The sequence below is a fragment of the Hydra vulgaris genome, chromosome 02 (genome assembly GCF_038396675.1).
Source record: "Hydra vulgaris chromosome 02, alternate assembly HydraT2T_AEP".
Taxonomy (NCBI): domain Eukaryota; kingdom Metazoa; phylum Cnidaria; class Hydrozoa; order Anthoathecata; family Hydridae; genus Hydra; species Hydra vulgaris.
In genome coordinates this window covers 56,809,228-56,953,406 of record NC_088921.1, presented here as the reverse complement: position 1 = coordinate 56,953,406, position 144,179 = coordinate 56,809,228, and the positions used below count along the sequence as shown (strand labels likewise).

General features: G+C 28.3%; 3 protein-coding genes across 7 annotated transcripts; 1 reads left to right on the top strand and 2 right to left on the bottom strand.

Annotated features, from left to right (window-relative positions):
- Positions 1-29,798: 29,798 nt before the first annotated feature.
- LOC136076171 (E3 SUMO-protein ligase ZBED1-like) lies at positions 29,799-30,822 on the bottom strand. The gene is made up of 3 exons (XM_065789645.1): positions 30,577-30,822; positions 30,308-30,490; positions 29,799-30,197 (listed from the first exon to the last, which is right to left on the bottom strand). The coding sequence occupies exons 1-3, from the start codon at positions 30,820-30,822 to the stop codon at positions 29,799-29,801; spliced, it is 828 nt and encodes a 275-aa protein (XP_065645717.1).
- A 15,979-nt stretch (positions 30,823-46,801) lies between these two features.
- LOC136076170 (uncharacterized) lies at positions 46,802-51,950 on the bottom strand. Its single transcript, XM_065789644.1, has 3 exons — positions 47,647-51,950; positions 47,221-47,488; positions 46,802-47,026 (listed from the first exon to the last, which is right to left on the bottom strand). The coding sequence occupies exons 1-3, from the start codon at positions 49,020-49,022 to the stop codon at positions 46,802-46,804; spliced, it is 1,869 nt and encodes a 622-aa protein (XP_065645716.1). The 5' UTR covers positions 49,023-51,950.
- Positions 51,951-67,371: 15,421 nt separating this feature from the next.
- Positions 67,372-115,701, top strand: LOC101240747 (uncharacterized). Of its 5 annotated transcripts, none has more exons than XM_065791461.1 (11): positions 67,372-67,503; positions 68,727-68,831; positions 79,372-79,498; positions 79,585-79,677; positions 80,741-80,803; positions 82,258-82,347; positions 82,446-82,526; positions 83,597-83,697; positions 95,224-95,347; positions 95,488-95,604; positions 115,435-115,701. In XM_065791461.1, the coding sequence occupies exons 1-11, from the start codon at positions 67,417-67,419 to the stop codon at positions 115,560-115,562; spliced, it is 1,116 nt and encodes a 371-aa protein (XP_065647533.1). In that variant the 5' UTR covers positions 67,372-67,416; the 3' UTR covers positions 115,563-115,701. The 5 variants fall into 5 exon arrangements, with proteins under 5 accessions (XP_065647533.1, XP_065647532.1, XP_065647536.1 ...); XM_065791460.1 differs by lacking the exon at positions 115,435-115,701 and adding an exon at positions 111,063-111,394; XM_065791464.1 differs by lacking the exon at positions 115,435-115,701 and adding an exon at positions 110,975-111,114.
- The last annotated feature ends 28,478 nt before the right edge of the window (positions 115,702-144,179 follow it).

The window sequence follows — 144,179 nt, the reverse complement described above, 5'->3', positions numbered from 1 at the left end:
TAATTGTAACTTAGTTATTATTATTACTTTATACGAGCTTTTTACCACTACTGTATTTTATTTAAACTTGTATAAAGGAGTTCTACGAAAACATTGTGATAACGTAATGTTATCCCTATCTGTATCTAACTTTATTTTGTTATATTTTCAGTATATACTTTTATATTTTATTTTATATTATCTATATGCATACGAAATAATAGTATTTATACTATGTTAAACAGAAAGAAAAAAAAAAATGTTGATTTTGGTAAAATGAGTAGTTAGTTAAATAAGTTGATTGATAATTTAAAAAAGATTTAAAAAATTTTATACTAATTTTTTTTGGATATATTATCATTTTTATGTTAAATTGTTTTTTTTTTGTGGTCGCCAAGTTAGTAAAAAAAACAGTCTATTGTGAACGTAATTTAATGTGTCATTTGAAGTGCAGCTCCCAGTGGGCACAGGACCTAAATAAGACGTCTTTTGAACGTTCAAAAGACGTCCAAAACGTTCAAAAGACGTTTAAAAGACGTCTTTTTTACGTCCTGTGCCCACTGGGCTGTTTAAGAAATCTATAATGCCCTCTTTTCATCATAGTCAATGGTGCCTCCGACACATCTCAGTTTGAGCAGAAAAGTTTTGTTATTCGTTTTGTTCTATGAAAGAGAAACAAATCGTTCGCAAACCAAAGAACGACTTTTACGAGTCCGAGCTTTTGATAAAAAGTAAGGAGTCGGTATAGCCAAACTTATCACTGATGTGATTACAAGGCTATGTTTGGATTTTTGAAACTGTCGCAGTCAAGGAAATGTTAATAAATCCAATATGTCTAGGGCTTACAAGAGAGATCAATTATTGATAAGGTGAAATCACTCGGAGGCTCAATACGTTTCTTGTAATGGTCACAGTCTGAATTTGGCTGGTGTGCACGCAGTTGATTAGGCCGTTGAGATCTTAGTATTCTTTTGTAAATGTTAAACCTTTGTATGTATTTTCTAGTGCAAGTTCTGCCGAATACAAAATCTTCAATGAAGCAAGAGGAATTTCACTATATCAACGTTCTATTACATTATGGAGCTCTCGTATTGACACCATCAAACCACTGGCTAAGAGGCTTTAAGAAGCGTATACAGCTTTTAAACATTCGATGAAAAACCAGGATCTGATTAGTAAGCAGCTGAACCGAGTGAGAGCTTCGGAAAAATATTTGTAATCTTGTGAGTTTGTATTACTTATCAGGATTTGGAAAAAACCCTTACTGCTGTTTAGGACTGTTAAAAGTTGTGAAAATGCCTGCCCGGGTAAGTTTCAAACGAGCCGGTAGTGGCACCCAACCGTTAGTTTGAAGGTTACCCGGTCAAGCATTTTCAGATACCCTTATAAAAAAGCTAAATTTTTTATAAAGGTTGCTTTTATAAGCAGTTAATAAAATTATTTAGCGTTATTCTTTTTCAACTGTAAATAAATGACTCTTTTATAAACAGTCATTTATTTAGAGTTGTTCTTTTTTCACTTTTACCTAAATTTTATTCTTTTAGTGTTAGGTTAGAGAAGTTCCTATTACTGTTTAGAAATACCAGCATGTTTACCATCATTCAACTACATGCCCAGCAGTACAGAAAGCGCATTTTGATGGCACTAAAGTTGCAGTTATGCGCATGTACCATCATCAAGAATTGATGATGGTACATGTGCATATCTGCAACTTTACCATCATCAATTTACAAACTTACAAAAGTTATTTCTAAGAGAAAAATTAATAAACAAGTTGGAGAAGATCTGATATACGTAAAAAAATTTGTACAAATGAATAATAATTATTATTGAAGAGTAATGAGTGGGTATCTAAATGAGAAACTCAAGTAGCTTTCTAAACGTTAAGTTAAATGTTTTCAGAAATTCTGGTGGTTATAAAGAAATTGTAACTGTTAAAATTGTTAGCAACAAGATCTTTAAGATCTTTTTTCACATACCAAATTAATATTCTAAATTAATATATTACAATTATTGATTTTAAATTTTAATGAATGAAGTAAATTTTATAATGAATGAGATAAATTTTAAACTTATTAAATTACGTTGATCCATCAGTTGATAATGCTACTCGGACAGTAACAAACGGGCGGGTACCCGAGCGCTCGGGTACCCGTTGATAACCACACTGCTATTAACGGAGTTAGCTATCTTCTACAATCTGAGGCCATTGATGATAAGCTACGTTTGGTTAGACAGCTTCTTGATGATGTTGAACAGATTAGAGGCTCTTAGTTGCAGATTTTTTTAGCGGCTTTAGCTAAAGCTGAACATCTACGATTTGAAGCTGAAATCGGTACTAAAAGAAAAGGTAAAAATAAGCGCTTTCACAAGGAGATAACAAACACAGCTTATTTCCGCAACAGCAAAAGAAAGAATTTGAAGTGAACAATTTTAATTTTGGTTTGGATAGTCTGATCTAGAAGATTGATTCTCGATTTGAGGCGAGCCGGACATTGGCGATATGTTTTTATTCATCTAATTAGATAAACATGATCTTTCTATTTAAGAAAATAAAGCTTGCAAGCTTGCACGGTTTTACCCAAGAAGTGTGAACAAAAAGGATCTCATTAATGAAGATTGCAGCTTTAACAATGCCCAAGAAATAACTTTCAAGAAACAAAATCCACAGCAGCTACTCAACTAAATCTTTTAGAAAAAACATGAACGCTTTTTTCCAGTACTTTTCTATTATTCTCCAGATTTTCGACATTATTCATTTGATATTTGATGAGGATAAACGATTGTTTAGTAAATACAAACTATTTTTTTTAAACAAATATGGAACAGCCTTACAAATGCGATAAATGTTGCATTTATTCCATTTAAAAAATTAAAACATAAAAATGCTAAGAAATTTTTAAACTCTTGCTTCTATAGCATCCAGCTTATAATCAACTCTAATTTCAAAGACATTTGTTTAGGCCAACGGTGCTCCTCTTAGATAAGGAATAGTTAAGCGAAGTATCTTGTAAGATAACTCGTCCTTATTCACGTCATTACAATCTAGTCTTTTTATTTTGTTTTTGAGTTAGTTTCTTTGCCTTTCTTTTAACAAACTTATGACATTCCGTACGCATTCCTCTGTTTGTATCCAATGCTAAAGGTGTCATACTGCCATGTTTCATACTGCCTTCACGCACTTGTTCAACGTATTTCGTGTTTTTTGAATATAGCTGTGGTATCCAGATTTTTTTTAGTCATTTAATTGACATGCATAACTCTTATGTCAAAAAATACAGTCTGTCCATTTTTCCAAAAGCTATTTGCTTTAAATCCAAAAGAGCTTGAATACTTTTATTTGCTGAACGGAATTGAAAATTCTCATTATCAAAAAGTATGAGGTGCGGTTTTTACTGAACGTTTTTTTCGGAATTCCACGGAATATTTCTGTAAGGGTTGAACTCTTTATATTTAGTTAACTTACGAGGCAGTGGATGTATGAGTTTCTTATTACATCTTAAAGAATACTTATGGTTTTGATTTATTTTAAGTTTTATTTCAAAGTTGTTTGGTGTAAGGTTAAGATTTTTAAAATCATTAAACATAAAGGTCATGTGTTGAAATTTATTTATCTCATACACATTTATCATTTTCATTTCCCTAATTAATGACTTTGTATGCTCAAGTTTATTTTTTTGGTATATAATTCTGCTAGCATGATTTTGCACACATATCTTTATATTTATATTTATTTTTGTATTTAGCAGGTTGTGTACTAGTCCACTTAATGTTACCATAATAATTGTAGCTATAAATTAGCCAAAAGTATGTTAGTTTAAGACTTTGAAAATTTATGAATCGACAAATTCTGTACGTCATAACAATGGTTATGCTTACTTTTGATTCGATGTATTTTAATTTGGGAAGCAAAGTTAAGTTTTTATCAGCAAAAACACCTTGGTATTTTAAAAACTCATGTTTTTTAATTTGTTTATCGTTTATAAAGAGAGCTGGTAATTTACAGGTTATTCATTCTTATATGCGCGTCTATTCATTTTTATATGCGTGTTTGTTCATTCTTATATAAGCACTTATTCATTCTTAAATGCGTATTTATTTATTCTTATATGCGTTTAAAAAAAGTATATTTAAGCAATTTATTTTTTCAAAACCAATTTTTGTTGTTTCCAGGTAAACGAGGTTAATAATACTTAAGACGAAGACTTTTTACTTTTGATGGTTTATTTAATTTGGTTAAGATGGTTTATTTAATTTAGTATTAGGTTTTTGTTTAACTTTATTATTAAATTTCTTGATTGATTCAATTATCATTTATCTAATTTTTCATTTATCTCGATTTAAATTTTATTATTGAAAGTTATTATTAATATCAAATATTTACCCTATGGATGGAAGAGAAAATAGCAGTGCCAATCATAAAACATTTAGTTGAAAGGAATGAATCTACAACAAGCATTTCCATTTCTTTTAATTTATCTAAGCGCACAGTTCAAAATCTTGTCGTTAAGTTAAACAGAGGAGAATTCGACGACATGACTGCATTCTAGTCGTTTTCTAATAAAAAACGAGGTAAAAGACCTATAAGCGCTCAAATTAAAAATATTATCGAATGATGCGTAAAAGAAAACAATCTTTGTACACAAGAAGCAATGAAACAAAATCTTTCTGCAGCAGGCTTCAACATGTGTCAGCCTACTATTTCAAGAAAACTCAAACGCTCGGATTTATCAAGAAAGCGTGTTGTGCATGTGCCAGAAGAACGAACCTCAACACGAGTTATTGATGCACGCTATCCATTTGCAAGCGAAATTAACGGAATTTCAAACAAAAAACTTATTTATTTGAATGAAACTGGATTTAATGTGCACACTAACAGCACATATGGTTATTCACTTAGAGGTGTGTCAGCAATTTTACTGTCGTCTGCAAATCGCGGCAAGAATATTAGTTTAATTTGTGTTGTTTTAACAATGGTAGTACTGGCTTATTAAACAAAACTGGAATGTAGATTCATTTTGTACTTTCATTACTACAATGATGGCACCAGCGATTAGGAATGCAGATGTGAAAGCGCCGGTGCTTGTTATGGACGAATGTAATTACAACTGGAGTCTTTCTGTAAGGCAAACACTAGCCTTTCATGGTATAGCTACAAAGTATCTGCCAGCATACACGCCACTGCTTAATCCAATAGAAGATTTTTTCTTCTTTAAAGCATACTTACAAACAGGGAAAAAGACTTCTAAATACGGATGGGGTAATCAGGAAACTTAAAAATATTATGGATACTACAGAGTTTAACTTAATTCCATTTTAAAACCATATGCGTAGTTACATAAATTCAGCGCTGGCTCAGCAACAATTTTTTAAATAAATAACAGTGGGAACAACCTAATTTATATTTTAAATATATCTTTACAAAAATATAAAAGTCTATTTATTGTTTATATTGTGGGGAATTATTAAACGTGTCCCCGTAACACTAATGAATTCACTCGTTTGTTTATAGTTGTTTTCTTATCATTTGACTGTGAATATATTATTTACAAACATCATCTTTTTATCTAAAATTCAGAACCACAAAGTATTATATTAATAACTTTAAATACATTTAATTACGTTGGCGTAATTTTCCAATACCTTCTCGAAGACCGCATCATTACAAATACATTAATGTTAATATTAAGATTTCACAACAATATAAAGTTGTTTTAGAGATTTTATGAGTAGTTGACTTGCATATAAACGCATATAAATTTTTTAATTCAAAATTCATGTTATATTATGTATATATATACATATATAAACAACATAATCAACATGATTATCATAATCATCATTATTATTATGATGATAACATAATGCATATTGAGTTTATCTGCGTTTAATGAGAGCTTGTTAGCTTCTAACCATTTATTTACTTTATCCTAGAGCCCAGTTCCTTTCAAGGGCCTGAAGATCAATATAGCAATAGGTAAAAATATCAAAGTTTTAAATAATCTTTACTTCTTGTTTGAACCTTATTATCTCTTTAATCTTAATAATAATTATAATTATATTATATATTGAACAACATGTCAATGCTCATTCTTGAGTGATTGAAATGGTACTTACGACAGTCATTGCAACCGAGGGAATTGCAGACCTTTTTTTTATAAAAAAAATGTGAACAAAAGTGTATGCAAATATCTAACTTATGTAATGTTAAAGCATATATCAAGTTTTACAGGGTAACTTTTACTTACAAAGTGCATTGCGGCAATATCTTCTTAATTTTTGATTTATCGCAATTATTTGCTGTTTTATTAAGTTTTTTAAATGCTATTTAAACGTTTGTTGTACAATACACCTAAATGGCCAAAGTGGTTATGTCGCGGCTTTTCTGATGCAAAACGGCGTGGTTCAAATCCCACCATTTGTACTTTTTTTGTGTGTCTTTTAATTTTTAAAATACAAAATAAAACACTTTTGAAGTTTTATAGATATTATGTACATAACATATATAAAGATATCATATATAGTAGGTGATCGGGGCCTCAAAAAGTGTTCTCTAGAGAGTTCTGGAGAACAACTTTTGAAGACTATGATGGAAATCTATTCTGGTGCACAAACTGTAGAAGTTTTTAATTAGGAATTAACTTTAGCATTTTTAGCCAAAGTGATTTGGATGTTTAACAATGGGTTAATCTGTTCAACTGCCAGGAAGAGTATGGTCATTATATTCAAGAGTCAAATTAGAGTAAGATTTCTTTTCAAATAACTCTGCTTTATTCTGGGGAGAAGGAAAGAGATCAGACCCATGAATTGGAGATTAAATGTTAGTTTAATTAATGACACTGTTGAAGACTGTCCAAAAGTCTTTAGAACCTAACATCTGAGATAAGAAAAAAGATTTATCAACCCCGGTCACTTATTAATCATATACTACTAGCAGTAAGCAACCCGTAATACGGGTTATTAGTAATTATATCATTTATAACAATAAAAACACATTAATAACTTGATATATTATCTAAAAAATTAAATACAATTTTATCTATAAAATAACATTTTAAGTTTTACTCCCTATCAGCAATGTCATTGCTTATAGTTAACGACATAAAAATGTCATTAACATCAGTTAAGTTCTTTTTAAAATCTGTCATAACACAGCAGGTACGAGTAAAGGAAAGTCAAGTAAAGCCTGTAAATACCTAAAAAAAGAAATAAAAAATAATAATATTACAGAAAATATAAATAACTAAAAAAATAGCTATAACAGCCTAGTTCTATCAACACAAAACACAGTAACAATAGTGCATAGTATAAGATATTTGTTAGCACACATAACTATGTGTCTCCAGAATTATTAAAAAAGATAATATTATAAAGAGGATTGACAATACAACGTAATAACACCACAACTTAAAAAGATATTTTATTAACTAAAATACTTGAACTGAAAGATTTTATTTGTTGTAATATTTGAACAATCGAGGGAAAATTATAGTTTTAATTTGAACAATTATATCAGAAAATAGCTAACAACTTGTAAGATATTTTTTATAAATGGTCATTACCAATTGTGGTATTAAGAAATATTTAATAAGTTTTATTAATTCTCCCTCTCATCTAAAAGAAAGAGGGAGAGAAAGAAAGTGTTTTCAAAGCATAATGTTAAAAAAAGTAAAAAAACACACAATAGATAATAGTAACTGGTTTTATTATGTTACCAGTAAACAAAATTATTTTTGCCTTGAATAAAAGATAAATTTCTTAATTAAGTTCAGGCTTCTCTCTGACTGTTGACTAATGTTTAATAGAGTAAACTTAACATCATATTACATTTACAAAATTAAAACCATGTTTCAACAGTAAGCCAACTAATCAAGCAATGACAAAGGCAACAAAAAAGATTTGACAACAACTATTTTTATGTCGTCTATTACCATTTACACTAATAACTTCGACGTTAGTATTATCCATTTCAGTTTCACTATTATCATTAAACTTCTAAATTTCCATTTGGGTAAATAACTTTTCTGGAAGCAGGTGCAGCACTATCTCCAACGAATACAACAGCAACTTCACTAACTATGGTTTGCAAATGAAACATTAAATTATGTAAACAAAGTTGATTATAATGTTATTGCTTTCTAAAATTTATTACTGCAAGTGGGTCAGAGTTATACAGTTGATAATGTTGGGGGAATATCTGGATCTGGCCTAAGATTACCTGCACAATGAAAAACTTGACCACATATTTTAAAACATGGCGGCCTATGATTTATAGGTTAAATCACATTATCAGTAAATAAAGCAAAATAAAGGCAATTAAGACAGGCATATTAAATTCTTATATACTTAAAAAAATTGATATTGGAATTATGATATAACTTCCTGTAAATCTTGTAGAAAGAGTGGAAATGGAAGCAAAACTTCCTTTTTATTATGACAACATAAAAAATGTGTTTCATCAAGAAATTTTTAAGCACAGCAATGCTAACAGATCTGGCTCATTTCTCCTAAACAATTATAATCTACAATAGTATCATTTCTTGCTATACAATATATTCTGATTGTCAAGCAGCGTTTCGTACATTTTGAGGATGATTAATCTTATCTAGGCTATCTCTTTTATTTATGTGATAATTACTTTTAACTCGTCTAACCATGATGTACTAGTTTAGGTATAAGTTAATTTCTTTTTACCAAGCAGCATTTCTTATATTTTGATGACAATTAGTTTCAGTTTGCCTAGTTCTAATCATTTCAATAAATTATCATTTATTTTTAAGTTGATAGTATTTCTTCTAATAACTTATTTAGGCCTAATTGCGACCATTCAAAAAAAAAAGAGAAAAGCAGTTAAATAAAAATATCAAAATATTAATAGTCTAAAGTGGTAAACATATCTACAAAGTGTTAAACATATCTAAAAAAAGATAAATAATAATGTTCAAGTAAAAATCAACAAAAACCTGCAATCCTAATAACAAAGATATTATTTGGTAATAAAAATAAAAATACAATGTTAAATCTTACTTGGTTTCTCATCTACAAAACAATTTTATTTAACTATTTAAAAGCGAAAAAAAAACAAAAAAAATCAAAATGCCTTATGTTAAGCAATGTATTTAAAAAAAAGAATCAAATGCAATTATTTTAGAATATATATGATATCTAAACTTACAATTTAACTCATTAACTTAACCACTGGTTTACCATTGAGGTCAAAAATTAATAAACAAAAATTAAAACAATTTCTTTCAATTATTATTCATAATAAAAACCTCTAACAATTTAATTTAGGATTTATATCCATATTTTTTAATTATATATATCCATATTTTTTTGGCAATGTCAGTTAGTATATTTTTATCTAAAGTAAAAAAAAGATGAAACCATTTAAAAACAAATTTTAAAATCTAAATATATATTCAGATACCTTAAAAAGAAGCATTCTTTTGACAACTTCCAACATAATTTTTTTTACTTTCTGCTACTTTTTTGTATTTTACTATTTTCTATACCTTTTTTTTTTTTTTTATCTAAAAGAAAAAATACATATAGATACAGAGAAATATAAAATATACTGAAATAAGCAAATTTACGTAAATACTTACATGTTCACAATAACAGTCTTATTTTATTTAAAGAAAAAAAAATAGACTATAAAAATTAGAAAAATACAAACAAACAACAACAAATAAACATTTAGTTATAATTTTATAGTAAAATAAAGCAATGAACAACATCAATTCTTCTTACAGACCTTGCTTGAAAGACCGCGTGAAATACTGATCCGCGTGTAAAAAAGCCTCGAAACTACTTTAAAAACGACACTACTACTACTATTAAATTAGCGTATTAATATTTAGATAGTAATAATTTAGGTAAGGGAAAGAACTTTTTAAAAAGCTCAGTTGCCGTTTTATTAAGTCTTTTGTTGATTAAATAGTGTTAAAACTTATATAAAAAAATACGCCATAGTGACCAAAGTGGTTAGCTCGCAGAGTTTCTGAAGTACAACTTTCTTTTTTTTTAAAATACAAAATAAAACGTTTTTAAAGTTCTATAAATATTTTATACTATAAATAGCAAGCGAGAGGGAGAGAATGTTTAAAAAAGCTTAAAGTTTTTAAAAACATCAAAACAACTGGGGATATTGTTTGCGTCTATGTCATGATAGAGATACTTATGTTACTAAATGTGCTCTAAAACCTATTAAAGAAAGTAATTAATAAGTCTTTCCTGTTATCCTAGAAGGTGATGCTGTTGAGACAAAAAAAAGAAAGCTCGTAGCAAGCAAAAACTTTAAAACTTTATTTTAACAATTAAAAGTCTTTTTTTCTATATTTATATTTTTCTAAAAGTATATACTGCCAGATCGAAAATTTTTTAAATGTATTATGTTATTGGGCGTATTTGAACCATCCGGTCAGCTAATATAACAATATTGAACTTGATGCTGCGACTGTCGTTACTTATCCGTGCATATTTTTGTACAGAAGCAGCAATTAAAGCCAAGTTAGTGGCAAGAAATAATCGCGGTACTTTTTTAACAAATGTGAGCGAAAGCGTGTGCAAATATCTAACTTATGTAAACTTCAAATTATGTAATGTTAACTTTTATATCAAGTTAGCATCTATATATTATATAAAATTATCGTCTTTTATTTATTAAGTAATGTTAAAAGTTGTTGTATGTCTTAGGAAAGTATGTTTTAGTGGCCAATGTGGTTAGTTCACTAGCCTTCTGAAGTTCATCGCGGCGGTTCAAATCCTTTCGCTTGCACATTTAATTTTTTTTTTTATCTTTTCCAATTTTCTGAAAAACAAAAATTGTTGCGCATAAATCATAGAGATTATATTACTTATAATATTAAAGTGCTTAGGAAATTGCGACAAAAAATATACTGTAGTATTGAATGTATTGAATTCCCAGTATGTAATTGAACTCACTTTCATAATTAACCGAAGTTTTGGGTAAATTTTGATTGACAGCCATTTTCAATTGAATTTCGTAATATTGTCATAAAAAGATATATTTGTGGTAACTGAAACACTTACTATTAATATAATCAAAATACTTCCTTTAAATTAATATAATCTCAAAATACTTCCTTTAAATTAATATAACCTTAAAATACTTCCTTTAAATTAATATAACCTCAAAAATACTTCCTTTAAATTAATATAACCTCAAAAATACTTCCTTTAAATTAATATAATCTCAAAATACTTCCTTTTAATTTATGTAACCTCAAAATCTTCTTCAAGTGAAAAGAGTTTACAAAAAATCCTTTCGTTGATTTAAAACTGTGTAAATAAATAATAAAGCAGAAACTTAAATGAAATTAAAGATAAAGATTTTGTTTCTTATGTGACTGGTGATGCTATTAAAATGTCGGAATGTTTAAAGATTTTGGAGAAGAAGAATGTTTCGAAAATTACAAACCAAGAACAAACAAAAAATGAAGGATGTTTACTACTCCAAGTATAAGTTTCAAGTCAATTTCCTGGTTAGAAAATGAATTTTATTTTGAATTTAAAGAATCTCTCAAACGCATCAGAAATGCCAGATTTACAGAGAGGGTGGTGTTATATTGCCTTTCAAGGACAAAGGAAAACAAGCCAAAAAACAGCAACTTCAAATCTGACACAGCCAAACAAATAGGTAATAAGAATTTAGAAAAAATTATCAAGTGCATTATACAAGATCAAAAACTCGTAAATATCAATAAAAACATTGACAAAGAAATAAAGAAGATGCCTCCAGAAAAAGGATTTGCTTTTCTGTTAAATTATAGTTTTGCATAACCTCATTACATGGCTATAAGATTGGAAAATAAAGATAGTGGTGCAGATATTTATCCGCTTTACAGCAACATTTTGTAATCTAATAAAAAGTGTTGACCAAATAATATGCACATTTTTGACAAGGTGGCAAATCTGCCATTAAAAAATCGTCTAATACATACTGTTCAAAAAATTAGAAAATCACAAGTGGCGCTAGCCATATCTAAAATTACTAATAAAGAAAAGAACTCAATTGAGTTGATTTTTGTCGTAAATTAGGGATTTGATGGAGTCAGTAATTTTTCCCATTTCAACCAAAAGTTCGATGAGTTTTTTGAAAGTTCATCAAACAATTCGTTTTTTATGTTGTTGCAATAATACCCTTAAAACTTCAAACATACGATTGGGATGTATTTTAGGCAAACCTAACTCTTAAGTCTGCTAAACTTTGCAGACCAATAATGTTAAATTATGCTAAAGAAAGTAAAAAACTTACTATCGAAACGAAAGTTTTTTTTGAACGACAAATAAATGAACTTTCTCATATTATAATGCAGCTATTGAAAGGAAAAGTTTCTAATAGAAATAAATGCCATAAATTTAGCGGAAATCACTGAAACACCATCTTATCAATCGTGTCAGCGTTGTAAAGCAACAAATATTTAACACTGAGAAAGCATTTTTACTCTTTGTGATAAGTCCACTTTTCGGAAGTAAATTACCGTATAAACGTTTTTTACCGTTTTTTACGTTTAAATTTAATTTTTTGCAAAATCTTTTTTGTATAAGACTTTTTCGATCCTTTACAAGATCTTTGTTTATTTTTCTTTTTGCCTGCCATTGCCTAATATCTAATACGACAAATGAAGGAAATATTCCATGAAACGGATCCAGCGATTATCGCTGGATCCGTTTCATGGAATATTTCCTTCATCGTATTAGATATTAGGCAATGGCAGGCAAAAAGAAAAATAAACAAAGATCTTGTAAAGGATCGAAAAAGTCTTATACAAAAAAGATTTTGCAAAAAATTAAATTTAAACGTAAAAAACGGTAAAAAACGTTTATATGGTAATTTACTTCCGAAAAGTCTTAAAGTTAATAACAATTGTATTGTAAATAAATCCTTAGTGGCCGAAACACTTAATCAGTTTTTTGTAAATATAGGTCCTATTTTATTATCAAATATAGCAACTTCTAAAATACACTTTAAGTCTTACGTAACCTCAAACAACATTAGTGTTATGTCTAATCCTAAACTTACGGAAAATGAATTATTAGACGCAGTCTCTTTGTTAAAGCCCCAAAAAAGGGTAGGTTTCAATTCTATAAGTAGTAATGTCGTTATTAAATCGATAAAATACATCACAATTCCATTATTACATATTTTTAATTTATCTTTAAAACATGGTGTTTTTCCCGCAAACCTAAAAATTGCAAAAATCATTCCAATTTTAAAATCAGGCGATCCTTCTGGAATTGCAAATTATCGACCAATCTCAATTCTTAATTGTTTTTCTAAAATATTAGAGCGAGTTATGTATAATAGGCTTTATTCTTTTTTAAATGTAAATAATATTCTTTACCATAAACAATTTGGATTCAAATCTGGCCATTCCACCGATCATGCAATCATTCACCTTGTTCAGGACATATTCAAATCGTTTGATGAAGGCAAGTATACCCTTGGTCTTTTTATCGATTTAAGTAAAGCTTCCGATACAGTCAATCATCAAATCCTTCTATCGAAACTCAAAAGTTATGGTATAAAAAATACTAATAAAAAATAATAAAATTGTCCTGGTTCGAGAGTTATTTGACTAATAGGAAGCAGTATATAGTTTATGATGAAGGAAAAACTAATTATGAGACAGTTACATGTGGTGTTCCTCAAGGATCAATTTTAGGGCCATTTCTATTTCTTGTTTATATAAACGATTTAAATAAATTTTCTAACATTTTAAATACAATTTTATTTGCAGATGATACCAGCTTGTTTTATTCCAATAAAGATATCAATATATTATTCCAAACATTAAACAAAGAACTAGACAAACTAACCCAATGGTTTAAATCAAACAAGTTATCTTTAAATATTACTAAAACAAAATACGCTTTATTCCATCGCCTACATAAAAAATCAGATATTCCCTTAGAACTTCCGGACCTTTTTATTGACAATCAATTAATAAAGAGAGAGCAATCAATAAAGTTTTTAGGCGTGTTTCTAGACGAAAATGTAACCTGGAGGAAACATATAGGTGTAGTTGAAGATAAAATATCAAAAAATTTAGGTATAATGTACAAAGCAAAGCAGTTATTATATCGATCTTGTTTAAAAAACATTTACTTTTCTTTTATTCATTGCTACTTAAGTTATGCGAACATTGCTTGGTGTAGCATTAACGCGACGAAATTAAAAAAATTGCTTAGCAAACAAAAACAGGCTATAAGGATAATTTCAAACGGAGATCGCTTCTCACACACACAAACACTATTTAATGAACTCAATATCCTAAATGTATATAAACTAAACCTCTATCAAGTTCTTATTTTTATGTTCAAACTTGATAAAAATATATTACCAATCTTATTTTATTCAACTTTTAAAAAAATAAATCACATATACCCTACTAGATTTTCAAAATACAACTACATTCAATTCAAAACTTATTATTCCGCTACTAAATTCTCTATTGTAAACCGAGGACCAAAGTTGTGGAACATAATATTAAATAATGAAATGAAAACTAATTATTCTCTAAACCAATTCAAAACAAAACTTAAGCAATTAATTTTGTTAACTGAAAATGAATTAAATTTTTTCTAATAAAACTTCTTTACATTAGAAATCAATAATTAATAGTTAATTAATTAATTACTTTAGATTATTAATGCATAATTAATCAATAATTGTACATATATTTTTATCGTTTTAAATAATAATCTTCTTTTTGAGAAATTTATTTTTTATTTTTGCGTTATTTATTAATCTTTTACTTTTATTTTATACTGTTTATTTACTTTTATTTTATACTGTTTATTTATTTATTATGAAAAAATAAATCACATATACCCTACTAGATTTTCAAAATACAACTACATTCGATCCAAAACTTATTATTCCGCTACTAAATTCTCTATTGTAAACCGAGGACCAAAGTTGTGGAACATAATATTAAATAATGAAATGAAAACTAATTATTCTCTAAACCAATTCAAAACAAAACTTAAGCAATTAATTTTGTTAACTGAAAATGAATTAAATTTTTTCTAATAAAACTTCTTTATATTAGAAATCAATAATTAATAGTTAATTAATTAATTACTTTAGATTATTAATGCATAATTAATCAATAATTGTACATATATTTTTATCGTTTTAAATAATAATCTTCTTTTTGAGAAATTTATTTTTTATTTTTGCGTTATTTATTAATCTTTTACTTTTATTTTATACTGTTTATTTACTTTTATTTTATACTGTTTATTTAATTTGCTTTTACTTAATTGGCAATGAAAAGTATTATAAATATAATTAAATAAGTTAAACTATAAAATGCTCTACCAATAAAATGTTTTTATATAAAATCATATCTTCTTATTTTTCAAACCAATTCTTAAATGTTATTTTTGTCATTTAATATTTTAATAAATTGTGTTTCTTTTATTTTACAAAGCAATTGTTATATCTTATTTTTTGAAAAACTATAAATTTTAAACGATATGCGATATATTTAAATTTTCTTTTATAATATATATCAGAGATATATACATTGAAACTCTATCTTATTGTCAAACTATATTTTGTCTAGTATTGACGCATTTTTTGGGGCTTAATGATAAGACTAAATTTGTCTTCTTCTAGCCCCGGTCATGTAATTATTTTTTTTATAAGTTACGACTGTAAATTTTTTATTTTATCGGCAAAAGTGTAAATTAAAAAAAAAAAAAAACGAAAAATAAATTTAAAAACAGACAAACTCCATCTAGGTGGCACTGGTTCATCTAATAATCGCAATACTGTATATACAATATATACATATTTTTTTTATTTTTATTTTTACAAATTTTAAAACAAATTTTATAAGTTAACATTTGTTATCAATTTAATTGTTAAATATGTAAATATGACAGTTACCATTAGCAATATAAGAAATATGTTTAGGGAAATGTTCGCTGAGTACAAGAAAGACATAGAGTTAAAAACAAGAAGAAAACGTTCTTAAACTCATTAGTGCAAATGCAAAGATAACAAGTGACAGAGAACAAAAAGCAGAATTGAATATTATTGACAGTGTGTAAAAAATTAAAAGACTTTTAAAGGATGTAGTTGATATAAAAGAAAGCTTAAACTTTCACGAAGAACTCATTGAAAAAACGATTAAAAATAATATTGAATCATTCGAGAAAGAAAGAGTTTCTAAAAATGTAGCACATAAAAATATTGAGCTTACCGACCTTAAAAAAAAACTAAGAAAAATTGAAGATCGGTCACGAAGAAATGATTCAGGATCGATGGACTGAAAGAAAACGAAAATTAAACATGGACGGAAAGTGAAACAAAGGTGATAAAACTGTTTGAACAGACTTTAGGGGATAAAAATGTTAAAATTGAACAAGCGCATCGCTGCGGACGCAAAGATGCAAAAAAGCCACGTACAATCATGATAAAAATTCTAGGATAAAGTAGAAGTTTTAAAAAATTATTTTAAATTAAAGAGTGAAAGTATTTTCATTTATGAAGACTTTTGCTATGAAACTAACGTAATAAGTAAAAACTCGAGAGAAAGAATGAAAACTAAAAGGCAGCTGGAAAAATTTACATATATATCGTATGATAAGCTAATTATACGTGATTGAGTATCAAAAAAAAACCGTGCCAAGAAAGCAAGATTTGAGTTTTATTATTTTATTTGCATTTTTGTGTTTATACAAATGTCTTTTTTATTTTCTATTATTATTACTTTTTTTTTTTTTTAAACAAAAGCAAATAAACAAAAAAATGTAGGAAAACCTAATAATTAAATTTTTTGATGAAAATATAATTCTCATGGACGAGAATATAATTCTCATGGACGAGAATGACTTTGATAACTTTAATCAACAAATATTTGAAAGTCAATACTATACATTTTTTGAATCTCTCCAATATCTACTAAAAAAAGAAAATCTTTTTTTTCAATTTTAAACATTAATATTCGCAGTTTAAAAAAAATTTTGAAAACTTGAAGTTTTTGTTGGATGAATTAAAACATTTTTTTTTTTTTTTTTTTTTTTTTTTTATACATGTTTTATTTTACAACTACAAAGTAAATACAAGTTACCAATCACTGATTGGCAGTAAAGATATACAAATTTAAATCATAAATATAAAGTTCAAAATATACGTGGTAAATAAAAATATAGTTGCTTACAACTCCGAGACATGAATAAAATAAATACCAATTACAACAAGATAATAACGTGTAAGTAAAAATAATCCGAGAAATATATCTCTATTTTACTCCAAATAAAATAAAAAATACAATAAATAAAAATAATCTGCTGATTTTTTGGAGGAGAGTTTAGAAGTTTCACTATAAGTTAATTTACCACATTTCAAGATAATGTTAGTGTATAAAATATGATAAAAACAAAATTTGTGTAAGATTGATAAGAAGAAATACTTATTTGTAGTCATAGGAAGCTCGCAGAAGACTTAAGTCAGTCTTGTCATCGAGTACCTATTTCTTAGACGTGTAATACACATAAAAAATCAGTTGCATACGCGGTATATATGTACGTGTTACATATATACCTTGTTATTAATATTATATTTATTATCGAATTGTATTAAAAGTTAAGTTACATTTATTTATTTATTTAAATTTAAAAAAATTCCTTACAGTTGTTTAATTTAATTATTTTAGATTTTAGCTTTTTTTTCAGAGAGTGTTCGTTGTTTAAGTTTAGTAGTGATTCGTTTCTGGAAACTAATTTGTTAAATAAATAGGGACCACGATATGTAACTGAGAATTTTGAGAGTCTTGTTGTTTCAAAAGGTATCTTAAAGTTGCCTGTTGCTCTTGTATTGTATTTATTTATATTGTTTTTAAAAAAGTGTGTTGTAAAATGTTCTGGAACCAGACTTAGTTTATATTTAAACATAAAAAGTATATTTTGAAAAATATTTATTTGGAATATATTTAGTGCGTTCATTTGTTCCAGTAAGGGTTGAGCATGAGTAAATTTGCTTTTGTTGTATACTAGTCTTGAAGCGTGTTTTTGACGTAAGTAAAGTGGTTGTAATTTAGATTTGTGGGTACTGCCCCATGCTATATTGGCATACATGAGATAGCTATGTATGAATGAGAAGTAGATAAGTTTGAGACTTTTTTGTGACAAAAATGGTCTTGCCTTGTAAAGTAAACCTATGTTCTTTGATATTTTTGTGTTTATGTAGTTTATGTGGGGTTTCCAGGAGATGTGTTCGTCAATTAGAACTCCTAAAAACTTTGTATTCAGAGCTCTTTTGATGGATATATTTTCTATATTAATTGTTGGTAGGTTCAGGGGTATTTTTTTAATTTGTTGATTAGAGTGAAATAGTATATACTTAGTTTTTTCTATATTGAGTGACAGTTTGTTTGATTTAAACCAAATGTTAACTTTTTTTAGTTCAGCATTTGTTTTTTCATAGAGGTCTTTGATTGTCTTTGACGAGTAAAATAAGTTTGTATCGTCGGCAAACATTATAGTTTTAAAGATATTAGAGGCGTTTGGAAGATCGTTTATATAAATAAGAAACAAAAGAGGAGCAAGAATGGAGCCTTGGGGTACACCACATTTTGTTTTTAGTAAATTTGAGTTGCTTTTTCTATCTATAATAACACACTGTTGTCTGTTATCAAGGTAGTTTTTAAACCAATTTAAAGCTTGATTTTTTATACCATAGTTTTTCATTTTCGTTAGTAAAATCTTATGGTTGACGGTGTCAAATGCCTTTGACAAATCAATAAAGATCCCTAATGTGAATTTTTTTTTTTAAATGATCTACTTATTCTATTTGAGAGGTCAAGGATTGCATGCTCAGTTGAGTGTAGCTTTTGAAAACCATATTGACCTTTATTGATAATTTTGTTAGTTTTTAAATATTCATTTAATTTATTATAGATTATTCGTTCTAGGAGTTTTGAGAATACCGAAAGGATAGAGATTGGTCTATAATTGTTTAAAGAATTGGTTTCTCCTGATTTATAGATTGGTATAATTTTAGAGATTTTTAGTTTATCAGGTACAATACCTGTTGAAATTGATGAATTAAATATTTGGTAAATTGGATTACGTATCTCCTCAAAAACATCTGAGACTACTTTGCAAGAGATATCATCGATTCCTGGGGACTTAATTTTAAGTGATTTAATAGCTATTTCAAGTTCATCTTGATTTATTTCATTGAAATTTAAAGAGCAGTGTGAGCCTGTTAAGTAACTTTTAAATGTATTATTTGAGCATTGAATTTTCGATGCAAGATCAGTACCAATGTTGGCAAAGTATTTATTAAATTCATTGGAAATATCTCGCTTGTTGTTTGATTCATTTTCATTAATTATTACTCTAGAAGGCATTTTGTTAACATTAAATTTACTTTTACCAATAATTTCCTTCATAATGTCCCATGTCTTTTTTAGATCACCATTAAATTTTTGTATTTGATTAGAATAGTATAAAATTTTGTGTTTTTTTTTTATTTTTTCAAATAGGTTTTTGTATTGCTTGTAAAGGGAAAGGTTTGCTTCGCTTCTATTTTTTAAGTATTTTACGTATAGTTTTTGTTTTTGTTTTGAGGATTTTCTTATTTCTTTTGTTATCCATGGACAATTTAAATATTTTGTTTTTATTTCTTTTTCTTGAATTGGAAAACTTTTATTATATTGTAGGATAAATAAATTTATAAAGTTAATGTACGCAGAGTTTGTGTTTCCTTGGTCACATTCTTCGTAGACAGTTTGCCAATTTGTTGCCGATAGCAAGTTCTTAAACTTTTGAGTAGACGTTTCATCGATAATTCTTTTATAACATAAGATTTTTGAATTATCAATTTTTTTGGAATTTTGTGACAGAGAGAAGTATATTGGAAAGTGATCTGAAATATCTGTTTTTATTATTCCTGATTTTAGAGAAGGATCTTGTATTGAGTTTGTTAATATATTGTCAATAGCAGTAATTGATTTGGACGTTACCCTGGTAGGTTTGTTGATAATTGGGAAGATATTAAGTTGAAACATGTCGTCAAAGAAATTTTTAGTAATAGCATGCTTGTTGTACATTAAAATATTTATGTTTATATCTCCAATTATGAATAACTTTTTCTGTCCTCTATTTTTTGTAATTATATGTTTAATATAATTTGAAAATTCACAAGTATCACCATCAGGTGGTCTGTAGCACGTGGAGACTAGAAAGTTCTTTGAGGCAGTGTTAATAACTTCCATTGTGAAGACCTCACCATTGCCATCAGAGATTGAAACATAACTTTAAAAATATTTAATAACTTAAACATAAACATAACTTTAAAAATATTTAACTTTAAAAATATAAAAAACATAACTTTAAAAATATTTGTCTTACGGAAACTTGGTGTAGGTGTGTTGAAACAAATGCGCAATTTGAACTAATTAATTAGAAATCAATTCACCAACCACGTAGTTTTGGTATTGGTGGGGGCGTAAGTATTTTTATCCACAACTCATTTAATTAAAGTTTACGTACGATCTCTGTGTGAATGAAATAGATTGTGAGTCATTATGCATTGAATTAAAAAATAAAACACAAAAAACATAATTGTAAACACGACATATTGACCACCATCAGGTAATTTAAAAAAATTTAAAACTCTTAAATTATTCATAACAGCTATCAATAAAACGCGAGATCATGTCTTTTTGGCTGGGGATCTAAACATTGACCTAAAAAAAACATGCTTCAAATATTAATGATAACAGTTTTAAACACTCTTCTTCAAAATAACTTAATTCCAACAATAAACAAGCCAGCTAGAGTGACTAAAAACTCTTCTACACTTCTTGATAATATAATAACTAATAACTTTCATAATAACCGTGTTAACACAGGTATAATCAAAACTGACTTATCAGATCATTTCCCAACATTCTTAGTTACTAATAACATAATAAATAACAACATTTCTTCTAAAACTACCGTATTTAGGCGACAGATCAATGAAAACTCTGTAAAATAGTTTCAAAAACTTTTAAGAAACAACTTTCATTGGAATCTGGTATTGCAATCAAACGATGCTACACCTCATATGATTTATTTTTAAGTCAATTCTGCAAGCAATGTGAAACAGCGTTTCCTGAAGAAAAAAAAAGATTGTAAACACAAAAACAGTTATAACTCTATGGATGTCTAATGGGTTACTAAAATCCTGAAATAGAAAACAAAAATTCTATGATAAATACTTAACAAAATTTATAATAACAAAATGACATATAAAAACTACAAAAATATATTCGAAAAAACAAAAAGAAACTCTAAAAAGCTTTATTATGCAAAGCTATTATTATGCAAAGAAGTAATTGGCAAAAATAATTATGCGAGAAACACTCTGCCAAAAAAAAATAACAGTTGATGATAGAGTTGTTAATCGGAAGATTTTGTACAATTCCGGAAAAATAAATTTCTTTCGGAACAATATTGAGAAACATGAATTTTTTTTCGTACCGAATTTTACGAAACAAAAAAACCCGTCGATGTTCATTTCGCAAATGCTACTTACGAAATGTAGCCTTTCGCAAGTTGAATTTCGAAATAAAACTATTTTGTTACATACGAAAGTAGCGCTTATGGAAGTCGCACTTGCAAAACGAGCTCTTTCACTAAACGACGTTTTGAAGTCTATAAAAAAATTTTGTTGCCCAAACGGATATAATTGTAAAAAATAAAATTTTTATATACCAAAATGTTTATGATGAAGTTTTTTTTTCAGTATTGCAACATATGAACATTTTAAGGTTTTATTTTTTAAAATAATGATAAAAAACATAATTTCTTTCGAAGCGAAACTCTTTCGCACCGCAATTTGCAAAACATTTCTTACAGTAAGGGAAAAAACTTACGAAATGCGGCATTATAAATATTTTAAATTACGTTTTATGAATCAAATACATGGCTTACTCTATAACAGACCTTGCCAACGCGCGGCTTGCGTAAAAAACTGGAGGCAAGATTAAAAATATTACTTCGCAGTAATTTACATTTTCAGTTAACATTTTAATATAACTAACAAATAACATTTATAACAATTTTAAATTAACTTAAATCTAATTATGTTTAAACAATTTAGTAAGTATTTATAGATTTATATTTTGCTATAATTTAGCATTAGCATTTACCACAAAATTTATTAATGGTTTTTTTAAGTATAAAAATAAATTGTTGAGAAAGAAGAGATAAAACTTTAGAGAATAAAAAGTAAATACAAGCTTTTTAGATATTTTACTAAACACTATTTTACAGTTTTTGTTAAAAACATTGCAAACATTTTACTTTGTGCTGAGTTTTATCAACTTCTGCTTTGGCTCCTTGTGTGAACGAGATGAATAGAGTCGACAATAATTGTTAAATAAAATATTTGTCATTGTTAATATTTGTCTTTGCATACCTAATGAATAAAATTCTGATAGCATCATAAGAAGGTTACACAGTGATGACCGACAAGTGCCATTATATACTTCATAAAAAAGAATGTAACAGTAAGTTGCCCATTGACAAACTTTGTCACCAGGAATTGTTAAACCTCCTCGAAATATGTCCTTTACAAAATTTCCAAACCCTTCATAGTGATAAAAGGTGTCATTTTGATTTTCATTTTCACAAATAATTTACCCAGCAATATAAACTAATGACATTTAAATATCAACAATCAATGATTCACACAGAGCAGCTAAATTGTCAATAACGTTGCAAATACCCTCGCTTGGTAAAAACATTTTACCAAGCGAGGACAAGAGTGATCTGAACCTAGATTGGCTAACTACATTTTGGACAAGAGTGATCTGAACCTAGATTGGCTAACACATCTGTACTTTTCTCAAACTTTATTAGCAACTTTGTATAGTATATAATTACTTTTTCAAGAACTTGTTGAACGGAAATAAAATAAGTTCCTCCTGAGCTTTGTCTTAATTTTCCAAAGAGGTTTTGTAATGGATTTTGTGCGGCCGTGGCGCAGTGGTTAGAGCGCTTGCTTTATAAGCAAGAGATCCAGGTTCGAAACGAGCCTTGGATATATTTCGTGTCACGGTAAGGAAGGAGGCGTGAACTTCCTGGTTAAATGCACTTCCGCGATGCTCTGTGACAAGACCATTAGGTCTTCTTGGGGCACCTAAATAACAGTATAAAAAAAAAAGGATCTGTTATAAAGTTGCCTAATAATACATACTGATGAGTTGTATCTAAAAGATATTTTGAACCAAACCATAACAGGTCTGAGCTAAACAATAAGCAGTGTCTCTTGTTAGTAATTTGACTCTTTTTCCTATTCCTGTTTTTTTTATTTGTATTGCAAAATCACCCATTGCAGAAAGTTTGCTTAAATTGTCATCATTAGCAGAAGCAATAACAGCTCAATTAGAATCTTTCAAACAAATGTCTGCATATGGACTGTGAACATTAAAAATTTTCCAAAATTCAACGACTTTAGAGATGAAAATAATTGTCCCTTCATTTTCATGAAGGTTTGGATGACTTTTTAATGCTGACAATGTTTCATCGCAAAACACTTGCAGACAAGTGATAACTTTTTGTCGTTCAATTGGCTTTGGATAAACAGAAACTTTCGTTAATTTAGATATTTCAACTATGTTTTTTGTTTTAAGCTTGTACAAATTAATAATATCAACCCACGGTGCTATTTTTTTTTCTCCATTAATATAAAATTCAAGTTCTTGATTTTTTTCAGTGATCCAGGTATTACGTATAATTTTTAATAAATGAACATAATCAAATAAAAGAAAAATATTGTCTTTAGTACACCATGCTTCTTTTTTTTCACAAAAAAGTTATAAAACTTCTGATTGACTCTGTTACCATCATAGACAATAGCAACAACATTGCCCCCATTATTTTTAATTGCATCAAGAATCAGGGTTGTCTGTTCAAAAAGAAACTCAGCATCAAGTTGTCTGACTGGTAACATTTTGTACAGAAATTTTGGTCCATTTAACAGTGTTACAACCAAAAACCTCAGTACTGTGTTTGCTAATAGATGAGGTTTGTTAACTGATTTACCAAATACTATCCCACCATAATACTGCAACATTGGTTTAACATAAACCTCATCAAGAAGTAAAATGCATGTTTTTTGTCTATCATCTCTAAGATTAGAGAAAATATGTCTGATATAAGTGGTATCATCTAAAGATTAACATTTAGATGTAATTCTACCTAAAGTACGTAAACTTGGAAGTTCAAAATCTTCTCTGATGCAATTGTAGGCTGATCGTGAAAGAGAAAAATACTCAAATGCTCGCACAATTGTTTCAATTGGATACTTTTTCCCCCAATACATGTTGTATTCATTGACAAAATTTGTTGATATAAAACTTGTTTTTTGGGTGTTATTTCACAACAATTTAAAAATCTTAATGCTTCTTGGATATGAGAAAATTTGTTCATATTATAAACTCGGTTAGATAATAAAGTCATAACACTAATTTTAACTCCACAATGAAATGCTTCAAAAGTGAGATCTTTATTTATGCAAAGAAGAAATCTAGGAATAGCATTTTCCTTTAGAAAGTCTTAAGACTGAATATATAATATATCATTGCATAAATAACTAATAATAGCAAAATTAAATTCATTAGTTTTTAACTTTTCATATAAAACATTAATACTTTCTATTTTTTCTTGTAAATTAAATATTGCTAACTCATCCTTTTCTTGCCAGCAATTACTGTTAAGACTTTTTGATGTTTTTCTAAGTGACATGGGTACTGGAGGATTTAAGCTTGACATTATGCAATCAAATACTGACGGAGCATCACTTTGCGTAATCCTTCACCTTCAACTTTTTTTTTTAATTTGTGACCTAGAAAGGTTGAGAAAGTTAGGGGGGGCTGAAACAGAAATTAAGGGGGCCTAACGCGGCTAAAATTTAAATAGAAAAAACTAAAACTTTGAGTTAGTTTTAAGGGAAAGAGCAAGGCTCCCTCCGCAACATGTCTCTATGCCAGTATTTATGTATATTTATATTTATATAAAGTACAGACTTTGGTTTATTTAACCGACTTTCGGTTGTTTATTGCCTTTAGTTAGCAGAAATGGGGGTTTACTATTTATATTCTCATATATAAAAACTTAGTACTATATTTGGTTCCATTACAAAGTTTAATTGAACTTTGCGATTAATTTATCACTACCTTTCAGACTAGCTTTGAAACTTTCAGCGCTTGTATAGTCCTGGTGAGCTTCTATGTTAAAATTGTTTCCAGGGGCGAAGAACCGGGGAAGGGTTGTATTGTACGTGCCCGCTTTTTTGCTACAAAATCTTGTAACTAATTTTTTACTGCTCTCCAAAATAGCTAGATCTTTAAAACTTTCTGCAGGTGTATAGTCCCAATAACGTAGGGATGTTAAAAATTTAAACATTTTCCAGGGCCAACGACACATGGGGCAACAAATGCCCTTCCCATCTCCCCACCCTGACTTTTTTTTTTGTAAATAAAAGAAAACGTTTTAGAAAAATCATTGAAAAGGATGTCTTTAAACATTTTTTAAATCTATTTGTTGTTATTGAGGTAATAAAATCATAAACGCATATAACAAAGCACCTCAAAAATAAAAAAATTGAAACAGGCTAAACATAAAACTATTCTATTTGAAAACAAGTGAGAGCTATTTTTAGACATTTTATTATATAATTAAGTTTTAGCATTCATCACTTTAATTAGATCTTTTTTTGATTTCAACAAATGCATTGTTTCCCGATTTCAACAAATGCATTGTTTCCCGATTACGCAATCGCATTCGTACGTTAAGGTTGTTCAAGTTATCTTCATTATTTAATTCTTATTCATTAAATGACATTCTAAAAAGTATATTTTATGAAAGTCTAGATTTTTTTTATAAAAGTTTTATAAAAAACTGGAGGCAAGATAGTTTTGAAAAACAAGATAAATTTTAAAACCTAGAAAGCAGTTTTACAAAATAAATACGGGGGGTGGTTTCGTAACTGTTGCGAAACAGTTCGTAAGGAACTATTTCGCAAGTATTCTTTCGAAATGATTTTTTTCGCAAGTTTCTTTTCGTAAAGTTATTACGGAATTATTATTATTTATTTTTTTCGTATAATGCGTTACGGAAGGTGAATTTGCGCATGTACGAATTCCGCAATAGTAACTTGAAATATGGAAGATAAAAATGCGAAATTTTTGTTTGCGGCAAACAACCCTAGTTGATGAAAAAAATATTTATGATAAATCAATTGTTCCTGAAAAAATAAACATTTTTTTTTATTAATGCTGGTCCAAATTTGGCATCAAAAGTTCTTCTGAATTCGACTTCATTTGAGTCTTATTTAAAAAATTACGATAAAGTTATGGATGAACCTAATCTTAAATCAATTGAATTGCGAACCGCCTTTTATAATCTTAAAACTAACAAAAGTGCTGGATTTGATAAAATTTACGTTAATGTTGTAAAATCTTTTTTTTGACCAATAGAAAGCAGTCCATCCAATATGAGCACAAACAAACAATTCCTTATGCTGTAACTTGTGGTGTCCTCCAAGGCTCTATTTTAGGACCCTCATTATTCTTAGTTTAAATAAATGATTTAAATTTAGCAACAAGCTTCTTATACTGTATTCTTTTTGCAAATAACTCCAATCTTTTTTATTCCCAAAGAGATATTAAAACACTTTTTTAAACAGCTTACGAAGAGTTGGGTTTATAAGTAATTAGCTGTCTCTAAATGTGGATAAAACCAAATAAATTTTATTTCATAAAGTAAATAAATTAAAAAACATTCCCATTAACCTGCCAAATCTAATAATCAATAACGCTAACATTAAAAGAGAAACTTCAGTTAACTTTTTTGGCGTAATATTAGATGAACATTTACGTTAGAGTGATCATATAAAAAGCATTGAGAAAAAATATCAAAAAATATTGCCATGATATATAGGGCTAAACCATTTCTAAATAATAAATCTTTAAAAAGTTTATATTTTTCGTTCATTTATTGTTGTTTGATTTATTGTAATGTTGCATGGACAAGTATAACTCATACAAAATTAAAAAAATTGTACAGTAAACAAAAATATGCATGCAGAATATTATTTGGAGCTGATAAGGTTGTACCATGCGAGCCTCTTCTGCGTATACTAGGCGCATTAAACGTTTATAAAATCAACTTACACCAAGTTTTAATGTTCATGTATAAAATAAAGATGGGACTATCTCCTAAAATATTTCAGTCCTATTTTGAAAAAGTAGAGCATAAATACCCGACAAAATTTTCAGATAAAACTACATTGTCCCTATATATAATTCAAAACAAGTTACATATTCAATTCAATATCGTTGACCTTATTTGTGGAAAAAGTTTCCTATTATTGCAAATACAAAAAAAGTTAGTATACAACAGTTTAAAAATGTATCGAAACAGGTGTTATTACTTATGGATTTTAACATATCTGATTTTAAATGCTTCTTCTAAACTAAAATTCAATTATATAAAATATGTCTTGGAATTTATCAACTTTTTTTTTTTTGGTTAATTCAGTTATGGTGTTTCCTCTCATCCTAAAAATTATCGTTGAAATCTTAATGATTTTAATTTTATCGTTGAAATCTTAATGATCTTAATGAGTTCTTGAATTTTATTTTTTTAATTTATTTATTTTTAACTATTAACAACTTTTATTCAAATTGGTTTTAAAATATACACAAATATTACGGTTTTTGTAAATTAAGTACTCTTTTATTTTGAATTTTTTGTTCTTTATTTAAAAATTACTTCATTACAAATTGTTATATATTTTAATTTCATATTTTTCAATAAATACTTTGTATAATATACGCATATAGTGTCACTCTTGTAAATACGTGCTCTTTAATTAATTTATTTATTTTTTGTTTTTCTTTTTTACTTTTCTTTCAGTTTTTCTTGCTTACTTGATTATTACTCTTAACATGAATATTGTTCTTGAAGTATTTCTTAAAATAATTGTTATTTATTTTTACATTTATAATTTTCAATAAATAATTTGTAAAGTATAAATATATTATACGGTTATAGTAAATGCGTACAATTGGGGCTTGGTGATAAGACAAAATAATGTTTTCTACTTGCCCCGCCAGTGTATTTATTTATAAACTTTTAAATTGTAAAAGTTATTAAACGGCGAAATAAACAAACAAAACAAAAACAAAAAAAACAAAAAAAACAAAAAAAATACTGCACCCTAAGCATTTTCTGATCCAAAATAGTTATCAGAAATTTTGGATGTAGATATAAATCTTATTGTCTATTTGAGAACAACATTAGTATCTCAAAGTCCAACTTATCCAATCAAATTTGAAAATTATTGTTTTAATCATTATTAAGAGATATTTATGGTATAAAATTCCTGCTTGTGTTCATAAAGTTTTTGCTAATGAAGCTCAAGTCATGGTTGAAATAATTTTGTCATTTAGAACTTATGGCAAAAATGCAGGAGTAAGTCCTTGCAAATGTTACAGAAAAGATTGTTTGTATCATACAAGAAAAATCTTAAGAGTTAACAACTTAACTGAAGCTTTTGTCAAGGTTTAGAAACATCAAATCCTTATATTTCCGGTATTATTTTGAAAAGGCGTTTGAAGTCTGTATGTAAATCAGTACTACCAGAAGTGGTGTTGCAACTTTTACTAATTGAAAATTCCATAAAAAGTAAGGATGTTTATCGACAATTAGATTGCGTTCAAATTGAAGCCGACAACAATTTATCCAAAGCGAATAAGTGCTCAGAAATAATTATGTAATTATAAATTTCCTATCAATTATAATAGTTTGAAACTATTATAATTAAATGATATCAGTGCTTCTATTTATATTATTCCGATTGATACATAATGTATGGAAGTTCACAGGTGTTAAGAAATAAATAAAAGTTCAAAATTATTGCTTTTTCACTAAAAAATTGTTCCTTAAAAAATTCATTTCAGAATATGAAAATATGATCATTTGCAACAGTTTTGCATATCCAGAACTTTTTTAAATCAGAATTTTGCAAACATGGAATTAATGCCGCTTCTTGATTATTTTAAACCACTGTGATGTGTAGAAGATATTTAAAACTTGTTAGCCATTTTTAATATTTTATGAAATAAAAAACATGGATTTTTTAACATTTGTGTTAAAGTTGTGTTAAACGTTTTTTATTTTTTATTTTTTTTTTTTAATTCTAAAGTTAAACATTAGTGATTAAATAAGTTTGTAAATAAGTGATATTATTATCTCAATTATTAGTTGGTATGTTACTAAAAAAAAAAAAACGACCGCAACTATTATAACAAGTTTAGTTTTTTTATACAAGGTAAATTTAATTTTTTTAAATCAGAAAGTATTTAGCAAAAGCATTTTAGTTGGAATGAATTAATATGTAAAAAATAATTTATAAAATCTTTGTTTGGAAAAAGGTAAAATGCAATTTCTTTTTTGTCACGACCGTGATGTAACGGATCTTTCCATGTTTAAACGCGTCGTACTTAACCATGAGCGAGACTAGGTTTTTTCAAACCGAGATGAGACCGAGACGAGAAGTTTGTACTTCTCGTGAGACCAAGAACGAGACGAGACGAGAAATTTAACAATTTTTGAAAACAAATTTATTAAATTATTAAACATGGTTTTGACAAATAGACACAAATGACATTTGTCAAATGTAAACAACTTTTTCAAATATTAATTCAGAATTTTTTTGCCAAACTTTTCCAACAAGACAATGTTTTCTCTGATTAAGATGATTTGTTCTACTTTTTCTAGGTGTAAGTTGTGTCTGGATGGACGACATTTCCACCTGAGCTAAAAACTCTCTCTGTATTAGTTGAACTTGCTGGAATAGCTAAAATTTGTCTAGCTAATGAAGAGAGTTCTGGCAATGCATTTGAATGCAATTTCCACCAATCAAGAATCGGAAAGTCTTTTTTGGCATCAGGGAGATATTCATACTGGCACATTTCGCTCAAAATAGGATTCAGTTCAGATGTTGGCTCTTGTGTTTCAAGTCTGACGTTTAACTTGCGCTTCAGTTTTGAATTAGGGGACAAATCTGCTGAAAGGACTCTGGCAACAGGTTGGCACTCAACATTATCCTTAACCTGTGAAGCTAACCATTCTTTTGTTGTTTGAAATTTTTTGAAGAGCTTCAAGTGAAGTCCCTTTAAAGCAGAATTTAAGTAGTTTGCTGCAGCACTCAATAAGTTTCCAGTGTGACAAAGAGGAAATATTTTCTCAATGCAGCTTTTCAAGTTTTTTGCATACAAGACACCGTAGCCATTCGTCCATCCGTCTCAATAAAATGATCAATTTTGTCATGGATTAAATAAAGAGAATTGGCGACAGTGTTAATTATTGGAATAGACTCAGCCGACCACGTTTCTGTAGCTTCTTTAAGTGGTTCCAAAATTTCTACTGCTCCCTCAATTGATTTCCACTGTGATGCACTGATGGTCTTTGAAGAAAAAATATCTTCATTTGCACATAGGCTGATAATTGCACTCTTTAGATGTAGGACAGAAGCCATGCAATCCAGTTCACCATTCCATCTTGTGTCAACAGATTGGCGTAACTGTCTAAAATTGATTCCTTGAGCGTCTGATTTTGATTCAAGCACTCAGCTGCAACTGTTGACTGGTGAGTTAAAGAAGCCAAATCTTTGCATGTTTGCAACGCATCATCCATTCCAGCAGTCATTCCAAATGAGTCTCGAACTGCACATTGCAAAATATGGTTGTTGCACAAGTATTGGTCAAGGCGCTTTGACAATTTGACTGCAAGTTTCATGTTTCTTGCCTGGTCGTTCACGTAGTACATTGGCAAATCAGCAGGCAAATTTAGTTCTTCTAAGAAAGAATCCAGCTTTCCTTCAATTAAGATACCTGTGTGTCTGCCTGGCAACTGTTGGACATGGGGTTTCCAGTGATGTAGTCTCCAATTTTCGTCAATAGCATGAAAAGTCCAAGAGATGTAGCTGTCCTGAGCTCTAGAAGTCCAAAGGTCAGAAGTACAGTGGCGAGCAAAATAATAGGTGTGAATAATAAATTTCACTTAAATTGACATTTTACAGTATATTTTATAAAGTGACATCTAGGAACTGATTGCTACACAAACTATGCTTATTTTATTATAACAGAGAGCAGTATATTTCCAATTTCTTACAAATTTATGAGGGGAACACCCTATTTATATATTTAACCTACAAATTTGGTGGAGCAAAATAATAGGTGTGTGTTTATTTTAACTTGTTTGCTGTAGGATTAAAAACATTTTATTATTTTTATTTGTTGTTGATATAAAGGTAAGGTCAATATTTATGTAACTTATATAAAATAATAACAAATCATATTTGTATTGAATTAGAATTAGATATAAAATGGGACGAGGAAAACATTGCACAGCGATAGAAAGAAAATTTATTAGAAATTTAAGAAAACAAGGAAAAACTTACAAGGAAATTTTAGTTACGATGGGATGTTCTCAAAATAAAGTTACAAATGCCTTAAAACCAGAAAAATCACATGAGAATAGAGGAAGACCACGCAAAACGTGTCAGCATACGGATGATCACAATACAATTATTTCAAAAAAAGACCCATTCACGCCAGCAACAAAAATTTTAAATGAAATTAATGAAAATATTAGTGTTTGGACAGTTAGAAGAAGGCTTTTAAAAAGTAAGTTGCCAGCTCGAACTCCGAGAAAAGTACCATTACTTGGTAGAAAGAACATTATGAAAAGAAAATTTTTTGCAAAAAATCATTTTGCTTGGCTGGGACCAGATATGACCAAAAAATGGCGTAGTATTTTGTGGAATGATGAAACTAAGCTTAATTTATTTAATTCTGATGGAAAACAGTATGTAAGAAGACCATCAAAGCAAGAACTTTCACCTCGCTTCACTGCGAAAACAGTGAAACACGACGCCGTTATTATACTCTTCGTTCCAGCTTGAACTTCTCTTGACCGAATTGAAAGCTTTCTTGAATATGTTGTTCTGTGATGAAGGCTCAGTTTAGGGTTTGCAATGTCAAACAATTTCTTGAAACCTCTTCCTTCGACTGCTAAAAAGGATGCCAGATCAGTGTAAAAGTAATCCAGGATTGCAGAGTCAAACTGTTTTTGAATGGAATTGTCTTTGTCATATTTGGACTTTGTTTCAAGAATTTCGACCATGGTTAATCGTTTCTTCTTAGGAGGAGGAAGAAGAGAGTTGTCAGTTTTTTCAGAATACTTAACGTAATCTCGGCTAAGTTTTTTTTTTCGAGGTGACGATGAAGTCCGCTTGTGTTTCCATCTTTTGTTTTCAAAGACTTTTTGCACGCCTTGCATTCAGCACCGTCACTTGTTTTTTGAAAACATCTCCAGATTTTGTTTTTTATTGGTGACATTTTTGATCGTTGAAATGAGGCAAGAATATTTCTTTTCAATATGAACAATATGTGTCAAGTTGAATTCCACTGGTAAACTAATGAAATTAAGTCGAAAGTGCACCATTTTATACAAAAAGTTTTTGTATTTAAAATCTAATTAAAAATATTTAAAATCTAATTGTAATTTTTTAATTAGATTTTTAAAAAAAATCTAATTAAAAAATCTAATTAAAAATCTAATAAAAAATTTAATTTGTTTTTGTCAAAAATAAATTAAATTTTTAATTAGATTTATTAAAATCACGGAGTCAAAATATTATTTAATTAAAAAAACAAATTATTAAGCATTTTGTAAATTATAATAATTTTTAATTTGGAAAATAATATAATAATTAAGTCTCGTTCTACTTCTCTAGAGAATTTTCTATTTCTCGTTTCTCACGAGAAGTCCCGTTTCTCACGAAAAACGAGAACGAGACGAGATCTCGCTCATGGTTAGTCGTACTGATGTTTGAATGCGCCAAGGAAGAAGATTTAATTGGAAAAACTTTATTTAAAACACGTGTTGTAAAGAGTTATTTAAATAATTTATATAACTGAGTATTTAAAGGTTGTAACCTTTAAATACTCAGTTATATAAATTATTTATATAATTATTATAAATATAATTATAAAATTATTTATATAAATTATTTCATATATGAACTAATTTAAGATGAAAATTATTTTACATATTCTATATAAAAATACAGGAAACATATAAATAAAATACAGGAATATAAATATTAAAACAATGCCCAAATCGCACTAACAAGTTTGTACAGATTATAGAGAAAGAAAGAAAACTGAATTAAAAGAAATAGAAAAAGAACGAAGTAATATTCGTCGCCAACAATCAACGCCAGAGCAAGAATTGAAAAAAAGGAGCTTGCTAAATTACGAAAGCGTAAACCAGAGACGATCAAAAAGCTCAAGCTATCATTGATATTCCGTGTTCTTCTTCTAGTCAAATGGAAGAGCCCGTCTATCATTCAAGTTAGTCAGAAGCGCGTGCTATGAACCGCGTTATATTGGCTTCACCAAAGTTGTCACGAAAAGCAGATTATGTCATTAAACAGTTTGCAATAGAAATGATTATCTCTTTACCAGATATATCAAAGATAAAAATACGCATCCGTTTATCTTCTAGTGTATTCGATCATGTACTAGAGTTTTACAACCGCAAAGAAATATCTCTATCTATGAAAGACTATAGAAATTGAAGGTGAAAAATTTCAAAAACTTGTTACTTAAAGTAAGGGAGTATTGTGCCCTGTACGCAGAAGAACTTGGTAGTGAGATAAAAATTTTCAAATTTTATACATTTCGTTTAGCTCAAATACTCACATATTCGCCTCTGAAACCTGCTGTTGTCTAATTCATAAAAATTTTATTAAAACATGCAATGCTTTATCCTCAAACCTTAATTTTGAGCCTTATAACACAAACTGGGTAAACAAATGGATTCTTTGCAGTCCACTCACTCCTGATTGCCTCTTACTATCATGTAGTTTTTGTGTTAGTTGTCCTAACAACCGAATGCTACCACAATCCAAAGAGCAAAATAAAGAATGCAATTGGTACAAAGATAAAGTTACAAATTGTCTACAGCAGGTACTGATCAAACAGTCTTTGTATGCAACATATACAGAGTTTTTGAAGAACAAGTTCAAAGTGCTTATTGGAGTCAATCCAAATAAAAACTTCAATGTTGCTGTTTATGGTAAAGATTTGAAAAAATATGGTTGCTTATTTAACAGATAAAATTGATTACAGCAAAACATGCGTCAGTGTTTTCTTTGAATTAACTTTTAAGGTATTTTTCTAAAACAGTTCAATTATTTTTTAAAGGCTTACGCCACCAATTCAGCTATATATACACAAAGTAACGTTTTGGAATGATGGTCCATCTTCTCAATTTAAAAACCACTTAATGGTAAAATTCCTAAAGTATTTAAAAACAGAACTTAAACAAGTTCTGTTTCTGTTTTTGTAACTGTCACAACCGCGACTGGTTATATACATATATAATATATATATATATATATATATATATATATATATATATATATATATATATATATATATATATATATATATATATATATATATATATATATATATATATATATATATATATATGTATATATATATATATATATATATATATATATATATATATATATATATATATATATATAATTTAATTTTTTGCTATGTGCATATATTCAGCAAGAGTGGTCGATGATTGATATCAGAGCTATATAATTGATTTTTTGACGTGATTAAACTGATGATGAATAAAATTTAAAGTTTATCAAAATACAATTTTTTCATCTAAAATGCTTTTAACAATACGATCTACAATCTGAAAATGTGTTTTATACGTTTTTACACGTATTTTTGTATAAATTAAGAGCAAACCATCTCTTCACTTGCAGAATGTTGAACTGATGTAGTTTTGTCAAATAAACAAAATGGGTTTATTTGAAGTTGTATGTTAGGCGGTTTAACGATTGTCTTATCAGTTTTTTTTTAAATTTTTTAACAATCGTTTTAGTTCAAAAATTATTGGTGGGGAAAGAAATGTGTATATTATTACCTCTGCTATAGAAGCAAGGTAATATGAAATTATAACGTATTTTGAAAAAGATTCATTCTGTTGTTGAGTGTAGTAAAGATAGCCATTAATAGTATCAAGAGTTACAATAAACACAACAAAAGTTGCTTCAAATAAACTTAACATTAAATATCCTTGATAGTAACGCTTCCGTTTTTTAACATTTGATGCTGGGAGGCTTTTATAAACAAACGCGAAGTTTTTTGAGTTCGACTGACGGAATGTATTACAAATATACACATAAGTTCCTAAGATATTAATAAGTACAAGTCCGTCAAAAATAGGAAAAAAGTATTGCGTAGTAAACATGTTCATTTTTAAAGCTGTTGATTGTGACTTTTCAAAAATCATTAAACATGTTGATGTAACTACTGAAATTACAACAATAGTTATCATGAATGCTTTTAGGCGATGGTATTTCCATACCTGATTACCATACCTGATTTAATTAGCATATACATTCCTGCTATTTGAACAAAAATAGTTAAATAACCTATCCATGCAAGTAAGTTGTCACTAATCATTTTTTATGCAGGTGATAAATTACAAGCAACTACTAAATTAGAATGTTTTTTTGTTCAACTAGTTTTAAAATAACTATAAGCTTTGATGTAAATTTATTTTGAACAACGTGAGGTTACCAAAGTTACTGGATCTTGATTTGACTAATATTGACTTATAAAATTATTTTTAATGTCCTTATGATTTTTTATTTTCTTATTGTTCTTTATTTTCGCATTACTGCTTCATTAATTTTTCATTCTTTCATTCTAAATTCCCGCTTCAATTCTTTATATTACCAAACAAATAAAATGCTAATGCTGAAAAAAATTTAAACTGGATGGTTGTTCAGTTAAATTTTACTGGATTTCCGTTATAATTTTTAAAAAAACAGTAGGATACTAAACAAAAGCTTGTTTAGAGTTTCTCTTCAAATTTTTCTCAGAAAAGTATCTATTGAGAAAAAAAAACTTTTTTGCGAGAATATTCTAGCTAATTTTTCATAGGTGCATACTACGAGCTAAAGCCACCAGTTATGTTAGAACGTAATATTACAATAACTTATGAATAACTAAATAAATAATATTTGAAATTATTTTTAATTAACAAAAGAAATAAGTATTTTATATATATGTATATTTATTTCTTATGACCTCTAAAAACCATTGTTTCCTTTTCTTTGAGTGAAGTTATTAAATTAAAGTAACGATAACTTAATAAGTTAAAAACAAAAAATAAAACTTTGTTTGCACATTGTGGGAGTTCAAAAAATTTCGACATCAAAATTTGGCAAAATTGCACAATGATGTAATTTTGCACGCGCATTTTAACAATGAAGGATTGTAATAAAAATTAGAATTCAATACTTAAATAATATCAAAAAAGTATTTATTGAAATCTCACTGAAATCCAACTGTCGTTGATTATTAAAGTAACATCTATAATGTAATTAATAAAGTTTTATTAAAAAACGCACCTAACGGAATATCTTCATTTAGAAACGCACCTAACGGAATATCATCAGAGACTTCAGCACATACTGGAATAACACAAGAACCCAACTGCTAAAATACCATTGAACAAGATACAAATAAGATAACATTAAAAATGCAACTACTGGCATATTGTCGAAAATTCTACTGCTGAATAAGCACCGACGAATAATGTTTTTATGATACGAATAGCTTTTTGTATCATATTATGTATAACTATGTATAACAATATATTAAAAAGTGATACTAAAGATTAATAAATAAAAATACTACAAGTGTACATAAAAAACAGCAGTAATAATAAAAAGTAACAGTAAAAATAAAAAGCAAATGAAAATAATTGTAATAATTTTGTATATGTATTTTTCTAAATTTCTTTTAATATTTTCCGAGCTAGATTTTTGAGTTTTAACAAATGGATTTTAGATTTTTTGTATTCAAAACGGTTAACTTCTGAGCATGAAATAAACTCAAAACATCTGTATCTTTATGATGAAATCAAGCGAGGATGGTTTACAAAAAATTACAGCAATCGTAACTTGGGGGAAAAATACCTCAATAACTTTTCTGGGGAACCCCATTGAGGAAAATATTATTTTGGTTTTTAAAAATTCTTCGTTATTTAATGATAGACCAAACTTCTTTTATCTATTTCAAATTTCATTAATAAAACTCTTGGTGTTTAGAAAGGTGAGTATGTAAAATTTAAAACCCCCTTAATTTGAAGTGGTTTTATTCATTACATAGTCATTCTCAAAATCACGAAAAAAAGTTTGGTAGAATTAAAAATATTTTAATGAATATTGATTTAATTAAGGATAGCTTATTTTTTTTTTTCTTTCTAATTTTTGCTTTAAATGACACCCCCCCCCCCCATCCCCCAAGAAGACCTAACGGTCTTGTCACAAAGCACCGCGGAAGAGCATTTACCTAGAAAGTTCATACCTTCTTCCTTACCGATGGCACAAAATATACCTAGGGCTCGTTTTGAACTCTGGATTTCTTGCTTATAAAGCAAGCGCTCTAACCACAGCGCCACTGCCGCTAAAACTGCTGCAATACGGCCGCTTTTCTTAAACAATTATTTATGCAGATGGGGTTTAAGAAAGCAAACATAATGGGGTATTATAATGGAAAAATGTTGTTGAAAAAATTTTTTATTTTAAATATTAAAAAAATAAGATGCACTTTATCCTTTATGTTTATAATCCAAATTTTAACTTTTAATTCTATCGTATTATTTTATACATTACTTTGCTTTTCTTTGTTACAAATGCTTGGTGTAATAGCCAACAACACAATTAAAAATTTGTTTCCCATATTCTGAAATATCGGAGCAGAAGTTTGTGAGCACAAGAGATATTTTTTGAAAAAATATTTTTAATCACAATACCTAATGCTCACCCCTTCTAAACACCATGAGCTGTGTTGATGAAATTTGAAATATATAAAAGTGCTTTGGTCTTCTATAAAATAACGTAGTTTTTTTTTTTTACCAAATTAATACTTTACCTGACTGGGGTCAAGAGAGAACAGTTATTGGGGTATTTTTTCCCCAAGTTTTGATTGGCGTAATTTTTTGTAAACCACCCTCATTTGATATCATCATGAAGATATAAACGTTTTAAGTTTATACCATGCTTGGAAGTTAAGCATTTCAAACACATTAAATCCAAAATCCACCTGTTAAAACGCAAAAATCTGACTCAGATAAAATTAAAAGAAATTTAAAAACCCCTACTCATGAGGTCATAATAATGCTTATGGATTCTTTTGGTCCTTTCAGGTGAGGTTGATCGTGAATTTGACAAGGTGAGTTAAATGGAAATATAATGAACGGAGGAAGATCAAAGAGGAGGAACTCCAAATTTTTACTAACAATAAAATAATATAAAACAAAAAAAAAAAACTAATAAATATAATTTATTACATAATCTATACATTTGACTTTGAAAGTAATGTCAAGAAATAGTTATACAAATTGCAAATAATGTCTGAAGGGAGTTATTTGTTTAGCAATTGTTAAAAAAAGAAACTTAAAACTGTTTCTTGAATTTTAAATTGGGTTTTAAGGATAATTGGAACAAATACCAAATAGTGTTGCTATTCGATTAGCTTCGATTGACGAAGTTAAACGAACTTCGCCGGTACTTACTACCAAATAGACTAATTAATCTTAAAGGTGCCATTAATACATTGTTTTTGAGTAAATTAATTCTATATACTAATAGCACTTTTAATTTAATATCGGCATTAACTGTCAGCATTTTATACGTTCTTTTTAAAGCCGTTTTGTGCTTTTTACCATAAACTGACTGCGATGGTACAGTGATGAGTTTCATAGCACTTTTGACAGCTTGAATGCGGACGATGAACTTTGTAAATAGCTTTGTTTTAGTGCCGTTTTTAAAAAAAAAAAGAAAGAAGAACATTTGTTTATTTGCAGATAAAATTTTGCTGTTGAACTAAAAATTTTTTTCACCTTTAAATGATTCAATTTTCTTTAAATACCAATGAACTAAGACAATTCATCGCATTAAAATAGATTTTTTTATAGCTAGTTTGGGTGAGCTTTCCCAGTGGGCACGGTGTGGAACATTTGTTTATTTGTAGATAAAATTTTGCTGTTGAACTAAAATTTTTTTTCACCTTTAAATGATTCAATTTTCTTTAAATACCAATGAACTAAGACAATTCATCGCATTAAAATAGATTTTTTTATAGCTAGTTTGGGTGAGCTTTCCCAGTGGGCACGGTACGTTTTTAAAACGTTTTTTAGACGTTTTTATAAGGTTTAAACCTAATAAAAACGTCCAAAGAACGTTTTAAAAACGTACTGTGCCCACTGGGTTGATTTGTTACAGGCGACTTGTTAAATTTCCTTCGCTTTTTTAACATTTGTAGGCGTGCTAAAAAACTTGTCGTTTTTTATGGTTTAAATTTTCCAATATTAAAATTTTCTATTTATTAATTAGGTTAATATATGTTTATATATAATTATCTGAAACTTTTTTAAAAAAAACACTGTTTTCCCTATAAAAAAAGATTGCGAAAAACAGTTTTTTTAATTAATTTTATGTTTAGTAGTTTTTAATAAGTAACTCAATTACATCAACATTTATTAGTTTTATTTTGTAAACAAATAGTATTTGTAAAGTTTTCGTAAATAAATATTAGGACTCATTTTAGAAAATAAAATTTTTGAAAAAATTTGAAAAAATGCATTTTGGTAAAAGTAATCGTAAACATGATTAAAACCCTTTACATTCTCCATTTTTTAATATACTTATTTTTTTAATCTTCTAAAGTCACGACTGCTTGTAAAGATTTGAATAAAGTTTTAAATATACATGTTGTTTATGTAAAATGAACATTTGTGAAAATTTATAGGAATGTTGTATTTTGATAACTATATTTAATTAACATGAACCAGAACAGATTAAAAGTAGGATTTATAGGAGTTAACGCACTTTTTCAAATAATTTTAACTAAAATCTAGTTAACGTTCTTGAGCAAAATTGATCAAAAGACTCAAAAATAGTGTTCTTTAGACTCACTATTAGGAGTAGTAAAAAAGTTTTTAAAATTACATAAAAAAAAGAAAAGTTTTTTTAAACATTATAAAAACCTAAAGCAAAAACATCTAAAGCTTTTGTTTAGATATAACATTTAAAAAAATGGCAAAAAAATATATCCTTTTTATCCTTTTTTAAAAAGTAAAACTGTTGACGACAACCTTTCGTGACCTCCCCCTCCTCCTTCTACAATATCTCCTACAATGCAATATAATATTAGTCATCAGTGGATTTTAATTATCAGCTGCTCTACTGTAAAAAATATTTTTTTTTAAAGATAAATAGATTAGTTAATAACATTGAAATATTAATAAAAAGGCAACAAAAAATTAAAATTTGGAACTGTTACCAGGTGAAACCTTTAGTCCGCATTTCGGAAGTTTTAATAACAATACAATTAACAGTTCTAAAATTAAATAATATGATAACTAAATTTTAAAATGATAAAAAAATTTTAAAATGGTAAATCGAATCATTTGGATACCCAAAAACGAAAAAAGAAATAATCCATTGATTAAAATTGAGTTATTTCAAGCATCAAAGATATTATAAAGACATGTCCAACAATCTACTAATTTATATTATTAGATTAATTAAAACTCTATAATCGAAAGTGAAACCTTGTTAAAAAACTTTTTTGTGCAAATTAAGAAAACTTTAAAAAATTATTGATAACAAATTAGTGTTGAATTCCAAAAAATTCATCTAATGTTAGAAATTTATATAAAAAAGTAAAGTACCGTGGTGCTTAATTGGGAATAAAAGAATGAAAACTTTTTTTAATTTAAAGTTGCAAAAAAAAAAATTTTAATTTAAAAATTGATTTACAAAATATAAACAACTATAATATTTGCATATTACAAGTTTAGAGAAAAAAACCTTTGCCTTTTAGCAAAAAAAAGGAAAAAAAAAAAGAGCATAATTAAACTACACCAAAAGTTGCAGCTTTTAATAACTTGATAAATTTAAATGTAAGAGCACGGATTTTAAAAAGAATAAAAAAAATTAATTACCAAACAAATAATCTTTAAGTAATTTGAGTAACAAATCAAAGCTTAGTATAGTTAATGACGCAGCTGTTGAAAGTAAAAAAATATTGTTTATTAAAATTTATTAGTAACCCGATTTGTTAAGTTAACTTTTTTTTTATTAAAAAGAGAGCTATAGACAGGTTTTATTGAAGTACAAACTTGAAGTATCTAAGGAACTTATTTGACGTATCTTAGGAACGTATAAACATAAAACACATACAAATTTAAGTAAAAAATCAAACTTGATGAACTTTACTTATTTTTTTTATTAATTGGTTTTTAAAAAGGTCATTGTAGCTAAAATTACATATGAATTTTGTATAATATAAATTTTTATTAGTTAGAAAGTTTAACTTCCAAATGTGAGTTATTATATAGCTAATCGGTATATAATAGCTCACAATATATAATAGCTATACGATAGCCTATAATTAATAAATTTAACTTTGTTTCATTATTATTAAAATTACTAAAAATATGTTTACCAATTTTTTTTTTATTGCATTTTAGAACAGTAACTATTAATTTATTAAATAGCGTGAATTATTTTATATATATGTTTTATTTATATATTATACCTATTTTTTAGTTTATAGATACTTTTATACCAAGGATAGGTGTTGTTCCGCGGGACAGTTTATTTATTATTCATTTATTTATAATTGTATAAAGTTTTTTATTACTTTCTTGCATACTACAGTAAAGTTCAGCATTTTGACATAACGCCAACATCTACATTTACTCGACAACATCAAAATTTAAAATATGTTTTTAATTAAAGCACCAGGTTGTACCGTGGTATTTAGGCTATTGTATTTCGGGACTAAGTGAAAAAGTGCATAAACCTGTTTGGGACTAAGTGAACTGTCTAAAATGTCTTATTTTTTAAGACTTTTGTCGCAAAGTAACAAACACACCTCTTATCAAACAATCAAGCTAAAACATAGTCTTTTAGCTTTATTTTTTCAATATTTTCTTCCCAAGGCTATATACAGTTCTTTTTACAAATATATTTTGGATGAAACCTTATTTTTAATTCTTGCATAGATATATAACAACTATCATTACTATATGAAAAACTAGTTTACTAATCCTCTGAAATAAAAGCGTCTACAGTCATAACTTTATTTTTATTCCTGCATTCATTTATTTTTTATTTTGAAAGAACTTTTTATTACTGTAGGATCTTTTTTTTCTAGTTTAATTTCGCACTTCAAATAACTTATCAATGTATGTCTGAAGATACAACGGTAAAATTTTCCCAAGACAAAGCACACCGCAAAACAAAAAAATATGGGCATTAAAAGTGTTTTCGATTAGTTGAACAGCCTTATCAACCATTGGAACTATTGGAAAGGACCCGTTTTAATGTTAAATAAAATTTTATAATTTTTGTAACAAACAATAAAACAACAACTACGAATCATTTACAACAATAAAAAACAACGAAATATTAAAAATTTACTTTTCAATCACAGATACACCTTTTATAGTTCAGCTCCCACAAAACTCACTGGTAACTTGAAAGTCACTCAACAATAACTCCAAGCGGTCCGATAAAAAACTAAGGATGTTTAGTTTATTTGGGCGCATAGAAAAGGTATAATAATGCTGCATTGTCAATGCAGCTTGTTCCAAGGTACAACATGTTTTTTATTTATTAATATTTTTTATCTCAATATTTAATGCCTAATCTTACATTATAATGGGTGATAACTAAAAATTCGGACAAAGTTAAAGTTAATTTTGCCTCGTGTTAAAATAAGTATACATAGTAATTAAAATATATTTATTTAGCTCACATATTCTTTTTTTAGAAAACATAAAAAGTATTTGAATCAATCATTTAAAAATGAAGGTGAACCAAAAAAGCGAAGATGAGTAGCGGAAACGTGTGTATGAGTTTTATTTGGAAAAAATTAATCTCGGCAAAACATGCACAGTAAAGCATTTTCTTGCCAAAAATATTCCAAGAACTACCATTAATGATATGAAAGTGGAAATGGTCGTATAGCCAAAAAAAATGCCAAAAAGAAAGATTTCTAAGCTTAAAACCATGTTTGACCATCAAGATGGCATTTCACAGAGGCGATAGATCGTAAATTCAGTATTTCGCAACCGTATGTGAATAAAATACTCAGAAATCAGTCTGCTATCAAATGTTACAAAAAGCAAAAAATTCCGAAGCAAGATGAGCAAATGATGCTAAGAATTCGAACATGCTGCAGTCGGCTTTACCAAAACTACAGAGACTTTGAATGGATCATTGATTATGAATGGTATTTTACTTTAAATCACAGTTCGATAAATGGAAATACTAGTTACTACTCCAGTGATACTTTATTGACTCCACTGAATGTAAAATACAGCCAATAAGAGAAGTTTTCAGAAAGAATAACGGTCTGGATCGCTATTTCGGCCAAAGGTACTTCAAAATCATATTTTCGAGAATCTTGCAACGCTATCAACCAGTTTATTTACTTAGTGCATTGTGTTCAAAAAAGACTTATCCCGTTTATAGAAGAGTATCATTTAAATGATAATTTTGTGTTCTAGCCAGACCTTGCATCTGCTCATTATGCAAAAAGCGTATTGGAATATTTAAAGACTAAAAATATTGAAATTGTACCAAAAAAAGATAATCAGCCAAATTTACCCGAATGCAGGCCCATTGAAAATTTTTGGTCAATATTGAAAGGTCTTGTGATAAGAATAATTGGCAAGCAAGAAAACTTTCACAACTTAAAGAAAGAATTAAGTATTGTTTGACTAAAGTTGATCCTAATGTTATCCAAGAAACAGTTAGTCGCACCAAGAGTTTGATTGACCATGTCAGACGAAATGGAGTGATTGAATCAAATTGAATATTATATTGAATAAATTAAATAATTCTCTATAAAATACTTTTTTTACTTTTATAAAACATTAAAAAACGAGGAAGTTATGATCCTTTAAACTTTGTCCTGATTTTTAGTTATTACCCATTAGTAAAAATATTAAGGACACGCTTAATCTCACATTATAATAAGAATATTAAGTGGTACTAGCGTATTATGATTGTAACTTTATTGAATTTAGGGTTAAGGCTTTTATTGAGTGCAATGATAGAATAAGAAAATTTCTGAATGAAATGCAAACAAAAAATAAAAAGTAAAAATATCCCAACGGAAAATAACTTTTACAAAACGCTTTTTTACTTAGTCGAATTTTAAATCATTTAAAGAACAATTATCACTGCTTCAGGGTTATTTAATAATACTATTCATCTATTTTTTTATTAACAATAGTTAATTTACTTTTTTATTAATATTAATAAATAATAAATTTAATTAAATAAGTGGTTCAGGGTAATAAAAACATACATACATACGTAAAAAAAAAAAAAAAAAGTTCTTTAAAATATATTTTATACATCTATATATATATATATATATATACATGTATATATATATATATATATATATATATATATATATATATATATATACATATATATATAAATATATATATATATATATATATATATATATATATATATATATATATATATATATATATATATATATATATACATGTATATATATATATATATACATGTATATATATATATATATATATATATATATACATGTATATATATATATATATATATATATATATATATATATATATATATATATATATATATATATATATATATATATATTGTTAATAAAAAAGTAAATTAACTATTGTTAATAAAAAAATAGATTAATAGTATTATTAAATAACCCTGAAGCAGTGATAATTGTTCTTTAAATGATTTAAAATTCGACTAAGTAAAAAAGCGTTTTGTAAAAGTTATTTTCCGTTGGGATATTTTTACTTTTTATTTTTTGTTTGCATTTCATTCAGAAATTTTCTTATTCTATCATTGCACTCAATAAATATATATATATATATATATATATATATATATATATATATATATATATATATATATATATATATATATATATATATATATATATATATATATATATATATATATATAGATTAACTATATTTATATCAGATTGTTTATTAAAAAATAAATTTTTTTTAAATATATTTTTCCGAAACTAAAGTTCATTATCAATAAACCGGCATCACTGACTTTTTCCTTGGAATTTTTAAACGGTGTAATTACTATTTTTAGCCCTTCTTTTTTATTTAAAACCAAAATCTTAAAAATGGGCTCTTAACGATGTAAGGGTCTTAAAAGACAGTTGACCCAGCTGTTTTTTTAGCTAGTTTCTTTTTGTTATCCCGCTGAAACGTCTAAATCTTTAAGTATGATGCCTTTTCAGATGCTTCTATCTTTACAGACCATTTTAGAACTTTCCAAATTGTAATACTAAAAATGTATTTGGTAAACTAAACGAGCTTCAGTCGCATGTTGAATCCTTTTATTTTGACGAATTAGTTGAATTTAGAGGAAATCAAGGGTCATAAATTGACTGCAATTTGGTTTATGTTAAGAATACAAGTGATTTTGTTATGAATATTATAAATGAAAGGAATCTCAACTCTTTTAAAGCATTTGTGAATATAGCTGTGGATGGAGGTGGTGGTTTTTCAAAGGTTGCCTGTAACCTTTGAAAAACCACTGTAAGGTTGCCAGGATTATGTTCTTTAACCTCTGAAGATCTTAGAACGTTTGGAAATCTTGATTAATGGTCTCAGAAATATAGTTATGATAAATGTCAAACCAAAAAAAAGTCAAGTTATACGAATGTTATTAATAAACGGGTAATTTATATAGATGAGGATCCTGAAACATTAAGAGCCGTTTTTTCTAAGAATCAGGCAAATTCCTGAAACTGTGGAAGTGACCTCCTCCAAATTGCTTGAATTTTTTATATATTGATCAGAATATAGAGAAAACCTGTTGGGGAAAAAAAAAATTTTCAAAAATGTTTCGTTCACTCGGAATCTGGGCTTAAATTTTTGAGATTTTTTTAAAAATTTTTAGAAATTTAGTTTTTGCCACCTTTGAACCCATTTTTTTGGCAAGGCAAAAAGTTGCACATAGCTTTTGTAGTTAATATCAGACGTAACCCAAAAGCTCTCTCCAAAAAATATAAAAAAGTTGCGTGACACTGTGCGGTTGGCTAATTATCATAGTTCAAAAGTACAAAATCAATCAGTTTTGTCAACTTTTAATCGGAGTTAATTCTAGCGGCGAAGTGTTGCACACAATTTTTCTTTTAGGATTTGAAATTATCAAAGGTATTGAGTCTAAAAATGCAAAGAAAGTTATGTGATACCTAAGGCCTATTAATATATTAAGGCTTGAAATTGGAAAAAAATGTTTTAGTATACTTACAAAATGAACCATTACGGCAGAGGCGCTTAGTTTTGTAAAAATGTAAACATATCCAACTGTCAATACAAAAAGGTCCTAACATAATAATAAAAAAAATTCGTGTGATTTTGTCACACGCATGATATAACATGAATTAAAAACTGAACAAAAATCTAACATCAAGATAACTATATTGCTAATTAAATAAAACATAAATCAAACATTTAAATGTTTTTCCATTTAAAAATTAGTTTTTCATTTATTAATAGAGTCATTTACACACATTATCCACCACATCACACATAATTTCTACTCTGCTGCAGTAAGTTTCTCTAAGAATAATGATATGACTGTATTATAGTCTTCTTCGGATAATGAATAATCGCCACAACCACTGATTAGAAAAGGAGCATTTACTAAACAGATAATTTTATCAGTTTGGTTATTTATCTCCTCGGTAGTAACTGGCCAGCGAAAAGTATTCTTCTCTTGCCCGTTAATCATACAATTAACTCTGATCCCAGTTATAGATACCTAAAAGTATTAGCGCAACATTTAAAATAATATAATAAAGAGTTTATGATTTGTTTAATTTTGCTTACATTCAATAAAACTTGTAAAGTCTTATATAATGTCATTCTGAAATTATTTTTACATTTTATTTATATTCCTTTTATTTTAGAGCACTGTTTTGTAAAACAAAATAAAAACTTGAAACTAATATATACTTTGAATAATATTACCTCCACAATATATCCAATATTCCATTGTTTTTCATATGCAACAGCAACCCAATCATTCACTTTCCATACAAGACAAATTTCTTTTGCAAGATTGGCGATGTCTTCCTCATATTTATTATCATCTTCATTGTCTCCTGCCAGATTAAAGTCATCATTTTCGCCATAAACTTCTTTGTTATCGTTAACCTGACTATTTTCATTATTTTCTGTTGTCGGTTCTACCAGCTTACCTTTTCTTTTCAGGTTACTAAATCTATAACAATATCAATTGTACATATTTTTATACATATGTAAACAAACACACAAAATTATAACTTTCACCTAAATTTTAATTTCATATTTGTAAAAGAACTATTTAACAGTCAGAAACATAATCTAATTTGCAAAAGTTTTGATAGCAACAATGCTTACCTTGAAAATAAAGATCTTATCTGTTGGCTAGTTACATATTGATCAGGCGGAAGTTCTCTCCTCAGCTGCATGTGAAGCAGCTCAGGGCTCATTTTATTACCTGATTCTTCTCCACGAATAAAGTATTTATACAACAGTTCTTTCTGCTGATTTGAAAATCTAAAAGAACTTCGAACTGGTAATGCCCAACCTTGCAATAGAAAAATGTTCATGCAATGTGGTTTGTCTTTTACGGAAGCACTGTTAGAGGATGAAGAAATTGGCATATTTAGTTGTGAAGTAATTTTCATCTTATGAACAAACGAGTTGCGAACTTTATCCAATGATGTTAATGATTTCGGAACTGTATGAAGACCGGATAGCATGTGTTCTTCTAACTCAGCATTGCTTTCAAATGATAAAGTACAATTCATTTCAGTGCAAAATCTTAATGAATATAATTGCCTGTCACTTCTTTTCTGTTTTTCCTTAAGTGACTTGTTACGCTTAATTGAATTATCTGTTTTACTATATGGCAACAACAACTTAATCGAGGGTTGAATTTTAAGATTTCCATACTCTTGTTCAATTCCCTCACCGATATTGAAATAACGCCACATCTTCATACTTTTCTCACCAAACTCAAATGAGTGATAGTTGCTAATGTTCTTAATCTTTGGTCCAGTAACTACAGTTTTATCATTGCTAATTTGAGCAACTGCTACTTTTGCATCTTTAGCGCCAAAACTATAATGCATAGCCTTGTGTATATCTTCAGCAGTCAAAAGATTATTACCAGAGTCAACGTAACTCCTTAAAATTGTCTTTACAACTGCACTCTCCCTGTCACATTGATCTTTTCCACAACAGGGTTCATTATAATCATATCTCAGCAACTTTATATCTCTCTCTTTGCATACATTGTAGATTGCTTCAGCTGAAAGATTTCCCTGATAGCAGCCGGCATTATCAGATTTGGTAAACATTTTCTTGATATGCGGTTGATCAATTCTGAATTGGTCTAAAACTGCAGTGGCTAACGAAACAACATCACCTATTCCCTGATCACACCTATACATTGAAGTAAAGTAAACACGTTTGAATAACTTTCCTGCTATTTTTATGAAGAATATATCCACATGTAAACTCATTCCTTTCTTGCCAAAATACTCTCTTTGGCCCTCTCTGTATCGAACCGGAAGAATTTTTTGACAAAAATCTTTAAGCCAGAAAGCAGTTTCATCGTTTAATTGCTTAAAAGCTTCGATTTTTGCCTTTTTCTGTTGAGAATTTCTCATCAGGTGTTTTATGTAGTTGAATACATCCTTTACAGCAATTTCCAAATCATAAATAGAATCAGCATCGTCAGAATTTTGAATTGTTAGTTCTTTGATCATCTCGATAGCTTTGCACAAATCATAGCAATCGGCACATACCACTTCTGATATCTCTGTGTTGGATTGAAGATTTTTTTCAGATGGATCTGATAAGGCATGTTTTGAGCTATGAGAAGAAATGTTTGAGTCATTGACACTACAATTGGTTTGATAACTTGTTTTCAAATACCTTTTTCCTTTTTCAAGGGCAGCTTCGAGAGATTTAGAACTAAATCTTTGTGCCTATTTTTGTAATGTTTGAAAACCATTCATGCCTGAAGCAGTAACATCATCTAATCCAGCTAAGCTTTTTCGACTTGAAGGTTTTATTGCATGCAATACTTTCCACAAACTTGAATCAGATAATGGTATATAATTGTTTTCACTACAACTTTTTCGATAGAACATGATAGCGTGGCTATATTTTGTCGTCAGTATTGCATGCACTATCTTTTGTTCTTCACCGCTGTCGTATTTTAATTTGGTTATTCCATAAGCAACATCATGCAAAATACCGCTTGTAAATATAAAGTCTAAGAAATGTTCACACTTTGTTTGATCAAGACTAGATCGGACGAATACTTTCTTCTCTGGAAATGCCAACCCTTTATGAGATGCATGCCATTTTCTTGCTGTTTCTATACGATGTTTGGTACACTCAAATGTGTTCATTATAAACTTTTTGGTATACTTGGTATGGTCTAATAATGAGAGGATAACTAACTTTCCCATGGAATCACTTTGCTTATATACTTTCTGAGCACGAATAATTTCAATTGGGAGAGGGCTATTTATTTCATCAACATTTTTACTGTTAAGAAAATCTATAAGTATTTCCTCTTGTCCAGGAGCAACAGCTTCCGCAAATTTTTTCTTTAATAAGTTTTCTAGGCGAACATACTTGCGTTTTAACTTATCTTTAGTAGTATCTTCCAGATATTCGAACTTCCTTTTTAATCTAAATTTTATTGGACTTGCATTAAGAACCTCAGTTACACTCTCACGGCTTCTTAGAGATTCGTCTAAAATCTCCTGTGAAACATTAATTTCACCGGGATCAAATTCTTCATCTGGAGTAGCAGGTGTCATACATGTTTGTTCTTGTTGTGTTTGTGTTTCTGTACATAAATTGGTGTTTTCGTTGACTCTAGATAAAGCAGTTTCTTGCTTTAAATGGGTAAAACACAGCATTGCACCAACTGAAAATACTTCATTGTATCGCTTTGACATTGATATGACGACATGTATTGGTGACGCCCTTTAAGCGGGAGATTTTTTTCCTTTTATATTTAGATGGTGAGGATGAAAGCATGTTTTTGGAGGACTCCATACAATACCAAACGTGTACCGGTGAAAAGCACATATTTGTTCATCCTTTTCAAGATTTCTTTTAAGTCTATTTGCAATAAGTCCATTTTCTTCCCAAATATTATTATCGTTTAATCGCATGACCTAAAAACAATTTTTTAAACAATTATTAAGTGTGTCATTTAAAGCATTGTTTATAATCTGACTCTTCACGAAAAATGTTTACAAGTTTGAAATACATTGTTGTTATTATTAAAATACAATATTGCAAGAGTGTGATTAATTTAGTGATTATTTATTAAAAGAGTGAGGAATTAATTAAAAGAGCTATTTTTTTTTGTTTAAAGAACTTTGTCTCAAAATCTTATTGCAGAGAAGTTATAAAGTATGTAATTATAAAAATTATATTACAGTCTGCGTAAATTTAAAATACATAATTACCTTTAAGTTGATGAGGTGTTTCTTAACATCAACATCTCCCAGCTGATGAATGTAGAACATTTTGTTTATAATTTTATGTTTTTTGAATGATCCACAATTTCCTTTTGAAAAGCAACAACAGTTTTCATAAAAATATTTGTTTTGTTTCATACTCAACTAAAAACAAGTTCTATTTATGCAGTACCTATTTCTCAATAGCAATGATAAAATATCTACTCTATTTATGCAAATTTTAAAGATCGTTAAAATAAAGTTAAGACATTTTTATGGTAAAGTAAACAACCGCCCACTAACTTGTTTCTCCACAATCGTGATATCAGCGATTCTTCTTCCATTCGATCACCACAAGTTATTTGGTTATGACGTAAATTTAAATAATTCACTTCTGATCATGTATTGTTTTTTATTATTATTTATTTCAATTGTTATGATTTCTATATCATAGTCAGAAACGCTTAAATTTTTTCTTAACATTACGTGCAATGTTTTGTGTAATGCTAAATGCTAATTTTGGATGATAGAAATTTTATTGTGAGCGAAAACCTCATCTGTGTGTCCAAAAAAATATCTCTTCGTACTTAATCATTTTTAACAATTTGTACCTTTATTTTTAACTTAATATCTAAAGATCACACGAATTTTTTTTATTATTATGTTAGGACCTTTTTGTATTGACAGTTGGATATGTTTACATTTTTACAAAACTAAGCGCCTCTGCCGTAATGGTTCATTTTGTAAGTATACTAAAACATTTTTTTCCAATTTCAAGCCTTAATATATTAATAGGCCTTAGGTATCACATAACTTTCTTTGCATTTTTAGACTCAATACCTTTGATAATTTCAAATCCTAAAAGAAAAATTGTGTGCAACACTTCGCCGCTAGAATTAACTCCGATTAAAAGTTGACAAAACTGATTGATTTTGTACTTTTGAACTATGATAATTAGCCAACCGCACAGTGTCACGCAACTTTTTTATATTTTTTGGAGAGAGCTTTTGGGTTACGTCTGATATTAACTACAAAAGCTATGTGCAACTTTTTGCCTTGCCAAAAAAATGGGTTCAAAGGTGGCAAAAACTAAATTTCTAAAAATTTTTAAAAAAATCTCAAAAATTTAAGCCCAGATTCCGAGTGAACAAAACATTTTTGAAAATTTTTTTTTTCCCCAACAGGTTTTCTCTATATTCTGATCAATATATAAAAAATTCAAGCAATTTGGAGGAGGTCACTTCCATTGACTGCCTGATTCTTACAAAAAATGACTCTTAATTGTTCATAAGATAGCTCCACCAAAACTGCATTTAATGATGGGGGCGGTTAGAGTTTTTTTGGAAAATATGTAAACCCAGAATATGAAACAATTTTCAAAAACTTTGCGGATATTTTTAAATCTTTGCAAAATGATATTCATGATGCAAAAATAGAGGGATTAGCCTTAAAAACTACAAGGAAAATACATATTATTGTGAACCACTTAAGTCCTTTTCTAAAATATCATAACATGGGTCTAGGAAATTTCGCAAAACAAGCTGGTGAGGCAGTGCAAGCTAAGTTCAAACCAACCTGGAAAAGATATAAAGACGGCACTGAACATAGTAAGCATGGAGAACAATTAAAGAAAGATTTTGTTGATTTTAACACAAGAAGAATAAAATAATAATATATGTGTTGTAGTCTTTTTGTTATAAATTTTAAAGGGGTAGATCCAAGATTTTTTAATATTCAAAATACTGGTCTCAAATGAGTATTACAAAAATACCCCAATAATGTTAAACTTGTGAACGGAATAGGATATATATATATATATATATATATATATATATATATATATATATATATATATATATATATATATATATATACATATATATATATATATATATATATATATATATATATATATATATATATATATATATATATATATATATTGTATATGCTATCATAAATATCATCAAAACTCACCAAAAGATTTTAAATTTCATTAAAAAATCTTTTGGAATTAAGAACTGGTGACCATGTAAACAATGGTGGGGGGCGGCCGCCCCCCCGCCCAAATCAAATGGGTTCATTTCGGTTGTTTTTTTTCATACTTAGCACGGGATTTCGATTTTCAACTAAGTTATTTCAAACTCCTATTATTAGTAGAGACTAAATCAGTCAGACTTTTTCAATTGACACACATTTCAACCTGGCGGTCAAATTTCGGAGCAAGGATATATTATGCATTTTTTAAGCAAATAACAAACTAATGGAAAAAATGAGTATTTAAGCATTAAAAAGAAATGTTACTATTCAACTACAACCTTATTAGAGGAAATTAGCCGAACATTTAGATTTTAAATCATACCAAATTGAAACCATAGATTGTAATTGCAGAAATTGCTATAAAATTTATTTCTATACAACTTACTGGCAAAGAAATGTTATTTTTGTTCGATCAAGAAAAAAACAAAACAAATTGACTATCGTAGATCAACTAAACATGTATCACCATTTCGTAACGATTAGCAAGTTATTTAAAAAACGCGCGTGCTTCGACGAAATAAAAAAAGAATATATCAATTCTGTAAACTATGCTAAAAATCATACTTTTTTAAAAAAATGACATTTTTTCTATCAGACTTGTCTAATTAAAATTGCATAATAAAAATTTAACTTGAACAATTAAAAGAAATTTTTCAATAAACTTTTTTTACTATATTTTTTTACTTTATTTTTTTTTACTATATTTTGTGGATTATTATAAAAGTTTTAAAAATAACTTTTTTAAATTATTAAAAAAATGCCTTCAAATGATTACATAGATAAAGAGTATTCGTACTCAAGCGAAGAAACAATATTTTTGTCAGATTTAGCTATAAAATATAGAACTACTATTCGAGAAGAAATCGCCTTGTATCGAGATTTTACAACATATTGTAATTCATTTCAAGAAACAATATCTACCGAAATATTAAAAAATCAATTTTTTTGGAAAGAAACTTTCGAAGAAATAAAAAAAAATATCTAGATTATAGACACATAATTACAAATGCGTACCAATACTTTACTTATTGAATTTGTAATTTATTTGTAATTTTTTTAATAAATGATTCAAATTTTAACATCTTGTTTTTTTAGCGCGCCACGTTTTTCGTTGTTTCAAATTGTTGTAAAGGTTTGCTTTTTGTTTCCATTTAATGAGACAAGTAAAAAAATTTTTTGATTTTATATCTTTGTTTACGCATTATTTACCATGCTTTTTTTATATTTTTTTAAATTCAAATTTTTTTTAGAGCTTTTTTAAAAGCGGACATACGTACGGACGAACAGGAACGATAAATTGCCTAGTGTACAATCGTCAAACATAGCATTAATTAAAATATACTTTTCTAATCAGTATCAGAACCTTCTGATGCCGAATTTTGTGTTGCTGTGCTTGAAGTAACGAGATTATCAAGCTTCAGAACTTGTAAGTCGTTATACTTGGCAGTACTTATTGATAGAACTGAGTAATACATATTAAACAGATTGAGTGCAGTTTCTGTTTGATTATTTTGTCTATGTTTTACCAAAACAGTATTTTCAATATTGCCATTCCAGTTGTTACAAAAGAGAAGCAGTGCAGGGTGTATATCTTGAACTACAAGATCTCTGACGATTCGAGTTTTTATCGGACATGCGCACTTGTAATATTTTTTCAAGTAATCAGAAAATCTTAAAAAGTTTGCATTGAAAAAATTTACAACATTAAAAGTTTTTTTATTTTATTTTTTTTATTTTATTTAGGTGCCCCAAGAAGACCCTACGGTCTTGTCACAGAGCACCGCGGAAGTGCATTTAACCAGGAAGTTCACGTCTCCTTCCTTACCGTGACGTGAATGTGCCATGTCTATGGCTTGTTTAGAACCTCGATCATTTAAGGCATTTTTCTGCAATTCTTAAGACGTAAGCCTTTATATTAACGATCGCATTCTATAAAAAAATGACCTCGTATAGGAAATGTCACTTTAATACATTTAAAACGTTTTTAAAAGTGAATTCTATCCTGTGCAAAAAACGAAATCCTATGCAAAAAATGAAACATAGTGTAACTTTTGTTTTGCCCTGAACATGCATCGCAAAAAAAAAAGTAATTCAAAAACTGTGTCAGAAAAATTATAAATGATAAAGCATAGAGTAAACATCATCAGCTCCCTTTTTTCCTGTTGTTTCGTCGTATGTATAAAGAAAAACTTCATCCATGGATAGGATGTATATATTAATTGAAAAAAACTTAGGCTGTCTTTGGTAATACACATTGTTAGTTGATTTATTAGGCAAGGGTAAATTCTTCTGAAAATCAAAAGCAATTCCTTCAAACGTGTCTGAATTTTTTGCTTTGTATGTTTTGTAGCTTACAGTTGGGTAAGCATGTTTGAATAGTTATCTTTAGATAAGTAAATTTTTTTAGTTTTTCCAATAGCATGATGAGATGACCTTCCTTTGAAAGAAGGTATATGTTTTTGGATAACTTCACTGTCACTCTCTGTTAATTTGTGTGGCCAATTTTTATGTTTGCCTCTATCATCAATTGGAGGGCGATCTAAAAGAACAAAATTACATAATATTTATATACACAAATATATATAGTTATATATATATATATATATATATATATATATATATATATATATATATATATATATATATATATATATATAAATATATATATATATATATATATATATATATAGAGAGAGAGAGAGAGAGAGAGAGAGAGAGAGAGAGAGAGAGAGAGAGAGAGAGAGAGAGAGAGATAAATAGTTTAGTTCATAACTTAAAATATTATAAATATTATAACCTGTTGTAGCAATTGATTTCCTTATTGATTCGATTCTAGCTTTTGTAATTCCGAAAAAAGACATCATAGCTTTAATGCAGACTGGTACTTCAAAAGCTGATTGTGCTCTTTGCACCCTTACACAATAAGAATATAAAAATTGTGTAAGTTTTATCTGCTTTCAGTCGTGGTCTTCTTCTGTTAATAATTTGGATTTTTATTAGTGTGGATAAGTACGCGTCCTGACTATTTTTAAATGAATATTCATTAAAGTTCTTAATTAGTTCGTTCCTTTCCTCACTACTAATATTTTTAAAACATGCAAGTGTATGAAAGAGCCAGGTTTTGAAAGAGCCAATACCATTATTTCTAACTTACTGGCATCCGATCCCTATTGTATTTAACTCTTTGTGTGGCAACACTGGATACCTGTAACCCACGAAAAATGTACAGTTCTACTAAAATAAATAGCATCGTATTTGAGGTAAATCAGCAGTTAAGCGGCGTAAAATAGTTTTATTTTTTCGCTTGTTGCGAGATTTGCTCAAAGTGGTGACTTTTTAATATAAGCAAGTAATATTTATTGGCTTCAGTACATACATCGACTATCTTATAGCCTGCTGCTACAAGGAAGTGCTGCTACATCGACTATCTTATAGCCTGCTGCACAAGGAAGTGTCGCTATATTGACTGAGGGTTTGGTTGGGGCAGGCAGTCTATCAAATAATAAAAAAAAACTTAAAAAAATAATGAAAAGGATATTCAAATATTCCGTATGTTTATATTAAAAAGTCACCACTTTGAGCAAGTCTCGCAACAAGCGAAAAAATAAAACTATTTTACGCTGCTTAACTGCAGATTTACATTAATATTTTTTATAATTAAGAGAAAAACATGTCATCAACTACGAATAAGCGATAAAGGCCCGCAACTTCAAAAGAAATGGCTGTTAGGGAAGTGAATGCTGGCAACCAGTCCATCAATAAAACAGCGTTGTTGTTTGAAATATCAAGAGCCTATTTAGCAAAAGTGATTAAAAAGGTTGGGAATACTGAGGCTCAGTATGTGCATTGCCCAAATATAGGTAACAGGCGCATTTTTTCTAAACTTCAAAAGGATTTATTAGTTTCGTATCTTAAAACTGCATCTAAAATGTGTCACGGTTTGACAAAAAAACAAACAAGGGAAATAGCTTTTCAGTATGCAGAAGCGAATAATATTTGTACTGAAAGATGGAATGGTGATAAAATAGAATCTGTGGAATGGCTTAGTGGCTTTATGATGAGACATAAAGATTTGTTAGTCAGGAAACCTGAAAGCACATCTTTGTTCAAAGCAACAAGTTTCAACAAAACAAATGTTAACACATTCTTTGAAAAGCTAACCAGCATTTACAAAAAGTATAGATTTCCATCACACATGATTTTTAATACGGATGAAACAGGATGCAGTACCGTTTCAGCTCCTACAAAGATTATAGCTGCAAAGGGATCAAAACAAATAGGACAGGTTACATCAGCAGAACAAGATACACTCGTGACTACTCTTTTTTTTTGTTAATGCTGGAGGCGGTACTATACCTCCTGTGTTCATTTTTCCTCGAGTAAATTATAAGGATCACATGTTGAATAATGGGCCTTCTGGAGCATTGGGTTTATCACATGTTTCAGGATGGATGACTGAAAATAATTTTGTGAAAGCAATGGAACATTTTGTAAGCCATGTAAAACCAAGTGAAAAAATCCTGCCTTATTAATATTAGATAATCATACCTCCCATGTTAATCTTCGAGTGATAGAATTTGCTAGACAACATTTTGTAAAAGTTCTAACTTTTCCTCCACATTGCAGCCATAGGTTACAGCTTTTAGACGTTACAGTTTACGGCCCATTTAAAACAAGATACAGATTAGCTATGAATGATTGGATGCTATCAAACCCTGGAAAAACAGTCAGCATTTATCAGGTTGCGCAGTTGGCTAGAGATGCTTTTTTTTGCCGCTTTCAGCATGAAAAATATTACAAATGGATTAATCAAGACTGGCATTTACCCTTTAAATTCCAAAAACTTTTCTGACGATGATTTTCTTACATCTTACGTAACTGATAGACCTGAGCCAGTTCTTTTAGATGATGCTACTCCACAAAACTTGATATCCTCAACACAACTCAGCACTGTCCATATTGATACTTCAGATGCTCCTGGAAACTCAAATGTTAAACCCACAAAAACAGATAGTTTGGCTAAAATATTAAGATTGTCAGAATCCTTAATACAGCCATCGATATCACAGCAACAAGTTGATATTCCTGAAATTGTAAGGCCCTATTTAAAATCAGGACCTAGAAAGAATTTAAAATCTAAGGATCGTAAAATGGCCTCTGCTATAATCACAGACACTCCTGAGAAAAATAAAATTGAAGAGAAAGAAACAAAAAAAAAACTAAAAAAAGTGTTATTAAGAAGTTTAAAACAAAAAAATATACAAAAAAAAGTATGATTTCATTGATTCTAGTGGTACCATATCATTGCACAATGATGCAAGCTCCAATGATAAAATAGATTTATCAGAAATAAAAAAACAGAATGTTTGTGAAGAGGATGATAAAAATCATTGTATTGCATGTAATGGACAATATGGTAAGACCAAAGAAGAATGGTACCAGTGCAAGGTATGTGAAGGATGGGCACATGAATCTTGTGGCTTCAAAGGTGTCATTAACTTATTCTGCCAAAAATGTTTCTGATGTTATTGTAGTTTTTGATTTTGTAGTTTTTGATTTTGAATAATTTGTAAAACTATTATTAAAGCTGTTTTATCATTTGTTTTATCATCGATTATCATAGAGTCTAAAATCAGATTGTACTTTAAGTACAATCTGATTTTAGACAATTTGCAAGTGTGTGGGGCAAAGCGGGACAGTTAAAAAACAGGAGTTATTCGTTAGTTTCTGTTGTGTTTGCGGCTCTATTGTAACACGGTATTTCTTAATTTAAAACATTTTGTATACGTCACAGTCGGAGAGCGGAAAAACGTGCTAAAAGTAAGATGGCGGTTTTCTAGAACTTATTTGTATATATACAAAGTGCTAATGATAACAAAGAGATTTATTACTAAAAATATTTCTAGTGTTCATTTTCATATACCCGTATACAACGTATTTAACAGTTTCAAAGCTTAAAAAAAGATAAAATACATTTATACACCACATCTCATACATCTATACACCACATCTCATACATCTATACACCACATCTCATACATCTATACACCACATCTCATACATCTATACACCACAAAAAAAGGAGTAACGACTAAAATAAAAAAACTTTTTGTATTTCATTAGTCTTAAACAAACTTAAAAAAAAGTTATTTTAAGTTAAAGGCTCATCTTTCACAGCGCTGCCATTTCCGAAAAAAATTAAATGTGCTTTTTAGTCATACCCCTCAATACACACTCAAAAAAAATTGTAATAAGAAATTTATTTGAATGTATAATTTTTTTTTAAATAAAACTTTTAACGTAGCAGCCACTTTTTAAAAAAACAAATTTTATTATAAAATCAATACAGTCAAACAAATTGTATTATAAAGTCAGTACAAATCTTTATCCGTAATAATCAACATTATTGGTCATTCCGGTTCCAGTCGGAATTACAATTTTTCAGGCCGAAATGCCGAAACTTTACTTTTTTTTTACTTTTTTTTAAGACATGTGACAGACTGTGACTAAATTAAAAAATAATTGTCATACTGATTTTTGTATTTTTTACCTACCCCAAACGTAAGGGACAACAAGTTGATAAAATATTTTTTGTACTATTTTCAACTAGACTTATATTTATCAATTATTTTTAAGTTTCATAGTATTATCTAAAGTCGTTTATAAATTAATGACCATATAAAGTTTAAAACTGCCTCAATTTGAGGGGTTTACAAATTTTATATGGTCATAATTTTTAGCTCTTTTTTTCATCAAAAATGTTACCTGCCACTGAGAATAGTCACATTTTAAATGTTACTTAAATTTTAGAAACAATTTTAAATTTAAATATTGCGCAGGTTAAAACTTTCAATAAATAAAATTATAAGAACCAAATAAAAACAACATATTAGATTTAAATGAAAAAAGATTCAAACTAATGAAACAGGTTATATATGTATTATAGGTTATAAATATATATTATGGGGTCATCCATAAAGGACATCACGCTAAGTTTAACTAGTGGCAAAAAGTATGAGAATGTTGGCTCTCGTGCGCATAGATTTTTTGAATATTAAAACGCCTTATGTTCAATGAAAACCCTTGCGGAAGGTAGCCAATAAACCTTAACCTCTGGTTAGTATTTAAATTCTGAATGACGTCCTCAATGGACGAACCCTATGTAGACACGATGCTGAGGTGCATAAAATTGTAAATAAAATTCCGGCCTGAATTTTATTGACAATTTCGGAAGTACCGCTTCCGGCCGGAGATAAAAATTTATGATTCGGTACACCCCCTAGTTATCTAAATATTAATACGCTAATGAATAGTGCGCATAGTTACGCCTAATGTTTGTGTTGTTAATGACGGTTCTGTATTCTGTAAAATACACCATTTCTTAGTTTTTAAGTAGTTTCTAGACTTTTGAATGCGCGGTTATATATTCCATGGGGTCTTTCGAGTAAGGTCAGCAAGCAAATTAGAGCTGATATATTACTATTTTCGAAAAGAATTGATGTTGTTCATTGTTTAAAATAGAAAATTTAAATAATCGTTTGTTTGTTGTTGGTTGTTTTTATTTTTCTAATTTTTATAGCCTGTTTTCATTTTTTAGAAGAAGTTAGAAATAAAAAAGTAAAAAAGTCTGGTAAAAAAGTTTTTTTTTGTACTATCTAAACATGAATACTGTAATTTATCTCATCTTCTAAATATGAATACTGTAACTTAATAGTGTCAGTGTCGTTTCACTTTCTTTTTTAATAAAGAACTTTCAAGGCTTTTCTAAAAGCGTTTCTTTACTCCGCGCGATCTTTCAAGCAAGGTCTTCCAGCCGATTAGAGCTGATAAATTTTTAGTTTCAAGAGGAACTGATGTTGTTCATCGTTTAAAAACTAAAATTTGTTTGTTGTTCGTTGTTTTTATTTTTCTGTTTTTTTTTTAGAAGAAGTTAAAACTAAAATTTTTTTTTAGTACAATGTTTCTTTTTTAGTAAAGCGTTTCAGTTTTGTCTTCAGTCTTTTTAGATCAATTTAAGCAAGTATTTTTAATTTTTTAGAGCAGTTAAAAGGAGCTGAAGGCCTTTTTAGTAAGTATATAGTGTATAGTAGTTTACTTATAGTTTATACTAGTAACATAGTTATATTAGTTTATTTATAGTTTATATTAGTTTATATAGTATATAGTAGTTTATTTATAGTTTATATTAGTTCAAGTTTATTTATCGTTTATATTAGTAAGTTTATTTATAGATTATAGATTAGGATTAATGAGAATACAAATTTTTTTTTAGACAGACTAGCTGACAGCGACTAAAGTAAGTTTTATCATTTAGATTTTATTTGAGTACAAATGTAGCATTAGCAATTTTATTGTATATAATTTTATCTCAATTTTTATTTTTAGACAGACAGGTAGAACTCAGTAAGGACTTAGATTTTGTAGATTTAAAAACTTCTTTTGAAAATGTTTTAAATATTTTAATAAATTTTGTCATTTAGGTGTGGTAGCATCATCAGTTGGTGCAAATAGTAATGTCTTTTATTTTATTTTACAGCAAATAGTAATGTTTTTTAAATTATTTTAAAAAGAATCAATAAATATTGTTTACTTAAACTTAATCATCAGGATAAAATAGATAAGATAGATAAAATAGCTTTTTTATTTAATATTTTTTTATTTAGTTATAACTTCAGTTGCACCAGCCACAACAGGTAACTTCGTACAAGTATTTTAATATACTTGAATTACATTTGTTACTTAACTTTTCAAGCACAAAATATTGTTTATTTCAACATTATCGTCAAGATTATATAAATAAACTTTTTATTTGATAATTTATTTTAGTTGCTTCTGGATCAACTTTAAATAATGATAACTCATTAATTCATATTTTATTATAGATAAATGTAGATAAAAAAATGTAAGTTGGAAATTTTTGTAGATTTAAAAACAGTAAGCTTTTTTCTAAAGGTTCTTTCTATTTTTGGATTAAATCCACTATCACTACATTTGTTCTATGTTTATATAATGTACTTTAATAATTTTTGTCATTTGAAAAAATATATCTATGTTAAATTACACCAGGTTGTAGAAAATAGTTATAGTTTAATGATAAGGTTGTAGACTGTTAAAGCAGATTATAGATCTTTGATCTATTTAATAACCTACTACCAAATGGAAAATTTACTATCAGTTGTTTGTTTGTTTTTCTGTTTAGTTGACAACAATGAAGAGAGAGGTAGTATGTTTAAAAGGATTTTTATTTTTTTATAAAGTAACTAAAATGTTTTAAAATATTGTTGTTGACTTAAAAGTAAAACAGTAGGTTTTTATAATTTTATAAAATAAGCCCAAGAACTTAGGTAATACTTAAAATTATATTGTCAATAAGAAGAAATTTAAAATTCTCAGTAAGATAGCTTCTTATTATTTTACATCAAGTTAGTTTAACTAAAATTTATTTTTATTAGTTGATCAAGAGAGAGCTAATAAAGGTATTAGTTATATTAGTTTAGTGTATTTATTTTTAAAAAGTTAAGTAGATATTTTAACGTCTATACAATTAGGTGGTTTTATTGTTAAGACACAGAATTGAAGACTGAAATAAGTCAGTGTTTTTGCTATTAGATAATTGTTAATAGGAACTTGTTTATTTGTACTGTAACTGGAATTTTAAAACTTTAGGTACTTAAGCTTTTTTTTCTTTTTTCTTTTAGAAGAGTTGGAAAAAAAAACTAAGTATAAATTATGTGATTAGTATAGTTAAATAAAGCATTTATATCTGTACACTCAGTAGTCCAAGTCAGTTGTCACATTTTAGAAATTGTCCTGGAGAGAGTAAATAGTAAAATAATTAGTCTTCATTGGCTTTTTTATTCTTGATGGTTAAATTTATGTTTTATTTAATTTGTCTTATTTAATTTGTCTTGAGGCACATGAAATATAATTTTGACAAAAATAAAAAGTTAAATAAAAAAGTGAAAAGTCATTTCTGAACTACAGACGTTTTTCCTTTGAACATTGTGGGGACACCAGACCCTTTATATTGACCAAACTTTGTTTCACATTGTTGCAGGAAAACAGTCTTTATACCTATGTTGATACTGAAAAACTAAACAGGTCTCATACATAACTCATTTTCACAAAAAACTGGATAACCGACCTTTGTCTTCTGAGGTACAGATATTAAAATTTAAAGTTTATTTTAGTTTTTTGGTTTAGTTTATAGTTAATTTTAGATTAGTTTTTATTAGTTTTAGCTTCAGTTATCTTTTTTCTTACTTTAGACAACTTCATGGAAGAAATGAGGGGAATAGGTAAAAAAAATTATAGTTATATATTTATTAATATGTAAATATAATTCTATCAATTATTCTGAGGTATATTTTGTCTATAGTGTCTGGTAGAAGCATAACTGGTAGGGCTGTGTTTTAAATTTTATATATTTTTTACGGAGAAATATGTGCAATAGATGAAATAATTATTTAATATAAATATGAAATTTTTAAACTGTTTGCATTTTACTTATATTTTTATTAAAATTAAATTTATCACAAGTTTAACAATTTTTAATTTACTTTTTTTTTAATTTATTTTTAGCATCCTCTTCATCCTGTGAAAATGGTGTGGTTATGCTTTATATTTTGATTAAAAAAAATTGTAAACATTTTTAAAATTTATTATATCCTTCTATTTGTAATTTTAGAGTCATTAACATTTGAGGAATACCAAAGATATCGCTCCCAATACCCAGGGCCTCTCTTGGAGAGGTCCTTCAATAAGTGGCAAAGTAATGACAGTATGGATGAGTCATCCTTCAAATGAAGGGCTCATCCATACCGGGGTGTTGGGAGACACCGAAGAAAAAACAGCAACCAAAAAGTTGTAAATGTCTTCTATCAGTGAAGATATTTATAACTTTTTTGTGGCCGTTTTTTCTTCGGTGACTTATTTTTATTTTTTTTAATTTTGTGATTTTTTTTTTTAACTTGTAATTTCTTTTTATAATATATTGTTGCATATTTAGTTTGTTTTTGTCTTTTTTAATTGAAATTTTATTTGTTTTTCACCAATTAAACTTAAATATAGTTAAATTGATTCACTACCCAATCATCATAATATGATGCTACATTCTATTTGTTAAAAATAATTAATTGGTAGTTTAATTTATTGAAAACACTGCTTTTAAAATTTACTATAAGCCAAGACTGTTTAGCTATATAAATGCAATTTATTTATATCTATTTGATTTTTTATCTTTAATGTTTTTAGTTTGGCTCTTTGAAGCATTTGTTTTTTTGCTTTTTAATTAAAATATTTTAAATCTATTGTTATGTCTTTTAAATTTAACTAAAGTTTACTAAAAGCCAACGTGAAATAACGTCGTAAAACAACACCGATAAGTTGCTTTATGACAGCAGTTTAAGTATGACAACAGGCTACCGAAAAGGAGGTAAATTGTATTCCAGTTATGTTAAATTAATTTATTTTAATTTTACAGATGGTTTAATTTTTTAATTTGAAGGCGTTTTTCTTACAGGGTATTAGTTACGGCTTCGCAACTTTAAATTGTGGAAAACAGTCACTATAAATTAAGTAACAGACCGACCGTAACCCGTATTACGGGTTGCTTTCTGCTAGTTTCTATTAAATGTTTATAGTCTCTTTAGTTAATAAAATTAAATAAAAAGACTATAAACATTAAATAGAAATAACGTGAAATACTAAAACAAATCGAAATCTGAGAAAAACAAACTTCTATATCAATTTTAAGTAGTTTTGAGCTAAAACCATTATTTAAGAATTAGCTTGAAATATTTTATTTTGATTGTTTACTTTTATTTAAATTTTACACTATATTTTGCTATACGGTGTGCTTATGTCCGAAGATATTTTAGGCTTAGCATAGAAACAGCAACAAATATAAACTGATCTAAAGTAGCGTCCGTTATTAACCCACATTTTTGTGTATTTATTAAAAAAAAAAAAAAATTTCTACTATGAGGTAGGATATGTGATACAGAAACAAATGAGATCTACTCATGTCAGTAAAGGTCAAGACCAAGACTAAGATCAAGACATTTGGGTTCAAGACTAAGACCAAGACCAAGGCTGAATGCTTCAAGACCAAGACCAAAACATCAAAAAATCAACCCAAGACCAAGACTTTGAAAGCTTTTACAAGACCAGAATCAAGACTTAGGTTCTAAGAAATCCAACACAATAAAACTCATGCTCACACATCTAAGGGGTAAACAGGTTCTATCCTTTGACCAGCGTGGCACCCCTTCTTTATTTATTAGGCTGGCGTAGATGTATTTATAATACATTGTTTCCAGTTTAGAATGTAAAATGCTGAATCTGAAGTCATTGCATGGGTTTTTCTTGTGTCTCTGTTTTTATGACTAGACAACTCATTCTATTATCTCTTAATGAGGGTACAGCTCTAGAACTCAGTTTTATGGTTCTGAGGCCAACTGGTAGTCAGATTTCCCTATCGCTGTTGTGGCTGTCGAAAAGACCAATTCTGTCAACAGCTGTTTTTATAACTAGACAACTCATTCTTTTATCTCTTAATGAGGGTACAGCTCTAAACTTCAGTTTTGTGGTTCTAAGGCCCCCTGGTAGTCAGGTTTTCCTATCTCTGTTGTGGCTCTCAGAGAGACCAATTCTATCAACAGCTGTAAAAATATCAGAGTACTAACAATGCCATGTTTCGCATGAATGGTGTCACTGTTCGTACTTTTGGTGTGTATTGTTGAAGCTACATTTGGAGCCTTTATTACGGCTTAGGGTTTATTAGTAGTAATGAGGCAATTGCTTAGGCTCTTAAACAGTGTTCTCAGTACTATCTATGCTTTGAGTCAAGTTCTTCAATCTAATTAAAAAACGAATAAAGTACCAAAAACTATAAAACATAAAAAAACATCATCATCACCAAGTTCTCTAAACTTATATTCACTTATATTCGTGGTCTTCGAAGTAACTTTTTTTTCTGTTGAATCTTATCTCTTGCAAAGTTCACCAGACCTACATGCTCTTTGTGAAACGAGTTTTAGTTCAACTGTCTCATGTTGTGATGAGACAGCTAAACTCAAATTAGATTGTGTTGATGGCTATCTTCCTTTAATTCGTAAAGACTTTAATAGTCATATGCTTGGCTAAGGCATTTATATTCGTAAGAATTTACGGATTTGTTGGGAAACTAGGTTTGAATCGCCAGACTATTCTTTTATGTGCTTTCGTTTAGCTCTACTTCAATCTATCACTTTTTACTATGTTCTATATTGGTCTCCCTCATCTCAAGACTGAACTCTTTTTGATGCTATTTCTGATCAAAATAACCATGTCCTCTCTTTATCCTTCAGGTAATACCCAGCTAGCACACGTACGTTGATAAAACGTTGGAACAATGTTATGCATTGCGTTAGCCCAACATCGATATATGTATATATATATATATTTATATATATATATATGTATATATTTTATATTATATATATATATATATATATTATATTTATATATTATATATATATAATATATATATATATATATATATAATATTATATTTATATATATATATATATATATATATATATATATATATATATATATATATATATATATATATATATATATATATATATATATTTATTTCTACAGCACAGACATTCCAAACCTCTGCAGAGTAGGACTATTACAATCCTACTATAGTAGCAATTAGTCAATTACACGCTGTGTGATAAGACATCATATTTTTTTCTAAATTCTCTAACTGTTTTTGATGTCACTAAGTCATTCAGCAAATTGTTCCAATGTGGCACTATCCTGTTGCTAAAGAAGTTTTCTCAATAAATGTGTTTACTAAACTCTCTATACTCTTTGTGTGCTTCTCCTCTAATATTAGAAGATGAACCATTTAGAGTTGAAGAAAAAGTTTTCGAGTTTTTATGACACAAGTTGACTTTGTTTAAATTGGTTTTTATTTTATAATATTGGATGAGATCACCTCTAATTCTTCAAGATTCAAGACTTAACGTTTATCTAGCCTTGAAATCCATTATCGTTTATCTTGCCGCTAAATCGACTGAAAAACAGGTAGAGCATTTATACATATACACACATATATAAGTGTATATATATATATATATATATATTTTTTTTTTTTTTTTTTTTTTTTTTTTTTTTTTTTAGATTATTCACCTCCCCAAGGCCCGAGGGGGGCCACTACAGTCGAGGAGGCTACTCATTTTTTTGTACTTTTATTTTTTTTTTTTTTTTTTTTTTTTAGTTGTTATTCGTGGTACAACCCTCTCTCAACTCTTTAACTCCGAAACACGAACCTTTCCAAGCAAGGCCGCTGCGCGGAGAAACTAAGTTGAGCGCGGTACTTCCAGGGACGTGGTGGGAGTCGAACTCCGAACCTCTCGCTTATGAAGCGAGCGCTCTTACCACTACACCACTACCGCATTATATTATATATATATACCGCATTATATATATATATATATATACATACACTTATATATGTGTATATATATATATATATATATATATATATATATATATATATATATATATATATATATATATATATATATATATATATATATATATATATATATATATACACATATATATATATGCATATATGTTTTGTAAAAATATTGGTATGTCAACTAATATATCAAACACAGCCCAAAATGAAGCTTATGCGATAACATTTAAAATAGCTTTAGTAAGTTTTTTTGATTAAAATTTTTTTTTTATATTGGTATTACTATGGTATTATTAATATGGTATTACTATGGTATTATTAATATGGTATTACAAAACAGTTAAAGGCAATATCCTTTATTTTTTAAATTTATGATATTAATATATTCAAATTTCTATATGAAGTTATTTTTTATATTCAATAAATTGTCTATATCAAATACTAGAAAATATAGATTGCTTGTGCAACAAGGTTGATTTATTATATACTTTAATGAATACACAGTGAGATATGCTGTTTAAAGTACAATTATTTAAAATTATATATACATTATATGTTGACATTCAACTTTAAATCTTTACAACTTTTCTATTTAAAAAAAAATGCATTAATTTTTGTATATTTATTTTCTGGGTTGTTCACGCCTAAAAATGGTTGTTAAAATTTTTTAAATTAATTAAGAGAATCTAGTATCCTTAACTTTATCTAAATTTATCTACCTGATTTATTCAATTGCAGCTGCATCTTGCCCTTAAGTGAATCCTCAGGGGAAAAGAATTGGTCAAAAAAATCTCCACAAAAGAAGAAGCACAAAAATTTAATTCGACTGAATTTTTAGCAAATGCTGATAAAACTTCAACATTTGGAACTAATGATTGTTTTTTCAAATTAAACTTACTAAAAACAAACTGCACACAAGTTAGTTAGTCAACATTTACTATCTTGTGTTTTTGACATTTTGAAGATGACTTGTACTCATCTTTGCTAGCTTATTTGAATATCCACTTTACAAAAAACTGTTATGAAATTGATAATGCAGCTGTTAAAATGTCTGCTCCAGTTGAAAGTCTATTTTCAGAAGAAATTTTAGTTGCAGTGTTTTGCCAAAAATGATTATCAGATAAACATTTTTATTAACAATTATTGTTGCTATAAGCCAACAAATATACAGCTTACTTTTAGTTGTTATTTTTAATAATTAAAAAAATATTTTGTATTTTAAATACTTTGATTTTAAGTATTTCACATTATGTATTTAAAATACTTTTGCTTGTAATTTAAATTTGTATTTTTATAATACTGATATAAGGTATATTTTAAAATAGTGTAAAAATTAAATTTATTGTAAAAATTAGTTTTATTGTAAAAAGCGATTTTAATATAGACAGTTTATTTATATTGAAAAGTTTATAAGAGTTTAGCTTTTTCTGTTACATAAGTAATTTGAGGTTATCTTTATGCAGGCTACTTCTATTATTCGCACAAAACCTTCCCATTTAACTTCAATACAGTATATTAACAAATTGGTGAAAAAGATTAAATCTTCTGAGGAGACATGGAGAACAAAGGTGAACTGTATATTTTTATTATGCTTTATAAGTTTATAATAAATCAACTAAATGCTATCTTTAAGATAGTACTTTGTATGCTTTCTACTAAGTATACAAGATCTATATAATCAAGAAGGCTACTTATTTTTATTTACTTATATTTTATTCTTATTTTATATGTTATATATTATTTCTTTATGTTATTTTCATACATCTTTACTTTATTCTTCAACTCTGAAAGACAAAGTTGCTGAGATGTTAGTTGATTGGGTTTTTTTTTTAAGAACTGGATGGGGAACTTTAAACAAATGATGCTACTTAAAATGTATTATCAAAGTTTTAACTGGAAAAATAATTCAAAAAAAAAAATTCAAAACAGATATATATTTTTTAAAAAACAAACGGCAAAGCTATTAGCAACCACCATGTCAAGTGCTAGTTTAATGTTGGCAAAAAAACATTAAAAAACAGTAAATTAAATGAGTTAGGAAACCATAAAGTTTAGAGAGAATTTTATAGGGATGTTGAACCCAATTATTTGTTATTTGGGTATTTAGTGTTTTTAGCACTATTTTGGGTCACCCAAATATTTGTATTTTTACCCAAATATTTGTATACAAATAGTGAAAAAATTTTAAAATTATTTTTTACCATTTTTTAAAAAAATAACCGTCACATTTTTAAAAATTTAATTTGTTACGAACCCTTTATTTCAATTTCCAAGTTACGCAATTTCCGTGAATTTATATCATAATTAATTCACTACTACTGAAATTTTTTTAAATTTATCTTGATAAATTTTTTAAAATTTATCAAGTAACTATTGAAATTATACAAAGAAGTACTATAAATACTACTATCAGGTATGAGTCTCATGCTTTTTTAGGTTACGTTGACTGAACTAATATTTTATTTAGAAAATGATGAGTGAAGTGTGGAAACATTTTGTAAAAATCAGGCAAAATATCAAGTTGGCAACTGTAATGAAGTTTGTAGGATTGTTAATTATGGAACAACGAATTTGATGAATCATTTAAAATTGAAACATGGCATGGATATATTTCTTAAAAGAAAGAATACATCAGAATCAACAGAAGGTCCAAGTAATCAAAAGATTTAACGCCCAAAAACAATTTTTACAGTTCGAGAGTCTAGAGAGTTGTTAATATCAAAATGTGCAGCCAAAGATGGATTTTCAATTAATCAAATAATAAATTCGGATGCAGTTAAATCATATTTTTCATCACGCGGTCATCAAATGCCTAAATCAAGATCAACAGTTTGGGAAGACATTAAATAATAATACAAAAATTTTTTTAATGAATTTGTGTTAAAAATTCAAGAATCTTAAGTCATGGGAAAGAAATTTAGTACAATAATTGATGAGTGGACTGATAATACATTCAAGAGATATTTAAATATTAAAATTCACAATGGCACTGAATCTAAGCAATTTGCATTAACTTCTGTTGGATCAGGTAGTTGTAATGCTGAAAAATTGAAAACAATTGTCAGGAAAAAACTCCAGGACATCAAACTTGACATTTCAGAAGATATTGTCTCAACCATAAACAATGGAGCTTCTGTAATGAAAAAATTTGAATTTCAAATGGCCACCTTGATGCCATTTGAATGTCAACTTTGTTACAATCATGGAATAAATGACTGTTAATATCAAAAAGATTGTGAAGAGATGGATGAATATTTTGATAATGTTGAACTTGATGATGAAGATAAAGATTTTGATGAAAAACTAGATTTTGATGAACAAGAAAGCTCTTTATCAATCAAAAATCCTACTTTGATGTTATATCAGTTGTTTGAAGATATGTGAGAAAATTTTGAAAATCTCCATTGAAAATTGCTTGCTTTAAAGAAAATGTCCGAGAAACAACAGGAAAAGAGTTATCTCTATTAATTGACTGCAAGACAAGATGGAATAGTGTACTTCCTATGTTGCAGAGATTTTATGAACTGAAAGAAATTGTAAAATCTATAATAATTGATTTTAAAGGTTCATATGATGACAGCATTAAAACAAGAGTTAAAGACATAATAGATTGTTTAATTCCTGTTGAAGAAGTTATTAAAAAATTAAGCTCTAAATGCTGCAATTTGATGGTGGCAGAAGGATCATTTATCTATTTATTCAACACACTCAACGCACAGGAAAGTGATATTTCGCAAAAAATGCTCGAAAATTTAAAAACTCGAATTAATTCACAAAGAAATGTTGCTTTAATATCAACATTGATTTTTTTTTCACACTGGTGATTATCCAAAGAAAACGATCATTTTAAATATTCGTCAAAATTAACTATTAGAAAAGAAATAAAGGAACTCAATACGAGACTATTTGCAGTATCATTGTTGGAAGAAAATGATGATGAAAATGATTCAAATACAACATCCAAGCTTGATGACACTATCAACCACTTTGTAAACCATCAGAAAACAGTCAAAACTTTGATCAAAAATGAAATTAAGGCGTTTGAAGGAACAAAAGAACGTACAGATAAACTTCAGATGATCTACGATGCCTTATTAACTGTGCAAGCAACATCAACAGACATTGAAAGAGTCTTTTCTGTAGCTGAAAACTTCAAGACTAATCTTCGTAATAGAATCAAAGAAGAAAAATTGAATATGTTTGTATTTTTAAAATATCACTTCTTAAATAAAAGCTAAAATTTGAATTGAAATCAATTGATTTTTTTCATACATTTTACTATTTGGTATTTGTACAAATATTTGGGGGTCACAATGGGGTATTTAATATTTGTACAAATATTGAAAACCCAAATATTTGACATCCCTAGATATTTAAATCATTGATGTTTAAGGAAAAAAATTAGATAAATAAAAGGTTTTTAGCAACGAACATATACAGTAAAAGATTGTGATTTTGCTAAATGATGAGTCATGCAAGATCTTTAGGCTGATGGAATAAGAAATAGTTTAAGAACAACTGTAACACCGTCCTTAAGTGAGGTAATAAGTTAAGATTCATACTTGTTAAAAGGGCTCACTCTAGATCTGGACAATCTGGACATTTCTGCAGTTTCTCCACTATTAGAAAAAAAAGAAAATATAAAAGAAGTATTCAATAGAAACAATGTTATATTTTGCTTCAAGCATTAGTGTTGCTTTAAAAATTAACATGAAAGCAATAATAAAAAAGTTTGCAGTACTAATAAGAAAATTTTTTTTTGTGATTTTAGAGTATTTATGTTTATTAAGTTTGTCTTTCCATAATATGATATGAGTCTTATGTGTTTGAATTGGTATTAATTCAAAATACTTTCTTTAAATGTTTAGAAGGATTTAAGGTTTTTTAAATTTATTTTTACTGTTTTGTACTGCTTACTACTTTTTTTGTACAAATTTTATGTTATATGTTTTTATTTTAATTTTATAATCGAAAACTAGCTAATTTTTATTTTTAAATTAAGATATAAACTATAGGCCAAAAGTTTGTTTTTAGCTATAGTAAATATGTTACTGAAATCATATTTAAAATGTTTATTTTTCATTATTTATTTTTTTGTCCTGGATAGCAAAAAGCAATTCTTACTTTTCTGGTTGTCTTGTAAATAAGTAACCAAGTTAACTATTTGTGTGAGAAATTGAGAAAGGTAATTGCTTTTAGCTTTAGTGCCAGTAGAGTCAGCGATACTAATGCCAAGCTATTTAGTGTAATAAGCATTTAAGTTACCAATAATGGTAAAATTTGCTGAAAGTAAAATTCTAAAAATAAAACATTACTTCAAAGATTGCAAACATTTATAAAAGTTAGATTAAAACAATTTAGTGGTACCCATGCATACATATGATGATAACAAATCACATTTATATTGATAATGTGCATATTGAACAACATATTTCAATAGTATGGCATCATTTGAAATCAATTTATTTGACATAACTTATATGCAAAATAGTGTTGCAAAAGCTCATTTGAAAGATAATACTTTATTTATTTATGCAATAAAAAGTTTTATTTAATTATGCAATAAAAATAGGGGTTTTAAAATTAATAACTATATTATGTTTATTAGTAACACAAAAAATATTATCAAATTAAAAATTTTTAAAAAAATTTTTGTTTGCCACCTGGTCCTCGTATTACCCTAGCAAGCTCGATCATTAGATTTGAATCAAGTTTTATGAATATATAAAATTTGAATTTAAAAAAATTGAAAATTTTTGAGCCCTTGTTAAAAATTGAAGCTTTTAACAAGGAGCTCACGTCACCTTCCTTATATGGCCAGGTCATATATAATATACAAATAATTTGAAATTTATTTATATTACTCTTTAAGTTTAAACGGTTGATAAAACAAAAAAGCTAAAAAAACTACTGAAGATTTTATTCTTTGTTTTATGTCATTAATTTGGTCCTATTACTTACTTTTCTAAGTTCAAAATAATTGAAAAAAACAAACTTTTAAAATATTTAATTTTAAAGTTCTGATTTCAACATTAAACCAATTTAACTCATTATATTGATTTTAAAATTAAAATGTGTATTGGTTAAAAAATTGAAATGCAGAATAAATTTAAAAAGTTACAGAAGCATCAAGATATAAGTATTTTTGGAACAAAACACTTGGCAAATAGAAGAACAAAATAACCATGCAGTATGTTTATTTCTGGTAGTCAACTCAAATTCATCAAAAATTAATCAAAATCAACTCACCTTCATAAAAAAACTTCATAAAAATCAACTCAAATACATCAAAAATTGTTTCTATGTGTCCTCAACAATGCACACCAAAAGCACTAACAGGGGTACCATCCATGCGTAACATTTTTTGATTTAATCAATTTTAGATTATTTAAATTTAACTCATTTTAGTTTTTATCATTTTTTTTGTATTAATTAACTTTTGGATAACAAATAAATAAGCACAATTTAATTTAATTTTTTTTAATTTTTTAATTTAATTTAATTAACAATATTGATAACTTTATAAAATTTAATATAATCAAACTTTTCTATTTTATTGAAACTAATCTTTTATTTTAAAATTGTAACAATGTCTGAAAGTTTCAAAAAGGCTTCAATGTCTTATAATATTGTAAAATAAATTTATGTGTTTAGATAAATTATTTTTATTATACAGACTACGAAATCCTAATGGATGTACTGGGGTAGCATTGTTTAAATAATGTTTTTTTTATTTTAAAAATAAAAAACTTTTCCTAATACCTTTTCATAGCACTAAAAATATTTTTAGTTTTAAGGGGTACTACCCAGCTAGCAAACAACATTAGGCCAATATTGGAACAACATTGGGCCAATATTTTCAACTTTATTTCCCTGGCTCAATGTAGTGTGTTAGCTGGGTCACACAAACATTAAAACTCAAAATTTTTAGAATCAGTGCTAGAGATGACAGAAAAATAAAGAAAGTTATCAAAAAGAATTCTATGACGCCTGTAAAAGAGCTGAAAACTGTTTTAGAAAACAAATGTATCAACATTTTATTTGGATCTTTATATAAGAGAAGTTTTTAAGCAAGGATTGAAAAAAATTCACTGAAGGAGCTTACAGCTGCGACGATTAACATTTTTTTTTGTTTAGGCTAAAAGTTAAAGTTAAAAGCTGCCTTTTTTAAGGTGATTGGAATGAGAATAGTTTTTTTTTGTTCACTCTAGACACTTACAGAAGTAATATTTTAGCATTGTGAGTTGAAAAAAAGATGGCAAAAGATGGTATTGCATCAATTGACCCTATTGATTTTACTTTTATTTGAAAAAGCTATATTGCTAAGCTATAAAGACATATCGTGCCAGTAAGTGTAATTTACTACTTGATTGTGCCAACAATTTTCCAGACATAAAAATCTATATGAACTTGTCAAATGCAATGTCAGTACTGACATAATAATGAGTAAACAAAAGCTCACAGAACGAATGATTGTAGTATTGCAAAGAGATACTAAAGCATTAACCTCACAGTACACAAATAGCATGCTTCATCATTTGAAAGCACTTCTGAAGTAAAAAGAAGTCAATGTCAAAAGGCTTCACAACATGCTATGTATATGTTGTTATAAAAACTACATAACAAAATAATTAAGTTGTATTTTTATGCACACAATAATTGAATCAATAAAAATTGAGTTTGAGTATAATAATATGAGATAGATAATATTGTTAATGTTTTAAATGCATATATACAGCTTTATGCTTAATTAAATATATGTATTTTTGTGTTTTTCCTAATGTTCTTAGGAAGACCTAATCTTCTTATCATGAAGCATTGTAGAATATTTAATAAGAATTTTTTCCACTGTCTTCCTTGTCAATTTTCATTTGAGCCCATATTAGGAGTTGCTCCATAGACTATTTAATTTATATATATATATATATATATATATATATATATATATATATATATATATATATATATATTATATATATATATATATATATATATATATATATATATATATATATATATATATATATATATATATATATATATATATATATATATATATATATATATATATATATATGGGGATTTCTATTTCTGTGCGTGATTTTTTATTTTTCTTTGTTTTAGCAATTAAAAGCTGGGACTTGAAGCAATATGCATACTATCACGATTTTCTTTAAAAACATTTATAACAAATGTTTTTATCTTATTTTAGGTTACCTGAATAAATTAAATATAAATATTTTGATCATTTTTTTTTTTTTTTGTTAATAATATTGCTACTGTTTGAAAATAAACAACAATTTTTAAAATGCTGTAAGGGGTAAACAGATTCTATCTGTTGACCAGCCTCGCACCCCTTCTTCATCTATTAGGCTGGCACAGATGTATTTTTAATACATTGTTTCCAGTTTAGGATGTTGAATGCTGGATCTTCTTGACTCAATGCATGGGTTTTGCTTGTGTCTTTGTTTTTATGACTAGGTAACTCATTCTATTATCTCCTAATGAGGGTACAGCTCTAAAACTCAGTTTTATGGTTCTGAGGTCGGCTGGTAGTCAGATTTCCCGAACTGTGTGGTAGCTCTCAGAGAGGTTGATTCCATCAACAGCTGAAAAATATCAAAGTACTAACAGTGCCATGTTGCGCATGGATGGTGTCCCTGTTTGTACTTTTGGTGTGCATTGCGGAGGCCACATTTGGAGCCCTTTATTACGGCTTAGGGTTTATTAGTAGTAATGAGGCAATTGCTTGGGCTATTAAACTGTTCTCAGTACTATCTATGCTTTGAGTCAAGTTCTTCAATCTAATTAAAAAACGAATAAAGTACCAAAAAATTTGTGGCCTTCAAAGTAACTTTTTTTTCTATTGAGTCTTATCTCTTGCAAAGTTCACCAGACCTACTTGCTCTTTGTGAGACTAATTTGCGTTCGGCTGTCTCATCTTGAGATCTTAGTGTTGATGGTTATCTTCCTTTAATTCGTAAAGACTCCAATAGTCACATGCTTGGCCTGGGCATTTACATTCGTAAGAATTCACCCATTTGTCGTGAAACTAGGTTTGAATCCACAGACTATTCTTTCATGTGCTTTCGTTTAGCACCACTTCACTCTATTGCCTTTCTCTTTATATCGCTCTTCTTCATCTCAAGACTGCACTCTTTTTGCAATCACAGTGCAATCACACTCTAGTGCAATCACAGCAATCATTTAAATTGCATTTAAATGATTGCTGTGACTCTAGTGCAATCCTGTAACTTTTTGTAAAGCTTTACTAATGTTTAAAACATTATTTTTAAAAAATATAATGTTGAAACTTATATCTTTTGAGGAATTAAAGTTTATTTATCTAGTAACTAAAATTTGAGTTTTTCTGTTCTGTGCGTGATTCTGTTTCAAACTCAATTTATTCTTTGTTAACATTACTAATGTATACCATTTTTTGTTTACAAAATATTTATATAAGTTAGAATTAAATGAGAGCAAATTAAGAACAAACATGTTTTGTCTATTATTTTTATAATAGTAATATAATAAAGAATATAATATATAATATAAAAAGATTATAATAAGACATATAATAAAGAAAGTTTTTGCTATCAAAATTCGACACCGGCTAAATAAATTTCTGTTTAGCTTGAAAACTGGCGTTTGATCTCATTACACCCAAATTCGTATTTTTATAACGATTTTTTTTTTTAATGGTTTTATAGTATATGGCTGAATGTTTGCCAAATGGCATGAAACTTAAAGTCCCATAAAAATGTTGTATTTTTTTCATTTAAATGTTTAATATATATGGGCATTTCCGAAAAATTACACACGGAAACTCGTATATATACAAGTTTTCGTGTGTGATTTTTTGGAAAATCACGCGCGGTAATACCAATTCACTTTTTTTATTTAACAAGAGTTCTTTATTAAATGTTGTAATAAAATATTTCTTATTTATGCAAAGATTACATCTTTTTTAGGATGGGTTATAGGGTTGACATTTTTTAATGATACTCCACTTCATTATCGGAATAATGCCTGCTTTCTTAAGTTTCCTTAGAAAGTTCAGTGTTTACACCAGACTAAGTTAAAAGATTTTATGTGGTTTGCAAATCTGGTCTTGAAGGAGTTTTTGCTTATACTAATATAAGATTTCATAGCATGATTGACGTTAGGTGATGTAAGAGTAGCCCTATAAACAATATTTTTAGTTAGGCATTGATTTTCTAAAGGACACATAGCTCTATTTATGCAGTTGCAGTTTCTAACATTATCAGTATTTTTATTATGCAAAATATGTTTGTTGTGTGCCTTGATATTTGGTAGTACTGATATTTGGCATGCAGGTGTAACTTATTTTAACGGTGTTTCTGTTAAAAATCTTGCGAAGCTTGTGGTGTGCTGGAAAATGTAAGTCAATTAAATTCAAGAAAAGGTTTCCTATTTTGGTGACAACATTCTTACTGAGAGGGGGATTAAACCATATCATGTTTCGTTTGCGTCTATTAGTATCACGATTAGTTTTGAGTAAATTTAAATTAGGACGATCTTGGATATTATTACTATGTCCAGACTTTATAAGGGCTTCTTTGTATATAGGAGCAGAGTTTTCGAAAATTATTTTGCTGGAGGAGTTTGATGACAATCTTTGTTCAATAGAGGTCGGCGGTTGTTATAAAATACTTGGTGGGTTATTAGAGCTGGCATGGATATAGTTTAAGAAACTTTCAGATTTATGGTAAGGTTTGAAGCTACAGTCGCTAAGCTTTTATGTAATATCAAGATAGTTCACTATTTTTATGTTGCATTGAATAGAAATATTTAGGCTGTTACTTTTAATTTTCTGAGTTATATTTTTTTTAACTTTTTCCATTTTTTGACCGCTAGCATTTTAATCGTGGCCAACCCATCATCTCTATACCAAAATCAAACTTGTTATAAAACTGAGAAATTTGGAAAAGAAGGAAAATTCCAACCAATTTATATACCTCGACACCATCAAACACTCCCTTAATGACGTCAAATAAATCACCTGATTTTTTTATCCAAACTTCTTTATTGTTAAATAATAGGGATTTGCATACATGATAAATCAAAGTTAGGTGCTCATTAGCAATAGTAACATTATTGTATATCAATGGTAAGATACTGTAACATATCAGCAAAGCAAATTGAGTCAATAAGAAGCTTTTTGTTTATAGAGGGATAAAAGTCGAAAATGTCAAAAATGAGAAATTTATAAAAATGTTTATCTTTGATATTTCTGAACCATTTAATTACCTCCTGTGTGTTGCTCCTCTGGTTTAGGCATAAAATATTACTTAGCTTGGTGTTCATGTTGGATAAAATATGTTTACTTATTCTTCCTATTTTATTCTTTGCTGAGTTTATGAGATGAACCGTTGGATTATTTAAAAAATTAGGTTTATGATCTTTCAATGTGATGAAACAGTTTGATGATCCGTTTATACAGATTTTTTTTAAAACATCGTTATTTTTTAATATAATTTTTCCTTCATTAATCTGATCTTTTGGTTTGATGGATTGATCTTTTTATTATTAGTTGTAGTAGTGTTTGTCATCAATTTGTTGTCATCTTGTTTGACAAGTGCAGTCACACAACAAGTCAATTTATTGTCATCTTGTTGACAGCTTGTATAAGTTTGATGTATTGTTTACATATGCGTAGATAAATTTCAATTTTTGATTGGAGGAAATGTAGTTTTTTAATTTATTTTGGAAATTGCATTAGTTCTTTCTAAACTGGGTATTTTTAATTATTTAAAATAAATCATTTTCAAATGCACACATATCTTTAATCTGCTTTTGCTATCAAATTTCGACACTGGCTAAATAAATTTCCGTTTAACTTGAAAACTGACATTTGATCTCGTTGCAACGCTAATTTATATTTTTATAGCAGTTTTTATTTTAATGATTAGGATAATGATAAAAATTTTTATTTTTTAAATATATTCAAAAAAGTTTTATTTTTAAAAATTTAGATATTTGATATATTTTGATCTATTTTTTAAATTATAAATATTGGTCACTCTTAAACCAGCAAAGAGCTGTATTATATCTAACATAATACAACACAACTTTATAAATATTTAGGCTGGAAAATTGCAAGAAAAACTAAATGAAGCAAGAAGGGAAATCATTTTATTGCAGCTAAAAAATGCTAAGTTAGATTCAAACTCATCTGGAATGGATATAGATTTTTTTGTTAATAGTTCTAAAGGTTGGTTTACTTTTTTTAAACTTTTTTAATCTATTATTTGACTTTACCTTTTTTAATCTATTATCTGGTAATCAATTATAATTTAGATTCACAAAAAAGCAATAACATTGAAATAGTACCAGTAAGATTGAAAATAAAAGAAGAAAAGTATAAATGCTGTGATCAATTTTTAATGGCTGGTTTGTTATCCTTTTTTATATTAAGTATCAAGTTGGTTTGATTACATTATTTGAATCATTAACATTTTATATACAACTTTATATACATAACCATTGTTATGTATATAAAATTGTTCATAATAAGTTGTATTTTATTAAACTGAATTTGGGATTTAAATTTGATTGCATCCAGATTTGCATGATTTTAACAATAGGGTTTCAAAAAATACAGATAAATCTTGTTATATTGGACTCTCAAAGGGAATGGAAATATTTTCTGTTATGTGGGTGTCCCATTCTAATGAAACATTTGGTTTGTCTAATTTTTTTCTGAGATTTAAAAAGTAGAGATTTTAAAAAAAGCACATCAACATGTCAATGCTTTATGATATTGAAATATTATATAAATCCATGTAAAATTTATATAAATATCTAATATGGAATATAGCATAGGAAGTGACCGAGTTCCTGGCTCGTGCTCGACACTTTCTTACTCTGGATTCTATTTTTTATCTCTATAAATCTCAAATCCGTCCTCGTATGGAATGCTGTTGCCATATCTGGGGCAGACCTTCTAATAATACCTTTTCTCTTTTAGACAAGGTGCAAAAATGCCTTGTAGACATAGTTTAACCTGCTCTTGCAGCCAACATCATTATTACATTGTCGTTATATTGCTTCTCTTTCTCTTTTCTACAAATACTATAATGCTCTTAAGAGCTAGCATCTCTTGTGCCATCTACTAAAATTCATACTTGTATTACTCATCATTCAATCAAATCTCATCCTTTTTCTGTGACTGTTCCTAAGTTTTCCAAAAACTTATTTGTCTAGTATTTTTCCTCGAACATCAGTTCTTTGGAATTTGCTTCCTTCATCTTGCTTTCCTGATTCATTTAATTTGCAATCTTTTAAATCGTTTGTCAATCGTTATCTTGCTCTACAAACCTCATCTTTTCTCTTCCAGTAACTTCTAACTCTTATGGTGGTTGCTTACAGCCTTGTTGGAAGCGAAGATGTAAAAAAAAAAAAAAATTTTTAATTTAATTAAATTATTTATATTTTTTTTTTTTTTTTTTTTTAGATTATTCACCTCCCCAAGGCCCGAGGGGCCACTACAATCGAGGAGGCTACTCATTTTTTTGTGGTTTTTTTTTATTTTTTATTTTTTAGTTGTTATTCGTGGTGCAACCCTCTCTCAACTCTTTAACTCCGAAACACGAACCTTGCCGAGCAAGGCCGCTGCGCGGAGAAACTAAGTTGATATGTATTACTTAAGTTGTGTAAATGATGCTATTTGTTTCCATTAACTTGGGTTTTATATTGAATTGATATGCTCGCTAAAGACTTGCTAAAGCCTTGTTTTTTATTTTCCTTAAACAAAATATTTTTTTTATTCTTTTTGTTAAATAAATTTTATTTAGAGATTATTTAGGTTATTTTTTATTAAATCGAATCCATTTCAAAAATAATTTTATATTGTTAAGTATAATAGTTTGGTATTAGTTTTAAGATTAAGTATTTTAAAACTTCATGTTGTTTCATATTGTTTTAAAACTTCAACAAAAAGTTATTCAACAAAAAGTTATTATTGAATGCCTAAATTAGAAGCTTGACTTAAATTTTTCTGCAGCAGTAAAATAGCTACTCTGACTACTAATTATACTGTAATAATTACTAATTATACTGATTATGCTAAGTATACTTACAATAGTTTAAAAAATGCAAAAATATGCATCAAAGGACTAGACAATGCTGTCAAGCCCAAGTGAAATAAGGAAAAAATTAGGAACAGAAAGGATAAAAAAATGAATTTAAAAAGATATTTTGAACAGATGTTCAGAGCAAAACAAAGATTAAAGTAAAGTGTATATTAAAAAAATAATGATAACTTAGACATCGCGCATGTAATAGAATTATAAAGTCATACTCATAATGGAAAATCATAACCAAGGCGCTAGGTATGAAAAATGCGAAAATAAAATATTAAGCTTAATTTAATATGCTCAGATTGGGAATTGAACCTGGAACTCATGGATTATCAGGCCAGCGCTCTAATCTCTCTCTCTCGCGCGCGCTCTTTATATATATATATATATATATATATATATATATATATATATATATATATATATATATATATACACATATATACACATAAAAACCAGCTTGGGATAGTAGAAAGATAATAAAAATATTGGTGTTGTAAGATCCAATTGAAATTAAGTAGTGGACTAATCTAGGTGAAAATCCATCCTTAGGGCCACAATATATTCACCAATGATGTTTCAGAGGGCCTGATAAAAATGACTAGCATCGCTTGTCAGGGATGCATCCTTGCTATTTTTATCATCCCCTGTAGCCTACATCATATCAATCATTATTGTAGTAAAACGGACCTCACTTCAGAAAAGCCACACCCCTTCCAAATTTAGGCAACACCAATAATTTTCAGAAAAAATGGGGATATAGAGACAAGCAAGCACAAAAAGTATATCCAATTAATCTAACAATAATAAACAGAAATATATAGTGTAAAAAAACTTACAATAATAACTACTGTGACATAGCAGATGTAGTCCTAATTTTTTTTTTCTTTAGTTACTTCCATTTCCAACTGGTATGATACCTTAAAAAAAGATGAAAATTATTTGGAAGTTATTATGGTTAACTTAAAGCAATGTGTTAAAGGTACATTTTTGAGTAGCAAATTAATTTTTGAATAAAATATTTTTTTGGGGAATGAAAAGAATGTATGACTTTTTCAAATTTTTACTGCATTTTTTTAGATTTAGAAAAAAGTTTGCAAAATATATCTTGTAATAATCATACTGTCAAAGCATTAGAAAGTTGTATGAAGAACATTGTAGGTAGGTTATCATTTGCAAACCTTTAAGAGTGTGGTTATAATTTTAAATAAGGGTAATTTTTTTTTTTTTTTACTTAATTCACTTTGACATTTATATGTTTCCTAAATAGATAAACTAAAAAAAAATTGTTTTTTGTAAGAGTTGTAGTTCTAAGATTATTTATAACAAATTATCTGTACCCTTAAATGTAAATGGTTATTATATTTTTAACTCAAACACCATGACTAAACATGGGTAATATAGTATTCATTTTTTAGTTATAAGTTCTTAAATCATATAAAAGTCTAAAAAAAAAAAAAAAAAAAAAAATCTTCTTATATTGTTATGTGTTCCTAGTCAAATTTTAATGGTCATTTCATATCAAGACAATGCAGACCCACGAACTCACAAAACAAACATGCAGACTCTTGAACTCATTAGTAAGATAAAAACCTTTGGGTTTATATTCTTGTTCAAATCAAGAGTTGAATAAACTTTTTCACATTTATGCTTTTAGACATTGTCTTTGTGTCTTTGTAGACAAGCAATATGACTAAAAGAAAGAAATGTTTTTTGTAGATAATAATTTATGTACTGTGTACTTAGGTCGGTGCTAACATTCAAGATAATATCGTACTTAAATGGGAATAAATGGGTTCATACATTGACTCAGAGCTAGAGTAGTAAAATATACAGTTATAAAAAAAAGAGCAAAGCTGTAACAAAAATCAAAAGAACTTTCATAAAATTTTATTAATTTATATGTATATAAAATGAATTGATTTGTATACAATGACAAAATGTATCAATTTTTATGTAATTTAAAATGTATTCGTTTGCATCAAATGTGAAATGATTTTTTTTTAAATAATCTTTATGTTGTAAAAGTTTTATTTAAGTTTTGAAACAGATACTAATTGTAAAGTTTATAATTATGTTGTGTTTTATATAAACATAAGATATTATAAGATAATTTTATAATTTCTGATAGTTTATTTTCTAAATGTATATGTTAAGTAGCCTTGACATTTTAGTTAACATTAGACTACAAATATTTAGATTCGTTATGTGTTTAGTTTGTTATATTTTAGAGTTTTTACAAAATGAAAAGTTTAGTAATGACAACGAGTTAATTAAAAATTGCTCACATTTGGGTGAAGTTATTATAGCAATGATTATGAATAGTGATGAGGTTTGTTCTTTTTGAATAGTGTTTTTATGAGGTTATTTTTTTTTTTTATGTTTAAAGTACAGTTTAAAATTTATTAGCTGATAAAGTACTACTACTTTTTTAAATATGTGTTCACGTCCCTAATTCAGAGGGAGCTTCTACAATTGAGAAATATTATGTTTTATAATTTTTTTAAAACCTTTTTTAAATTTTTAAATCTGAAACATGAAGATTAAAACACTTTTACTTTAAAAAGTCACTGCTTAAAGATCATGAGTATTATCTTTGTTATCAGTTCTAACAGGGTTGCGGTGGAATTGAAACTTTGGATCTCTTATTTTAGCACTACCAATATGCACAATAGCATATGCTTAAATTAAAAATTTTGACATCTTTTTTTGTTAAAAAGCAAAAATAATAGTTGATTATTTTATTGGACAATTAATCACTTACATTTCTTTTTTTGTTGTTGTTGAATATTAATAATATTAATCACTGTTACATAATATGAAAAAAATATAAAAGTGTAATGAGCAAGTAACGCATTTAATACTAATTATTTTTTAAATTGTTTTTACTTGATGCTTAAAAAAGTAAAAGTAAAAGTACAAATATTTAAACCACTTTATTTTGTTATAGAAAACTGTTTAATATATTCATGCTGACAATGAAACGCGTAAAAAGTTCTAAAACACCAATAACACAAACTGAAAGTTGTTTTAACAATATAAAGAGCTTGTTTTAATGTAAAATGGGACACTTTTTTATTGCTGTTTTATAGAGTTTATAAAAAAAGCATATAACATAAAACATATACACATATAACATAAAACGTGTATACACATATAACATAATGTAACACAAGGTATACAATGCGAATACACATATAACAAAGCGTATACACATATAACATAAAACGTGTTTAAAATAAAACGAAGTAAATAGAATTGTTCTTATAATTGTAATTATAATACTACTTAAAACTTCATATTTGCGCTAAAACATGCCTATAGACCATACGAGTCTATAATCTATAGACCAAATAAAGAAAAAATGCCACATTTTTTATAGTTTATTGTTTCTTGATCTACATACTATATAAAATTTAAGTATAATTAATTTTTTTATTCAAATGGATTTGATGTTTTTGTTCAAATTTTTCATTCAAATTGTTTTGCAATAAAAAGTGAAAGAAAAAAATTTGTTTTGGTAAATCGAAAAAAGTTAAGAAAAAAAAAGAAAAAAAATTTGGTTTAATAAATATTTCCTTAGTTTCTTTAAGTATATGCTTCAATTATTTTTATAGGAAAAAATTTCTTTGAACAGAAGTAACATAATTTTTTATAATTTAATTTTTGGTTTAACGTTTGCAATAGAATGTTTCTATTTTGAAAGCTATTTTCAAGAAACAAAAAACAATAAACTATTCAAAATGTTTATGATTTAAATAAAACTTCCATTCTCACTTACACCATGTTCTAAATCTAATATTGTTACTGTAGTTAGAGATACGTTTATAGTATAGATATAGGTTTGACTTTCAGGAGTGATCTTCACTATGCCACTGGGTATTACGGCTGATGCTGAAATTAAATTTATAATTATTGAGCGTTAAAATTCTTTTAAATTTTTCCAATTTTTTTTTTAATTTCAAATTTCAATCCCAAAATTATTTTCATAAAATTTTTATTTTTTATTTTTATTTTAATAGAATTTTAGTCTACTAAAATTAATAATTTTAGTAGACTAAAATTCTTTTGTTTAAATAAATTTCCTTTTAATAAAAATACTTGAAAACAATTTGCAAAATAGATGTTCATTATAAAAATTTCTGAACAATTTTTTGAAAACAATCCAAGTTAAATATTAATATTAATTCTTGGATGAGTTTTTAGTTTTTATTCTAGTTTTTTTTTCAAATTTATATTGAATATTCAAAAAGTTTATACTTTGTGATAAAAATGATTTAGTTTTTTGGCTTGTACATGAAATGAAAATTTAACTTTTTGGCTTGTACATGTAATGAAAAAAACAACGCCTGAACTAACAAGAAGCATATGTTAAAAAACGATAAAAAACTACAAAACTATTGGATACAAGAGTTTACAAAGGTGAAAAAAAATTGTTCGCTTTATTCTAAACGCTTTTGTTACATAATAAATAACAATTCGTTGCATATAAGCCATGCATGAAGTTCACTATGATGTTCAACTATTATTTGTCCGTCCATTGTAATAATACAAAGTCTCGATGTTAGTCTTTAAACTTGAGGCATTGCAGTTGTTGGCGTATTCTACATTGGTGTGTTGTCAAATGTAACTAAAGTTTTAACAGACTCTTTGAACAACTGTGACAGTAAAAGGATAGCTCCGTTCAAAGTAGCATCTGGAATGTTAAAAAAAGAAATAAATTACAAAGCAACAGAAAAAACCATAAAAGTTAATTAGATATAGTTTAATTAGTATTGAATAGTTCTCATCTTATCAAGGAGAGTGGAGACAACTGATATTTTTTTTTAACATCAGCAGTCTCCAGTATTGGAGACAAAAAAAACAGTTTAGGGACAAGGGAAAAGAAAAACTGAAATTTTTTAAAGATCAGTTTAGGGAAAAGGGAAAAGAAAAACTGAAACTTTTTAAATATCAGTCTCTCTCATCCCTTAACTCTAAAAATTAAATCCTGTCAAACAAACTTTGAAAAGGTTAATTACCTCATGAACCTTGAAACACAAAAACCTTTTGTAATGCACAAAACTCATTACTTCTTTTAGTGCTTTCATCAATTTCACGCTCAATTTCAAAAAAAAATTTTAGAAACAAAATCATCTTTACACTTTGACTTAAGCAAGTTTAAAATTTTATCCTCCATGCCACTCCTCCATTAGTAAAGTTCTTCATCAAGATCTTTATTAAAGCTTCATTTTATTGAGAAGCTTAAATGTTATTAGAAAAAAAATTGTTTTTGAGTGGGCATGCACAAATGATGAAATAAAGAAAACAGCTAAAATCTTACCAATTAAGCAGAGCAGAGCCATGGATATTTAGTTTTTAGATCAGCTGTGTGAAATATCAAAATAATTTGCTTTTATAAACCAACTATGTTGCTGACAATCAATCAACATATTCATATCTGGATAAATTTTTCCCAATTCAGTTATCATATTCTAATGATGTTTGGTAACAGTTGCATCATCCTCACCAATAAGCAGAAAATGTGGATTTAAAAAATTAAGTGTTTAAAGTTTATTTTTCAATAATTATTTAATCTTTTTTTTAATTATTTTTTCTCAAACTTTATTTTTTACCAGGTTTCTATATGTCCTACTACAAGCTTGGCCTCTTACTAGATTCCATGTGTATATATTTTGTACCAAAATAGGTAAACTGTATAAAAACTTATGTAAAATCAACTTCTTGTAGTGCAGGTAGTGCTTCAAGATTTATAATTTCTAATAACATAACTTGATTTTACATTGTTTTACATTACATTGGAAACCATTGTCTATGTTAAACACAACAAAGTTTTAACCGCCGATTTCTTCCTCTACATTAAAAGTAAATTGTTACTAATATAAGTGATTAATAGAACTTTATAAGGATCTAATTATAATTTAGATAACTGTACTAGATCATTATTGACAAAAACATCAAAATAGATAAGGCCCAACATTTTTATATATGTATTTTGTACAAGTCAGTTAGAATTATAGTGGTAACTCATCAAAAATGAAATAGATTGATTTATTAAAGGTGAATTTAAATAATAATTAAGATTTTTTGTTGAAGTACAAGGGATATCTAAAACAAAAAACCTTTTGTCACAAACTTATCCAAAACCCAAGTATCTGAGAGTAATATAGGAGTGTCCATCTTGTAGTGCATACGTCCATGCATGATAAAAAAAATCATTTATTATATGCTGTAAATATTTTTACAGCGAGTACTTTCGCATTCCAAAACAAGTAAAGTAAAAGTAATTGTTACATGAAGCCATTTCATAATAAAATTATTTGCTAAATACTAAAAAAATATATTATCAAGATTAACTATGTTATGGTTGATAATATATTTCAGTATTTATGATATTTTATATGTATATCTGATTTCTATACTATTATATACATTTATGTATATAATAGTATGTATATATATAAACTAGTAAAAACACTTATCCATCTTATTTTATAATGGGCACTGGTCGAAAGAGCTAATATCTCTTGTCTCATCCTTTTTCTGTGACTGTTCCTAATTGCTTCAAAAACTCTTATTCGTCTAGTTTTTTCCCTTAAACATCAGTTCTTTGGAATTCCCCTACTTTATCTTGATTTCCTGATTCATATAACTTGCAATCCCTTAAGTTGTCTGTCAATGGTTATCTTGCTCTACAATCTTCATCTTTTCTTATCCAGTAACTTACAACTCTAATTAGTAGTTGCTGGCAGCCTTGTTGGAAGCGAAGATGTTTAAAAAAAATATATATATGTATATATATATATATATGTGTGTGTGTGTATATATATATATATATACACACACACACACACACACACACAAACACATAATAATAGTAATAGTAAAAAATTTTCTTAGGCCTTTAGAATCAGGAGATGCAAACCAAATTCAATATTTTCTTTAGTGTTATGCCAATCATTGCATTCAGCAACCCTTAAAAGTCATATAACAAATTATCACAACAATCATACATTGCAATCATAATAAAAATTATTAATGTTAATATAAAAATACAATAAAAATAGAGACACAAAGTAAAAATAGCCTAATAAATAGAGAGGTCAGAATTATTTTGTAATGTTACCAGTAAATATAACTACTTTGTGCTGAATTTAACTTTTTCTTAAGATCTAAACTAAACATAATCATAAAAAAGTATATTGATAATGAGACATACCTGAAAAACTATACTGGTAAAACAATAGAAATGACTAACTTAGATTTCTGTGGCATCTATCTCCTGAACTGAAAAAAATAAACTTATAAATAAACTTATTAAAAGTCACCAAAAGTCATTAAATCTTTCTTTATATAACTAAGTTTAATTAAGACAAACTTTATATTTAATAATAATACCCAATTAAAAGAATTAAAATGCAACTTTATAGATATATAAATTAATTATAAGTAAAGATATATAACTTTTTATCTTTACTTATAACTAAATTAAATCAATTTAATCAAAATCTAATTATTGTAATAAATTTAAACAAAAGAATATTTGTATTATCAAAATTATATAAAAACTTTAAAATCTGTAATAAAATAAAACTAAGATGTAACTTTTTGACAAATTACTATTTAAAATATAATAAATATACCGAAATATAATTTTTAACTCATTAAGTAACTGTATAAATGAACACCTAACACACATCTTACATTCCTAAAAAATCAATATCACCATTGTTACTGTTTGCTTCTTGTGTGCTACAAGTTTTTCCAAATAAAATATATAATAGGTGAGACCGGGGCTAGTTGGCAGCAGGGGTAAGTTGATGAATTGTGTTTATCTGCAAAACCTTTCATCAGAAAGTGCCAATAATCTCAGGAAATCTTCCTAGTTGACCATTTCATCTTTCACTGTAGTATTGTAAGGATTTGCGCATGCACATAAAAGATATTGCGGTTTATGTGTTTTTTCTACATTTTTGTAACTTTTACAACTTCTTTATTTTTTCGATTTTTAAAAGCAATTGCATCAAGCGCACATAAACTTGATTAAAGTTATATCTTGCATGGTTCAGTGAAATATTGTCCAACCATCCATTTTTTATTATTTACTATTTTCTGTGTATATATATATATACACAGTGGTGGCCAAAAAGATTCGACCACTAAGGTTTTTAGACAGAAACGTACCACTTCAATTTAATGAAAATATAATTAAATTAAACGCAACAAACAACATTCACATAAGTCAATGACACACTTTCGAAGAAACCAACAAGCAGTTCACATAGTAACTCGAATGTCTTCCTTGGGCTTTGAGGACAGCTTCTAATCTTTAAGGCATAGAGGCAACAAGAGAGTCACAATAATCAGGCATTATTTTTTGGAACCACGCCTCCAGTATAGCCTCCTTCAAAGTTGTCTCCGATGTCAAGTTTGCTTTTGCCACTTCTGCTTTCAATTTTACCCTGCAATTTTCAATCGGGTTTAAATCCAGTGACGAGCCAGGCTACGGAGCAAGAACATTGATGGAATTCTCTCAAAACCAAGTCTTGACGATCTTTGCCTGATGACATGGTGTGCCGTCATGCATAAAGATGTCACAGTTGCGAGTTCTGAGCCAAATAGGAACATTTTCCTTTATTATTTGCAAATAATTAACAGCTTTGATAGTTTCACCTGGCGGGCTTGAGATAAATTCCCGCTCAACCTCTGGCAGTAATTGCTCCCCAAATCATAATTGAAGGCCAATGTTTTACCGCTGGAGCAACATAACGGGCATTGTAGTGTGTGTTTGGTGGCCGTCGAACATTCACTTTATGTGTAGGAAATTGTTTCACCTGCGATTTGTCTGAGAACATGACACGTTGCCACATTGTCATGGTCCAATTTTTATGTGCTTTACAAAATTTGAGGCGGTCATGAATAATTTTCTGAGATAGTCGTGGTTTTAATGCAGGGCTATAGGATCGAAGACTGGAATCGTCCACAAGACATCGCCGAATGGTGCGAGAGCTCACATTCACATGAGGAGGCAGTTCATTGAGAATTTGTGAAGATGATGCTAGTGGGTCTTTCGTGGCTGCACAGCGGATCATCGCGTCAGTTTTTGATGTGGTACATCTTGGTCTGCCACTGGATCTTCCTGTAGCGCTTGTGCCTGTTGACTTGATATGCTGAATGACGTCGTGAACAGTTGTCTTAGGCATTTGTAAATGTGCGGCTACCACACGTTCAGACTTCTTGTCTTCCATCAAAAGTTGTATTTTAGCATGTTTTCTGGTTATGTTGTTGCCATAGCTAAATGCAAATAGTAATTCACAGCCACGCATGCGATGGTATAAATAACAATGGTACAACTGTTTTGATTGGCTGATATTTAGCCAATCATACATGCAAAGCGTGATAGTGAAATTCCGAGGAAAGCGCCTACACTACAATGTACATACTGTATACATAGATAAACAATGCATGGTCGGATCTTTTTGGCCAGCACTGTGTGTATATATATATATATATATATATATATATATATATATATATATATATATATATATATATATATATATATATATATATATATATATATATATGTATATATATATTATAAGCATAAAAACATCATGACCTAATAACTAATATAATTTTAATATATATATATAAACTATCTTAGTGTTTTTATTTACAAATAGAGAGCTCAATGGTTTTGAAGAACATACCAGTTATTTTTTATAACTGTGTGTTAGTGTGTGTTAACCTATGTGTGTGTTAAAGGACATAGCAGTTATATTTTATAACTGTGTTTTGTGTGTATATGTGTGTGTGCATACATATAGTGTTATTTATTTTAATATTGGTATTGTTCATTTAGGTCTTTACTGATTTACAAGAAGATTTGTTGGAACAATATGTGACTAAAGCTTCTGATATTTATTATGGAATTTCTCCTAAGGAAGTGAGGAATCTAGCTTATCAGTCAGTATGGAAAAGCGAATAGCATAAAAATGTCTCATAATTGGAGTGTAAATGAACAGCTGGAGAGGACTGGTTCAGTGCTTACCTCAGAAGGCACAAAAAACTGTCAATAAGAAAACCTGAGGCAACAAGTCAAGCACGTGTTTCCAGTTTTAATTCAACAAATGTTCAAAAGTTGTACAACAGTTTACAAATCGTTCTTAATTGTTTAAAGTTAGAAAGTGGAGATATTTGGAATATGGATGAAACTGGTATTACCACAGTTCAAACTCCAGATCATATTGTAGCAAGAAAAGGTTTTAAACAAATTGGGCGTGTTACTTCTGTTGAGAGAGGCAATTTAGTAACTGTGGCAGTTGCTGTTTCTGCAAGTGGAAATTCAATTCCTCCATTTTTCATATTTTCTCGTGTGAAATTTAAAAGCTTTTTTTTAAATGGTGCTCCTAATGGTGCAGTGTGCTGCAAACCCATATGGTTGGATGACCGAAGTTCAATTTTTGCAGTTTGTCAAATATGCCAGAAGTACAAAAGTTTGTTGCCAGAAGTACGAAGATGCCAGAATTATGAAGATTGTTGCCAGAAGTACGAAGTTGTTGCTATTAGACAATCATGACTCTCATCTTTCAGTAGAGGCTTTACATTACTCTAAAGAAAATGGGGTATTGGTTTGTTCATTTCCTCCTCATTGCAGCCACAAACTTCAACCTCTAGTTCGAAGTATATTTGGACCTTTAAAAAAATACACTAACACAACTTGCAATTTATGGATGACAATGCACCCTGGTTCCACAATGTTTATTTACAGTATACCATGTAGTGTGGGTAACTCATTTCCATTAGCATGTACCCCTAATAATATCAAGGGTGGTTTTGCAAAAACAGGAATTTTCCCACTAAATGTTAACATTTTTAGTGAACACGATTTTATGCCAGCCTATACCACAGATAGACCATGTTAACATTTTTAGTGAACACGATTTTATGTTAAATGAAAAATGTTAACATTTTTAGTGAACACGAATTTATGCCAGCCTATACCACAGATAGACCATCTCTGAAACAAGACTGGGCTGTGGAAAGTACAGTGTTAAATATAAGTAATGTAACTGATGTTGACTTTACAATATCAGAGAATGACATGTTAGAAGCTGGTTGCTCAAAAGATACAGAACCACATTATGCTATTCAAGCAATAATGATGCACAATGCATCTGCAGAGGCAACTGTAGTTCTATGGCCTGAAGATTTAAGACCATTCAAAAAAGCAGAACCATGAAAACAAATTAGGGTTAATAAAAGAAATAGAACCACATCAATTCTTACAGATTCATCAAATATGAATGTTTTAAAAATAGAAAAAGAATCAGCTAAAAAGAAAAAGTTAGCAACTGAAGAGAGAAAACAAGCATAAAAGTTAAATAAAGATAATGATAAGATGAGTAAAAGATCAACTAGTAAAGGAAGTATACACTTAATGGGAAAAAGTTTGAATCGTCCAAATAGCTCTGTAGAAAAGGAGTGTTTTTGTTTGACTTGTGTTGGAATGTTTTCTAAAAGTAAACCAGAAGAAGTCTGGTTTCAATGCACACAATGTCATCTTTGGGCTCACGAGTCATGCATAATCGGAAACTCTTTGTTTTTCGTTGGGGTGTGTTAACGCAATTTTTTTTTTTTTTTTTGGAGGGCCCGGGAAGGCCCCAAGAATTTTTTTTTGTAAATGAATGCAACCTTTAAGAGTTACCAAAACTCATACTCTTTGGGACTACACTTTAATATTATTTAAAAAATGTGCCGTTAGGGCTACAGAGCTTATAGAGTAAAAACCGAGTCAACTAGCCCCGGTCTCCCCTACTAGATAAATTTTAACTTTTAACTAAACCGAACAAGCAGTAGTAGTTTATACAAAATAGAAATCACAAATGTATTCTCATATTTTAAATATCTTTAATTGTTATCACAACAGGCATTAAATAAAGGAAACTCAATTTTTAAAGGGCGATTACCATTTGCTTGTGCACTACAATTGTCACCTAATCAAAATATTAAATTGCATTTTAGCTAATAAACTAAAATTCGCATTACTTAAATATTTGGTTAGTCACAAATAAAAACTAAAAAATATTATTATTGTTATTATTATACATATATTTTTATTAATTAATATATATAATTACGATTTTTAATAAGGAATACATACAACAATTTTAATTACTTTTTATATCATCAAAGTTCACTTTATACTATATAAATATATTATTAGTATACTAATCAATCTTTTAATTAATGAATCTATTAATTTAAAGTTTTATTAATTAATTAACCAATTGATTAATGACTTAATCGTTATAAATTTACCAAGTAATGTAGTAAAAAAAGCTGACAATTTAGAGTTTGCTTCTCGCCTATTGCAACGCTTTGATCCCATTTTTCAAGTGTACAAAAATTGTATGTTTGGTTTTTTATTTAAATTCAACAATAAAAATCTGAACATTATCAGATGAATGTCGGCTAACAAACATTTAGCTGACATTCATCCAAATGTACTTATTTGCTGGTCAACAGACATTTAGCCAACGTTTAGCCAATATTATAAATAGAGCCAATGCATAACAGATGTAACGATGTCTGTCTAACTTTGGCCCGATCTCGGCCTTAACACAGAGTTGTAATCATCTTAGTAGTAAACACGCAGGCTATAAAACAATATATTGAAAAGCAAAGTGGCGCTTTAATAAAATAGTGTTTTTGAAGAACCATCAGTTATTTGCTCTAACAATTAATGTGAACAATCTTTAAGGTTCTTTAAACTTCCTTGAAAAAAGTACCCAGTTCTATAAAGAACCATTTAGTTACGCAAAGTACCCACAGGTTTTTAAAGTCTATGAGAATCTTATGGCTCTTTGAAGAAAATCTCCAGAACCTTCAAGAACCCTCTAGATTTGTAGTGTTCATATGTATAAATATATATATATATATATCCATCAGATATATATATATATATATATATATATATATATATATATATATATATATATATATATATATATATATATATATATATATATATAAATGTATATATATATATTTATATATATATATATATAGTCTTGCACGTTAGTCGTAAAATTGTTCCATAAACTGTAGTTTTAAAGAGAATGCTAATAAACAAGACCAGAAAAAGTTTAAAAATTTAAAGTTTTTTTTTTTTAAATAGATTGTTTTCCCAATCCAAACCCAACCCTCAGTTGTTGTAGTAGCACTTCCTTGAAGAAGCAGGCTATAAGATAGTCGATGTAGCAACATTCCGCACATGTTTTAAAAATATTATAAAACAATAAAATAAAAAAAAAACACTAATTATTCTTTAAAAAAATGATAAAACTTAATGTACTTCAGCATTATTTTAATTGTTCTAACTTTTAAATGACATTAAAATATTGCTTAATTATTGAAGTTGCTTAAATGTTGTTGAAAGAGACTTTTTTTTACCATAAAAGTCTCTTCCGACTACAATGTAAGGATATATATATATATATATATATATATATATATATATATATATATATATATATATATATATATATTCTTACCACATGTAAATTGTGAATTTAACATGATTGTTCCATAAACTGTAGTTTTAAAGAGAATGCTAATAAACAAGACCAGAAAAAGTTTAAAAACTTAAAGTTTTTTTTTTGGATAGATTGCTTTATCAATCCAAACCCAACCCTTTATATATATATATATATATATATATATATATATATATATATATATAATATATATATATATATATATATATATATATATATATATATATATATATATATATATATAATTATGTATATGCAAAATCATTTTAATTTAATTATGTATTTTTTTCAAATAGTATTTAATTAAAGAACAACTGAGTGTTTTGTTGTTGGAGTTATCTTCAAGTTGTTCAAATGTGCGTGACAGTTGTTATGACAGTTTAGTTAAAGTTATTTGTGGTTATTCTATGCTGCTTAAAGGTGGTTTTCTTTTGTGAATTTAACTTGATTATTTTTATCTTTTAATATAGGCTTTTATTCGGGTTTCAATCAAATTTAAAAAATCAATTTTAAATGAGTTTAAATTTGTATTATATATACAAAATTCATATGGGTTTTAGATTTATCAAGCTTCTACTCCTTGGACTGTAAAAAGTACAACAGTATGTTTTATATTTGCAATACTTTACGAGTACTTTCTTTTTCCACTTTTCCGAAATGGAATAATCGATTTCTTGGTAAGTTTCTGGGTTAATAGTTTTGAGTTTAAAAATTTATATAAATGCTTTATTTAATGCCACAAGTGCGAAATCAACCATTACACATTCTCTTGTATTTATACACTAAGGAAGGTCGATTTTTGAATTCGACTTACCTGTCCTCTCAGATAGCTAGAGATTTTTAGACTTATAAAGAACAAATTAAAATTTTTTTAACAAAATTGAATCAAGTTTTTTGCATTAAGGTTTATAAGTACAAATTTTTTTATTTTTTACGACATTCACAATTCAAAAAAAAATAGCAAACACAAGAAAAATTTTAGAAAACATGATAAATAAGCGAGCGGTTAAACAAATAAATTGCTGTGTCTTAAAACTTTTTATAAAATAGCTCCAAAAACACGACAAACTACTAAAAAAGTTATATGAGGTTAAAAAAGTGATTTTCCTGCTAGTGTTTTACCAACATATGGAGACAGTTATAGATACTTTTATTTCGTGCAATCTGAATTTAAAAACATAGTTGATAAAACTCAAAAAGAATTTGTAAACGTTTGGCTAAATGTAAACCCAAAATTGCCTTTGATAAAAAATGGGTCAATTTATTTAAAACTGGTTAAAACATATTACACAATGAAACTTATTAATGGAAAAAAGTGCAAAAAAGGACCTCAAACTGCTGCGTATTGGAAAACCTTTATAACATATCTGCCTGCAGATGTAATTTAGATAAAGTTCCCTGCTATGATGATAGAGTGAAATGCAAAAATTTAATCTATAGTAAAAAAACATTTTTTATGTGTTTGTCCCCCATAGAGCAAGGTTAGTTAAGAATTAAACTTTTTCTAAAGTTTCTCTACATAATATGTACTACATAGTTTCATTAAACTTTCCTCTTAAAGTAGTTATATAGGAGTATCTCTGCAAGTTTTTTTTGTTGCTAAATTTATGATATTTTGTTTCAATTTATTCAGATTCCACTTTAGGAAAGAGAATATATCAAAGACCAAAGGTCAAGAGTACAAAAAGGAAACATTCAGTTAGGTCCAATAGATTGGAGTGCTGTAAAAAAAAAAAAAAAAATTAGCAAGCGCCCAAAAAACATTGCAGTTACTTCTTCTGATATTGGCGAATTGTCTACATTTGATGTTAACATAGAGTCTGATTCAGTAAAAAAATAATTTTATATTTTTCTGATTAAAAGTTTTTCTAATTAGCATTTTTTGTATTTTGAAGTAACTAATTATTTAAAAGACATGTTTTAATAAAAATTAAAAGCATATATATATTCTTGGAAATGGACTGTTAAAAGATCTTTATATCATTACTAAAACTGACAAAACTGATGTTTAGAATAAAAGTAAAATGGATAGAGCCAAAAAAAGGGTTTGCCTGCAGTCTGTTGCTAAACATAATATTGTAGTCTAAAATTTAACTTTTATTGGTTGCGATAGTAAAGACAATAAAGGTAGTTTAGTTTATTGCAGTATATCATCTGATAACCTAAGCAAAAAAAAAATTAATCGAAAAGATTTATCATCTAAGTTTTACAGCAGAATAAGGAGTAATGAAAAGAAAATATCTTACACACAAAGACATTTTAAATGGAACAGGAGTCACTTTAGCACTGTCTGCTTATGAAGTGTTAACACATTACAACAGTGTTGAACCTTTGTTAGGAATTGTTTTGGATAATACAAATATCAACACTGGCTATAAAACTGGACTTTGTACCAGTCTTGAATGAAAACTTGGCAGAACAATTCATAAAATTGGTTGTGCACTTCACAGCAATGAGTTACCTTTATGCCATATTATAGAACATCTCGATGGCAGTACAAATACTCCTACAACATTTGACAGTGAAATAGGAAAAGCTGATGCACAAGATTTTCATATTGAACCAATTGCCAAATTGGAAAACCTGTTTTGACTTGTTTAGTTTTTCCGGAACAGAGTGTGATCAATAACTTGAGTTCTGATCATAGGTTATTGCTCGAATATGTGTGTCGTATAAGTTCAGGTAAGCACGATTTAAATAAATAAACATAAAAGTTAATCTGTAGTTTAAATTCATATAATTACTCTTATTTGTTACTTATTTTAATTTATTGTCAACAGGAAAAAATATCTATGTAAATTTAGGTGCTATAAATCCAATGTATGCTAATTATAAAGTTGGTCCGGTTAATCATGTCAGGTGGCTGACATTAACGATATGAATTTTAGTTTTGTACTCAAGAACAGAACAACCTACTCCAGTTTTTAAAGAAATTGTAAAGTACATACAAACAGAGTATAGTCCTACTTAATTTGAAATTAAAAAAAAATTAAAACTGAAAACTTTATTGAAGGTCCAAGAATTTTACCCACAACATTAAAAAAAAATTAAAACTTTTAACCAACCTATGCAAGACTATAAGGTATACTACCTGTTGTTATAAGAAATGCTTATTGCCTTCTCCCAGAAAATTTCTTTTATCCCTCCTTGTAGAAGATTTGGAAGATGAACGAACTAGAGCAGCCTCCTGCTACTAAAAGCTCGTCAGGAACTTCATTATATGATTGAATGCAAACTAGATCTTAGTTTGCTTGGCTTAGACTTTGCATTACACAGTCAGGCTGTTGAGCGTACTGTAAAGCTTATTTCTGAAGTTTCAAAAATAAAATTATTCTTTACAGAATAGGTATGGCTTAGCATTTGGCTTAGCATTAAACAAAAAATTCGAATGACAAGAAGAAATTATAATTCTAAAAAAGATTATGATGCATAAATATTTATTGTTTTAACTTTCTCCACATCACATATTCTATAATGCATATTATTAAAACAAATTATTATACTAATAATTAAAAAGCACACACTTGTTATAATAAGTTTTATTTTCCCCAAACTAAGAATAAATTGTTGTAAAATTTTATTTCCTTCAGTAATATTTGGCACTATTGTTAGGTCGTATCTAGGTGAAATCTAAGGCAGATCTGGCTGCAGGACCTTTGCACCCATGGAGCTTAAAGGTTTTTGATAACTAAATAATTTTCTTAGCCTTAAACTCTAGATCGCAATTTAAGGTCGTATAATTTAGTGTAGTGTGTTAAATTTAGGTGAAAAATTGAGTGAGTTGTGTGCTTCATTTTTATAATGTTAAATTTGAAAGAAAAATGAGAAAAGAACAATAGTTTTAATTGAGCTATCAATCTAACTTTGTTCATATACTTCAAGGTTTTTTTTATTTTCAACTTTGTTTTTCAAGGTTTTACGTTTAACTGGTGGGAATCAAATTCTGCTTCCCTTCTTCTCCTACCATTGGTTGCTGCTGCAATGTTTTATATAGCAAATAATATATAGTATATTTAGCATATTAAAATGTTTTATAATTAAAAAAAGTAGTTAATAGGCACTAACTAAAATTGAATTAACAAGAGAAACTTCAGTTTTTTCATTTTTACATTTCTAAATGTAACTTTAGTGATAATTGTAAATTCTTGTTAGCGATTTGCTTGTTGTAATGTGACAAAAATATTCCTATTTAAACCAAAAAAAGACCACAAAAAAAATCTAGTTTTTGTAAAAAAAACTGGAAAGTTATAAAATCACTTTTTTCTCAATTGTTACATAAATTTTTATTTAAGCTGATGTTTTCACTGCATTTTCTAATCGTTTCTGAAGAATTTTGAATTTAGAAGAAAATAAAAGGATGATGGTTCCAATTTTCTGACACGATTTTCTAACTATCTGAGAGTACAGCAAGTGAAATTTTTTAAAAAAGTACAAAATTGACCTCCCTTATTACAGTACAATCTCTCTAATTCGAAATTAATGGGGGAAAAAAGTTTGGATTAGAGAGATTTTTGAATTACAGAAAGTTGACTTTTTTTCAAATATTCTGGTCAAAGTAACAAACAAATAGAGATTCTTAGGCCTAAATGCATTATATATTATGTGATTTAAACTTTTACATTAAAAAAAAAAAGTCAGTAATTGTAGATTGTCTTTTTGAGGCTTTTAAATCCATTTCAATGACACGATTTATGTCTTTAAGAGTCTTCGTCAAATTATCTCCAAAGTTAGAATAAAGACTTTAATTCTCGAGTACAGTGACAGCATGCATCGCTTCATTCAGACTTGGTTTTGTAGCATTGCCAGAAACACCAACGCACTCATCATCGGATTCCTCTTCAGTTTCAATAGTATCATGCTCAGAAACTTCTGCAATGATGTCCTCGTCTGATGATTTGTTGGCAATGCAAACATCGAAATCTATGTCTACTAACTCGTCGGCTGTGAGGTTAAAATCTGCATCAAAATTTGTTTTTAACAATTCGAGATCATCTCTTAAGTTTTCCATTACAGTCTCGTCTACATCTAAGCCGCAAAAAGGGTCGTTATCTTCATTTACTTGCTTTTCCGCTGCTTTTAATGACATTCCTGATTTTTTCAAACAATTTATGAAGGTTTGATCTGGAATGGAATTCCATGCTTTTGTTAGCATAAACATAGCAGTTAAGATAGAAAACTTAAGCAATTTTCCTTTTCTAAAAACTAAACTTTAGGTCAATTTCTTTAACCCACTCCTCAAATAATTCTGCCGACATCCAACTTTTTGGTTAGGTCCGATAGCTACAAGGAATATTTTTCACTCCTTTAAAACATCTAGGAGACTTCGATTTTCCAATTACAAACATTGAAAGTCTTTCTCCTTTAACATTATCTGCGGCCATCTTAGGTGAACTTTACTATGCTTGCCTCCTATGCACTTTTCATTTTTTAAATGTAAATTTTTGTCAGGCAAACATTGGTAGAAAAGACCGAATTCATCGGCATTAAAAATATTTTCAAGTGGGAATGGAGATAGAATTGTAGGTAGTGTGGTTTTGAGCCATGGAGTGATCATCTGATCGTTAACAGACTTTGCCTCTCCAGAAATGGTTTTGAAAGATATACCATATCCAAAAAAATATATATAATTGCTTTGACTTAACTTATACGTGCGATATGTACGTTTGAATTCAACTTTGAGGTCTTTGCAAGTTTCCAGAATGTCTAATTATTTTTAAAAATATTTACTTTATTTTTTTAAAGCAATTAAAGAAAAAGCTGTAGAATAATCATATATTGTAAAGTCATTAATCATAAAAATTGGAGAGAATAAAATAAGAAATTAGTTTACTTCTTCTTAAATTTGTCTAGCCATCCATCCGAAGCTTGAAAATTTTCGAAGCTTAACTCTTTCGCAAAATATAAATTTTTTTTTTTTTACCAGCAAACCGCTGATTGGGACATTATCAGCTCTCATTCGTATGAACCATTTAAGTACAGCTTTGTTGACTTGATAATACGTATCAACTTTCACCCGTTTAGCCAAATTTCCTTGATGAAAAGCGTCAAAGATTTTATCTTTATTCTTTTTCCAGATTGAAAGAGTGTTTAGTGGAATATCAAAGATTTTCGAAACCTCTTTATTTGTTTTTCCTTTCTCCAATTCCAGTAGAGCTTCGTATTTCAGCTTTAAATTGTTGTCTTTATGCAGTCTTTTTGATGCCATGATTTTTTTTAAACAGAAGGAAATAATTCACGCTAATTGTTTAACAAAAAATCAAAACATTCGAAATTTGAAAAAAGAGTTCGATGGTTAACGAGCTTTTTATACAACAAAAATTTAAAAAGTTCGATTTACAGAGACAATCTGACAGGTCTGAAAAATTCAAATTGTGGAGGTTTTTAATTATAGAGATTCGAATTATAAAAAGTTGAACAAAAAAGTTTCTTGAGTGCATTTCACGGTGACTTTAGTAGAATTATAGAGGTTTTCGAATTAAGGAAATTCGAATTAGAGAGATTGTACTGTATACACCCTTCTTTTGTATTTATAATTTATAAAATTTGAAACATTAAAAAAAAAATTTTTTAATTATCGTATTACATTGTTAAAAATTCGCTGTATCATATGGTATCAGATTTTTAACAATTTGATAAAATGTTCTAATAAAATTTTACTATGACAAGTTTAAATAAAAGTTGTTCAGTTTGGCACCTAACATTCATTTATACATACATACTTTTTTCATTTTTTGTTTTTAATTATCTTAATAATCACCTAAGTTCAGTCATCATGTAACTTTGGTCATTTAAGAATAAATAATTAAAATGCATGGGTATTTCCATTTAAACCAACTTTTGTTCTACAATGAGTTTTAAAATTATGCATACTATTGAACTCTAAAATAAGCAAAGTATTGAATAAAATGATTTAGAACTAGAATTATCAAGAGTCACTACGTTAACAAATTTTGGTTTTCAAATATTAATTATTTTTTTTCTTTAAAATTAGTAAAGTTTTAAAATACTTATGAGATGTTGATGAAAGTTTTAACTTTCTCCACATATCATATTTTATAATGCATATTATTATAACAAATTATTATATTAAAAAGCACACACTTGTTATAATAAGTTTTATTTGCCCCAAATTGAACTTATGAGATAATAATGAAAGTTTGGTCAAATTAGCTATTCTCTTTTAAAAAAATAACGAATTCTAAGTTTTATTTTTATTACTTTATTTTTACAATATAAGTTAATGATATAGTTGTCTGTATAATTAGGGAAAAAAAATTTAAAAAGCGTTTATTTATGCTTGTTATATGAATATTCAAAGCTTAAGTGAAAGTGCTTAGGAGATTTTATGGTATATATAATCTTTGAAAGTTTTTTGTTATGAGATAAAATTTATATAGAATTCAATAAATACGGCTGCGTATAAACTTTTTTTTGAATAAGTATTTGTTTTTATTTTAATATATATTATTCTGTATTTCGCTGATCTATTGTGATCAGCGTCATCAGGTATATTAAATGAAAATTGTATCAAAAAAAATCATTATAGTGAAAACAAACCGTTAAAATGATAACATCAATATATATATATATATATATATATATATATATATATATATATATATATATATATATATATATATATATATATATATTATATATATATATGCATATTTATATATGCATATATATATATAAACATATATATATATGCATATATATATGTATATATATATATATATACATTGAAAACAGTTTAAACAGTTCAGTAGGTTATATGTATATATATATATATATATATATATATATATATATATATATATATATATATATATATATATATATATATATATATTCATATATATAGGGGAAAGGCGCCCATGATGGCATAGCGCCTATGATGGCATACCGGTCATATTTCCATAAAAATTAGTTTTGGTAAAAAAATGATTAGACCTACATGACTATACTGACTTTACATCAGTTTTAGTGAAAAAACGTCCCTTGTGCACAAATATTGTTTTTATAATCAACAAAAATCGATTTTGGGATGTGCTGTTGTAGTTTTATTTCCTTCATATATTTAAGATTGTGATTTTACTATTTACTGTGCAGAAATGAAATTTTCATGCATTTTATATTCAAGTTTTGTGCATTTAGTGGAATAGTTACTTTAATTTTATCTTTTGAACAAAGCAGACACAGCTTGTTTTAATGAAAATGATGACTTTTACCCATGATGGCATACTGACGAGTTGGGGGTGTTGAAATATTGACGAGTTGGGAAAACCTTTTTTTTTATAAGAAAAACTTATTTTTAAGTAAAGTTAAAAGAAAGCGATGCTCCAACATTTTTTTTTGATCAAAAAAATACGTAAAACGCAATATATCCTATGCGCATGCGCATTTTTTTAAATTTAATTATACAATGCTGGTGTGTAGCATGAAATGGTAAATTAGGGTGGTTTCGAGTAATTTCTGTCTTTTCTGAGGGAAGAATCTAAGGTTAAATGAAATCATTAAGTTACCCTCGATCCTAACTAGCCCCATCCTCCCCTATGCCATCATAGGAGCAGTGGTTGCCTATGATGGCATACTTGTGCTTTTTTTTACAATAAGAATAACTTATAAAAAAAATAAAACTGATGAAAACTCCCAAGGTAATTATTGTTCTAGATGTAACAAGGAATGTATCCATATCAAAACTTTTATTATTGGTCTTCAGGATACTGAATAATGAAGCTTCAAAGTTAAGTATGCCATCATAGGCGCCTTTCCCCTATATATATATATATATGTATGTATATATTTATATATGCATATATATATATATATATAAACATATATATATATGCATATATATATGTATATATATATATATATATATACATATATATATATATATATATATATATATATATATATATATATATATATATATATATATATATATATATATATATACATTGAAAACAGTTTAAACAGTTCAGTAGGTTATCTGAAAAATTAGTTCCACTTTTTAGTAGATGTTCTTTTCGTAAAACAATTTAGTAGGTCAAGATTTTTGTAGGTCTAACTATCTGACACACAATTACTTGAGTTAGTTCACAATTTAGAAAAATTAATTTTTACAAAAAAAAAGAACTTTTAAAACCAATTTCAAGGTTCCTGCATGATATAGACCTAAACTTAAAACATTGAAATAAAATTTCTTTTTTTAAGGAAACATTAGGAAATTATGTAAAGGTTAGGCTAAATATTGAAAGTATGTAAAAATTGGTTCAAGTCAAAGTAAATTTCTAGTAATTTCTTATTTTGATGTGTTGCGAAGGTTGTAAAGAAACCAACCAAGTGGAACATTTGAGTTAAGCAATGTTTATTATTATTTATCCTTTTTCTGTTCATCTTTATCCCTAAACTATATCAGACGCTTAAGATTCAGCAAGATAAACTGTTTAAAATAAGGCACATCCTGCTCAACGTCTAAATCTGTTTAAGTTCTAAAGTTGATTAAGTTCTTATATACTAATATTAGAACTTAATCATAAATTTTGTAACACTAAGAAGAAAAAAAGAAGGATCAGGAGAATGCAAGGGGGCTCTCCTATACATGCGCTTAGTTAAAGATTTTTTTTTTTTTTAATGAACTAAAAGATTTTGAACGACTCACAGTGTGGCAGAATAGTTTTAAACCTGGACAAAATTATTTTTTGTTTTGTTTTGGATTTGGATTGGAAAAGCTTGCATGAATAAAATAAATTACAGAAATTGGACTTTAATGAAAAAAATTTAAACTGTATCTAAGTGAGCGCATAAACAAAAAACACATTTTTTGAAAAAATTAAATAAAAATAAATTATTTTAAATGCACTTTTTAAAAGACCTATTAATGTATACTTTAGGCATTTTAAAATTATTTTATCATTAGCAAAAGATAGCGGCAAACCTAAACTTGAAGAATCCCTGAAAAGAATTTGGAACTTTAAATAAACTTCAGCTTTAACACCATAAAAATAAAGTAGTACTAATAACTCTTATAAAGTTATTTTTTAAACAAAAGAATTGAGCTAAATTATGGGCTCTACAGGGTTAAAAATAAGTCCTACCCAAAAAAAAACACGTGGATAAGATTGACTAGAGACTCTTATACATTATCACCGGAAAATGTTTTATAACGCCTTTTTTCATTTTCGTCCAATGTCCAGTTTTTAAGCAATTCTGCCCCACTGTTTGACTGAGAGATTTTAACAAAAAGAAATGATTCTACTAAAACATTATACAATTACAAAAATGTTGGTTTCAGTTATTTTCCTGTGCTTATATACACACACATATATAATATATATATTAGAGCCCTGCGAATCGATTCGATTCGCGAATCAAATGTCGCTTCGATTCTAGATTCGATTCGAAAAAAATGATTCGAGTTTTTCGAATTATTTTTTTATTTAAATTACTGTATGTTTTCATACAAACGGCGTTAAAAAGTTTTTAAAATATCAATATTAATGTTATCAGAAAATTCAGTGGTAGAGTAATTTTGGAACGTAAACATACTTTTCATTAAAATTAATTGTCGATTAGGAATTTAAACAGAGCGGAACGCAAATTAGTAACGCAAAAGTTAGCTTTTATTTTTTGCGTCGTTAATGTTTGACTTTGCTTTCACTAAAGTAATTTTAAATTCGATTCTTTTTGTTTGTGCTACATCAAACTATTTTCGCATCAAGCTATAAAATGACTTCTAAAAAATCGGCTGTTAAAGAATTCTTTGAAAAAAAGGAGTATTCTGGCAATGCAAACAAGAAAATTGCAACAAAAAGTATTCTGTTCAGAAAACTGGAACTTTATCTCATCTATGGAACCATTTAAAACGTGACGATAAAAACTACTCGTAGAAGCAACAAAAAAGCGCACATCTGCTACTAAAAGAAAAAAGAATTCCGTTAACACAATCGAGCAATCATCAAGTTCCTCGTTAAATTCGTATTTTTTCGACCTCCAATAGATACAGTTATTAAAAAAAACTACGATCGTGCAGTGCTTAGATTTATAATTGAAGATGGAAAACCATTTGAGACAATTTCTGGATCTGGCTTTATTAATCTGTGCTCGGTGCTTACTCAAGGGCAATATCATCTACCACACTCGACCACTTTATCTCGAAATTTAGGTGATATGGTCGATGATTTATATATTAACTTCCAACAAAGTATAAAAAGCCAGTTTATCTCCAAACCTAGCATCACTTTTGATCACTTTAAAGCCAACAATGGCGATAACTTTCTTGTTTCTACTTGTTTCTTATTTCATCCTCTTGGGTTTTAGAATCATGCTGTTTATCAGTTGTAAATCTGGAAGTAATAAATGTTTGTCACAAAGCTACTTCCGCTGAAGAAATTTTAAGAAACGTGATGTTAACTTTGTGCATTACAACTTTGAAAAATTATCTTCGCTTAATGGATAAAAGAGGGATAGGTCAATTTGTTGACGATCTTACTACGCAGTTGGAAATGAGGTTTGATTTAAGTGAAGACGTTTTTCTTACCGCTACTTTCTTAGACCCTCGATTTAAATCAGAAATGTTTACTTTGGCAGAGATACAAATCGTAAAATCTTATCTAATGACATCTGAAAAAAAACACGATTTAAATATTACAATGATTTCCGATGAAATTCAACTCGAAGTAGCAAATTTGCCATCTGAAGCAAATGCAATTTTTGATAAAATGTTTGAACATATCACTAAAAATCTTACTCTACCAGAGAAAAGAACTTTAGATCAGCAATAAAATTTGAAGCTACTGCATACATCGAAGAGAAAACGTTGGGACGTTCAGATTGTTCTATTCTCTACTGGAAAAACAAACGTAACATTTTCCCTTTATTATCCAAATTTGCAACTGATTTTCTTGCTGTTCAAGCTACAAATTGTTCGTCTGAAAGAGTTAACTCTGTGGGAGCAGGAGTGATCGACAGTAAACGCAATAGTCTTTCCGAGCAAAATGCGGAACGGTTAATTTGGGCTAGAAGTAACAAAAAGAGTTCAAATAACATTCAAGTTTTGTAATATTTTGTATAGTATACATAAAAATAAAGATAAAAAACTTCTTTCAACTAGTGATTCGATTCATGATTCGATTCGATTCGCAAATCAAGACCTGCTTTGATTCAAGATTCGATTCGAAACTAAAAATGCCAATTCGCAGGGCCCTAATATATATATATATATATATATATATATATATATATATATATATATATATATATATATATATATATATATATATATATAATATAATATATATATATAAAATATACATATATAGTATATATAGTATATATAAAATATATATATAGTATATGTATAATATAATATTTATGTGCATTGTGTTTTATTGAAATGGAAAACACTTAATGGTAGTTATTTATAATTTTTTACTTTATATTTTTATTGTATATTTTATTATGAGGTACATTCTCAGCTAACATAACAGCCTATACTTAATATGTTGAGTTGTTATACGTTCAAATTTTTAAAACAATTAGGTTATTGTATTTTAAACTTTTTTTTTAATTTTATCTTTTAATATATATTTTTTATCCATTTTAATCCTTATTTGGGGTGACCATGGCTAGTTGGCAGCAACAGTAAGTTAAGAAGTTGCGTTCAAAGCCATTTATCAGAATGTGCCATAAATTACATTAAACCTTCGTATTGGACCATTTTAATCTTCCACTGTAATATTGCAACGATTCGCACATGCGCATAATAGATATTCGTACTTATGTGTTATTTGGACAAAAATATATTTTTTATAACATGTTAGAGAGTTTTCTTAACTAGAAAAAAATGAAGTACTGTTTTGCTTTATTGTACGAACTATTATTTGCAACCAGCTTGAACTAATTATAAATGTTATAGCCTAAAGTTTTCGCCAAGATGAATAGTTTAAATTTCTATAAATTTGGGATCTAATAACATATAAATAATCGTTTTTAAGGTTTGTTCCAACTAACCACGGGGTAAGGAAAGTTGGCGAAATTTTATTTTTTGAGGCCTCAGAAGGGGTACAAAAAATTTTATTTAATAATGAATGCAATTTTAAAATGTTACCTAAATTCATACTCTTCAAGATTCCCATTTCATATTTACAAAAAAATAAAAAAGTAAAAACTTTTTTTTTCAATCTTAAAAAATTAATAATAGAATTTTAGTTAAGATTGATTAATCTTTTTTCTTTTGATTTATTTAATAGTTTAGTATATATACATATACTATATATATATATATATATATATATATATATATATATATATATATATATATATATATATATATATATATATATATATATATATATATATATGTATATATATATATATATATATATATATATATATATATATATATATATATATATATATATATATATATATATATATATATATATATATATATATATATATACAGTATCGGACAAAACGAGTGCAACCAAATAATGCTAATTTAGTTTCTTTAAATAAAAGTGCTGCATTTTTTCAATTTAGAGAAATAACTATGTAACTGTTTAGAGACAAAGTTCTTCAAGTTTTATTCATCACAAAGTTCATTATTTGTACACAAAAATTAATAAATTAATCAAAAGTATTAAAAAAAGTTGATTTCCTTCTGGACAAAACAAGTGCAACTCGACAAAATGTTGACCAAGCTGTATTTCGCTATCAATATTTCGTGGCGAATCCTTTGTTGTCGATCACAGTCTTGCATCTTCGAGGCATAGATTTGATCAGGTGATCAATGAAACTTTGTGAAATCGCTGCCCAGGCCTTTTGGATTTGTTCAAACAGTTGATCCTTATTACGAACACCTTCACGATTAATTCTGCGGTTGACGATCTCCCACAGGTTCTCGATAGGGTTGAGATCCGGAGATTGAGGCGGCCAATCCATCACCGATAGGTGGTTGTCTTGAAACCACTGCTTGACTACTTTTGCAGTGTGTTTCGGATCGTTGTCTTGCTGAAAAACCCATTTTATTGGCATATTCCATTCAGCATGAGGTAACATAACATCTTTCAGGATATTTTTATACATGAAACGGTCCATTATTCAATCGTTTCGATGTATTGGACATAGACCGTTAGCAGAAAAACACCCCCAGATCATTACATTGCTTCCACCATGCTTCACGGTCTTATGGCAGTAACGTAAGTCGAGGCATTTTCCGGCCGGTCGACGTACACGGCAAATGCCATCGCTTCCAATGATGTTGAACTTCGATTCATCACTGAACAGGACAGTTCGCAATTTCTGCACATTCCAGTCAAGATGAGATGTAACAAACAGGAGTCTCTTCTTCCGGTTTTTTAGTGAAATCAGCAGTTTCTTTGCAGGGCGTCGAGAAAACAATCCGGCTTCAACAGCACGTCGTCTGATTGTTCGGTCCGATACAGGCAGCTCTAATTGCTTTTGTATCTCGACTGATGATATCCAGGGATCCTTCTTGACGGATCTGACGATCATAGAATCCTCTCTAGAAGTGGTGGAACGCGGTCTTCCACCTTTGTTATCTGCCGCCAACTGCCCCGTAGAACGATATTTGGAACATAGTCTTGATACGGTCCATTTTTTCATGCGATATTTATCACAAATATTTTTTTGTGACATTCCACTTAAGGAATTGCCAATAATTTTCTTTCTTAGTTCCAATCCAAGACTGTCAAGAGCCATTTTTGCACTTGAAGTCATAAAAATAATAAAAATAAATAATCACGCTTCTCAAGGCTTACCGTGTTACATTTACCTTGTGATGATACAATAATGCTCTGTGGAACACAACGTCTTGGTTGGATGTGGACTGTATTGATGTAATGAAACACTTGTTGTATTTCACTTCTTGTATTGATGTTCTTCGATAAAACACTTTGATAAAACTCACTTCGATAAACTGTCTTGATAATACTGACTGATTGACTTCCATATACTGACTGAATTACATGTCGATTTACACGTCTCTTATATAGTAAAATGAACCTGTATGAACCTGTTCTGGAAGATTCTAGATGCTTCTTTTCGATGCTTCTGGAAGCTTCTGGATGCTTCTAGATGTTTCTGGATACTTCTGGATGCTTCCAGATGCTTCTTCTGGAAACTTCTGGAAGCTTCTGCATGCTTCTGGAAACTTCTGGATACTTCCTTTAATTATTAAAAAACTTCCGTGACGTTGACACGGACCAGACTTAAGAAAATAAAACAAACCAAAAAAGTTGCACTTGTTTTGTCCGCTGCAAAATGGCACTTGTCAACGAAATTCTGCCTGTGTGCTGTCACCTGTCAGCTGATTGCTCATGTCATGGCATGCTATGAATCCAGACTCCTGAACTGTCTGCTGTGGTAGTATAGTTCGTTTCATTTTTAAGACATGTAAAATTAGGAACACTTTTTAGCATTGTTCGATGTTGGTTGCAAATGTTTTGTCCAATACTGTATATATATATATATATATATATATATATATATATATATATATATATATATATATATATATATATATATATATATAATATATATATATATATATATATATATATATATATATATATATATATACAGCGTGGAAAATAACGGGCGGTCAACGGTCACTGACCGCCCAAAATGACTGAAATTGCTATTTTGACCTCTCAAAACGAATTCTTCCCGGCCAAGGTTGACCGGTTGAAAAAAAAAGAGTTATATAACGTTTAACAAGTTATCAGGATGTCTTTGAAAAGGCATATACTAGAATTTCATAAAATGTAAATCTTTGAAAAAAGCTTCTCATATAGTTTTATCGTTTGTACGCTACTTTAAATGGCTTTGCAAGTGAGTATTATAAATGACGTAAACTATTAATTTATTTTGCTTCACTTATTAAAACTAACTTCATTTTACTGGTGGTGAAATTTTTTTTATTCCTACATTTTATTTATATTTTCTTTATATCATTTTATTTATTTTTCTAATAACCTTTTGCTTCCAATTGCAATGAAAATATGCTTTTATTTTTAGTTTAATTTATCCGTAATCAACAAAACTTACAAATTATCGACTAAGAGCCGCACACCAAGCCCTTTGTGATAAAAAATAAATTTTTTAGATTTCAATAAGTTAAGACTCCGGAAAAAAGTAAGTTCGCATTTGAAATTGTCGAGGTTCTTTGTGTTCTCCGCATTTTGGGTCAAAGCATTCTATGGGTTGACAACACGGTCGGTGAGAAAACTGTTGCTTTCTGAGCAGTTTTGAACAAGTTGTCGTTTGAGTTGCTTTGTGTATGCACGCGGTCGAAGACTCTACTTTAAAGACTCTTTGTTCGGTTGACGATGAGTGACTGAGAAGTTAACTTTAATATTTAGATAAATTTAAAACTACCAAATGCCCGTTCGCTTTTTATTTTTCTATTATTGAAATCTTAAAAATATATATATTGTAGTATAAAGTTTCGTTTTAAGTAACATAAATAATTTTGATAATATTTCATAAAACGATTGTCATAATTTTGTTAAATATTAGTTCAGCAACTGCCGGCGAGAGGCATTAATATTATTATCAACTAATTAACATTAGCAGTTAATAAAATGATTTTAAATGAAAATGAATGAAAGATATAAAATGATACAAATGAGATATAAAATGTGCAACCATTTTTCTTTTTCAACGTAGGTAACGACTGAAGTACTTATTTAACTATTATTTAAAATGAATGTATGTAACTAATAACATTTTCTCCTTTTTTTTCATTTATTTTTCTCGTAACCTTTTCCCGGAATTTCCTAAGTCTTGGCAATGAATGAGTTATTTTTAAATAATTTTCAAATTAACAATTGCGAATTTGCACATTTTTTATATTACTAAATTGTAAGAGAATCGTCAAAGATCAACACTTTAAAATGGAGGAGACTAAAAAGAGACAAACAACACTCTCATTTTTAACACAAGCAGGATCGGAATTAAAACCACCTGTTGAAAAAAAGAAAAAACTCAATAGTAGAAAATTACAGCTAACAACAGTTAAAAAATGGGTAAATACTAATCTTGCAAAATATTATGCAAATGAATGGCTAGAGATCTTTAATAATGGAAATTATATTACAGCATTAAAATGTACTGTATGTCGTCAGTATTCTAAACAAATTGATATTTATAAAGGATATCGCTACACCAGAATGTAACTTCATCGCTACACCAGAAACTTCATCGCTACACCAGAATGAGGAAGCGATGAAGGTAGTTGTAGGATACAGCACAGTGCCGCAGTTGATCATGCAAATGATTTGCCACATCAAAGAGCTTACGAATTAGCAATGAAAAGTAAAGGAATGGATGTAAGCGAACGAAATGATAAATTAAGCAACCTGCAGAAAAAAATGCGGCAAACTTATATTTTATCGGGCCTGAAAACCATGACCACGAAAGATCTAAATTTAACAAGAAAAAAATTTGAGGTAGCATACTTTATTGCCAAAGAAGAGCTTCCGCTTAGCGTATACCCTAAAATACTACGTTTGAAAAAAAATCATGGTGTTGAGTTTTGCCAACCATATAGAAATAAAATAACTTGTGGAACTTTTATTGATTACATTGGATTGAGTTTGTCAAATATTCTCAGAAATAAGTTAAAAACACTAAACTACTTCAGTATTTTAATTAATGCATCAACAGATGTATCTGTAATTGAAAAAGAAGCTATATTTATTATCAGTTTCGATCCTACTCCAATAGGAAAGACCGTTGATATGCGTTGAGTGTTCTTTCTATTTCTGATCTTGAATATAGAACATCTGAAGGAGTTTTCAATAAAATCAGTCAATCCCTTGTGAATCAGAAGGTATCGAAAATTTTAAAACTAAATTAGTTGGTTTTGGTGCTGATGGTGCAACTGTAAATAGAGGAAGTAGGACAAATGTAAATTTATTACTTCAGAAAAAAATTCCATGGATAACTTTGGTTGGTGTGTTGCACATCGCCTTGAGATAGCGTTAAAAGATAAATTTGCAGAAATAAAAGCGTATAATGATGTCAATAACATCATTTTGAAAACGCATAACATTTATAAAAAATCCTAAAAAAAGTTACGACAGTTAGGAAAGCTTGTTGCTATCCTTGAAGAGGGTAATTCATGTGACATTGCAGGTATTCGCCCCAAAAAAGTATCAGGTATATTGGATTTTTTTTTTTCAATTTTATCTATAAAAAATACTTTATAAAATAATATTCTTTATTTCATGCTTTTTTATACAACAAAAGTTCTTTCATCTCAAGTGCTTGAATTTTATGTGCAATCACGATGGATTGCACATAAAATTTAAGCATTTGAGATGAACTTAGACAATTATGGAGTATATATGAAACATCTCGAAAACATGACTGCAGACTTCGGTTTTACTCAAGCAGAAAGAGCAAAGTTTAAAGGGTATCATTAGATGTGGGATCATTGATGAATACCTCTTTATATAGCATTATTCATAGAAGTTTTATCGCCAACAAAGTTGTTATCTTTATCTTTTCAAAGCAACAAAATTGATTCGGTAGCATTATCTAGATTTATTGAAAAAACTAAAAAACAGTTAAGTCGCTTGAAGAAAAAAGAATTTAATGATTTACCAACAGTCAAACGTTTCCTTGCAAAAATAACAAACAACACTGGAAAGTATTCATTCCAGAATGTTGAGCTTTATGACTTTACAAACGCACTAACTTTAGTTAAGAATTCGAAATCAATGATTGTAGCGTTAATTGCCGAATCTATAGAAGAGCGTTTAAAAGCACAAAATACAGTTCCTGATATGTATGGAATGTTAATCCTAAACACTGGTGGCTGGTTTCAAAATAACACCAATAATTCATTTGCTGATGATAGCATCGAAAAATTGTATGACTTTTATAATATGCCGTTACGTTATGCTGACTTCACTGGGAGTGTAAATAATATGTTAGATGCTTGGCATAACTTAGTTGATTACACTGTCAAATATTTGGCACCTGATAAAACTGAGTACCGTAAAGTATGGTATCAAATTTTTTCGAGTTCTATGAAAAAAGATTGAAGTCCAGTTCTACTTCTTGTCGAATTGTTGTTCGTATTGCCTGTAGAAAGGTTGAGCGTCTTTTTTCTCTTATGAATAGAATTAAAATTGAGACAAGAAATCGCTTAGCTGAAAAACGGCTAAATAATTTAATTCGGGTGTGCACTGATGAAACAAGTAGTGAAAAATTTGATGTGAATCCTACTATTGAATTATGGGCCGAAGATACGTTGCGATGGCCTACACAAGAAAGTTGAAAAATTTATTCAAAAAAAGCAACAACAAAAAAACTATAAAAACATAAATTGAATTAGAATCGTCATCAGACGAGTCTTTAGATTTAAAATTGACTTTCGATGAAACTTTGGATAATGAATCAGATAAAGCGTATCTTTAAAAAAACATCTTTAAGTTACATTGTATCTTTGGCAATTATTATAGTAGTATTACATAAAACGATACTTGATTAAGTATTCAGTATAAATTATTTTGATATAATATAAAAATGTTTATTTCTTATTATTTAAAAAAATAAAATACAAATAAAAAAGGAATACGAGTTCGTTCATTTTAAAGTATGAAGTTAATTTTTTATTTACAAAGTTTCGTCATGCAAAATAATTACTACAATAAAAATTTAAGCCAAAAAAACAATTAAAACTTTGACCGCCCCAAAAAAACAATTGACCGTCAATTTTATTTATTAGCCGGTCAATTTGACTGCTCAGCTTTGATTTCTCATTTTCCACGCTGTATATATATATATATATATATATATATATATATATATATATATATATATATATATATATTATGTTAGTGTATTTTACAAATAGAGTGCTCAATGTTCTTAAAGAACAGAGCAATAACTCTTCCTGAGTAGTAACTCTTCCTGATGATCCAGCAAATGTGAAACTTCAAGTCGAAGATAAAAGTTAGATAAGTGTTTTTTACTAATTAATTATATATATATATATATATATATATATATATATATATATATATATATATATATATATATATATATATATATATTTATATATATATATATATATATACCCACCAAAAAATGTGCAGTTTATGCTGCTTGGTGATAAGACTAAGTTTGCTTTTTCCGGCCCATATAAATATTTGTTCTTCGGAATAGTTTAAATTTTTTTTGAAGGCATAGTATTTAGTATTATATATATATATATATATATATATATATATATATATATATATATATATATATATATATATATATATATATATATATATATATATATATATATATATATGTATATATATATATATATATATGTATATATATATATATATTTATATATATATATATATATATATATATATATATATATATATATATATATATATACTTCTTTAATTATTTTTTTTTATTTGTATTGAACATATTTAAATATCTAAATTTAAACTTTTCTGTTTTAGGTGAATACTCGTCTAATTTAGATTGCGACTTGTTAAAAATTGCTAAAACATTTCCTATGTATTCGCACGCTATTTGGAATTTAAGTTCAATCATAGCAGATGTTCATTCTATGGATGCATTTCAATAACGAAACATTAAACAAGAAGCAGCAGGCATGTTCGAAACTTAAATATCAAATTTTAAATTTTGCATAACTATTTCTTACTTCTAACGTATTTGTTTTGTAGTCTTTTAAGTAATAAGTTTATCTTTTCAATACAAGTTAATATTTTCTTTATCTTTATCGTTAGTTAACTCGTTTGATTTATTATATATATATATATATATATATATATATATATATATATATATATATATATATATATATATATATATATATATATATATATATATATATATATATATGTATATATAAAGTCAGATGAACTTATTTACGGTACCTAAAGTTTTATGCCATTTGCGGCACTTATATTATAATATTATATTATACTTATAAGCCATATATTTAAATCAAGAAAAAACCGTTCAAAAATACAAATAAAAAACCGTTACAAAATTCAAAAAAAACAATGGAATGAGTTCTGATGTCAAATAATAATAAAAATAGTAGTAATAATAATAATAATAATAATAATAGCGACAATAATAATAATAATAACATGGAAAAAAATATTTTTTAATCGCCAGTGTCAAATTGGAAAGAAAGAATCTGTTTCTATGTCTGCACTTAGAAACAATCTCGCTCCTTTTATTCAATAGATTAGTATTAATAAATATTTTAGAATTTCATATTTTTCGGTGAGACATGACTTACAAGATTTGGATGTTGGATTATATGCTTTACATCGCTTGAGAATTTTCCATTTAACTATAGAAACTAAATAAGCTTCTTTTAACTTCCATACATGCTTTGAGAACTCAGTATCGTTTTTGTATTTAGAGATGCTAAATAATTTAACGTGATTTGCGCATCTTAATTTAAAAGGAGTATCACTTAAACCAATGTAGGATTTTTCGTTAGGAGGTGAATCACGATTAGCAGTGGTTACAGTTGCTTGATATACAATGTTGCTTGTTAAACGTTTATTGAACAACGGACAGAGATTTTTATTATAGCAATTACATTTTGTTACATGTATTTGTTGGGCGAATTTACAATAGATTTTACACTTTGCATATAACTGTAGCTTACTTTGACTGTTCCTTTTAAAGATTTTATGCAGTTTGTTTTTATTAGAAAAATGTTTGTCAATTAGTTTCAAAAAACATTTTCCCACGTTAGTGCTAACGTTTTTGCTACATGAAGGGTTAAACCAAATGAAGTTGCGGGCTCTGTTCCGTTTTAAAGTTGATATTGATTTAGGATTATATACTAGACTACATTTATAACCATACTTTAATAAAGCTTCATTATATAGATGAATAGTATTTTGAAATATTTCTTTGTTAGAAGAATTTATTGACAATCTAAATTCAACCGAATGTGGTATTTGTTTTCGTATACTTGGATTTGAATCAGCATGGATGTAATTTAGTGTATTATCAGGTTTGAAATAAGGTTCAAAAGTGCAGTCACTAAGATTTAGAGTTACGTCGAGGTAGTTGATAATTTTCATGTTGCATTGTATAGAAATCTGTAAGCCATTGCATTTAAATGTTTCGACAAAATGCTTTTTTATTTTTTCCATTTGAGGGCCGCTTTTATTACTAAAATCTGCCAGGCCATCGTCACGGTATAAACTAACTTCAAACTTGTTATAAAGTTTTGAAATTTGAAAAAGAAGAAATATTCCTACCAGCTCACAAATCTCTGCGCGGTCGAACGCCTCCATGGAAACATCAAATAAACTACTTGATTGTCTTATTCAAACTTGATCATTATTTAAAAGCAAAGACTTTCTTGCATGAAAAATTAATCATATGTTCTCTTTATTTAGTGCTGGGTGTTGCTTCGCAAATTTGATAGAGTTTTTTAGAAGTGTTTCTCTGATGGAAGGGTAGAAGTCAATAAATTCAAAAATTAAAAATTTTTAAAGGTGTTTATCTTTTATGGCCTTGAACCAATCGATAACATTTTGAGTGTTTTTCTATTGATTTAATTATAATATATTTCTTAGGTCTGTATTAATTTTAGAAAGAATATCTTTACTAATTCTACCAACCTCGTTTTTAGCAGGATTCAATAAACGGGCAGTCAGGTTGTTTTCAAAATTATCTTTATAGTCTTTTAAGGTAATAAAACAATTGGAAGCTGTATTAATGTCAATTTTATCGTAAACTTGATGATTTTTTAAAAGACGTTTACCTTCTAAGTTTACTTTATTTATTATGTTTGGTTTAGATAATTGGTAGTTTGAAGTGATGGCATTTCTTAACAAGTGGTTATAATCATTTTTAGATAAATTGTAAAGATTAGATGTTTTATCAGCATCATATAAGTTAGATTATATTTTCAAATGTTGTTTTTATCTTGTTTTAATTTATTTAAAAATATTGGAACTTGCTGCGTACCTTTTGAAATTTAATGTGTTTCACAAGATCAATGAGTTCATTCTCGAAAAGCTATTATTTCTGTAATTTGTTTTGAATGATTAGATGTTTTTAATTTGTTTTGGATGATGTTTTTAATTCGTAGTTATAATAAAAATTATTCTTACTATTTGAACTCTTGTTTAAAAAGAAAAACGCTTTCCATCGCATTCTTTTAATTAGTGTTTCAGTTTTATCCAATAATTGTATTTTGAAGTCTTTAATGGATGGTATCGGAATGTTCTTGACTGAATATCCGAAGTTTATTTTTTCAATCACATATGCGACTTGATTAGACATATGCGACTTGATTAGACATATGCGACTTGATTAGAGTGCTCAACGTATAGAGCAAAAATATTGTTGTTTTGATTATGTGATAATATTCAACTCTTTTTCGATTTGAGAGTGATCAATATAAAGTGAAATAATCACAAAATAGATCAATAAGTTAATAAATAAAAAGTTAGATAAAAAAAACAACTTTTTTACGGTACTTAAAGTTTCATGCCATTTGTGGCACTCATCAGTCATATATTTAAATCAAGAAAAAAACCGTTCAAAAACACAATAAGAAAACTATTACAAAATTCAAAAAAAAGTGCCGCAAATGACATGAAACTTTAAGTACCGTAAAAAAGTTTTTTTTTTCATTTTCGAAAAGTTTTGAATTGCTTATAATAAAAATCAAAATTTTGCATCATATTTACATATTATCAACTTAATGATATATTAAATTAATTTAAAACCAAAAAAAGTTTAAAAAAATATTTGCATAATAGTTTTTTCCTTTTTTATTTCAAAGATATAATTTAAACTACCTCTGTAGCAACATGATTCAATCCATTAATCTTTGTCCGCAAAGATTGATCCATTGAATCATGTTACTACAGAGGTAGACAGTTTTCTTTATTTGATACAAGTTTTATGCAACTAATCGGCTTTTCATATGTAAAAAAATATTCTGGCTACCTCTGTAGTAAGATACTTCTGATCATTTTTATAGGTGTGAACTGTATAAAGAACCGACTCAGGTTGTTCTCCTGAAACCTTTTTCATTATTGTTATAATATAACAAAATGATATAATAAATAAAAATGCTTTATCGTAACAGTAGGTGTGTCGATTTTTCAGATAAAGTATAATTTTTTCAAATTAAGAAAAAAGTAGCAAAGAAATATATCTTTTTCAATTTTTTGAAAAAGTGATACTTTCAAAAATAATTTTATTTTAGTGATGGCTTCGTAAGTTTTGATCTCAATAATCCGCTTGCCATTAGTCATTTTTTTCTTTCAAAAAGTAATTAATACTTCATAGTCGGGCTAAAAGGAAAGAGCCGGTAAACATGTATATTAAAAATGTCAAAAAGAACAAGAAATGCATTATCAATTAAAATGAGCAAACTTGTAGGAAATGGAAAAAAACTTTATACATTTGAGCTTGCAAGAGCTAAAGATATGCTCAGATATGGCATATTTCTAAAAGAAAATTATGAGAAAAATATAAGAAACTATTCTGTAGATCAGCTAGTAACTGATACGTTACCCGCTTTACTTGGTCATTTAATAAAAGCAAGTTCACTTTATACATATCCTGTTGTAATTCATGAAAAAACAATTTATAAAAAACTTAGTGTTTATGAAAGTTGATGTTAATGTTGGACGTGGGAAAAAAACTGAAAAAGAAAGATTTAATTTAATATAAGACAAGCTTTTTGACATCTTATTTTGCAAACGTAAACTAATCCTTGGTTCAGAATACAATAGTGATTCAGAATGTATAGAAAAAGGTTCGCATAAAGTGTAAATGTAAGAAAGATGAGAAAATACCGATTTTAGAGCTTCAACTTATCCACTCTCAGAGTACTAAAATTGACAGCTACGGAACTTTTCATATTGGTGGTGTAGATAAGAGAAAATTTTAAAACTTTTTCTTTCTCTCTCTACAAAAATGATCATGTAGAAAAATTCCATTGCCTACACGAGAACGAATCTTTCATCGCCACATATGGAGCAAGTAAGTATAAAACTATTAGCTGCTACCAAAAGACATATTTCAAACTCAGTTTATTTGCTTCCTGTTCCATATTTGACAAGAGAAAGAACTAAAGTTTGGATTAAGATCTAGTATAGTAAACTTAAGGAAAAATGATGATTAGATTAGTTGTGGTATTAAGTAAATTGCTATACAATGTGATTGAGAGGGACACACGAATGAGTTGCTTTTTAGTTTAAATACAGATTTATAATAAAAAATTTGTTTTATTTTTTCAAGATTATGAGCATTATGAAACTGCTGAAATAACTTATGTTCTCAGGTGTTCTTTAAAATTTAAAGATTACTGTTAACAGAATATAATCCAAGCTGATAATCAAAATCAAAGTAAATCTTCTCTGAATCAAATATGTTTGAATTATCATACTATGAGTATTAAAAATACTGCTCTGGCTAGCATGAGACACCAAACAAGCTTAAGAAAAGCTGCTGAAATAGCCACAGCTGCTTTGATATATACAAAGCTTACAAGCGAGAGTGATTGCCATCTCATAATAGATCAAAATAAGGTCAAAAGGGCTCTAGTTAGCAAAAGAATTAGACAATCAGTTTTATGTCTTTTTATTGACGGGAGAGTGGATGCCACAAAAATGTTTATAGAAGTGAATGAAAGAAGTTTTCCTAATTTGATTAAAGATCTTGGTGGTGACTATCTTTTTCATTTTGTTCCAGATATGACTAATAATAAAAAAAAAACCCTGAAGTTTTTGCAGATCACTTGGTTGACTGGTTAAAAAGTCAACCAAGGTTGACTGTTTAACCAGTCAACCAAGTGATGTTGATTTTGACTGGTTAAAAATCAAAATCAACATTTCATGGCCATTGGCGGATATAGTACAAATATCAATACTGGTTGGGCAAGTGGAGTCATGTATGGGTAAAAAAAAAATTAAATAAAAGATTGTTTTGGATTGTTTGTGACACACTGGTGAATTAGGGTTACGACATCTAATTCAACATTTATATAGTGCAACGCTGTCTTAAAATAAATGGACCACTTGCAAAAATGCTTGACACAGCAACTGAGATTGAACTTTATACAAACTTCGATAAGATAAAACTAGTTTCTCCTTTAATTTATCTTAGGAGATTATTAAGGATTTAAGCACTGACCAAATCAATGCTTATCAAACTTGCAAAGCAATAAAGAATGGAGAACTGCCTATCAGATTAGCAATGCTGGAAATTAATCTGTCAGTCACAGTAAATGGCTAACAACAGCACTTCAATTTTGCAGGATTTTGGTATCTCATCATGGCCTTACTAAGGAAAACCTAGAAGATTTAAGAATAATTGTGAACTTTAAAGATAGTGTTTATATACATAACTGGTTTAACATTAAAGTTAAATCAAGTTGGATTGGTTGACCTAGACATGTTTTGTATCAACTAGAACTACTTAAACCTCAGAGTAAACTTCTCTTAAAAAAAAAAAAAAAAGCAGAAAAAAAAAAAAATAAACAAAAAAAAATTAAAGCAAAACTAAAATAAAAAGTGGAGAGATAGTTTGAAGAAAAATTAGTCATTAAATCTGTTTTTTTTAAAAAAAGCTTAAAAAAAATTTTTTTTTTTTAAATTTGTATCTTATATTTTAATAGATTTAACTACTACAACATCTACAACTGAAAAAACATCACTTGTTAGTTCTACAGCAATTCCTGATGGAAAAGGTTTTATAGTGGAACAACTTAGTTTTCTATTTTTTCAACCAAAATTTTACCTAAATTATAAAGTATATTATTGATTCAAATGAAAATTCAGTGTTTTAGATATTGTTATGCCAACAATTATGCAATCAGCATGGTATGCACATTCTAAAGCAATTTTACAAACCATGTTTTGCAGCAATACAAAATTGCAGTAGAAAGAAAAGGAGCTGTAAATAGAATTCTAAAAATACGAGGAGTAGGAAATGAGGTAACTTAAGTTGGAAATTATAGTCTCAGATTAAGAAGAATACCAGAAATAAATCCTAATGCTGAACAGCTGTCAGAGCGTATAACATGGAACTTAATTGTGACTAAGCCTAACTTACCACTACTCTTACCTCTGCCACAATTAAAGAGTTTGTAAACTATCCTATCGAAGTTCCTGAGTGGACTTTTCATACGCAGTCAGTTGAAAGATGCGTCAAATTGGTAACTGAAGCTGCAAGCCATGTTTACACACATGAACGAAGAAAATTGTATATACGTGTTCAGCTTACCAGTAGACAAATAATGCTAAAAATAATAACAAAAAAGATATGGCAACCCTTGTAAAGTTACTGGTGGAGTAGCTTAAGACTTAAAAAAATGTTGAATAAGCAAACTTAATAAAATTAATAAATTAAAAATAATGCATACAATTGCAGAGAGGGAGAAGTAATTAACCCGCCCAGCCTTTCGTAAAATCTATTTTGCTAGCCTCTGACAAGTATACTTGACTTGATAAAGTAAAAACAAGTAATAACTTTTTAAAAATGGTCTGTGTAAGTAGCACTAACGCTCACTTAAAATATAAAATTTTAAATTTCAATATAAACGGTCCATGAAGTTAGTGGTGCAGTAAGGTCATGAAATTTGGAGCTGGATCAAACAAGGTAAGGAGTTGCTGGGCAAGGATAGATATGAACCCCTTTCTTTAAGTAAATTATAACTAACGTCTAAAACTACCAAAAATGTCAAATATTAAAATTAAAATTTACCAAGCGAGCACTTACTAGAATTTTATTTTTTAATTTTTCCTGTATTTAAATAATAGTAAAAGTATATATTTTTACTACTCTGTTTTGATTTTGGAAAGAAAAATTGACACACCCTATCGTGATTCTTCTTTAAGACACTTCTTTAAAAAAAACCTAGCAAAATCAACAAAAATTAATTAAAAATTTATAATGTCAATTTCAAAAGTTCATCGAAAAAACTTCTATATCCTGTTATTAGGATTGCCCTGGCAAAATAAAGTTCACAAATAATAAATTCTGAAAAAAGCTTTAAGTATGACGTTCATTTATTTATTTAATTAAAAATCACTAAATAAAGTATTTAATTTGAATTAATGATTGTAATCTTTTTTTAAATTGCGCCTGAACTATTTATTCAACTTTTTACTGATTAAGTTAAAAAAAATTTTATAGTTCCAATCAAGTTCCAAACTTTAGACTATTTTGTTATATGACTGTAATATCATGCTTGCAGAAACTTATAAGATAGGTTTATGTTATTACTTGCATTTTTAAATCCAATTGCAATAAACACAAGAAACCGCATAACTCACTAAAGTATAGATTACTCAGTGCAATCAATATAGTTCGAACACAAAACTCACACCTGTTCCATAAAATTTGAGACTAACTTGAATTAGCGATATTTAATTAGTAAGCTTGATAAAATAATTAGTATTTGGTATTAAATGAAAGCTCTATCTTTCCTATATAAATTCTCTGATTATTTTTTATATAATATTAAAATATATATTTTCTGATTATTTTTTTTTTTCATATTTTAGGTGCTCCCAGAAGTCCTTACGGTCTTATCACGGAGCACCGCGGGAGAGCATTTAACTAGAAGTTCACGCCTCCTTCCTTACCAATGTCGCTTATTGGGCTAGAGCAGGGATCGAACCCGGGACTTCTGGGTTCTGAGCCAGAACTCTAACCACTGCGCCACAGCAAGCAGAACTCCTGAACAGAGGCTTTGGGGAAAATGTGAAAATGTGGTCGACTTTATTCAAAATATCGCAACCATGAATTTATTATTGACGATGCACACTGGCTAGTAATAATACATACTATTCAAATGATCAAAAATTGACACCAGACATTGTTAAGTATTATGATGTTGCAAAATTTGAAAAAAAATTACTTGTATGGATGGCAATCTCCCCTCGAGGGTCACATCTATTTACATTGTTCCTTCTGGCCAAGCGGTAAACCAAGAGATCTATTTAAAAGGGTGTTTACAAAAGCGCTTGCAACCTTTTATTAATAAATATTATCGAGACACCAAGTATATCTTTTGGCCCGATTTATCAACATCTCACTATGCTAATTTGGTAACAAAATGGTTAAAAACCCAGAAGATACCATTTGTTCAAAAAAAAGACAATCCAGCAAACTTACCAGAAGCACATGCTATAGAGGATTTTGGAACAATGCTTAAGCGGGATGTGTACAAGAATGGATGGTCTACAAATAATATATCAAACCTTGAGCGTTGGATTCTTTATTGTGCCAGTAGACTTGACCTAATTGCTGTACAAAAACTAGTACAAGGTACCAATACCAGACTTGATCAAATTTGAAGGATATGGAGTCTTGTGATAATATATATATATATATATATATATATATATATATATATATATATATATATATATATATATATATATATATATATATATATATATATATATATATATATATATAAATTAGTAAAAAACACTTACCTAACTTTTTTCTTCAACTTGAAGTTTCACCATTGCTGGATCATCAGAAAGAGAACTCTTCCTGATGATCCAGCAATGGTGAAACTTCAAGTTGAAGAAAAATGTTAGATAAGTGTTTTTTACTAATTTATTGCTCTGTTCTTTAAGAAAATTGAGCACTCTATTTGTAAAATTTACATATATATATGTATATATATATATATATATATATATATATATATATATATTATATATATATATATATATATATATATATATATATATATATATATATATATATATATATATATATATATATATATATATATATATATATATATATATATATATATATATATTAGGGCGTCCCAAAATTTCAAAATAATTTTACTTGGTGTTTTTTCCCATTCTACTTGATCCCCTGTTTCTAAAAATATAAACATTTTTAATTTTACACTTGTAAAAGTGATAGATGTAAAAATTGAAAATTTTGAAAGTTTAATAAATATTTGTGAAATTTTAATTGTTGTTACAATATGCATATTACTCCTAGTAAGAAAGCTTGTGATCATGACATTTAATATCTTCTTCGGCTTATTGGTATAGGCATTCAGTTTTTACTGTATACACAACACATACAAGTGTACACAGTTTATAGTACAAGTGTACGCAGTTTACAGTACGAGTGTACGCAGTTTGCAATATCCAGTCTGGTGCATGCTGAGATTTCAAATAAGAGCTGTGTTTGTTCTTAAAGTTTTTGTTTAAGATTTGTGTTATATTCTTTTCAAATTTCATCACTGTGAAATAATATTTACTAAGCTCATTTAATTTGTATTAGCTTAAGTATTATTAAATACGGTTTAAATAAAATGGGAAGAACTAAGTGTAAAAGAAAAGCAAGTGGAGAAAAGAGGAAAAATTCTATACAGACAAACCCAAGAAGGCTGATTTACCTTCTTAAATATCCACTGAATAAGCTTCCACAGAATCAACTTCCAAGTGTTGGCAGTGTGTTAAGACATCTGGAGTATGCCCGGTCAACAACTTGACATGTTTTTTGTTTATTTTAGATCTGCAAGATTCAAATTTACCAAGCAACTGGTTGCATGTCCACAAGCTCATGTAGGGTTTGATTTTCTTTGTAGAGATGTACCTTGTTCTACAACAAGTAAAAGATGCATTTCTTCATCTGTAATAGAAATCTGGAAAAAAACTGGTTTTGGTGATTTCATATTGAAGGGAGCTTCTGTAGGAGAAAAGATTCTATAGCAAGATCAGAAGTATAAAAAGATCCAAAAATTACGCAGTTTAAACTAGGATTCAAGTTAAGATAGATTTGAAAAGATGCAATTAGATTTTATTGAGGAAAGTAACTTTAATTGAGGAAAGTATCTCTTTGATATTTCTGTTCCTAATATTGAGGATAAGATTGCTTATGACCAACTTCGTTCTAAGAATGTAAAAGATGAGGATTTGCTATTCTACAAAGACCAAAAGGGTTAAAGGAAACAATATATTTTAGAAGAGTTAGACAAAAACTATCAAAAAGCCATGATTGAAAAAAAACAAAGATATCAGAGACCGTTGAGGATAAAAGAAACAGAGAAACAGAAAATCAATACATACTTTACTCCAGCAGAAATGAATGAACAGGAAAATTCCTTTCAGTATGAAAATTCTGACCCTGAATCTGATAATGAACCATTCTCTGAAGAAGATTCTGATAAGGAAAATATCCGACATAAATCTAAACCAAAGGTTTTCATACATATCAGTCCTGAAGAACTGATAGAATGCACAACTGCAGCTGCTGCAAGATCTAATGTTGGCATAAGACCTCAAACTTCAATAGCAGCTATATATAAAAAAAGTGGTGTGAATCTGGATGAAACCAACTTATCAAGAAGCAAAGTCCATAGAAAAAGGTTTGAATAAATTGAAGGATTAGGTGATCAGATAAGGCAGAACATTTTTGGCACATTGAAAGGAAAGAGACTTCTGTCTTCATTTAGATGGAAAACAAGTGAAGCAGAAAGTACAGCTGAACATAACTGTCACAGTTGAAAGAATAGCTGTAAGTGTCACTTCCCCAGACATAAAAGATACAGATGACATACTCTTTGGAATGGTTCAAGCCAAGAGCTCCGAAGGTTGTGATCAAGTTGAATTTACCATTAAAATGCTTGGATACTATGGTATTACAAATCAAGTTTATGCTATATGTTGTGACACTACCCCATCAAATACTAGGATATTTTCTGGAGCTATTGCCATTCTTGTCTCCAGTCCAGATGTTCCTTTTTTATGGTTTATGTGCAGCAGGCATATATTAGAAGTCCATATTTCACACTTCATGGAGGCTTTGACAGGTGAAAAAACAAAGGGTCCAAGAAGAGGTTTGTACACAAGACTGCAAAAAGGATGGCAAGATGTTAAAAAATCTCTAAATATATATGATTTGGTGAAATTTGATTGGAGTAAACTAGAAGTTGGTTTTTCTCTACATACCACAGCCAGAGCAGCCCTAGAGTTTGGAGAGCAAGCTATTACGTTGGGTATTTTGTCAAGAGGTGATTGCAAGGAGCTGTGTGAGTTGGTATTTTTTTAACTAGATAGAGAAGTTCCTAACTTTTCTCTTCACCAACCAGGAGCCTGCAATGAAGCAAGATTCATGGCAGATACATTATATTGTCTTAAACTCACAATGACAAAAATATCTAAAGTCGCGAATGAAGAAAAGAAAACCATGGTGCTTCTTTCTTTGTTGTAATCTGCTTTACTCCATGGTTTTATGAAAGCATATCTTACTAACAATGCTCCAAACAATGATCTTGATGCTTTAAAAGAAGTGTTTCATAATAAAGAGCAATATCCAGAGCTGGGACATGCTCTACTCAAAAGTGCGCAAAGACACCTTAAAGGTATCTTATTATTATCACATGGTATCTTACTGAGGAGCTAGTTTTATTTTCTCTTTCTGATGCTTATTTAGACTATGAAGTAAATGTAAAGATGTTGAATAGACTGTTGGAGTTTGATGTGCCAAAAAAGTTCAAGGTCGACCAACCCCACCTTCCAACAATACAAGAATCAAGTGAGCTGTTTCATCTTGTTGGGCCTCAGAGTTAAGTTGTATTGAAGGTTGCAGACATAGACACTACTGAAGTGGAAAGTTGGGTTAAGGACCAGAACACCCCTAGTCTTGAAATTTTCATATCATTTGCAAACAACAGTATGTGCGTCAATGTTTGTGCAGAGCGGAATATTCAGTTAATTCAAGATTTTGTGAACTCACACAAATCTAAGGGCATGTAGCAAAATGTAATGCTAGTTGCAAGAGACAACAGAAAAAAGCTCACAAAGGAGATGACAAAGAAACAACTTAAAACTGTATGAATTACTTGTTAAACAAAGATTTTTTTCCACTATATATTATTTGCTCGATTTCTGTCAAAAACCAATATTTACATCTATCTGTTTTAATGCAGATACAAACACTTTTTTTTGATTTTTGGACTTCAAGAGTAAAAGAGAATGGGAAAAAAATAAAAGTAAGTTGAAATTCAAGTTTTTTTTTTAATATGTGTGTGTGTGTGTGTGTGTTTGTGTGTTATATCAACTATTTTAAAGTAAAATATTTATAAACCTTGCGCTAGTTTCAATCCTTTTTTTAAAACCCAGCCGGCACAACTCAAAAAAAAGTTATGCTCGGTTTCTGCTGCGTGTTTAAAACTAGAGATGCCAGGAATAGTGATTTTGCCGAATATCAAATATTCGGGTTGACTCTCCACCAAATACCCAAATGTTAGGCGGCCGAATATTCGGTTACACTTAGAAAATTTCACAGGTGACAATTTCGAACCTGAATTAGTAAAGTTAATACCGTAGTCACATTTGCATGTTTGGACATGTTATTTGTAGACAATTTGTTACATCAAACTTTGTTCTTACAGGTTGTATTTCTTACAACCTGTTACGTAAGATAGGTACAAAAAAAGTGTAATTCTATAGTTTAGAGCATTTAGTGGTAATTACATTGTTTGCTAAAGCTTTAGAGCATGTAGTGTTAATTGCGTTGTTTGCAGTTTATATTAGTTGTTAATGTATTTATAACATAAATGTCACTAGAATTTGTAAATAAATGAATTAAATTTAGTAAATGCAATTTACTTATTTAGAATTTCGATAATTTATTTTAAATTATAGGCCTCAAAATGGAAGACAATAAACTAGCAGTTTGCTTGCTGTGTAAAAGCAAGATCTCGTGTGGTGGAGAGGGATGGAAAGTAAGTAAATAAAACTATTACGTATATTATAACTAATTATATATGTTTTAATAAAACAAAATATTTACGCTGGCAATTTTGGCATTGAGAACACCGAATTTATTAACAATGAGATTTTTGCTTCAATCTGAACTTGAACCGTGGTTCTACTTTAACAAAAATGACAAATATCTGGTTGCAACTTTTCTTGACCCACGCTTCAAAACCTTTTTCTTGGGAATGGTAAAAACACAAAGAGCAAAACCTAAAATTTTTTAAAAAGTTTTGAAACGTTTAGTAGCACCAATGATGACTTAACTCCACTTCGGAAGAAATAAAATATCAATGAAAATGGTAAAACAATTGAGATAAACAATAGTTTCTGGAATTGTTTTGAGAAAATTGCTACAGAAAACACGCACATAGATGAATATAAAAAGTTCAACAGAAAACGATATTGATATATTTACGAAAACTGTTCGCCTAGATCGGAAGGCAGACCCTTACAAGTGGTATTCAGCCAACGCAATGCAATATCCAAGCCTCGCAGAATTTTCTAAGATATATTTATTATCTCCGGGTAGTAGTGTAATAGTTAGCGACTATTTTTGGAAGCAGGTACAGTTTATGAGGAAAAGCGGAATCGTTTTCTATCAACAAATGCCGAAAAAATTGTTTACATTCATCATAATTTACCACAAACAAACTTTAAGTATTAAACTAGTTTTAAATTTAAAAAATTTATGAATAATAAAATATATACTTATTATTTGTTTATTGTGTTATTATAGTAATATATAGTAATATAATCTAATGCAATATTTTTCATGTTTCAATTTTCGGTAATCGGCCGAATAGTTTGTAATATTAGGCCGAATACCGAATAGTATAAACTGTTGCCAAATATACCAAATTAATGGCTACTGAAAAGTAATATTATACTACAATAAATTTCCGTACGAAATGTAAAACTACTGATAAAAGCAAGCGAGATTTAAATTTGACTATGAAACCTCAAAAAACACATTTTAAACTCGAGTAAAACTGTCCGTAATATACATGTATTTTTGGTTTTTGCCGGGATCATGATAAACATGTGTCTATACAGGTTTTAATTTTAAAAAAGAAACTATGTGCCGGTTGTAATGTATTAGTCCTTGACTATTTAAAATGGAAAAGTGTCTGGGTATCTAGCTTCAGTAGTTATTCATTTCATTGTAGCAACATAAAAAGTTTTGATGCAGCCATAGATGTAGGGTTTTTTTTGTTTGTTTTTTTCGAATTTCGTAATTTGGAGTTTCGATAACTATTTTTATTTTTTATTTTAGGTTATTTAGGTGCTCCCAGAAGTCCTTACGGCATTATCACGGAGTATCACGGGAGAGCATTTAACTAGAGGTTCACGCCCCCTTCCTTACCAATGTCGCTTTTAAGCTAGAGCCGGCGTCGAACCTATGACTTCTGGTCTCTGAGCCAAAACTCTAACCACTGCGCCACGGCTGCTCTAACTTGCTTTTTTATATTTTTATTTCTATTTTATTTTTTTGGATATTTATTAGAAAGATCCCATTGTAAAAACTTTCTCTTCTAATCAACCAATACGTAAATAGATATAAACTGACTCAATCTCCTTTCAACAGCTACTGTTTATAATAAAATACCAACAATCGGGACACAATTCTGGAACATTTAGTTTCAGAATTGTGTCCCAATTTTTGGTATTTCATAATAAACGAATAAGGTTTTCAAAAATTTTATAAATCACAGACGTTAAGGATACTGGCCCATAACTTATGGTTCAAGTTTTGATTCACTTTAATAGATTAATAAAATATTTGCAACTGACCAATCGTACAGGATACTCAGCATTAAAACTTAATTTGAAAAAATGGATAATTGGAATAACAAATATTCTGCAGCTTGTTACAAACCAAACGGACTAATTTCATCAAAACCCATCGCTTTTGACTTATCTAAACTTTCTAACATTTTTAGTATTTTTTAATAAGTGATCATGTTAGTTAATTTGCTGAAATCTCACTGTTTTTCTTATCTTTGCAAAAATTCGGTATTTGGGATCTAACGTTTTGTTTCCTATTTACATATGAGGTTAAAAGTTTCGGTTTTGCTCTCTCTACTAAATCCAATACGTATTCTCGAGTTGATCTTCTGATTTGTTTATAACCATTAGCCCACATTTTATTGAATGCTTTTCAAGATTCTTGATTTTGCCAATGCACATTTGAATAAATTAATCTTATCGCCTTAAACTGTATCGCCTTTTTAAACTTTGCCACCAACCAAAGCTGACTATTTCTTATTTTGTTATTAAAAATAAGAACAAACAATCAAAAATATTCATAATATGTATCTAAAAATAACTCATAGCATTCACAGGCTGATTTATCATGAAACAGCTCAACCCAGTTGACTTGTTTTAAGTACATTGAATAAAATCAATGTAATTCAGAAACTAAAACAAGGTCAAGGGCGTTAACTGCAGCAACAGAATCACTTTGCTTGAATGTTGGAGAATTTATTTAAAACTTTAATACAATCATTTAAAACTTTAATAAAGTCATGCTTAGGTCAGTTTTCATTGGAATGAATTGTTGGACCGTCAGCAATACATTCTATGTTAGGGTTTACTTAAGTAAACCCTAACATAGAATGGATAATGGAAGTAAAAAATTTTATGCTGAGTATAAACTTAGCATAAAATTTTTTTTAAAGCATTATATTTAATCTGACTTAATTTCTTCTAAAATCTCCTTAACACAATATAAACTTAATTGCATACCGAAAATTACTCTTTTAATTTAAATAACTTTAAAAAATTTTTTTTAATAATTTAGCAACCTGCTCAAACCAAAACTTTTAGTCGGTGTATGTATTCTCCACTACGTCTATCCCTACTTAAGTTAGTCAGTGGGAATACACTCTAGAGTTGATAAATATTCTTGTAGTGTTATAAAATATTTATTTATCATAATTACAGTTTGATTGCCTATTTTAAAACTTATTGAATTTAAATTTTAACTATCCAGTCAGCACACCTAGTTTTGCTTTCGGAATAAAAATCCAAAAAAACACATAAAAAATCTACTTTTGACACGTGTTTAAGGAGGCTCAAAACATGCAACAAAAACCATGAGTAACTTCTTACGGAGTTGCACCGGCTGGGAATATACGCAATGTTTTTCAGAGTAATGACAAAAAATGAAATGCAGCGTTTTAAAATAAAATAACAAAAATCAATTAATAGTGTTATTGACACCCAATTCTATAGTGTTCTAATAACTTGTCCTATCCGGTATATCTAGTCTTATTTGAAATTAAAACCCATATAGACACGTGTTCGTTAAGATCCAAGAGTAAACCAAAATCAAGTTGATTTCACGGGCGGTTATATTCGAACTTAACACGTAAACACGTGTGAGATTTTAATTTCAAATTTAGATGCATATGGTAGCATAGAAAGAACATACAAAATCATTTTGCAAGGTTATAATTATTTTGTTTTATCTCCACTTTTTGAAAAGTTCGACTTATTTATTGTGTTACGTACCTCAAAATAATGTTTAACAATTATATTGAAATCTAAGTTATAATCAAAAAGGTTGCGGAAAAAACATAAGTAACTAAAAATTTTTAATATGTCTTCTTCTAAAGTTTTTATTTTTTAAATCATTTTATCTCAAAACTCTAAACAGAGGAAATTTTAATATTTATATTTAACACTGAAGAACATTAAGTTTAAATTATTTCTACATTAAAACATTTTCTTTTTTTTTTTTTTTTTTCTTTAAATTTTCACAACTACATATTAATTACAAATTTTTTACTCTGCAATATTATAAAGAAACTGAGCTTCCTAAACAAACAAAAAATACATTTTACAAAATACCGTTAAGTATAGGAAGCAATAATTAGGTATGCTATGACTTGATAAGAAGGGTTTTGTTGTTGTAGGGAAATCGCAGAAGACTGAGATTAGTCTTATTATCGAGAACCTTGAGGTATTGCGTAAAGCACACATATAAACAATGTGATTCTCATTAAAGAAATGTTTTACATGTTATTATTGCAAACTTTTTTTTCTTTTCTTTTTAATTGAACTATGTTTTGTGTTAGTGTTGAGGTTTATAATAATAATACTAGCTTTATTTGTTAAACAAAAATTTACATTTTCCATATGTATTTGATTGCTGATTATTTTAATTTGAGCGTAAATTTTGATTTACCATCAGAACTAGAACATTTCTATGTAATTATCCATATTAAGAACATGATTTTTGAGTTTCGACTTTAAAGAAGTTATATTGCCTGGGAGAGAAATCGAGGTATAATTCGGAATTAATTTGTTGAATAAATATGGGCCACGATAAGAAATAGAAAATTGAGAACTTTTTTTTTTCTTCAGGGGTACAATAAAGTTACCAGTTGCTCTTGTGTTAAATTTGTTGATATTAGATTAAAAGAAGTTTCTTGTGAATCGGTTTGGAACTAATCCTAGTTTGTATTTAAGCATGAACAAAATGTTAGCGTAGATATTAATTTGGTAAATGTTTAGTGCTTTCATTTCTTTTAATAGGGGTTTAGCGTGGGTCAGTTTGTTTTTATGATGTATTATTCTAGAAGCATGTTTTTGTCGTCGATAAAGAGATATTAATTTTGTCTTGTGTGTGCTTCCCCAGGCTATGTTGGCATATGTAAGATAACTATGTATAAAGGAAAAGTAAAGAAGTTTTAGGTTTTTTTGCGATAAAAATGGTCTAGCTTTAAAAAGTATACCAATACTTTTAGATATTTTAGTGTTGATGGCATTTATATGAGCTGTCCATAAAACATTTTAGTCAATAATCACACCAAGAAATTTAATTGTTTGGGTTCTTTCAATTTTTTTGTAGTCAATACTTAGTGTCGGTAGAATTGATGGCAGTTTGTTCTTCTGTTTCTTTGAGTGAAATAAAATATATTTAGTTTTTTGCGCGTTTAATGATAACTTGTTAGCACTGAACCATGTTTTAAGATTTTGAAGTTCAAAGTTGACTTTATCAAAGAGGTCATTGATAGAGGTAGATGAATAGAACAGATTGGTATCATCTGCAAACATTATACAATCGAGATTTGTAGAGGCTTTAGGAAGATCGTTAATGTAGATAAGGAATAATAAAGGTGCAAGAATAGATCCCTGGGGGACACCGCATTTGATTTTTAATAACTCCGTATTAGTGATACCGTCTATAATAACACATTGTTGCCTGTTATTTAAATAATTAGTGAACCATTTATTAGTTTGGTTTTTTATACCGTATTTTCTCATTTTTTCGAGCAGAATTTTATGGTTGACAGTATCGAAAGCTTTTGTAAGATCGATAAAAACTCCCAATACAAATTGGTTAGCATTGCCGTGTCTCCAGTTTTAAATACAGGTAAAATCTTCGCAATTTTTAATTTGTTCGGAACAACTCCAGTTCTAATTGATGACTTGAAAACATTAAATAAAGGATCTGCTACAATGGATAAAATATCATATACTACATTGCTGGAAATGTCATCGATGCCCGGAGCTTTGTTCTTTCTGATTGATTTTTTTGCTTCTTCAAATTCCTCCAATTTTAGGTCACTCTCAGAAAATGAACTAGTATGGTCAGTAAAATAGTTATTAAATGAATTGTTCGAGTTGTTTATCTTGGATGCCAGGTTAGGACCGATATTTACAAAAAAGTTATTAAATTTGTCGGAGATAGTTTCTTTATCTGTATACTCAATTCCATTTTCCGCAATTCTGGAGGGTAACATTTCGGATTTAGTTTTGGTTTTTCCGATAATATCGTTCATAATTTCCCATGTTTTTTTAATGCTACCATTGTGTTTTTGTAATTGTTCAGAATAATAGATTTTTTTTGATTTATTTTTAATTTTTTCAAAAAGGTTTTTGTATTGTTTATAGACAGTAAGATTTTTTTCGTTTCTATTTTTTAAATATTTAATGTATAGTTTTTGTTTTTTCTTTGACGATTTCTTTATTCCGTTAGTTATCCATGGACATTTCAAATATTTAACTTTTATTTCTTTTTCAATAATTGGAAAGTGTTTATTGTAGTGCTCAAGAAAAATATCAATAAATATATTATAAGCAGTATTTGTAAGTCCTCGGTTGCATTGTTGATAAACATTTGACCAATTTGTTTATGATAAAGTTTCTTTAAATTTGTGAATCGAAGATTTGTTAATTTTTCTTTTATATGTTTTAATTTTTGAATTATTTAATGAGAAAGAGTTTTGTGTAAGTGAGAAGAATATTGGAAAGTGGTCTGATATATCAATTTTAAATATTCCTGTTTTTAAAGATATGTCTAAAAATGAGTTGGTCAGTATATTATCTATGGCTGTAATTGAGGTTGAAGTGACTCTGGTGGGTTTATTAATTAATGAGAACATTGAATTTTAAACAATCTATGTTCATGTCTCCTATGCAAAATATATGTATTTTTTTCATTGTTGAGTTTTATAAAGATTTGGTTCAGATAGTTAGAAAATTTGATAATATTGCCATCAGGTGGCCTGTAACAAGTAGTTTCTAGAATGTTTTTTTTATTTTTATTGATTATATCTATGGTGAAGGCCTCATTGTCGGCATCGGAGAACGAGAGGTCGTTTCTAATTTTTTTTCAAGATCATTCCAAATATAAACTGAAATTCCTTCTCCTCTTTTGGGTATTTTCCTTTCAAGAGAAATCATGTGGTAGTTAGTAATTTGAAGGTTTGAATTTGCTTGAGAAAATTCGTCAGTACACCACATTTCAAAATATTCTGTATTACAACATTTTTCGTTAAATATTTTTGTATCTGCGTGATAAAAATCGTTAGGTAAAATATTATTTGCGGTTTTAAAATAATCGGAGTAATGGGTTTCAAACTCTATTGTTTTGATTGCCATTTTGTCGGTTTACATAATTTAATTACAAAGATTGCGGTTTTTTTTTTTTTTATTATTTTATTTTTTTGCAAACACTCTCCTATTTACGAAATTCTCTAACAAATATCTTATCATATTTGATAATAGCGTATTTACCTTCTTTGCGTAGCCGTTTGACTTCTTCCCAAAGCTTTTTCCTAATCTCCATTGTTTCATTCGAGAAGTCTTCGTTAATGAAAATACCCGTTCCCTTGAGTTTTTTTGCTGATGTTAATATTTTATTTTTATTTTGAAAGTCTAATAATTTAATAATCATGGTTCGTGGAGATTTATCTTCTTTTATTTTCCCGATACGATAAGCTCTTTCAACTATTATTTCCTAGGAGATTCCCAGCTTGTTTATAAATATATTTTTAAGCTCATTTGCACGATCATTCCAAGTTTCAGTGGGCAGCTCAGTTAATCCATCAATTCTTAGGTTATTCTGTCGTGAACGTTTTTCCAAGTAATTAAATTTGTTTTTTAAATTGCCAATTTCGATGTCTAACAAACTGTTTGTTTGTAATATTTTATTTAAAAAGTTTTCTTCCTGAAAGTTAATACTTTCCTTTAAATCACTGATGTCTTTTTCAACAATTACAAGTTTCGATTTGTTTTTATTAAACTCGTTTTCAAGTTTGTCAAGTCGATCGGTTATTATTTTCAAGTTCGCACTTAAATATTGGTAAATATCTTTTCCTGATTTTTTAAAAGTATAGCAGTTTCAGTTAAAATGCCTTTTTTTTGCTCATCAAGTTTGGTGCTTATTAGTTTTTCAATATTTTTCATCATAACTTCCATTTTGTAAATAACTAATCGCTCGATCAACATTCATACTAAACTCAGGTTTTTTGAATAATTGTTTTTATAAATGACTAAGGTCTTTATAAAGTAATTAATTATAAATATAAAGTAAATAATTATAAATGAAACACTACCATCTCTACTTAATAAAAAAGTAAATTTTTTATAAATCCCCTGTTTTAAGATTACGGATTGTTACAATTTTCTTTCATTAAGATAAATATATTTAGGTTTCCACGTCGTCGATGCAGCAACAAAAGCAGCTAAGGATAGACATATTAGTTGTGAAGAATAATTAAAAAGTTTCCTAACTTATAAAAAAAGTTACAGAAAAAGATCTAAACACTCGGGAAGAACAAGCGATTACAGTGAATGTTCGTATAAGTGAATGACAAGATATTTTCTAATTTTAAAACCGGTTTACATTGATTTAATTTTTAGTTTTGAGATATAGTTTTTTTTGTTGATAGCAAGTAAAAATTAATAAACGGAGGAGGGAGTTAATAAGCTTAGGGTGGGTGTGAAAATTTTTCGAAAGTCTAATAAACGTCCCTTCCCGTGTATTAAGCTCGCAAGAGATAAGAGGGGATTATAAGTTTTTTATAAAAACTAAATAACTTCTTAAATAAATTCGTTTTCCTCATTGAAAATACAAAACATTTATATTCTCAACTACTATTTATTTTCTTATAATATTTAAGTTTTAAAAATATCAACCATTACGATAAGAGGTCACGAATATTAATTTTGTCAAATATCAAATATTCGGCTAGACGCTCAGCCGAAGCACCGAATATTTGGCAGCCGAATATTCAGTGGCACTTACTTAATTTATACATAACTACAGTTATTTATAAAGTTCGCGCTTTTCAAACTATTAAAAAAGATTAAAAAAATAAGCAGCTCTGATACCTGATTTCTGAGGTAATTTCAGAAGTCGGTATAGATAGATATGGCAAAAAGAACTCTAAACGTATTTAAAATGATATTTTCACAACAATCAGAACTTAAAGCATGGTTTAAGTTTAATGGGAATGTTAGTTATCCGGTTGTCTTTTTTATCGAAAGGCTGAATGAAATTGAATTTCATAAGAGCAAACTGATATAAGTGCGAAGCAGTTGTGAAATCTGGCATAAGTGCAAACTAGCATAAGTGCGAATTGGCATAAGTGCGCCAAATAAATTTGCAAACAACAGAACTGGCATATGTAAAAATTGGCATAAGTGCAAAGCAGTTGCAAAAACTGGCATAAACACGAATTGGTAAAAGTGCGCCAAAAGAATTTGCAAAGGTTGGCATATATGCGAACTGGCATAAGTGCGAACTGCCAAGTGCTTATAAGTGCAGAGCAGTTGCAAAGATTGGCATAAGTGAGAAATGACATAAGTGCAAATTGGCATAAGTGCAAGTATTCTATACCAATGTTTTCAAATTCTTTTGGCGCACTTGTGCCAGTTTTTGAAAACTTTTTCAGCGCACATATACCAATTCACATATATGCCAATTTATGCTTCGTACTTCTGCCAGGCAACTGCTTTGCACGTATGTTAGTTTGAACTAGCATACGTGCAACTGTTTTGCACGAATGCTAGTTCGCACTTATACCTATTCGCATTTATGTTGATGTTTGCCTATTCTTTTTACGTATTTATGATAGCATGTCATGTCAGTTTTTTATTTACCTGATTTGGATTTGTGCCGATTTGCACATATGCAAATGTTTGAAAGTTTTTTCGGCGCACTTATTCTGATTCGCACTTAAGCCAGTTTTCGCAACTACTTTGCACTTATGCTATTGTTTGCAAATTCTTTTGGCGTACTTATGCCAGTTTCTACATATGCTTTGTACTTATGCCAGTTTGCACTTATAAAAATTGCACTCATTCAGCCGCCCCCTTTTGTATTAATGCACGTTTCAAAAAAATTTCGATGGGTTATTTAAAACACAGCAAGCAAAACAAAACACAAAATGTAATGCTAAAAGAAAGATTAAGTCAGTGAAAGATTAATTATTCTCATGAAAGGCTGCTTGACAAAAATGGATATCACCGGTGTTTAGTAACACCGGTGATGATTTATCTCCACTTCAGAAGGAAAAGAAATGTAAATAAAAACGATTAAATCAATCTCTACAGAAAATATTCAAACATATAAAGATGTGGGAAAGAAAATTCAAATTGCAAATGAAAATAGTTTTTACATGAAACTGTTTGCTTAAATTAGACAATAAACCCTTAAAAAATGTAGTCAGCAAATGCAAAACATTATCCTAATAAAACTAGTTAAATTTTTCTTATTATTTGCTTGTGCCAGTGCTTTTTTTTCCTTGAAGAATTTTTAATATTCGGTTAAATACTAATTATTAAGAAAAGCAGCTGAATCAGCCGAATACCAAATAGTCGCAATTCTCGTGACATCTCTAATTAAGATTAATTTATTTTGATTGGTAATTTGCTAATAACAATAATAATACTAATTTGAGTGTTTTTATAATCCCAAAAGATAATCTCAAAAACTTATTTTGAGATTATCTTTTGAGACTATAAAAAAGTTCCAATTAGTATTATTATTATTATTTTTAACTTTTATTAATAATGGCTCTTTGATTTATGTGTATATGAAAATTTAAGGACAAATGATGCCATCACAGGTAATAGATGCTTTGTGTACGGCTAAATTTGATGACTCTCTTATCACCTAAATAAACCTGAATTATCTAAATGACACTAATAACCTAAATGAAGCTCTCTAACCACCTGAATTTTTCTGAAATATTTAACAACCACGAGAAGATAAACATACAATTTGGTTTGTAGCAACTTTAAATCTAGTTTTTAAGATCAATCTTTTCAAATTAAAAAAATAAATCAATTTAATAATAAAAATATCAACTTAACTACCATTATGAACAGATTTTGTACTACGATATACTATGATACCTGCTATCATAAAAAATCAAAGAACAAAGTCAATTTGGGAGCATCTTTAAAGTACGAACTCAATAAAAGCACTGAATTAGAACTCTTCCCCTTACACTGTTTTTTTATAAAAACCTCTCTCTCTTTCTTTCTCTCTCTCTCTCTCTCTCTCTCTCTCTCTCTCTCTCTCTCTATCTTTCTCTCTTTGCGTACCTACGTATTATTTATTAGCAAATCAATCTATTTTCCCAAAAGCATAATTTTTTCAAAACCTTAAAAATAATTTTTTTTTTTAAATAATTAATTCGACATTTCTTTGTTGCATAATGTATTGATTTTTTTAAATCGAGAAATTCAATATGCTTTTGTTAAAAAAAAGTTTTAGGTGAGATGACAAAAGTTTTTTACACCCCCCCCCTTTCCTTTCCTCCTTGTACGCATTTGTTTGTTTTTAGGTTTACCTTCGTAGGTACATTAACATTCTAAAAGTTAACATACAAAGCTATAACAAAAAGTCTTTTTGCTTAAAGAAAAAAACTTTATGTAAAATAAAATAGTATTTAAATTTTTTTCAAGCTTTTTCTCAAGAACCTTAATAGATGTTAACTTGAAGATAGTTTCTCTCTATTCCTCCCCCTCTTTTTTTTTTACAACCCCCCCCCCCTCCCTTTCTTTCCTCCTTGTACGCGTTTGTTTGTTTTTAGGTTTCTCTTCGTTGGTACATTAACATTCTAAAAGTTAACATACAAAGCTATGGAAAAAAGTCTTTTTGCTTAAAGAAAAAAACTTTATGTAAAATAAACTAGTATTTATATTTTTTTCAAGCTTTTTCTCAAGAACCTTAATAGATGTTAATTTGAAGGTAGTTTCTCTCTCCTCCTCCCCCTCTTTTTTTTAAGGATTATGATTGAGAATTTTATGCTGATTAAAAATCGTGTAAAAATATAAATCTGAAAATCAACAGATAGAGCCCTAATTCGATGTTGACGTTTAAAAAATTACACAATAAACTATATGTTCACCATCTTTTTCATGCTCTGTTATGATTAAGTTCCTTTTCAAATCGTCGGTATACAAGGGAAATGCACTAAGTCCATTTTTGGCAGTATGGAGTTATTTCTGCCACAATTTAGTATTTTAAATTCTCTATTGTTTGATATACCACACAAATTTAATAAATCAACTATTATGAGTTATTAAAATTTTTTATATCAACTATTACACAAAAACTTATTTGTTCATTAACTCAAAAAAATGTTTTTGGACTGCATTTCACTTGTATACTGACAATATATTGATTTTATCATTTAACACTTTTAAGTGCGATTTCATCAAGAATATCTACTATTTTCGTAAAACCTCATATAACAACTAAAGTTGAACTTAAAGCTGAATCTAGTATTTTAAAAACTACTTTTTTTTTTTTATAGGGTTTAACATTCAAACAATCATTGTCAGCAAACATACAAATAATTATTGTTGGTAAAAAATGGGTATCACTTAAACTCAATATTGGTTGACAACTTCGTATTAAAGCCGTGAGTTTTTATATATATAACATAGAAAATGAGAATCAGCAACAAAAACGACCCATACAAGAAAATAGCAGCAGATGTTATCTACCATAGTTTAAAAGTTGGACTGTTTACTGTAGGAGTACCAGTAGCTGCAGAAAAAATGAAAATAACAAAACGCACTTGATTGATTTTGAAATGTCTTGGGAAAATGTGCTTTGTTTCTAATTAATGGCGAGGTAATGCGCCAAAAACTTGTTGACTCCGAGTGGTTACCAGCCAGCGTTATGAAAATGATCCTCCTCCAATTTAATAAACTAAATAAATACAATAAATAACATAAGATGGCAGGCGTTGGGATGCTTATCTTTGGTGCTATAGCAAATGCTGTATCAATTACAGGGAGTAGGATATTAGCTCAAACTCTCTCCGTAGATAAAACCAAAACAATTGAAGAGCAAAAACGACATTACAAAGCTGTTGAAAAATTGCAAAAAGCAACAGCTGATTGGAATCAAAAAAAAAACTGAAGCTATTGATAAAATTAATACTAGACTCCGAGCTGATGAAGAATCAAACGTTAAACTAAACAATTATGTTGAAGCTAGTCTCCTTTATCGCAAAATGATTATTGAAAAAAATTAAAGAGATTATCAGATTTTAATCAACCAAGCGAAGAACAAAAAACTAACAAATATGCATTTGTCGTAGGAGCTGCAGTTATGGGAGGAGTAATAGAATGATATATTACTAAAAATCATTAAACGTTTTTTAATACAAAACACAAAAAGTTAGCCCTACGCAGCCTGGCCGGATGTCACTTAACAGTTTTTGTAAATTTTTTCTATTTTTATAAATTTAATATTTTATTGTATTTATTTTTTTGATGAACACAGCTTGGCTAGCCGGTTAACAATATAGTTGCATTTATCTAATTGAGCATAGATAGAGCTAGACCAACAATTTCAGTATTTAGATAGAGCTAGACCAACAGTATATAGATAGAGCTAGACCAACAATTTCAATAGAGCTAGACCAACAATTTCAAAGCTTGAAGCAACCATAACATAATTTCTTGCTAAGGCAATAAATTCAGGAACAACGTAGTTAAACTGGGGTTCAGAAAAGAGGGATACAAAAACAGGAGCAGCATTTACACCTAATTCATTCTTATAAAAGACTTTTATGCATGCACAATTACGAGATTAGTTTAATTGCAAGGCTGACCGACATTAGTTAATGCTTGATTGATAGTCGCTAAGCATTTTGTTACTGCTGATTGCCATGCTTGATGGGCTTGATCAAATGCTTGCTCAAGACCATCTTTTCTGTCAAACTCAGTTTTGACTAAATTAAGGAAACGCGTTTGTAAATTTATTACTGCTTGAGTCATTTTAATACACAAAATATTTTTAGATCTTTAATTGAAAGCTTGCAGCGTTAGTAGTAAATAAACTTTTATTGCAGTAAAAACGTCGAATGGAACTTTTACACTTTTAAACGTGAATGATTTTTCAATTAATTGTTTATAAGTCATAGTACTTATATAAATATTGATCAAGATAAAATTTTCTATCCAACTGTATAAAGTTTATAAGATTTTAGAGGTTTCAAAATGGACCCTTTTGCCCCTAAAATTGCTCCAAAAGAGATATTACTGTAGTACAATCAACTGGGTTTTTTTTTACGCTCACCCAAGGACTGTGCACTTTCTCTCTACCAAATTTTAGTATTATATTATTTTTGTCTTGGTTTGACCCTATTTTTTGCTTATTTTCCCCGATTACAATTCCTTTTTTACTATTTGCGACACTATTCTGTTTTTACTATTTGCGACACTATTCCAATTTTACTATTTGCAACACTATTCCTTTTTTATTATTTGCGACACTTCCTTTTTTTCGTTTTCGACACCATTCTGATTTTACTGTTTGCGACATTATTCCTTTTATTATTCACGACACTATTCCTATTTTTTGTTTTTGACTCTATTCATTAAATTATTTTGCGACACTATTCCTTTTTTTGCGACACTAGGCCTTTTTAATATATTCGACACTATTCCAAAATTCATTTTTCGACATTATTTGTGTCACCCATTAAATTCATTTGCGACATTATTTCGTATTCTGTTATTCGTCAATGCTTTTTCACATTTTCGACTATCAATTTTGCGACAATCAAAATTTTGCGACACTATTCCGCCACACCAATTTACACAGTCTGCGTCACATGGCTCACAAATAAAAAGTCAAAATAAATTCTGGCATTCCGGCCTGAAATGTTGTACTTCCGGCCGGAACCGGAACACCATGAAAGTCTCAAATTCCGGTCGGAGTTTGGGCCGGAACAGAATTCCGGTAAATCCCTAATTCAAATTTTACAACTAATGTGTTTTGCAATAACATTTTTCTGAAGAATTCCGTATATTTTAATTCTTACATTTAAAAACAGAAACTGCAGTAGCGTCGTCGGAATCGAGTGTAGGGCAGAAATACTCCTATTGAATTATAAAAAACCCGGATCCGCGTCCCGCATAGCGCATAAATCTGTGATAATTTTACATAAGTTATTTTTTGTAAACAACATGCGTAATGATAAGAATTGCGTAATGATTAAGAATTCAATGATATATTAAGAATATTATTATTCTTATTATATCATTTATTTAAAATATTTTTGAAAATATAGCCTAAACCATAATAGTTTTTAATTATAAAAAATATCCACATTTTATATTGGATATTTTATTGAATAGATTTTTTAGAATTAAAAAAAAAAAAATACAAAAAAAATTTTTTTCTCTATTATTTTGTAGAATCTTTTTTTAAGAGATTATTTTTTCTTTAGGCAAAAGTTTTGTTTATTTGTTTGTTAGAAGGAGTGGATAGGGGGGAAATAGGGGCGAACGTTATACCGTGGATACTCTACGTTTTGTAAATCTATAGAATAGAGTGGTCTAAAACGGGCCTCTCTGTTAAGACAGGCCCCCATCTCATCTAATCTTATGCTAAGCCAAATATTAATGAAATTTAACATTCGTATGTTGTTCAGCTAACCATAAGAAAACTATCCCCGGAAAGAAAAAAGCCCTGTTCCACCCTCACTGTTAAAATTTTTTTTTAATCTATTCTTTTATAAGGAATATTGAAAATAATGTTTTTAACAAAATGTTGATCAGATATTATAAAAAGGTAATAACTAGAGGAGTACCGGATATGATATCCAACCAGATAATCCGGTCAAAATGCCGAATAATTGTATATCATATATCTGGCCGGATAT

Bases quoted from the DNA above. Each gene is read 5' to 3' on its own strand.
- LOC136076171 (XM_065789645.1), bottom strand. From the start codon at position 30,822: ATGAAACTTGCAGTCAAATTGTCAAAGCGCCTTGACCAATACTTGTGC. The intron at 30,491-30,576 runs GTGAACTGGATT...TTTTCTTCAAAG, and splicing joins TGTTGACACAAGATGGAATG to ACCATCAGTGCATCACAGTG. The intron at 30,198-30,307 runs GTGTCTTGTATG...TCTGCTTTAAAG, and splicing joins CGGATGGACGAATGGCTACG to GGACTTCACTTGAAGCTCTT.
- LOC136076170 (XM_065789644.1), bottom strand. From the start codon at position 49,022: ATGATCAAAGAACTAACAATTCAAAATTCTGACGATGCTGATTCTATT. The intron at 47,489-47,646 runs GTAAGCATTGTT...ATATTGTTATAG, and splicing joins ATAAGATCTTTATTTTCAAG to ATTTAGTAACCTGAAAAGAA. The intron at 47,027-47,220 runs GTATATATTAGT...TAATACTTTTAG, and splicing joins TGGAGGTAATATTATTCAAA to GTATCTATAACTGGGATCAG.
- LOC101240747 (XM_065791460.1), top strand. From the start codon at position 67,417: ATGTTTTGTAAAAATATTGGTATGTCAACTAATATATCAAACACAGCC. The intron at 67,504-68,726 runs GTAAGTTTTTTT...ATCTTTATGCAG, and splicing joins TAACATTTAAAATAGCTTTA to GCTACTTCTATTATTCGCAC. The intron at 82,348-82,445 runs GTACATTTTTGA...GCATTTTTTTAG, and splicing joins CTTAAAGCAATGTGTTAAAG to ATTTAGAAAAAAGTTTGCAA.